This window comes from Bombina bombina, chromosome 2 (assembly GCF_027579735.1).
Source record: "Bombina bombina isolate aBomBom1 chromosome 2, aBomBom1.pri, whole genome shotgun sequence".
In the NCBI taxonomy this organism is placed as follows: Eukaryota; Metazoa; Chordata; class Amphibia; order Anura; family Bombinatoridae; genus Bombina; species Bombina bombina.
In genome coordinates this window covers 585,885,145-586,029,323 of record NC_069500.1, presented here as the reverse complement: position 1 = coordinate 586,029,323, position 144,179 = coordinate 585,885,145, and the positions used below count along the sequence as shown (strand labels likewise).

Sequence of the window (144,179 nt, the reverse complement as noted above, 5' to 3'; positions counted from 1 at the left end):
AACCGAGTTAGCCATGGGTGTTAATCCAAGACTGCTTGGCTTTATTTTTGTTTTGGTTGAGGCTAATCATGCAGGCCATATAGAGCTGCCACCATTCGGTGTTGTATCAGCTATTAAACTAATAAGAACAGAACTACCAAAATACAGCCAATGAAGGGCCTTATGAAGACTGAGCCAAGGTTGGATTGTAGTATTTGGTTAGGCTAATCATGATGGCCATGTAGACCACCACCGAGAGTCCTGAAAGTAAAAGGGATGAGATGAAAGTGCTAAGAATAGTACTACTTGAAACAACCGAGTTAGCCATGGGTGTTAATCCAAGACCACTTGGCTTTATTTTTGTTTTGGGTGCGGCTAATCATGCAGGCCATATAGAGCTGCCACCATTCAGTGTTGTATCAGCTATTTAACTAATAAGAACAGAACTACACAAATACAACCAATGAAGGGCCTTATGAAGACTGAGCCAAGGTTGGATTGTAGTATTTGGTTGGGCTAATCATGATGGCCATGTAGACCACCACCGAGAGTCCTGGAAGTAACAGGGATGAGATGAAAGTGCTAAGAATAGTACTACTTGAAACAACCGAGTTAGCCATGGGTGTTAATCCAAGACCGCTTGGATTTATTTTTGTTTTGGGTGCGGCTAATCATGCAGGCCATAGAGAGCTGCCACCATTCGGTGTTGTATAAGCTATTAAACTAATAAGAACAGAACTACCAAAATACAGCCAATGAAGGGCCTTATGAAGACTGAGCAAAGGTTGGATTGTAGTATTTGGTTAGGCTAATCATGATGGCCATGTAGACCACCACCGAGAGTCCTGGAAGTAAAAGGGATGAGATGAAAGTGCTAAGAATAGTACTACTTGAAACAACCGAGTTAGCCATGGGTGTTAATCCAAGACCGTTTGGATTTATTTTTGTTTTGGGTGTGGCTAATCATGCAGGCCATATAGAGCTGCCACCATTCGGTGTTGTATCAGCTATTAAACTAATAAGAACAGAACTACCAAAATACAGCCAATGAAGGGCCTTATGAAGACTGAGCCAAGGTTGGATTGTAGTATTTGGTTAGGCTAATCATGATGGCCATGTAGACCACCACCGAGAGTCCTGAAAGTAAAAGGGATGAGATGAAAGTGCTAAGAATAGTACTACTTGAAACAACCGAGTTAGCCATGGGTGTTAATCCAAGACCACTTGGCTTTATTTTTGTTTTGGGTGCGGCTAATCATGCAGGCCATATAGAGCTGCCACCATTCAGTGTTGTATCAGCTATTTAACTAATAAGAACAGAACTACACAAATACAACCAATGAAGGGCCTTATGAAGACTGAGCCAAGGTTGGATTGTAGTATTTGGTTGGGCTAATCATGATGGCCATGTAGACCACCACCGAGAGTCCTGGAAGTAACAGGGATGAGAGGAAAGTGCCAAGAATAGTACTACTTGAAACAACCGAGTTAGCCATGGGTGTTAATCCAAGACCGCTTGGATTTATTTTTGTTTTTGGTGCGGCTAATTATGCAGGCCATAGAGAGCTGCCACCATTCGGTGTTGTATAAGCTATTAAACTAATAAGAACAGAACTACCAAAATACAGCCAATGAAGGGCCTTATGAAGACTGAGCAAAGGTTGGATTGTAGTATTTGGTTAGGCTAATCATGATGGCCATGTAGACCACCACCGAGAGTCCTGGAAGTAACAGGGATGAGATGAAAGTGCTAAGAATAGTACTACTTGAAACAACCGAGTTAGCCATGGTTGTTAATCCAAGACCGCTTGGATTTATTTTTGTTTTGGGTGTGGCTAATCATGCAGGCCATATAGAGCTGCCACCATTCGGTGTTGTATCAGCTATTAAACTAATAAGAACAGAACTACTAAAATACAGCCAATGAAGGGCCTTATGAAGACTGAGCCAAGGTTGGATTGTAGTATTTGGTTAGGCTAATCATGATGGCCATGTAGACCACCACCGAGAGTCCTGAAAGTAAAAGGGATGAGATGAAAGTGCTAAGAATAGTACTACTTGAAACAACCGAGTTAGCCATGGGTGTTAATCCAAGACAACTTGGCTTTATTTTTGTTTTGGGTGCGGCTAATCATACAGGCCATATAGAGCTGCCACCATTCAGTATTGTATCAGCTATTTAACTAATAAGAACAGAACTACAAAAATACAACCAATGAAGGGCCTTATGAAGACTGAGCCAAGGTTGGATTGTAGTATTTGGTTAGGCTAATCATGATGGCCATGTAGACCACCACCGAGAGTCCTGGAAGTAACAGGGATGAGATGAAAGTGCTAAGAATAGTACTACTTGAAACAACCGAGTTAGCCATGGGTGTTAATCCAAGACCGCTTGGATTTATTTTTGTTTTGGGTGCGGCTAATCATGCAGGCCATATAGAGCTGCCACCATTCAGTGTTGTATAAGCTATTAAACTAATAAGAACAGAACTACCAAAATTCAGCCAATGAAGGGCCTTATGAAGACTGAGCCAAGGTTGGATTGTAGTATTTGGTTAGGCTAATCATGATGGCCATGTAGACCACCACCGAGACTCCTGAAAGTAAAAGGGATGAGATGAAAGTGCTAAGAATAGTACTACTTGAAACAACCGAGTTAGCCATGGGTGTTGATCCAAGACCGTTTGGATTTATTTTTGTTTTGGGTGTGGCTAATCATGCAGGCCATATAGAGCTGCCACCATTCGGTGTTGTATCAGCTATTAAACTAATAAGAACAGAACTACCAAAATACAGCCAATGAAGGGCCTTATGAAGACTGAGCCAAGGTTGGATTGTAGTATTTGGTTAGGCTAATCATGATGGCCATGTAGACCACCACCGAGAGTCCTGAAAGTAAAAGGGATGAGATGAAAGTGCTAAGAAAAGTACTACTTGAAACATCCGAGTTAGCCATGGGTGTTAATCCAAGACCACTTGGCTTTATTTTTGTTTTGGGTGCGGCTAATCATGCAGGCCATATAGAGCTGCCACCATTCAGTGTTGTATCAGCTATTTAACTAATAAGAACAGAACTACACAAATACAACCAATGAAGGGCCTTATGAAGACTGAGCCAAGGTTGGATTGTAGTATTTGGTTAGGCTAATCATGATGGCCATGTAGACCACCACCGAGAGTCCTGGAAGTAACAGGGGTGAGATTAAAGTGCTAAGAATAGTACTACTTGAAACAACCGAATTAGCCATGGGTGTTAATCCAAGACCGCTTGGATTTATTTTTGTTTTGGGTGCAGCTAATCATGCAGGCCATATAGAGCTGCCACCATTCGGTGTTGTATAAGCTATTAAACTAATAAGAACAGAACTACCAAAATACAGCCAATGAAGGGACTTATGAAGACTGAGCAAAGGTTGGATTGTAGTATTTGGTTAGGCTAATCATGATGGCCATGTAGACCACCACCGAGAGTCCTGGAAGTAACAGGGATGAGATGAAAGTGCTAAGAATAGTACTACTTGAAACAACCGAGTTAGCCATGGGTGTTAATCCAAGAGCGCTTGGATTTATTTTTGTTTTGGGTGCGGCTAATCATGCAGGCCATATAGAGCTGCCACCATTCGGTGTTGTATAAGCTATTAAACTAATAAGAACAGAACTACCAAAATACAGCCAATGAAGGGCCTTATGAAGACTGAGCACAGGTTGGATTGTAGTATTTGGTTAGGCTAATCATGATGGCCATGTAGACCACCACCGAGAGTCCTGGAAGTAACAGGGATGAGATGAAAGTGCTAAGAATAGTACTACTTGAAACAACCGAGTTAGCCATGGGTGTTATTCCAAGACCGCTTGGATTTATTTTGGTTTTGGGTGCGGCTAATCATGCAGGCCATATAGAGCTGCCACCATTCAGTGTTGTATAAGCTATTAAACTAATAAGAACAGAACTACCAAAATTCAGCCAATGAAGGGCCTTATGAAGACTGAGCCAAGGTTGGATTGTAGTATTTGGTTAGGCTAATCATGATGGCCATGTAGACCACCACCGAGAGTCCTGAAAGTAAAAGGGATGAGATGAAAGTGCTAAGAATAGTACTACTTGAAACAACCGAGTTAGCCATGGGTGTTAATCCAAGACCGTTTGGATTTATTTTTGTTTTGGGTGCGGCTAATCATGCAGGCCATATAGAGCTGCCACCATTCAGTGTTGTATAAGCTATTAAACTAATAAGAACAGAACTACCAAAATTCAGCCAATGAAGGGCCTTATGAAGACTGAGCCAAGGTTGGATTGTAGTATTTGGTTAGGCTAATCATGATGGCCATGTAGACCACCACCGAGAGTCCTGAAAGTAAAAGGGATGAGATGAAAGTGCTAAGAATAGTACTACTTGAAACAACCGAGTTAGCCATGGTTGTTAATCCAAGACCGTTTGGATTTATTTTTGTTTTGGGTGTGGCTAATCATGCAGGCCATATAGAGCTGCCACCATTCGGTGTTGTATCAGCTATTAAACTAATAAGAACAGAACTACCAAAATACAGCCAATGAAGGGCCTTATGAAGACTGAGCCAAGGTTGGATTGTAGTATTTGGTTAGGCTAATCATGATGGCCATGTAGACCACCACGAGAGTCCTGGAAGTAACAGGGATGAGATGAAAGTGCTAAGAATAGTACTACTTGAAACAACCGAGTTAGCCATGGGTGTTAATCCAAGACCGCTTGGATTTATTTTTGTTTTGGGTGCGGCTAATCATGCAGGCCATATAGAGCTGCCACCATTCGGTGTTGTATAAGCTATTAAACTAATAAGAACAGAACTACCAAAATACAGCCAATGAAGGGCCTTATGAAGGCTGAGCAAAGGTTGGATTGTAGTATTTGGTTAGGCTAATCATGATGGCCATGTAGACCACCACCGAGAGTCCTGGAAGTAACAGGGATGAGATGAAAGTGCTAAGAATAGTACTACTTGAAACAACCGAGTTAGCCATGGTTGTTAATCCAAGACCGCTTGGATTTATTTTTGCTTTGGGTGCGGCTAATCATGCAGGCCATATAGAGCTGCCACCATTCGGTGTTGTATAAGCTATTAAACTAATAAGAACAGAACTACTAAAATACAGCCAATGAAGGGCCTTATGAAGACTGAGCCAAGGTTGGATTGTAGTATTTGGTTAGGCTAATCATGATGGCCATGTAGACCACCACCGAGAGTCCTGAAAGTAAAAGGGATGAGATGAAAGTGCTAAGAATAGTACTACTTGAAACAACCGAGTTAGCCATGGGTGTTAATCCAAGACCACTTGGCTTTATTTTTGCTTTGGGTGCGGCTAATCATACAGGCCATATAGAGCTGCCACCATTCAGTATTGTATCAGCTATTTAACTAATAAGAACAGAACTACAAAAATACAACCAATGAAGGGCCTTATGAAGACTGAGCCAAGGTTGGATTGTAGTATTTGGTTAGGCTAATCATGATGGCCATGTAGACCACCACCGAGAGTCCTGGAAGTAACAGGGATGAGATGAAAGTGCTAAGAATAGTACTACTTGAAACAACCGAGTTAGCCATGGGTGTTATTCCAAGACCGCTTGGATTTATTTTTGTTTTGGGTGCGGCTAATCATGCAGGCCATATAGAGCTGCCACCATTCGGTGTTGTATAAGCTATTAAACTAATAAGAACAGAACTACCAAAATACAGCCAATGAAGGGCCTTATGAAGACTGAACAAAGGTTGGATTGTAGTATTTGGTTAGGCTAATCATGATGGCCATGTAGACCACCACCGAGAGTCCTGGAAGTAACAGGGATGAGATGAAAGTGCTAAGAATAGTACTACTTGAAACAACCGAGTTAGCCATGGGTGTTAATCCAAGACCGCTTGGATTTATTTTTGTTTTGGGTGCGGCTAATCATGCAGGCCATATAGAGCTGCCACCATTCAGTGTTGTATAAGCTATTAAACTAATAAGAACAGAACTACCAAAATTCAGCCAATGAAGGGCCTTATGAAGACTGAGCCAAGGTTGGATTGTAGTATTTGGTTAGGCTAATCATGATGGCCATGTAGACCACCACCGAGAGTCCTGAAAGTAAAAGGGATGAGATGAAAGTGCTAAGAATAGTACTACTTGAAACAACCGAGTTAGCCATGGGTGTTAATCCAAGACCGTTTGGATTTATTTTTGTTTTGGGTGTGGCTAATCATGCAGGCCATATAGAGCTGCCACCATTCGGTGTTGTATCAGCTATTAAACTAATAAGAACAGAACTACCAAAATACAGCCAATGAAGGGCCTTATGAAGACTGAGCCAAGGTTGGATTGTAGTATTTGGTTAGGCTAATCATGATGGCCATGTAGACCACCACCAAGAGTCCTGAAAGTAAAAGGGATGAGATGAAAGTGCTAAGAATAGTACTACTTGAAACAACCGAGTTAGCCATGGGTGTTAATCCAAGACCACTTGGCTTTATTTTTGTTTTGGGTGCGGCTAATCATGCAGGCCATATAGAGCTGCCACCATTCAGTGTTGTATCAGCTATTTAACTAATAAGAACAGAACTACACAAATACAACCAATGAAGGGCCTTATGAAGACTGAGCCAAGGTTGGATTGTAGTATTTGGTTAGGCTAATCATGATGGCCATGTAGACCACCACCGAGAGTCCTGGAAGTAACAGGGATGAGATGAAAGTGCTAAGAATAGTACTACTTGAAACAACCGAATTAGCCATGGGTGTTAATCCAAGACCACTTGGATTTATTTTTGTTTTGGGTGCGGCTAATCATGCAGGCCATATAGAGCTGCCACCATTCGGTGTTGTATAAGCTATTAAACTAATAAGAACAGAACTACCAAAATACAGCTAATGAAGGGCCTTATGAAGACTGAGCAAAGGTTGGATTGTAGTATTTGGTTAGGCTTATCATGATGGCCATGTAGACCACCACCGAGAGTCCTGGAAGTAACAGGGATGAGATGAAAGTGCTAAGAATAGTACTACTTGAAACAACTGAGTTAGCCATGGTTGTTAATCCAAGACCGCTTGGATTTATTTTTGTTTTGGGTGTGGCTAATCATGCAGGCCATATAGAGCTGCCACCATTCGGTGTTGTATCAGCTATTAAACTAATAAGAACAGAACTACCAAAATACAGCCAATGAAGGGCCTTATGAAGACTGAGCCAAGGTTGGATTGTAGTATTTGGTTAGGCTAATCATGATGGCCATGTAGACCACCACCGAGAGTCCTGAAAGTAAAAGGGATGAGATGAAAGTGCTAAGAATAGTACTACTTGAAACAACCGAGTTAGCCATGGGTGTTAATCCAAGACCACTTGGATTTATTTTTGTTTTGGGTGCGGCTAATCATGCAGGCCATATAGAGCTGCCACCATTCAGTGTTGTATAAGCTATTAAACTAATAAGAACAGAACTACCAAAATTCAGCCAATGAAGGGCCTTATGAAGACTGAGCCAAGGTTGGATTGTAGTATTTGGTTAGGCTAATCATGATGGCCATGTAGACCACCACCGAGAGTCCTGAAAGTAAAAGGGATGAGATGAAAGTGCTAAGAATAGTACTACTTGAAACAACCGAGTTAGCCATGGGTGTTAATCCAAGACCGTTTGGATTTATTTTTGTTTTGGGTGTGGCTAATCATGCAGGCCATATAGAGCTGCCACCATTCGGTGTTGTATCAGCTATTAAACTAATAAGAACAGAACTACCAAAATACAGCCAATGAAGGGCCTTATGAAGACTGAGCCAAGGTTGGATTGTAGTATTTGGTTAGGCTAATCATGATGGCCATGTAGACCACCACCGAGAGTCCTGAAAGTAAAAGGGATGAGATGAAAGTGCTAAGAATAGTACTACTTGAAACAACCGAGTTAGCCATGGGTGTTAATCCAAGACCACTTGGCTTTATTTTTGTTTTGGGTGCGGCTAATCATGCAGGCCATATAGAGCTGCCACCATTCAGTGTTGTATCAGCTATTTAACTAATAAGAACAGAACTACACAAATACAACCAATGAAGGGCCTTATGAAGACTGAGCCAAGGTTGGATTGTAGTATTTGGTTAGGCTAATCATGATGGCCATGTAGACCACCACCGAGAGTCCTGGAAGTAACAGGGATGAGATGAAAGTGCTAAGAATAGTACTACTTGAAACAACCGAATTAGCCATGGGTGTTAATCCAAGACCACTTGGATTTATTTTTGTTTTGGGTGCGGCTAATCATGCAGGCCATATAGAGCTGCCACCATTCGGTGTTGTATAAGCTATTAAACTAATAAGAACAGAACTACCAAAATACAGCTAATGAAGGGCCTTATGAAGACTGAGCAAAGGTTGGATTGTAGTATTTGGTTAGGCTTATCATGATGGCCATGTAGACCACCACCGAGAGTCCTGGAAGTAACAGGGATGAGATGAAAGTGCTAAGAATAGTACTACTTGAAACAACTGAGTTAGCCATGGTTGTTAATCCAAGACCGCTTGGATTTATTTTTGTTTTGGGTGTGGCTAATCATGCAGGCCATATAGAGCTGCCACCATTCGGTGTTGTATCAGCTATTAAACTAATAAGAACAGAACTACCAAAATACAGCCAATGAAGGGCCTTATGAAGACTGAGCCAAGGTTGGATTGTAGTATTTGGTTAGGCTAATCATGATGGCCATGTAGACCACCACCGAGAGTCCTGAAAGTAAAAGGGATGAGATGAAAGTGCTAAGAATAGTACTACTTGAAACAACCGAGTTAGCCATGGGTGTTAATCCAAGACCACTTGGCTTTATTTTTGTTTTGGGTGCGGCTAATCATGCAGGCCATATAGAGCTGCCACCATTCAGTATTGTATCAGCTATTTAACTAATAAGAACAGAACTACAAAAATACAACCAATGAAGGGCCTTATGAAGACTGAGCCAAGGTTGGATTGTAGTATTTGGTTAGGCTAATCATGATGGCCATGTAGACCACCACCGAGAGTCCTGGAAATAACAGGGATGAGATGAAAGTGCTAAGAATTGTACTACTTGAAACAACCGAGTTAGCCATGGGTGTTAATCCAAGACCGCTTGGATTTATTTTTGTTTTGGGTGCGGCTAATCATGCAGGCCATATAGAGCTGCCACCATTCGGTGTTGTATAAGCTATTAAACTAATAAGAACAGAACTACCAAAATACAGCCAATGAAGGGCCTTATGAAGACTGAGCAAAGGTTGGATTGTAGTATTTGGTTAGGCTAATCATGATGGCCATGTAGACCACCACAGAGAGTCCTGGAAGTAACAGGGATGAGATGAAAGTGCTAAGAATAGTAATACTTGAAACAACCGAGTTAGCCATGGGTGTTAATCCAAGACCGCTTGGATTTATTTTTGTTTTGGGTGCGGCTAATCATGCAGGCCATATAGAGCTGCCACCATTTGGTGTTGTATCAGCTATTTAACTAATAAGAACAGAACTACAAAAATACAACCAATGAAGGGCCTTATGAAGACTGAGCCAAGGTTGGATTGTAGTATTTGGTTAGGCTAATCATGATGGCCATGTAGATCACCACAGAGAGTCCTGGAAGTAACAGGGATGAGATGAAAGTGCTAAGAATAGTACTACTTGAAACAACCGAGTTAGCCATGGGTGTTAATCCAAGACCGCTTGGATTTATTTTTGTTTTGGGTGTGGCTAATCATGCAGGCCATATAGAGCTGCCACCATTCGGTGTTGTATAAGCTATTAAACTAATAAGAACAGAACTACCAAAATACAGCCAATGAAGGGCCTTATGAAGACTGAGCAAAGGTTGGATTGTAGTTTTGGTTAGGCTAATCATGATGGCCATGTAGACCACCACCGAGAGTCCTGGAAGTAACAGGGATGAGATGAAAGTGCTAAGAATAGTACTACTTGAAACAACCGAGTTAGCCATGGGTGTTAATCATAGACCGCTTGGATTTATTTTTGTTTTGGGTGCGGCTAATCATGCAGGCCATATAGAGCTGCCACCATTCGGTGTTGTATAAGCTATTAAACTAATAAGAACAGAACTATCAAAATACAGCCAATGAAGGGCCTATGAAGACTGAGCAAAGGTTGGATTGTAGTATTTTTTTCGGCTAATCATGATGGCCATGTAGACCACCCGTAACAGGGATGAAAGTGCTAAGAATAGTACTAATTAAAACAACCAAGTTAGCCATGGGTGTTAGTCTAAGACCACTCGCCTTTTTTTTGGGTTTGGGTGCAGCTAATCATGAAGGCCAGATAGACCTGCCACCATTTGGTGTTGTAACAGGTATTAAACTGCAAAGAACAGTACTACTTAACACAACCTACTTACCATGGGTCCCAGAGCATATGTTTGTTTATTATATTTTGTAAGGGTAATCATGCAGGCCATATAGACCTCCACCGATAGGGTGAGTATGAGTAACAGCTATTAAAATGCTAAGGACATTACTAATTAACACAACATAGTTACCATGGGTCGCAGACCAAGAGCAGATGTCTTATTATTATATTTTGTATGGGTAATCATCCAGGCCATATAGACCTCACCAAATAGGGGGAGTTACAGAGATTAAAGTGCTAAGAATGGTAGTACTTAAAACACAACCTAGTTAAAATGGGTACCAGACCGCATGTCTTATTATTATATTTTTTCAGGGTAATCAGGCAGGCCATATAGACCACCCCCGATAGGGGGGGGTAACAGGGATTAAAGTGCTAAGAAAAGTACTAATTTACACAAGCTAGTTATCATGGGTCCAACACCATGTGTCTTGATGTTATACTTTGTCAGGGTAATCATGCATGCCATATAGACCTCCCTTGATAGGGGAAGTAACAGGGATTACAGTTATAAGAATAGTACTACTTAAACACAACCTAATTACCATGGGTCCAAGACCAGATGTTTTCTTATTATACTTTGTCAGGCTAATCATGCAGGCCATATAGAGCTCCAACAAAAGGGGGGGGGGGAGAGGGATTCAAGTGATAAGAAAAGTTTTACTTAACACAACAAAATTACCATGGGTCACAGACCGCGTGTCTTGTTGTTATACTTTGTCAGGGTAATCATAACTGCCATATAGACCTCCACCAATAGGGGGAGTTACAGGGCTGAAAGTGCGAAGAATAGTACTACTTAACACAACCTAGTTGGGTCCAAGACTGCATGTTTAATTATTAGACTTTATCAGGGTAATTATATATCTAACAAATCTATCTATTTCTCTTCTATCGATTCTATCTAACTATCAATCTATGTATATCTATCTATCCTATCTATCGATCTATCTTCTGTCCGGGATGTTTTGAGACAGCCACTTGTGTTTCTGACAAATTCATCTTCTTCCATCTCCCAGTTCCAAAAATGAAGGCCATATAGACCTCATCTGATAGGGGGAGTAACAGGTTGTAGTAAAATGTTAAGAATATTACTACTTAACACACCACGGGTCACAGACCACATGTCTTATTGTTATACTCTGTCAGGGAAATTCTATATATTTCAAATCGATTTATTTATATATCAAATCGATTGAACTATCAAACGTATCGATCAAATGTAGATTGCATCTATTGATCGATGTAATTCGTATCTATAAAATGTATATTACATATTTTGGTTGATGTCATTCGTATCTATAAAATGTATATTGCATCTTTGATTCGATAACATTCGTATCTATCAAATGTATATTGCATCGATTGATCTATGTAATTCGTATATATCGAATGTATATTGCATCTATTGAGCTATGTAATCTCTATGTATCTATCTATCAAATCTATCTCGTGGTTGTGCAAGTGCGTAACACTTGGAGTTTGCTCTGTCACTGTGATGCGGCCGTAACCCTTACACTACCTGATAGATACGACATCATAACTGATGTTTTAAAGCACGTTATTGCAAACAATTTGTGAATGTTAGTTGATTTAGGCCCTTTATGGGTTAAAAGCAGACTCTGCATAAACTATGTAATTTTCCATGGGAGTTTTGCCATGGATCCCCCTCCAGCATGCCACAGTCCAGGTGTTAGTACCCTTGAAACAACTTTTCCATCACTATTGTGGCCAGAAAGAGTCCTTGTAGGTTTTAAAGTTCGCCTGCCTATTGAAGTCAATGGCGGTTCGCGCGGTTCGAGTCCGCCGTTCGCGAACCGAAATTTTTAGGTTCGCGACATCACTATATATAATATATTTGTGTGTGTGTATATGTATTTATATGTGTATATATGTATTTACAGACATTCACATATAAACACATAAATACATATGTACACATATATAGACATATATATAAGTGCATCTGAGCTCTTTGTCGTTTAGTAGAAGAAAACATTTTAAAGCATATTTATGCAATATTCATATTTAATAAAGTGTTATACTCAGGTCCAGTGCTTGCTTAAGGCAGTGGGGCGCAAAATTGGAGCAGCTGCAACATTGTGATTTTTTTTTTTTTTTTTAGATTTTATCAGTGGTGGAACTTTCAGGGTCCCAAAGGTTGCATAATCCATTTGCGGACACCGTGCACTGTAGATGCGCCACTTCACTTGGGAGGACCCAGCAGCACTGTTCCCTCTAAGGTGCCTGAAACTAACTCAGAGTTAATGCCGGTATAAGCTTCTCCTCCACCCTAACACGCGCTTTCACCTGCCACTCATCCTGCTTCTTCCATCCCGGCAGGCTTTCACAGTCAGTTGCGCTTTGGATGCCATAGTTGCTTAGTACAACATGTATGAGGTCGGAGTTCCTGGACTCTCAAATCACCGCTGTGGACATGTACTTCCTGGCGGTAAGTCGTTGCCATGGAGACCATTCTTGGTATTTGACCTACTAGTCTAACAGTAGAGAACTAGTGGAATTACTGTATGCGTGAATAAACTGTATATGCACTTTATACAAACATTGTGCACATTTGAAACATACAAGCTTCACCCTGGCTGTTTTTTCTATTTAAGGGAATGTTATTCTTTTACCTGGTTTTACTGTTCTTACTCTTTGCTACTACTTTGGTACACTCCTGCATATGTGGCCTGACTTTTTACCTGCCAAACCTGTTTATTGACCTGTTGCCCATGGCGTCACTAGGGTTGGTGTCACCCGGTGACACCACTGTACACACACAATATATATATATATATATATATATATATATATATATATATATATATAATGCAAGAAAAAAGAAGAAGATAGAAACCAAGAAATCACAGTATGCCCTATGCCAGCACAATCTATAAATAATCAAATAAAAAGATAAAGCTATTAAGCACTGGGTGTAGAGGTCCCTGTCTGGCTAGAAACAGATACCCTTCCCATAACTAACCAGATGCCTCTAAATTTACGTACAAAAATATGATATATTTATTCAACAATAAATCCAATATAATAAATGCAATATAAAAGAATAGTGAGTATACTAAATTTCTAATATTTGATGCCTATCTACCAATAGCCATTGGGATGATGTACTAGTCTCATTCCAGTATAAAAACTCTTATGGATCCTTATGAAGGGGTTATGTATATATCACTGTTCTTATGGCCTATGATGGCCTAGAAAACAAAAAGAAAGTCCATTTCTATGATAATACTGTTCCCCATTAAACTTCGTTATTTGTAATCCAAGGGTACCAAAAGTATGCCAAATACAGGTGGTTAGAGAGCGGGCATAAGCAGATAAGAGTCCACCAATATAATGCTGTATTGGTAAACAGCAGCAATGTTAGTTGACAGCAGCAATGTTAGTTAGCAATAGTGGTGGCGGTAAAGCATGCCAAATTTCCCAGCAGTTAGTTCTAGCAATTAATGCAATAAATCAACAAGCAAGCAGTTAGTTAATATGCCAACGATAGTTTGACACAGATCAGTATTGGGCTGTTATGTTTCTGTGAGAATCCCAAATCATGCACTGAGAGTATATATATACGATCAACTTTGCAGGGTACAACCTACTGAGGTATATTCCTCGCCCAAGATACCCTATTATTACAGTGCAAAATGGATAGATCTCACCAGTCTTCTTGTTGGAGCTTCCACCGTGTCAAATCCAATCACTTGAAGATAGGTAAGTCATGCTGTTTTGGCTTGCAAATCCGTTCGTCTGCGCCTCTTTACTGCTTTATGTTACTCCGATAGCTGTTAACTTTGCTTTTCCTCGCTCTCTTAGTACATCCGATATAACCTCAACGGCACCATGGGATAAGATTCCTTCGGCTGGCCTAGCCGAGGACTAAAAACACAAAAACGCTACACGTGTTTCGCAGCAGGGCAAGTTGTATGCAGCTTCTTCATGACGTATCATGTACGCCATGAAGAAGCCGCATACAACTTGCCCTGTGGCAAAACACATGTAGCACATTACCGGCCATTCACATCTGTTGCCTCTCATTTGTATCATGAGGCCGGTCACACAGTCGAGTCACTAGGGGTTGGTGTCACCCCCTCACAAGGTGTCACCTGGTGCTGTCCGCACCCCCTAGTGATGCCACTGCCTGTTGCCAATAGCCCACACACCTGCCTTGTTTGCATCTTTCCTGCTAGCAATACCTGCCTGCATTGATATTGAGCTGATTTTGTGTGCGTACATATATATATATATATATATATATATATATATATTATTATTATTATTCTTTATTTATAAAGCGCCAGCAGATTCCGCAGCGCTGTCCATTGGTAACAAAGATAAAAGGACAATACGAGACACCAGACAAAATTTAACAAACAAATACAGGGGGAATTGGGAGCCCTGTTCCCGTGGGAACTTACAATCTAAAAGGGTAGAAGGATGAGAAACAGGAGGTGGGGACTGCAAAAGTGGGAATGATGTTAGTGTGGAGTTAGATGAGGGCAACTATTAGGCAAGTGGAATTCATTAGTTACTGATTTGGTGATAGACTTCCCTGAACAAGAAGGTCTTTAGGGAGAGTTTAAAGGAGGAGAGGTTGGGGGAGAGTCTGACAGCTTGAGGAAGTGCATTCCAGAGGGTTGGTGCCGCACAAGAGAAGTCCTGTAGTCTAGCATAGGAGGAGGTGATGGTAGAAGAGGCAAGGAGTAGATCATTGTTGGATCTTAGGGGACGGGCTGGAGTATATTTGTTGATGAGTGAGGAAAGGTGGGGTGGCTGCATTGGTAAGGGCTTTGTAGGTCAGAGTGAGAATTTTGAATTTAATTCTGCTGTGAATGGGGAGCCAGTGAAGGGACTCACAGAGGGTTGCAGTGGATACAGAGCGTCGGGAGAGGTAGATTAGCCTAGCAGAGGCATTTAGGATGGATTGAAGAGGGGAGAGGCGGGAGAGAGGGAGGCCAGTTAGTAGGTTATTACTAGAGAAAGGATTAGCTGTTTAGTAGTGTCAGCACTCAGATAAGGACAAATTTTGTAGATATTGCGTAGGCGGTTGTGACAGGATGAAGAGAGCAATTGGATGTGGGGAATGAAGGATATATTGGAGTCAAGTGTAACTCCTAGGCAGCTGACTTGGGGTGATGGGGAGATAGTGGTGTCACCAACAGTGATAGTAAAGTTAGAAACTGGAGTAGAATTAAATGGGGGCATTAGAAGAAGCTCAGTCTTGGACATGTTGATTTTTAGGTGGTGAGAGGTCATCCAGGAAGAAATACCAGATAAGCAGTCACTGATGTGGGAAAGGACAGAAGGAGAGAGTACAGGATAGGTAGATCTGAGTATCATCAGCATAGAGGTGATAGTTGAAGCCATGGCTACTGATAAGTTTACCCAGTGAGGAAATATAAATAGAGAAGAGTAGAGGGCCTAGAACAGAGCCTTGAGATACTCAAACAGGCAGAGGCAATGAAGAGGAGGAGTCGCCAGCAAATGAGACAGAAAAGGACCTATTAGAGAGATAAGAGTGGATCCAGGAGAGGGCAATGTCACAGAGCCCAAGGGAGCTGAGAGTCAAGTAAGATAAGTATAGAATAGTAGCCATTGTTTTTGAAGAAAGAAGATCATTAGTAACCTTGGTGAGGGCAGTCTCAGTTGAGTGTTGGGGACAGAAGCCAGATTGCAGGGGTGTCAGGGTTTTTTCCCTGTTTTGTTTGCCATGTGCTTCTGGCAGCCATTTTACTCACCTCTCTTCCTGACTATGGTGCATTGTGGGGGATGCTGCTCATTTCCTGCACTTCCTTTTATGGCCAGACTGGTGTGCATCATTCATGTGAGACACATTAAGAATGCTTATCCTATTCCGCTCAACTCTTTGACCACCTCAGGGGAGCTACAGTCTTTACTAAACTTGATTTGAGAGGAGCGTACAATCTCGTTAGGATTAAGGAGGGTCACGAATGGAAAACAGCATTTAACACCAGGAGCGGGCATTATGAGTATCTTGTAATGCCCTTTGGCCTATGTAATGCTCCTGCTGTTTTTCAGGAATTTATTAATGATGTCCTACGAGATATCCTACGAGATATGTGCAACAGTGTGTTGTGGTGTACTTAGACAACGTCCTCATACACTCACCCACACTTGAGGCTCATCGTTCTGATGTTACACGGGTTCTTCAGAGACTACGTGAGAGCGGCCTGTTTTGTAAACTCAAGAAATGTGAGTTCCATCAGACTCAAGTAACCTTCCTAGGTTATGTTATCTCCGTTGCAGGGTTCTCCATGGATTCTGACAAGTTATCTGCAGTTCTGCAGTGGCCTCGCCCAGTTGGTCTTCGGTCTATTCAACGTATTTTGGGGTTCGCCAATTACTATAGAAAGTTTATTAAAAACTTTTCTTCCTTGGTCAAACCTATCACAGACATGACCCGTAAAGAGAATGATCCACTCCATTGGTCGCCTACTGCCATTAAGGCCTTTGAAAGTCTTAATACTGCCTTTGCTGCCGCTCCAGTTCTGACTCATCCTAACCCTGTCCTGAATTTCGTTCTTGAGGTCGATGTGTCTGAGACTGGAGTAGGTGCCCTCTTGTCTCAACGTCCTACGCCTGACGGTTCCTTGCATCCGTGTGGTTTCTTCTCTAAGAAATTGTCTCCAGTGGAGTGTAATTATGAAATTGGTGACAGGGAATTACTGGCCATAATTTAAGGAATGGAGGCATCTTCTTGAGGGTACTAGCATGCCAGTGCTCATTCTTACTAACCACAAGAATTTAACTTATCTATCTGAAGCAAAACGTTTGTCGCCCCGACAGGCCAGATGGGCGCTATTTTTGTTTCGGTTTTATTATGTGGTCTCCTACCTGCCTGGTAGTAAGAATGTTAAGGCTCATGCCCTCTCTCTACAATTTTTGCCTCTGTCCAAGGAGGAGTCTGTACCTTTTCCTGTAATACCTCCTGACCATATTTTGGCTACCATACATACTAATTTGACTTCTCCCTTGGGGGGGGGGAGATTCTGGCTGCACAAACCAATGCACCTCCTGAGAAACCTAGTGGTAAGTTTGTTTCTGAGAATCTTCGAACTAAACTTTTGCACACTTACCACTATCCAAAAGCCGTAGGTCACCCAGGCAAGAACCAAATGATTTGGTCTGTCACTCGACAATTATGGTGGCCAGGTCTTTGTTCTGATGTTGCTGCCTATGTTGCCTCCTGCTCAGTTTGTGCACAGAATAAGACTCCTCGACGTCTTCCTGTGGGTCTTCTTCAACCTATTGCTAATGGTGAGCATCCTTGGACACATCTTTCCATGGACTTCATTGTTGAGCTCCCTGTTTCCAATGGCAATACTGTTATCCTTATGGTGGTTGACCGTTTTTCTAAAATGTCACATTGCATTCCCTTGATGAAGCTGCCTACCGCTCAGGAGCTTGCTTCAATTTTTGCCCGGGAGGTCTTCCGTTTACATGGGTTAGAAAGGAGATAGTGTCGGACCGGGGTAGCCAGTTTGTCTCCAGATTTTGGCATTCCTTTTGTGCTCAAATGGGGATCCAGCTTTCCTTCTCCTCTGCATATCACCCTCAATCCAATGGAGCTGCGGAATGATCTAATCAAGCTCTGGAACAGTTCCTCCATTGCTATGTCTCAGATCACCTCAATAATTGGTCTAAACTGTTACCTTGGGCAGAGTTTGCTCGTAATAGTGCTATTAATGCTTTCTCCAAGTTATACCCGTTCATGGCGAATTATGGGTTTCAACCATCCTTGTTGCCCGATTCATTCATGTCTCAGGGTATTCCGGCTTTGGAGGAGCATCTCCGGCAACTCCGTTCCACGTGGGTGCAGATTCAGGATTGCCTTCATCGTTCTATGCAGCGCCAAAAGTTCCAGGCTGATAATAGGCATCTGCCCGCACATTCCTACCAGATTGGTGAGAGAGTTTGGCTGTCCTCCCACAACTTGAACCTTCGTGTGCCTTCCAATAAATTGGCTCCCCGTTATGTTGGTCCTTTTCGAATACTCTGACGGGTTAATCTTGTGGCCTACGCTCTTGACCTTCCTCCTGCTATGCGCATCTCCAATGTTTCATGTCTCACTATTGAAACCATTGGTTTGTAATCGGTTTACCACTGTGTTGCCTCATCCCTGTCCTATCTTGTTGACAACCATGAGGAGTATGAGGTCAGCAGCATTATTGACTCTCGTATGTCCAGGGGTCGTGTACAGTATTTGGTTCACTGGAGGGGCTACGGTCCAGAGGAGCATTCTTGGGTTCCCTCCTCTGATGTTCATGCTCCTGCCCTCCTCCGTGCCTTCCATGCCCGTTTCCCCAATAAGCCTTTTGTCCTCCTGCGGGGGAGGGGTCGTTGAGGGGAGGGTACTGTCAGGGTTTTTTCCCTGTTTTGTTTGCCATGTGCTGCTGGCAGCCATTTTACTCACCTCTCTTCCTGACTATAGTGCATTGTGGGGGATGCTGCTCATTTCTTGCACTTCCTTTTATGGCCAGACTGGTGTGCATCATTCGTGTGAGACAGGATGCAGTCTCAGAATTGTGATGTCATCACTTATTATTTAAAGGTCCTCTGTTCAGTATGCTTTGCCTTTGCGTTGTCTCAGACCTGTTTGTGAGAGTTCCTGTGTATTACCTGGTTGCCTGATGTCCTTCCTGGTTCCTGATCCCTGGCTTGTTCCTGACTCTGCTGTTTTCCTTGTTCCTGATTCCGGCTCGTCTGACTATTTGCTTTGGCTCCTGACTCGGCTCATCTGACTACCAGCTCTGGTTTTGGCTCCTGGCTTGTTATTTGACTTGTGGACTTTTTATTATGTTTTGCTATTAATAAAGGCATGATTATTTTTGCATTTCTCGTCTCAGTCTGATTCCTGGCACCCTGACAAGGGGTCAAGCAATGAGTTGGAGGATAGGAAGTGGGTTAGGCGATTGAAAACTAGTTTTTACAACACTTTTGAAGCTAGCGGAAGCAGTGATATTGGGCGGTAGTTTGCAGGAGAATTGGGGTCGAGGGAGGGTTTTTTTGAGGATGGGGTGACCTTTGCATGTTTGAAGGATGATGGAAATGAACCAGTAGTAAGAGATCGGTTGAATATGTGAGTAAGAGCTGGGGTGAGGTTAGAAGACAGAGAAGGTATTTGATGTGAAGGGATAGGGTCAAGTGGGCAGGTAGTGAGGTGTGAGGAAGACATTAGGGAACTCACTTCATTCTCAGTGGTTGGGGGAAGGTACTGAGAGTGGTGAAGGGGGTGACCTGGGGCGGAGATGGAAGGTTGCAGTCTTGTGGTGGGATGTTACTTCAGATGGTAAGTGTTTTGTTGAAAAAGTAGTCTGCCAAGTCTTGAGCACTAAAGGCAGATGAAGGGGGTGGTGCAGGTGGATAGAGGAGAGTGTTGAAAATTGAGAAGAGACGTTTATGGTTTGAGGAGTGAGAAGATATGAGAGAAGAGAAGTCATTTTGCTTGGCTAAGTGAAGGGCAGAATAAAGAATAAAGACTGAACTTATAGTATAGGAAATCGGGTTCAGAACGGGATTTCCTCCAGGCACGTTCAGCAGCACGGGAGCATTTTGTAGATAGCGTGGGGTTTTGTGTATCTGTGGATGAACAAGGGTGTCGAGTGCAGAGGAGAGAGTATTGTTATAGTTTTTTGTTGCAAGGTCAGGGCCGGATACCGTGGAAGTGTGGGGGAGGCGTTTTTGAATAAGGTTAGAAAGTTGGAGAGGATCCAGAGTGTGCAGATTTCTACAGGTGTGGGGTTGGGAGGGAGAAACAGGTTTAGCATGTACATTGAGATTATAGGTGAGCAGATGGTGGTCTGGGATCGGAAATGGGCGACAGATGACATCAGAAGGGGAGCAGAGGTAGGAGAGAGGTAGGAGAATACCAGATCAATAGAGTGTCCATCGCAGTGAGTAGGGAATAGGTTTGGATTGTGAGAGACCAAAGGAATTTGTGAGTGAGAGAAGTTTAGAGGCAGCAGGGGCAGATGGGACTGGCCAGACCGGCCAGCTGAAGGGCGGTCTGCTGGATAAGGCTCGGAAACCCCGGTTCTCGCTGAAACTCACCTCTGGCAACTGGCCCATCTCTTGCCCTCCCCAAGGGTTTCCAATCCCCAAGATAGAGGAGCTCTGGGACAAGGGGCTTCTGAAGCGGCTGGAGGCAAAGGTGCCTGAAGGGTGCTGGATGCGGAGGCCGGTCGGAAGTTCCATGAGCCCGGCCGGCCGGAGAGGGATAGGTCGGTCAGAGACAAGCTCTTTCAAGATCAGGTTGACATATGGAAAACAAGGGAAACCAAAGCTCTGGGAAATTGTGGTTGCTCTGAGGAGCCCAAAGCTGCTGAGAAACAACAGGGGGGTAGGAGTTTAAACCCTGTAGCCCGGTATCTGCGACAATATGTATACTTTTTAAATTGATCAATTTACAAATCAATTATTAATATTATTGGTACTTGTATCCCTAACAAAATGAGGGATATAGTTTATATATTTATATGGATGTATTATGAAACATTTGTCCCTTAAGTTGAATTGGTCCCTTTAATTGAATAAGTTTAAAAGGGTCCGTATGAGCATACCAAATGAAGTTTTAAAACCATTTAAAACTAGGTCTGACTTTTACCCTGTACACTATAGAGGTCCTCACATCAATGCATACCAGAGAATGGTTCAGGAGGACAATGCTGTCCCCCAAAATCTGAGTTATAAAGAGAGGATGGCTGTTCAGTCCCTTCAGAACAATAAGCATATTGTCATTCGAAACTCGGACAAGGGGGGCAGCATTGTCATCCTTGATAAGGAATTTTATTTTAGTGAAGCTCATTCACAATTATCTGATTCTAAAGTTTATCAAAAACTCTCTGGAAATCTGGTTATTAATTATAGGGATCAACTTCTGAAACTGGTAACCGAAGGTATCCACTTAGGTGTCTTTAGAGAGACTGATATTGACACTTTGGTTCCTAGAAATCCTCTTACTCCTATTTTCTACCCTGTCCCCAAGGTTCATAAGGACCTCACTTCTCCTCCTGGTAGGCCTATTGTCTCAGGAGTGGGGTCTTTATTTGAGCCCGTGGGGGCATGGTTAGATAGTATTCTGCAACCACTCGCAGTTAAACAACTGTCTTACCTTAAAGATAGCTCACATTTAATACACACTTTGCATACTATTGTCTGGGAACCAGACTATACTTGGCTAGTAATAGACATTACTTCGCTTTACACTTCAATACCCCAGCATCTTGGAATTGAAGCGATATAATTTTTCCTAGACAGGGAACTAAGCATGGAATATAACACCAAAAAATACATAGGAGATGTCTTAATATTCTTGTTGTCACATAATTATTTTATGTTCGAGGGAACCTATTATAGACAGATTTGCGGGACAGCCATGGGGGCTAAATTTGCCCCGGCATTCGTGAATCTTTATGTCTCCTGGTGGGAGTTGACTTATATTTATAGCATACTAAATCCATGGTTAGAAGATATATTGCTATTTGTAAGGTACATAGATGATCTTCTGATCATCATTAAAAAAACAGTTGATACAAATTTATTTAATAACTTTATTGGTTTCTTAGATAATAACTTCATGAATCTTAAATGTACTGGATCATTTGATCCATTAGAGGTCAACTATCTTGATTTAACCTTGCAAAGCAGTGGCGATAATGTAATCACTAAAACTTACCGCAAGCCAATTGCAGGCAATACGATTTTGCACGCTGCTTCCCAGCACCCTAAACACCTTATAAACTCAGGACAGTTCATAAGGTTAAAAAGAAATACTCAATCATCAGAGGTTTTTTAATCTCAATCAGTAGACCTGAAAAATAGACTGATAGCTAGAGGATATAATGCGTCTTCATTAGAGAAATGAAGAAATGAAATTAAAATGTATAATCCTCCGATCTTAAAAACTAAAGACAGTTCTTTCAAGGAAGCTATTGTTTTCACTACAGAATACACTAGTCAATACATTCAAATAGCTAAAATACTGAAGAAACACCTTCACATACTAGAAGGAGATCCCACACTTGCTCCGCCGCTATCATCCAACATTGCAAATTTGTGCTAAAAAAAACAAGAACGTTAGCCAGTAGGCTCTCACCAAGTAATGTTTTAAGATTAAATACTACAGGATCACAGTGGCTCATTAAGCAAGGAAATTTTAAATGCTTAAGTAAAAATTGCCACATGTGTGCCTATATTGGACCTGGCAGCTTCTTTACAAGTAATGTTACTGTAAGGGTTCCTGTCTGCTGTGTTAACTGTCTTGTACCTTTAAGATGCTCCCTATAAAGAGCACCTCCTCCTAGCACACCTTGCTGGTTAATTAAGTTGTTTTCTAGCCTCAAGCTCAACTGAGTTACTTGCTCCCTTTTGGAATTGTGACTACCTTACAATACCTTTTTTTGGGGATTTCAGTTATAACAGAGCTCGCAAAGCTTCTCCTTGTGAACCTACCTAATTCATCTCAGAAGTTGTTCATCACCGGATTCCATCTCCTCTTCTAACCTAAGTGCTGCTGCTTCTCCACACACAGCCTGTATTGCAGCACTGACGTCCGCATCTACAGCCAGGGCAGCTCTCACCCGCAGAGTTCGTCTACAGCTCCCAGCGTGAGTTCCAGAGCGCTCCTGCATCTCTGCTCACAGCCTACTACAGCGCTGACGTTATCAGCTACGGCCCGGGCAGCGCTCTAATCCACAGTCTCTGCGGCTTCAGCGTGTGTGTGAGTACCTCTCCTCTGTCCACAGGATTCAGGTCAGACTTTCACATCTACTCCATATCTTGCATATTGATACAAGGAGGCTTTACTTACTAACTATCCTGTTAGACTTCTTATCGTTACACTTGAATTATATGCCTTATAACTTTATAACAATATTTGCCTAGTTTGTGTTTTGTAATCCAAGACATTGATTACGAATTGCTTCACAAAGTTCAAGGCATAGATAAAATACCCTTTTAAGAAACATATCACTATTCATCCTTACTATTTCTTAAATGGTACACACACAACTTTAAGTTCAGAGATACATGCACTGTTGTTACTGACCAGTCTTTGACAGAATTAACCAGCCAGGTGTGCTAGGAGGAGGTGCTCTTTATAGGGAGCATCTTAAAGGTACAAGACAGTTAACACAGCAGACAGGAACCCTCACATAACACAACAAAGGTATTACGATCTCCGACACCGACCCTCACCACAATACACTGTGGGACAAAGAGTCTGGCTCTCAACTAAGCATCTTAGGATACCGTATCCATGTAGGAAACTGGGTAAACTCTTTTTAGGTCCTTTCCCCGTTACCCGGGTTAATGACCCTTCAACAGTCACATTACAACTTCCACCCTCCTTCAAGATACATCCTACATTCCATGTGTCTTTGGTCAAACCATGTAACACTCCTGCATCACTCGCTGGTGCTGGTGATCAGACCCTCTCAGTTGCCCCTGACACGGAGTATGAAGTTCACAGTGTCCTGGATTCCAGACTCCGCTCAGGTGTCCTATTCTACTTAATCCATTGGAAGGGTTTCGGTCATGAGGAAGACTCCTGGGAGCCTGCTTCCAATGTTTCCGCTCCTAGGCTTGTTTCCCTTTTCCACAGACGTAACCCTGATCGCCCCAGACCCTGAACCTCGCTGTGGTTCCTTTGGAGGGGGGCTATGTAAGGGTTCCTGTCTGCTGTGTTAACTGTCTTTTACCTTTAAGATGCTCCCTATAAAGAGCACCTCCTCCTAGCACACCTTGCTGGTTAATTAAGTTGTTTTCTAGCCTCAAGCTCAACTGAGTTACTTGCTCCCTTTTGGAATTGTGACTACCTTACAATACCTTTTTTTGGGGATTTCAGTTATAACAGAGCTCGCAAAGCTTCTCCTTGTGAACCTACCTAATTCATCTCAGAAGTTGTTCATCACCGGATTCCATCTCCTCTTCTAACTTAAGTGCTGCTGCTTCTCCACACACAGCCTGTATTGCAGCACTGACGTCCGCATCTACAGCCAGGGCAGCTTTCACCCGCAGAGTTCGTCTACAGCTCCCAGTGTAAGTTCCAGAGCGCTCCTGCATCTCCGCTCACAGCCTACTACAGCGCTGACGTCATCAGCTACGGCCCGGGCAGCGCTCTCATCCACAGTCTCTGCGGCTTCAGCGTGTGTGTGAGTACCTCTCCTCCGTCCACAGGATTCAGGTCAGACTTTCACATCTACTCCATATCTTGCATATTGATACAAGGAGGCTTTACTTACTAACTATCCTGTTAGACTTCTTATCGTTACACTTGAATTATATGCCTTATAACTTTATAATAATATTTGCCTAGTTTGTGTTTTGTAATCCAAGACATTGATTACGAATTGCTTCACAAAGTTCAAGGCATAGATAAAATACCATTTTAAGAAACATATCGCTATTCATCCTTACTGTTTCTTAAATGGTACACACACAACTTTAAGTTCAGAGATACATGCACTGTTGTTACTGACCAGTCTTTGACAGTTACTAAAGAAAGGTATAATATTAATTTTTATGCTAATTGCGGTACTACCTTTGCTGTTTACTTACTTACATGTAAACTGTGTCAGCTTCAATACGTGGGCCAAACCTCTAGGGGGGTTAGAAAAAGATTTAGTGAACACCTTAGGGAAAAAATTATGTCAAGGAGTCAGCTATTGCCAATCACTCAATGGTGAACATTTCACCAATATAGCTAATCTTTCTGTCCAAATCATAGATGTAGCCATTGTGCCCCCTAGAGGAGGAAACAGATATAATATCCTCCAGAGGAAAGAAATCTATTGGATTCTCCAATTAAAAATGAGAATCCCATCAGGTATGAATAGAGAATGTGACATCAATTTTTTTATTGATGCCTAGTTCTATTCCTTACCCTTTATGTAATGGTTATTTATTTATTTATTGCAAAATATGTATACTAATTAGTATTTTTTATTTTGTGTAATCGTAAGCCTATAGTATTAAATGGCATTAAATGGCATTGTTGGTCTGTTAATTCACATTTAAGTTTAATTTGCCTTTTGCCATATTTTTAAGCTCTATGCTTCATTTCATACTTAAATAGGTAATTTATTAAAACATTCTATCTGTTACTCTTAGGGATGTTTTACTTATTGCATTTATTACTGTGGTTTATATATTTATTTCTTGCATTAGTATTTCAGTACATTAAGATTCTTAAGGGTTATATTAGCCTGTCATATAGTCCTGTTAGTTTATACATGTGTAATACTTGTTTAAGTATTCAGTGACAACCAATCCCCTTAGCTTCTGTTTTTGAGTTACAGAATGATACTAGAGGGTTAATTTTAATTGGTTAGGGTATATATAGAACACCTTGTGCAATACATGAATTAGGTCTATGAGTAAGCACCTGTAGGGGGCGCGAAACGCGTCAGACATTGGCCACTGTCCACACCACCTTTGACTGTAAGCTCCATTGATGAACTGTTCCACTTGTTTCATGGATTTTATGGATTGGTATTTACCATGTACTTTCTGAATACATTGTGGACTTTTATTTGCATACAATCTGTGTGTGTAGTGCCTGCCATCTTTCCTAAACTTCCATATGAGCATACACTAGCTGAGCTTGAAAAAAGATTATTTTGAAACATGTTGCTCATTAATTAATTCACTCCCATCTAGGAACCAATTCAACTAAGGGGGATTTGTGTTGTAAAAAAATATTTTTCAAAAATGTATATCCTTTTAAAATCTTTTAAGAATGTATATTTATTTAGAATATTTTTCAGAATATTTCTTAGAATATGTTTTTGAAATATATATATATATACTTTTTAAATTGATAATGATAAATTTACAAATCAATTATTAATATTCTTGGTCCTTGTAACCCTAACAAAATGAGGGATACAGTTTATATATTTATATGGATGTATTATGAAACATACGTCCCTTTAAGTTAAATCGGTTCCTTTAATTGAACAAGTTTAAAAGGGTCCGTATGAGCATACACTAGCTGAGCTTGAAAAATATTATTTTGAAACACGTTGCTCAGCTGATCACATACAGGCTTCCATAATGTAGTGGAGCTGTGTCCGTTCATTGTGATTTCCAAACAGATACAGATCTCCATAGTGGAGTGGAGATGCGTATAATAACTGCCCTCTTGGAAAACCGCTAACCAACTTTCTTTGCTAATTTATTAGCTGTCATTATACAGCATTTACCGGCTCACTGTGGACGTTTTGATGAGTTAAAGGGTTCCTGCAATTCATCTGAAGTGGGTGTGCGCCGACTTTGATCCTTTTTGCTGACAGAATCTTATTATCCTGAACAAGAGTATCAGACATTATTGGAACTTATCTGTTTCACACAAGACTGTCTGCTCTGAGCCCTCTGCTGCATACATATGTAACTTGATATATTAATTGTATCTAATTTTATGTTTCATTGGTTTGATATGCACATTGTTTAATGACATTCACCTAGATTACGAGTTTTGCACTAAACAGGGTGCGAAACTAATGCCAAAAAAATTGCATTATTGCACTCTTCATAGCGCTGCCATTATGAGTTACTGAAAAGCCTCCTTGTACTATGTGTTATGGTGCGTTAAGTTCCATACCGCACAAAAGCCAAGGGCTGAGTTTACGTGCTTGTCTACATAGACATCAATGGGGAGAGAGTGTTAAATAAAAACCTAACATCTGCGATCGCGGAATGGAGATATCCGTAACTCAACCCCATTGATTAATAAAAATTATTAACCCCTATTCCACCGCTCCACGACATCGCCTACACTAATAAAAATTATTAACCCCTAAACTGCCGCCCCCCACTTCACCAACACTATAATAAAGTATTAACCCCTAAACATTTAGCCTCCCCCAACATCGTAACTACTAAACTAAACCTATTAACCCCTAAACTGCTGCCCCCCACATCGCAAAACACAAAATTTAACTATTAACCCCTAAACCTAACACCCCCTAACTTTAAATTAAAATGACTATATATCTTAAAATAAATAAAAACTTACCTGTGAAATTAAAAAAATCTAAGTTTAAACTATAAATTAACCAAACATAACTATTCTAATAAAATTTAAAAAAAATACCAATTAAAAAAAATCTAAATTACAAATTTGAAAAAACTTAACAGTACAAAAACATTAAAAAAAAAATTACAAAAAATAATAAACACTAAATTACGAAAAATAAAAAAAATCTAAACTTACAAAAAATAATAAACTAAATTATCAAAAATAAAACCAATTACACCTAATCTAATTGCCCTATACAAATAAAAAAGCCTCCCCTAAATAAAAAATACCCCCTAACCTACAATAAACTACCAATAGCCCTTAAAAGGGCCTTTTGTAGGGCATTGCCCTAAGTTAAACAGCTCTTTTACCTGTAAAAAAATACAAAGTCCCCCAACAGTAAAACCCACCACCCAACCAACCCCCCAAAATAAAAAAACCTAAGCTACCCATTGCCCCTAAGGGGGAATTGTATGGGCAGGTTAAACAGCTCTTTAACCTTAAAAAAATGACTAAGTCCCCCCCTAAAAGTAATCCCTCCTATCCAACCAACCCCCCAAAATAAAAAACTTAACTCTAAAAAATCCTAAACTACCCATTGTCCCTAAAGGGGCATTTGCATGAGCATTGCCCTTAAAAGGGAATTCAGCTCTTTTACTGCCATTAAAAGGGCATTCAGTGTTTAAGGTTTTATAAATTTATAATTTTGATTTTTTAATTGGTAGTTTTTTAAATTTTATTAGATAGGTTCATTTATAGTTTAAACTTAGTTTTTTTTATTTCACTGGTAAGTTTTATTTATTTTAAGATAGTTATATTTTAATTTAAAGTTAGGGGTGTTAGGTTTAGGGGTTAATAGTTTAATTTAGTGTTTTGTGATATGAAAGGGGAGCGGCTGTTTAGGGGTTAATAGTTTTTTGTTTAGTAGTTACAATGTGGGGAGATGGAGGTTTAGGGGTTAATACTTTATTATAGTGTTGGCAATGTGGGGGTCCGGCGGTTTAGGGGTAATTAGGTTTATTTAGGTGTCGGCGATGTCAGGGGTGGCAGATTGGGGGTTAATAACTTTTATTAGTGTTGGCGATGTCAGGGAGTGACGGAATAGGGGTTAATAATTATATTTAGTGTTGGCGATGTCGGGAAGCAGTGGATTAGTGGTTATTAGAGTTATTTAATAGTCGTGATGTGGGTGGGTGGCAGATTAGGGGTTAATAGGTTTAATATAGTGTTTTCGATGCAGAAGGGTGGCAGTTATGGGTTAAAAGGTAGCTTATGGGTGTTAGTGTACTTTGTAACATTTTAGAGATGAGTTTTGTGAAACATTTTTGTTTTGCAAAATTCATAACTACTGCTCTGAGATTGTGGTATGGATAGTGTCGGTATAGGCTGTAACGCAAGCATTTTAGCCGGACCGCACAACCTGTAATACGGCGCTATGGAAAATCTCGCACTCAAACGTCATTTTTTTTAGTGCAGAATGGACATTGCGTTACAGGCTAAAATGCTTGCGGTATAGCTATACCGCCGCAACTCGTAATATGGGTTCCTGGCTTTTCAGCGTTATTAGCCGTACCGCAAAACTCGCAATCTAGCTGAGTGTTTGATAATTTTTATGAAATGTGTTTTTTTATGCAATTCCCCTGTTTTATTTATATTGTACTTTGTGTGTTTAGTAAACATTTTTAAACATTTTTTTAGGTATACTACATTATCATTATGGTCTTATTGTTCCTTCCCCCTGCACGTTAGCATTTTATTGCGCAAATAAGGTATAGTAAATCTGTGTTCGTGTGATTTTTATACGGTTTTAGGAGATCCTTATAACTTTAATTGTTTGTGCAGGTCTCTATTTTGCGCTGAATCTACCCCATTTGTCCATTGTTACTTTTTATCGCCTTTCTAATTCATTGCTGCAAAATGGAAAGGGAAGGTAGTATCTTTAATATGAGGGATGAGTTTATAAAGATATTGTCAAAAATATACAAGAAATTTCAATATTGAAATACCAATGGAAACTTTCTCCAGCATTCTTAATGAGTTAGATAAATATTTAAGGCTAGAAACGACATATAAATTAGATTGTTTTTTCCCTTGAAAAAGTCACAGGGACGTGGCGAAACGTACGTCGAGATTATGCATCTGGTAATACGTCACAGGGAAGGGTGTGTACTGCAAGAACTTTGGCTGTTATATGGATACATTGTATCAATCCGTTGCCATCCAACTTGATAACAAAGTGTAACTTGTATTTGCAAACATTTTTCACTGTAACCCCGAGTGACTACTTTTTACCAGATTGCATTTGTTTTAGAATTTTATATTTTTAATAAATATTTTGACTGGAAGCGGTTCCGGACTTCTTTTGCCTACGCTTTACCTGATAGCCATAAAAGTCAGGTCTGCAGTCATAATGGAGCTTGAATACAGCTCCCAGAAAGTGTGAGTAATATTTCAATCATTGACCATTTAAATTGTGTTGTAACAATATCACACTATTGTTATATCCTCTTTTTTCTTGTAGATTCGTAAGTTTGTGAGAAAATAACACATATACAGATACAGCTGATCCTGACAACTTTGCAATCAGGACTGCCTTTACACCTGAGCTGACGATAGCTTAGGCATATGTTAAGTCATTTGAACACACTATTGTATATAAATACTGTTTAAACAATATTTCACTATTTTGTGTTTTTCTCTTTTCTCTATGTGAGGAACTGAGGACCCGATATCCTTTTATATCACATTTATTCACATATGGTATATTTAAACACAAACACACAAGCAGTGCGCTCTTTCTTGCCCTCACCGCATATGAGTAGTACTTCCCGTATTCGGCACACAGGAGAGTGGGGATGACGTGTAGGTCATAACAACCAATGGAGGAACAGAAGCGTATCCGTCCTATACGCTAAACAAATAGACAATCCAATATACAAAATATAGTTCCAATGCAGGTTGTAAAATAAAAAGTTCCAATTTTATTATCCAAGCTTTAAAAATATTTAAAATATAGCAGTGAACAAGTGCTTGGTAAGCACGAAACATGTCTGCTGCATGAGGAGCGCAGCTTTCCTCCCTTCTGATGTGTAACACTTTTATGTAAGTCTTGGTCAGTTTGGGCTGTGTGTAAGCTGGATTGTACCTTGCCTTTCATTGCTGTTTTTAAAGCTTGGATAATAAAATTGGAACTTTTTATTCTACAACCTGCATTGGAACTATATTTTGTATATTGGATGGTATATTTAAACCCAGAATTATTTTCATTTTAATAATACATTTTATCTACAGATGTGCAGTACGGCAATAGGGGCCAGATTTGCCCCCAGTTAGGCTAACTTGTTTATGGGAATATATTTTCCTTGAATCCATTGATCTGGGGGGAAATCTGGTCCTCTACAAAAGTTATATAGATGACATTATAATCGTTGGAAGGGGTCCAAGGATGAGCTAGAATGGTTTTTTACTGTGATGAACAAAAATGAATAAAAACTAAGTTTCACTTATGAAATTAGTAATATTAAAATATTTTTTTTAGATTTAGAGATATTTATTTAGAATGGAAAAATATGTACTAGAACTTATATCAAACAAGTTGTCAGGATATTCACCTGAATTGCTGAATTTCCTAATTCCTGTAGGAAGAAATATTTATCCTTTAGTTGAATCCAACTGTAGTAGAATATAAATTAACTAATAAGGATTTCTATGAGTTTTGTTTAATAGGTGTGAAGAAGATTTATTCCTAAATAATAGGTGGCAACATATGAAAACTTGTTCATAATTAGAAATAAACTTTGCATTGATATATGGTGGAAATCTACACAAGTAAATCTATAGTCAGGAGGATGGCAGCTTATGACAGAGATACTAAGTGTAGGACACCAATATAAAAGATACAGACAAATGCAGCACAATATTAGTAAAGATTGTTAACAAGTTATAGTTTAGGTACCAGGTAATTATTAACATTAGAGAGGAGTATTTAGGTAAGAATTCTTACTATTTAGTGGAAGTCCAGATACTCTGTAACAGGAGGAGATCCTTTGGAGTTGAGACAGTCTGTGTGCAGCTCCGGCGTGTGACGTCACACCTGCAGTGTTACCGAAACCGGAAGTGTGAAACTGTCAGCTCTGGGAGAGCAGGAGTTTCAGGGAGACAGATTGATCCTTAGAAATTACTCCAATGAGATGGTAAGTGAGAGCGGATGCTCAAAAGGTGATAGCTGGTGAGAGAGGTGAGGTCTGCACAACAGAGATACCAGAATATACAGGAGCTGGATAATTCTGAGCTAGTAGAACAAAATAATCAAGCAACTATTAGACTGTGGGAGGAACTTTTATACCTGATGATAGACACCTCCTATTAAAGGGAAAGCAAGGATAGGTGAAAGCATGACAGTACTCCCCCCCAAGGATCCACACCGAGGATCAAGGTCCAGGACAATCAGGATGAGAACGATGGAAACGAGAAACCAGACGTCTGGCAGATAAATTAGAGGCAGGCTCCCAAGTATCATCTTCAGCTGGGAAACCTTTCCAATGGACCAGATATTGGAGAGTGCCATTCATCCATCTAGAATCCTTAATAGACCCTACTTCATATTCCTGTTCCGTGGACTGAGGTGAAGGGACTGATACAGAGGGGGTTTCCTGCTCCCTTATAGGTATAAACGGTTTCAAAAGAGAGACATGAAATGTCGGGTGTATCCTGAAGTTTTCCGGTAAGGAAAGCTTAACAGCATTTGGATTGATTATTGACTCAATTTCGTACGGTCCAATAAACAGAGGAGTCAACTTACGTGATGGGTAAGGAAGTCGAAGATTCCTTGTTGACAACCATACTTTGTCACCTATGGCATAGGAAGGAGAAGGTGAATGTTTGAGGTCATAATAAAACTTTTGATATTCTTTCGTCTGTCTGATATTATTTTCAATAGAAAGAAATGTGTCAGCAATGGTGTTGACAAATTGGTTGACTTGAGGACTTGAACCATTCTTGAGAGTGTCATAGTGGAAGTGGGCGTGGAATCCATAGTTGATATAGAAAGGAGAATGTTTAGTTGTGGAATGTACGGAGTTATTGTAAGAGAATTCTGCATATGGAAGTAAAGACGACCAATCATCCTGGTGTTCATTAGTAAAACAGCGTAGAAATTGTTCTAACCATTGATTGGTTCGTTCCGTCTGTCCGTTCGACTGAGGATGGAATGAGGTACTTAGGCGTTTTTGTATATTAAGTGCTTTACAGAGTTGGTTCCAGAATCTACTAGTGAATTGGGAGCCTCTATCAGAGGTTATACTGAGAGGAACTCCATGAAGTTTTATGACATATTGAATCAAATGATGAACTGTTTCAGAAGCTGTGGGTAGTTTGGTTGATGGAATAAAATGAGCCATCTTGCTGAACAAATCAACGACAACTATAATAGTAGTATAACTTGATGATTTAGGCAAATCCACTATATAGTCGAGAGCTATATCCGTCCAAGGAAGTTTAGGAGTGGGTAGAGGTTGTAACTCACCATCTGGTTTTTGGTGTCTGGGTTTTGACACAGTACAAATTCTACAGGATAGGACGTATTCTTTGATGTCCTTGTTAATATTAGGCCACCATAAGTATCTGCCTATCATTTCGGAGGTCTTTTTTATTCCTGGGTGTCCAGCCAAGGGGTTATCATGGTTGGTTTTAAGAATTTGAGAACTTAATGTTTTTGGAACATAAACTAATTGTCCATGATAAAGAAGGCCATCATTGGATAGAGATACCTGAGATGATGGTATTTCATTATCACTTAGTTGGTGTCTTTTAAAGAGTGTTACGGAGTCATCCGTGAGACCTATAATATGTTCAGCTGGTATGATAGTTTGGGGACCTTGAATTTCCATTGGCTTTTCATAAATTCTAGATAAGGCATCTGCCTTTTGATTTTTATTACACGGCCTATAAGTGATGACATAATTAAATCTACTAAAGTAAAGATTCCAGCGCACCTGTCTGGATGTTAAGGTGCGATTGGTTTTCAGGAACTCTAAATTCCTGTGATCTGTATAGATCAATATAGGAATTTCAGTTCCCTCCAATAGGTGTCGCCAGTGTTCAAATGCTGATTTTATCGCCAGGAGTTCTTTTTCCCCAATTGCATAGTTAAGCTCTGCATTATTCATAACTCTGGAGAAATAGGCAATTGGATGGAGAGGATGCTTTAAGGTTTTACGTTGGGAAAGTACCGCTCCTACAGCATGGTCTGAGGCGTCTACTTCCAAGACAAACTGGAGTGATGGATCAGGGTAGGACAATATGGGAGCTGTTGTGAATTTCTCTTTCAATATATCAAATACCTCCTGAGTTGATTCAGTCCAAAGGAATTTAACGTTATTTTTTGTTAGATTAGTGAGAGGTTTTGCTAACTGAGCAAAGTTCTTGATGAACTTTCTGTAAAAGTTCGCAAAACCCATGAAGCGTTGTATTTGTCTCTTGGTAGTGGGTACGGGCCAGTCAAGGATAGTTTTTATCTTAGAATTTTCCATGTTAATACCTTCTGCTGAAATTACATAACCCAAGAATGTGATGGTTTTAGAATTAAATATACACTTTTCAGGCTTAGCGTATAAGTGATGTTGTCTTAATCTAGAGAGTACTGTTCTTACATGTTTAATATGATCGGTCTGATTTTTTGAATATATAAGGATATCGTCTAGATAGATGACGACAAATACATCTAATAGGTCTTTAAATATGTCGTTAATTAAATATTGAAACGTTGCTGGAACATTACAGAGGCCGAATGGCATCACGACATACTCATATAAACCATAACGAGTACGGAATGCCGTGAGCCATTCGTCCCCTTTTCTAACTCTAATGAGGTTGTATGCACCTCTTAGATCCAACTTAGTGAAACAAGTAGCTCCCTCTAGACGTTCAATAAGCTCGGGTATAAGTGGAAGGGGGTAGCGATTTTTTACTGTGCGTTTATTTAACTCCCTATAATCCACTATGGGACGGATAGTTCCATCCTTGTTCTTTACAAAGAACATACCAGCCCCCGCAGGAGAGGAGGAGGGTCTGATAAAGCCCTTTCTCAAATTGTCTTCAAGATAACTTTTTAAATAATCAAGTTCAACTTTGGATAAAGGGAAAATGTGCCCACAAGGGATGTCTGCACCTGGAATTAACTCTATCGGGCAGTCATACTTCCTATGTGGGGGAAGATTTTCAGATTCCTTTTTACAGAATACATCCTTGAAATCTGAATACTCTGTGGGTATTTCGTTTTCTTGAGTATGTAATATATGATGGCTAGTGTTACAGGTTGTAGTGCAATAAGGTGATGTGAAATGAATAGTAGAATTAGACCAAGATATTACAGGATCATGCAATTTTAACCAGGAGAATCCCAGAACTACTGGATAAAGCGGGGAGTCGATTACATCATAAGAAACATATTCTATGTGTGAGGATTGTATGGCTAACAACAGTGGAATGGTTTGAAAAAGAATTGGACCAGAGGAAATAGGGTTTCCGTCAATAACACGAGCTAAAACAGGATTCTGCTTTTTAATTAGTGGAATTTTATTTACAGTGACAAAATGTGAATCAATATAATTAGCGCTTGCTCCAGAATCAATAATCGCTTGACTGGTTAGCCGATGGTTCTCCCACTGTAAAACAAGGGGTAAGAGGAAATGAGTGGTTGAAGATTGTTCTGAACTACAACAGTAGGTAATGTCTATGTTCTTACCCTTCCTTTGACGAATCAGAAGAGGACAGTCCTTGACAGTGTGTTGAGCGGCACCACAGTACAAGCAGAGGTTGTTATTTTTTCTTCTTTGCTTTTCTTGTGGGTTCAAGGGACCTCTTATTACGCCAATGTCCATAGCTTCAGGAGTAGACTGTGGTACTGGTCTATTGTAAGAATGTGAGGCTCCAGATGTGATGGGACGTTTTGTAGTGAATTCAACTGAGCCTCGTTCATGCCTTCGTTCACAAAGACGCCTATCTAAGCTAATACTTAGATTAATTAATGCATCTAATGTGTGGGGTAACTCAACTCTCGCTAACTCGTCTTTGAGTGAGTCAGACAAACCTAACCTAAATTGGTTTCTTAAGGATAACTCGTTCCATCCACTATCCTTGGACCACCTCTTAAACTCAGCTATATAGTCCTCCACAGGTTTCTTATGCTGTCTCAGGGCTCTCATTGAATTCTCAGCAGTTAACTGGAGATAAGGATCATCATATAGCTGAGACATGGTTTTAAAGAAGGTGTCCAAGGACTGTAGAATGGGGTCGTTAGTTTCAAAGAAACTGTTAGCCCAACTGCGGGGTTCACCCTTAAGATATGAGATTGTTGTAAGGACTTTTACCTGCTCTGTAGGATAAGTGTGAGGCTTAAGAGTAAAGAGCAGATAACAGGCATTTCTGAATTCCCTGAATGTTTTTCTATCCCCTGAAAAGACATCAGGTGGGTTTACATTAGGTTCAATGGTATGGGATACCTTTTGTTTTTCAGCAATCTCTTTAATATAATTTTTTAAAGTGGTGTTCTCTTGCTGGAGTGAGTTTAAGGCTTGAGTAATGTTTTCTACCTTATCTGTTAAGGTCTGCACATGAGTAACTAAGTCTACTGGATTCATTATTGTTGCTTGATTATTATGTCAGGATATTCACCTGAATTGCTGAATTTCCTAATTCCTGTAGGAAGAAATATTTATCCTTTAGTTGAATCCAACTGTAGTAGAATATAAATTAACTAATAAGGATTTCTATGAGTTTTGTTTAATAGGTGTGTAGAAGATTTATTCCTAAATAATAGGTGGCAACATATGAAAACTTGTTCATAATTAGAAATAAACCTTGCATTGATATATGGTGGAAATCTACACAAGTAAATCTATAGTCAGGAGGATGGCAGCTTATGACAGAGATACTAAGTGTAGGACACCAATATAAAAGATACAGACAAATGCAGCACAATATTAGTAAAGATTGTTAACAAGTTATAGTTTAGGTACCAGGTAATTATTAACATTAGAGAGGAGTATTTAGGTAAGAATTCTTACTATTTAGTGGAAGTCCAGATACTCTGTAACAGGAGGAGATCCTTTGGAGTTGAGACAGTCTGTGTGCAGCTCCGGCGTGTGACGTCACACCTGCAGTGTTACCGAAACCGGAAGTGTGAAACTGTCAGCTCTGGGAGAGCAGGAGTTTCAGGGAGACAGATTGATCCTTAGAAATTACTCCAATGAGATGGTAAGTGAGAGCGGATGCTCAAAAGGTGATAGCTGGTGAGAGAGGTGAGGTCTGCACAACAGAGATACCAGAATATGCAGGAGCTGGATAATTCTGAGCTAGTAGAACAAAATAATCAAGCAACTATTAGACTGTGGGAGGAACTTTTATACCTGATGATAGACACCTCCTATTAAAGGGAAAGCAAGGATAGGTGAAAGCATGACAGAAGTAGACATCAATTGTTATATACACACTAGTAGTTGCCATTTGGACAAATGGAAGAACAACATCCCCAAAAGTCAATTCCTACACATTAGAAAGAATTGCAATAAGATTAGTGACTATAATGTACAGTCAAAAATATAGGAAAATTAATTCTTGAAGAGAGGATATAAGACTGAATTAATTGAAAAAGTGAAAATGAGGCATTAGAAAGAGAAAGAAATGACTTATTAGTACCAAATAGAAAAGGAAATGTGGGTGTTAATAAAGATGAGAAAACCTTGTTAGGAAACATAAATCAGGCAGACAACTTACCCCACCTACAAAGATGGGAGACCTATTTAGACACTACTATCCCCCCTCAAACATGGCAGTATACCCTAACGATAACCAAAAAAGTGATACACTGCGTGACTATGATGGAAACCTAACACAAACTCTTAACACATTGGTATTATATTCCTACATTACTTGCCAAAATGTACGACAATGTTACACCACTTACGCTGGCGTAACTATGGACACATTCGTGACACTATGCATATATGGTGGGATTGTCCCAAAATACGTCCTCTCCATATAGGTACCCATGCCCTCCCCAAACACCATTCCTTCCTATGCATCTATCTATTTACCACAATCAAAGCTGCTATAGCCAAATCTTGGAAGAACACCTGTTCACCAAACTGGTCTAAAATACTCTATGGCATACACTTACACCGTGGAAAAAAAAACATCTTTTATTTTCTTAATTAATCTGATCTCTTCGAACTTGTCTGGGCTGATTGGAAAGCAAAGTTCAACACTTTATGGGAACCAAATGTTATAACCAATAAATAAGCCTAACTCATGCACCAACTAATGACTCCTACCCTTCTCCCTTCAGAACCTAGTACATAACTTAAACCCCATGACTTCCACTTCTGAATTCTCTAACTAAAATTACAATATAACTATATTTAAAAAATAAATAAAAACTTACCTGTGAAATAAAAATAAACCTAACATTAAACTATAAATTAACCTAACCTTACTATTCTAATAAAATAAAAAAATACTACCAATTAAAAAATCTAAATGACAAATTTGAAAAAATCTAACACTATGAGAAAAATTAAAAAATCTAAAATTAAAAAAAAGCCCCCTCAAAATAAAACACCCCCAGCCTACAATAAACTACCAATAGCCCTTAAAAGGGCCTTTGTAGGGCATTGCCCTAAGTTAAACAGCTCTTTTACCTGTAAAAAATGCAAAGTCTCCCAACAGTAAAACCCACCACCCAACCAACCCCCCAAAATAAAAAAACCTAAGCTACCCATTGCCCCTAAAGGGGGAATTGTATGAGCATTGCCCTTAAAAGGGCATTCAGCTCTTTTTCATTGCCCTTTAAAAGGCATTTAGCTCTTTTTCAAAAGCCCAAACCCTGATCCAGGCGATGAGAAGTCTTCATCCAGGCAGCGAGAAGTCTTAATCCAGGCAGCGACATCTTCATCCATTGCAGGGGCATCTTCTATCTTCATCCCGGCAGAATAGGGGTTAATAATTTTTATTAGTGTTGTCGATGTCGGGAGCGGCAGATTAGGGGGTTAATAAATTTATTTAATAGTCGCGATGTGGGTGGGCAGCAGATAAGAGGTTAATAGGTTTAATATAGTGTTTGCAATGTGGGAGGGCGGCGGTTTAGTGGTTAATAGGTAGTTTATGGGTGTTAGTGTACTTTGTAACACTTTAGTTATGAGTTTTGTGAAACATTTTTGTGGGACAAAACTCATAACTACTGCTTTCAGATGGCGGTATGGATCGTGTTGGTATAGGCTGTAACGCAAGCTTTTTAGCCTCACTGTACAACCTGTAATACCGGCGCTATGAAAATCCCACGCAAAAACACAATTTTTTTGAGTGCGGAATGGATGTTGTGTTACAGTCTAAAATGCTTGCTGTATAGCTATACCAATACGACTCGCAATAGCTGTGTTACTGCCATTACGCTGAAATTGCCATTGTTTCAACGTTAAAAGCCGTAACGCAAAACTTGTAATCTACCTGTATGTTGGCACCTACTGATATGGAAAAAAAGGATATATTTAAAAAGATGGTGACCAAAGGAGTAATAAACTTTGTGGATTTTTTTCTTGTTTGGCATGCAAGGCTTGTCGACATTTTTCAAAAAGGAAAACTTTATTTTCAACAGCGACAGGCAAAGAATATAAAATTAAAGATATTTTTAGATGCACTGACTACAATATAATTTACCTAATCGAATGTTCATGTGAAGCTCAATATATAGGGACTAGGGAGTCTTTTAGGGATAGGATTTGTGAGCATATTAACTCTATTTAGAATATGGATTTAGATTTAGCAATACCAGTTCTGAGCCATTGAACACTTCAAATATACAGTGATTGACAAAGTCAGACAATATTGGAGAGGAGGAAATATAAGAAAAGAGCTCCTTAGACGTGAGGCGAAGTGGATCTTTCATCTGAATACTTTATCCCCTAAAGGCCTCAACTTAGATTTTGATTTAGGCTGCTTTTTAGATTAGGCCCTTCACACATTATATACATTCACACATTTTTATAGCATTTTTAAGGGTAATTGTTATATTAATTTTTATATGAATTTATATAAAACTTTTGTAGGAATTTTAATATGTATTTTTATATGAAATTTTATGTACTATATATTAATATATTAATGTTTTTTGTTATGACATTTCTAAAAATGTTAGATACTGTATAATTAATTCACTCCCATCTAGGAACCAATTCAACTAAGGGGGATTTGTGTTGTAAAAAAAATATTTTTCAAAAATGTATATCTTTTTAAAATCTTTTAAGAATGTATATTTATTTAGAATATTTTTCAGAATATTTCTTAGAATATGTTTTTGAAATATATATATATACTTTTTAAATTGATAATGATAAATTTACAAATCAATTATTAATATTCTTGGTCCTTGTAACCCTAACAAAATGAGGGATACAGTTTATATATTTATATGGATGTATTATGAAACATACGTCCCTTTAAGTTAAATCGGTTCCTTTAATTGAACAAGTTTAAAAGGGTCCGTATGAGCATACACTAGCTGAGCTTGAAAAAGATTATTTTGAAACACGTTGCTCAGCTGATCACATACAGGCTTCCATAATGTAGTGGAGCTGTGTCCGTTCATTGTGATTTCCAAACAGATACAGATCTCCATAGTGGAGTGGAGATGTGTATAATAACTGCCCTCTTGGAAAACCACTAAGGAATTTTGTTAGCAGACCGCATTCTTTGCTAATATATTAGCTGTCATTATACAGCATTTACCGGCTCACTGTGGATGTTTTTAGGAGTTAAAGGGTTCCTGCAATTCATCTGAAGTGGGTGTGCTCAGACTTGGATCCCTTTTGCTGACAGAATCTTATTATCCTGAACAAGAGTATCAGACATTATTGGAACTTATCTGCTTCAAACGAGACTGTCCGCTCTGAGCCCTCTGCTGCATACATATGTAACTTGATATTTTAATTGTATCTCATTTTATGTTTTGTTCGTTTGATGTGCACATTGTTTAATGACATTGATAATTTTTATGAAATGTGTTTTTTATGTAATATCCCTGTTTTATTTATATTGCACCGTGTGTTTAGTAAACATTTTTAAACATATTTTAAGGTAAAACACAAATTCGGAGCAGCGGATGTAAAAGTTAAAAAGTAACTTTTATTTACAACAAACTGTAAAATCCAATAACAGGAATCAAGAGGCCAGTGCAGCACCGGTCTTACGCGTTTCAACTTGCGCCTTCCTCATAGACCGTGCTGCACTGACCTGACAACCTCATTTTAAACACATGTATTCTTTTTGTATATTGTAAGGAAGAAAAATATTTGTGTATTATTATGACTATTTAGACTTCTAATTACCTAAACTCTATGGTGTCTTATATGCTAATCCTATGAATAGCTTTATTGTCTAAATATCAGACTTAATTTCCTAAAACCCTTCACTATAGTTTCCAAATGTTGTTTTCTATTCCCAAAAATGTATGAGGTCTGCCTGTATATTGAGACTTTCTGGAGCTCTGGACCTTAATTTAAAAATTCAAAACGCCTTGCGTTTTTGCAGCAACTTTTCCCTATCTCCTCCTCTCCATTTAGTTCAATTACTTGCCAACTGAGTTTATCTGTCTGTTCATTATAAACATATTTGAAATGCTGTGCCACTTGTGATTTAGGTGAGGGAGTTTTAACTTCATACAAATGCTCCTTTACTCTATCTCTTGCCTCTCTCGTCGTAAGACCTACGTATTGCAATTTGCATTCCAGGCAGGTAACCAGGTATACTACGAAGGTCGTACGACAATTCGTACATGCGTCAATGTCATATACCCTTTGCGTTGTCATTGACTGAAACTGCTTACCTGTTATGTGTGCAAGCTCTGCAGCTCCCAGTACCACACCTGTAATGACCTTTACATTGTAGCCAGCTATTCACTTCTCCTTTCTTTTTCATTGTAACTTCGCTAGGTGTTAAGATGTTACCTAAAGTTTTGTTCCTCCTGGATACTCATTTACATTCATCTTTAATCCAAGGATACAATGCTTCATCGCCTTGTAAGATGGGTAAACATTTCTTAATAAGGGCAGCAATCTCCTCAAACTGTTTACTGTAGTTTGTAACAAAGATGGGTTTGTCATTTCCTAAATCTATATTAGTTCTTTTCCTACCATAAATCATATTACCTAACTTCTCTACTTCCCTAAGAACTTTCTCTATTAAATATTTGGGATAGCCCCTTTATTTGAATCGATGGCTAAAATTATCTGCTTCTATAACAAAGGCTTCATATGATGAGCAGTTCCTCTTGAGTCTTATGAATTCTCCCTTCAGTATGCCATATCTCGTATGTCTTGGATGCATGCTTTTTGAATGCAATATACTATTGCCTGCTATTTCTTTCCTATGTAAATAGGTTTCTATCCTGCTACATTGAATATTCCCTTCCAAAACAAGATCTAGATATTCAATTCTTTCAGAGTTAAAGGGATATGAAACCCAACATTTTTCTTTCATGATTCAGACAGAGAAACCAATTTTAAACAACTTTCCAATTTACTTCTATTATTTAATTTGCTTACTTTTCTTGTTATCCTTTGATGAAAGGTTTATCTAGGTAAGCTCAGGAGCAACAAAGAACCTAGGTTCTAGCTGCTGATTGGTGGCTGCATATATAGACACAGATTGTCATTGGGTCACCCATGTGTTCAGTTAGAAACCAGTAGTGCATTGCTGCTCCTTCAACAAATTATAACAAGAGAATGAAGCTAATTAGATAATAGAAGTAAATTAGAAAGTTGTTTAAAATTGTATTCTCTATCTGAATCATGAAAGATTTTTTTTTGGGTTTCATGACCCTTTAACCCCTTAATGACCGAGGACGTGCAGGGTACGTCCTCAAAAAAAAGGCAGTTAACGCCTGAGGACGTACCCTGCACGTCCTCGGTGTGGAAAGCAGCTGGAAGCGATCCTGCTCGCTTCCAGCTGCTTTCCGGTTATTGCAGTGATGCCTCGATATGGAGGCATCCTGCAATAACCTTACATGGCCATCCGATGCAGAGAGAGCCACTCTGTGGCCCTCTCTGCACCGGACATCGATGGCCGGTATCATTGGTGGGTGGGAGCCGACTTGGGAGGCGGGTGGGCGGCCATCGGTGTGCCGTGTGACGTCGAGGGGGGCGGGATCGGGGGCGGGACCATCGGGGGCGCGCACGGACGCGCGCGCGTGCACGGAGGGTGGCGGGCGGGCGCGTGCACGGGGCGGGAGCGGGTGGGAACCGCTACACTACGGAAAATGAATAAAAAGTTAAATGTTAAGTGGCCTAAGCACAAAAATAAATTAAACACAAAAAGAGATCGTGGAGGGGTGGGGGGTTGTTTTTTGTGTGGGGGGGAAGCTACACTACAGAAAAGTCTAAAAAATGTAAAACAAATACATTTTTTTCTTCTAAACTGGGTACTGGCAGACAGCTGCCAGTACCCAAGATGGCGCCCATTAAGTTAGAGTGGGAGGGTTATAGAGCTGTTTGGGGGGGATCAGTGAGGTTGGGGGCTAAGGGGGGATAGTACACAACAGCATATGTAAATATGCTTTTTTAAAAAAACACCAAAAAATACAAATATAGCTTTTATTTTAGTACTGGCAGACTTTCTGCCAGTACTTAAGATGGCGGGGAAAATTGTGGGGTGGGGGAGGGAAGAGAGCTGTTTGGGAGGGATCAGGGGGTCTGATGTTTCAGGTGGGAGGCTGAGCTCTACACTAAATCTAATATTAACCCTGCAAGCTCCCTACAAGCTACCTAATTAACCCCTTCACTGCTAGCCATAATACACGTGTGATGCGCAGCGGCATTTAGCAGCCTTCAAAATACCAAAAAGCAACGCCAAAGCCATATATGTCTGCTATTTCTGAACAAAGGGGATCCCAGAGAAGCATTTACAACCATTTGTGCCATAACTGCACAAGCTGTTTGTAAATGATTTCAGTGAGAAACCTAAAATTTTGAAATATTTTACGTTTTTTTTTAATTTGATCGCATTTGGCGGTGAAATGGTGGCATGAAATATACCAAAATGGGCCTAGATCAATACTTGGGGTTGTCTACTACACTACACTAAAGCTAAAATTACCCCAAAAAGCTCCCTACATGCTCCCTAATTAACCCCTTCACTGCTGGGCATAATACACGTGTGGTGCGCAGTGGCATTCTAATTACCAAAAAGCAACACCAAAGCCATATAAGTATGCTATTTCTGAACAAAGGGGATCCCAGAGAAGAATTTACAACCATTTGTGCCATAATTGCACAAGCTGTTTGTAAATAATTTCAGTGAGAAACCTAAAGTTTGTGAAAAAATTTGTGAAAAAGTGAACGATTTTTTTTATTTGATCGCATTTGGCGGTGAAATGGTGCCATGAAATATACCAAAATGGGCCTAGATCAATACTTTGGGATGTCTACTAAAAATATATATATACATGTCAATGGATATTCAGAGATTCCTGAAAGATATCAGTGTTCTAATGTAACTAGCGCTATTTTTGAAAAAAAAAATGGTTTGGAAATAGCAAAGTGCTACTTGTATTTATTTCCCTAACTTGCAAAAAAAGCAAAGAACATGTAAACATTGGGTATTTCTAAACTCAGGATAATATTTAGAAACTATTTAGCATAGGTGTTTTTTGGTGGTTGTAGATATGTAACAGATTTTGGGGGTCAAAGTTAGAAAAAGTGGGGGGGTTTTCAATTTTTCCTCATATTTTATAAAAATTTTTTTATAGTAAATGATAAGATATGATGAAAATAATGGTATCTTTAGAAAGTCCATTTAATGGCGAGAAAAACGGTATATAATATGTGTGGGTACAGTAAATGAGTAAGAGGAAAATTACAGCTAAACACAAACACCGCAAAAATGTAAAAATAGCCTTGGTCCCAAACGGACAGAAAATGGAAAAGTGCTGTGGTCATTAAGGGGTTAATTACCGTATTTTAAGGTATAGTAAATTATCAGTATAGTTTTATTGTTCCTTCCCCCTGCACTTTAGCATTTTATTGCACAATTAGCTATAGTAATTGTGTGTTTATTAAATTCTTCAGCACAGAGATCCATAGGAGTGCATGTGATCACAGTTGTTGTTCTCATCATTGTAGAGCCATATATATTATATATTCATGTTTTCATACTTTATTAAAGTGATAGAAAACACAACATTTTTCTTTCATGATTCAGATAGAACATACAATATTAAACAACTTTCCTATTAACTTCTATTATCAAATGTTCTTAATTTTCTTGTTATCCTTTGTTGAAAAGCAGGAAGGTAAGTTCAGGAGAGTGCACGTGTCTGCGGCACTATTTGGCAGCAGTTTTGCAACAATGGTTATACATAAGCAAGAGCACTAAATGGCAGCACTATTTCCAGTCATGTAGTGCTCCAGACATGTGAATGCTACCGATCTAGATATCTCTTCAACAAAGGATAACATGCGCACAAAGCACATTTAATAATAGAAGTAAATTGGAAACTTTTTTTAAATTGTATTCTGTATCTAAAACATGAATGAAAAAAATGTGGGTTTCTGTCCCTCTCTAATGACATAGGACTTAGTATAAAACACTTTTGAGGTTTATTTATAATAAAAATATTAACTGTACAGTAGTATTTCCTTTTCTAACATCTCATTAGACTGTTAGTGCTTTTACAGGATCACATGACATGGTAGGTGTGACAACTTGCTGAGCCTAGATGATCACACAGAAAGGTATTTATATAATGACACTTTTTATGTTTTAGTATGATATTATTGATCCATTGTGTAAAGTAGAGAACACACCTTAAATAGGCTGCCAGGCACTTTCACAGTGAGACTTGGCATTTCAAACACATTGTTCAAAAAACTTTACTTAAAACGACATTAAACTACTCAGTACAACTAAAATAGTATAGTTACTACTCATCAAGCCTGCAGCTCTCTTCAAAGTAATTTCAAAGCTCAAATATTATTGCACCCTGTGGCAAGCTGTGAACATTCACAGTTCTATGACGTTGCCAGCATTTTACAGCTGAATTGTGCACTTTAAAGTGAATGTAAAGTTTTACGAATGAGTGCCCGGTTTTTAAAAATACTATTAAAACAGGGGTACTTTCATTCATGAAACGTTACATTTCACTGGTTTTGTTAAAGTACTTACCTTTCCTTCTTGCAAGTCAGAGCAGCGATTCCCCCCCCCCCCCTCCCGCCGCTCGTCTCTTCATACGTCAGCAATGAAGAATCCAGCTTCCTCCAATCACGCGCGGCCTCAGGCAATGTTTGCTCTGGGGGGAAAGCCATGATTGTAGGAAGCCGGATTCGTCATTGCTGACGTATGAAGAGACGAGTGTATCTAAAGATGAAATTTGTATAAAAACTGCAAAAATATAAACCTGCCACTATGTGTGTTTTAACCTGTAGTAAGACATACAGCTGAGAAAAAAACATCACTGATCTGTGATCTATCACAGGGTCCAAAAATATGTGAGCTCCAAGAATGCAGCATCTAATATGAAGAGGAGGAGAGTAACCAAAAGGCAACTGTAAATGGATAAAACAAGGAACTACTGTGGAAAGCTACAGGCTCAGGAGAAAAAAATAGTATGGTGAGTATTAACAATTCTGTTGGCGTCCAGCAGTTTAATGTCCCTTTATTATAAATTGGGATGATTAGGAATTTTATGGCAACAAGAGGCTCCTATTTTGCTTTACTTTCTACAACTCAGCAATAATACAAGTACAGAAAAAAAGGAACATAATATCTCAGTACAACCAATCAGAACATAGTACATAGTAACAATAGCATATGTTCACATTTTCAAAGTGAACATTTTATAAGTGAGGCATTAATTTTTAAGAATTATACAAGAATTGAACAAGGATTGGGCAAGGGGCAAGACACAAGGCAAGTACTCTTGTATTACTATGTTTTATTTATATCATTGTATCCTCTTGCAAGTGCTGCTGTAACACTGTGTCTTATGTGTTTACTTGGTTCCCACTTTCAGAATAATGCTCAATATCTTCATATTCCTTTTTGCTACCTCTTGTCTCTACAACAAACTACATTACTCAGTTACTCCTTCTCCCTCTCCACCTGCACTGTTCATTAGCCCATCTCTCTTATACTCACCTTACTTTTGTACTCATGAACTCTACTTATTCCTAAATACTCTCTCTCCCCCCTGCACTTCAGTTAAACAACAGTCTCATTACTGCAAATCTGCTTCTCATCTCATGTCACTCTCCCTCTTGCTCATACTAGCTGCTGGCGACATCTCCCCTAATCCTGGTCCCTCACAACCTCCTAACCTTTCACATCCTTGTGTGCCTTTCAATAGACTTCAAAAACTAAACTCTGGTAACCTTAATCGCATTCCTCTTACATCTAAAACCCCCTCCCCCTTCATTTGTGCACTCTGGAACTCTCGCTCTGTTTGCAACAAGCTAACTTCTATCCATGATCTCTTCATCTCCCACTCTCTTAACCTTCTGGCTCTTACAGAAACCTGGCTCTCTGCTTCAGACACAGCATCCACTGCTGCACTGTCACATGGGGGTCTCCATTTCAGCCACACTCCTAGGTCTGGCAATAGACAAGGAGGTGGTGTCGGTATTTTACTTTCCTCTCGTTGCACCTTCCAACAAATACAGCCCTTCTCTTCACTCACATTTTCTTCATTTGAAGCACACATGATTCGGTTATTCTCTCCCCTCTCTATACGTGTTGCAGTCATATACCGCCCCCCTGGCTCCCCAACTCAATTTTTAGATCACTTTGCTGCCTGGCTTCCTTATTTCCTTTCCTCAGACACCCCTGCCCTCATTCTTGGCGACTTCAACATCCCCATTAACAATCCCACTGCCTCATCTGCTAAACAACTTCTGCAACTCACTTCCTCTTTTGGTCTGTCACAATGGACTGATTCTCCCACTCACAAAGACGGTCACTCCCTTGACCTGATGTTTAGCTATCGATGCACTCTCTCAAACTTCTCAAACTCCCCTTTTCCTCTTTCTGACCACCATCTCCTTACCTGCAACATATCATCCCTTCCTACAACTCTCCCACCTTCTACTCCTCATACCAAACTTCACAGAAGCATTAGGTCTTTAGATCAGCAACAACTTGCTAATTCCCTTCAACCGCTCCTCTCAACCTTCTCCTCCTTTTCCTGCCCTGAACAATCTATCTGCCACTATAATTCCACCCTTATATCCGTCCTTGACAATCTCGCCCCTCTTACCACTGCTAGGAAATCACACACTCATCCCCAGCCCTGGCATACTCCTCTGACACGGTACCTACGCAGATGTTCCCGTACTGCTGAACGGCATTGGAGAAAATCACGGAGTTCAGCTGATTTTCTTCATTACAAATTCATCTTGAACTCCTACTACTCTGCCCTTAATCTCCACAAGCAACACTACTTCTCTACTCTTATCTCTAATCTTTCTTCAAATCCAAAACGTCTGTTCTCCACTTTCAATAGTCTCCTCCGCCCTCCCCCACTTCCTAATACAACTTCTCTGTCAGCTCAAGACTTTGCCAGTCACTTCATTAACAAAATTGATTCCATCAGACATGAAATCAGCTCTCAACACAATTCCATTCTCTCCCCCCCCTCAAATACTCTCACTCAACCACAACCCTCATAACCTGAAACTTAGTTCATTCTCCCCTGTTACTGAGGACGAAGTTTCAGCACTTATACTGCGCTCTCACCTCACTACCTGTCCCCTTGACCCTATCCCCTCACAGCTGCTCCCCTCTCTCTCTGATACCCTTACCCCTATACTAACACACATTTTCAACCTCTCCCTCAGCACTGGTACATTTCCCTCATCATTGAAACATGCACTGGTCACACCTATCCTCAAAAAACCTTCCCTTGATCCTACCTCCCCATCCAACTACCGCCCAATTTCCCTCCTCCCTCTTGCTTCAAAGCTTCTCGAAAAACTAGTATATGCACGCCTATCCCATTTCCTTACGTTAAACTCCCTTCTTGACCCGCTGCAATCTGGATTTCGTCCCTATCACTCCACAGAGACAGCTATTGTTAAGGTCACCAACGACCTACTTACAGCTAAATCAAAAGGCCACTTCTCTCTGCTTATCCTCCTCGATCTGTCCGCAGCCTTTGACACTGTCGACCACCCTCTTTTGCTCCAAACCCTCCAATCCTTCGGCATCTGTGACACAGCCCTTTCGTGGCTCTCTTCCTACCTGTCAAACCGTACCTTCAGTGTAGCCTTCTCTGGGGCCTCCTCTGCCCCGTCACCCCTTTCTGTCGGAGTACCGCAAGGCTCTGTCCTCGGTCCCCTTCTCTTCTCAATCTATACGTCATCACTAGGTTCCCTTATTAAGTCCCACAGTTTCCAATATCATCTGTATGCCGATGACACCCAAATCTACTTCTCTGCACCAGAACTATCTCCTTCCTTGCTAACCCGTGTCACTAACTGTCTTTCTCACATCTCTTCCTGGATGTCCTCTCACTACCTCAAGCTAAATCTCTCCAAAACTGAGCTCCTCATTTTCCCCCCTTCTTCCAAAATCTCCACCCCCAATATCTCTATAACTGTCGACAACTCCATCATTACCCCTACCCCGCATGCCCGATGTCTCGGGGTCACATTTGACTCAAATCTTTCCTTCACTCCTCACATTCAGTCCTTGGCCACAGCCTGCCGCTTCCACCTTAAAAACATCTCTAAAATTAGACACTTCCTTACACAAGACACAACTAAGATTTTAATCCACTCTCTCATTCTTTCCCGCCTTGATTACTGCAACTCTGTCCTCTCTGGTCTCCCCTCCTACCGCCTAGCTCCTTTACAATCCATAATCAATGCCTCTGCCAGACTCATCTTCCTTACACGTCGCTCTTCATCTGCTGCGCCTCTCTGCCAATCCCTTCACTGGCTTCCTCTTGCCTCTAGGATCAAACACAAAACTCTCACTCTTACATACAAAGCCCTCAACTGCACTGCTCCCCGCTACATCTCAGACCTTGTCTCCAGATACTCTCCCTCCCGTCCCCTTCGCTCTGCTCATGACCTCCTACTCTCCTCCTCTCTTGTCACCTCATCACACTCCCGTTTACAGGACTTCTCCAGACTGGCTCCCATCTTATGGAACTCTCTGCCTCGCTCCACAAGACTCTCTTCTAGTTTTAAAAGCTTCAAGTGCTCCCTAAAGACTCTACTGTTCAGGGACGCATACAACCTACGCTAACCTTTCCTAATACCAGTTCCTCTCCTCCACTGCAATCCCCTGAACCCTCTTAGCATGTAAGCCTAAAAGTCCAGCTGTCTGTAGATCACCTTCTTAAGAGCTGACTACAACAGTGCAACTCTTGGCAGGGCCCTCTACCCTATAATTGTTTTGTTGTACTCCCCCTTTGTTTACAGCGCTGCGGAATCTGTTGGCGCTCTACAAATAACCGATAATAATAATAATAAAATAGTAATAAAGCAGGACTCTGGACAATCCTCTCCCTCTTTCTTTACTGCTCTCCAGCAGAAAGGTGATATAAAATTTGTCCTGTGCTAATTAATCTCTCTTTAATATAAGACTATCTAACTTTCTCTTACCACTCATTCATTGAGATTGTGAGGATGAGCAATGTGTTCCTAGTCAAAAAGAAGGATGGGGGCTTTCGCCCAGTCGTCAACCTAAGGGAATTAAACCTTTTTCTAGTCTATCGCCACTTCAAGATGGAGGGTATACACCTCCTCAGAGACACCCTACAAAGCCAAGACTGGATGGTTTGCCTACACCTAAAAGATGCATACTTAACAGTTTCTATGCATAGTGTTCCATTATTATCTCCAGTTCTTGAGGAAAGGGGAACTTTGGCAGTTTATGTGTCTCCCTTTCTGCCTCAGCTCAGCAGCTTGGTGCTTCCTCAAGATAATGAGAACAGCAAATGCCTTTCTGAGAAGCAGGGGTATTAGGCTTACCCTCTACCTGGACGACATCCTTATTTTGGCCTAGGACAAATCTCTCCTTCTCAACCAACTCGAGTTCTCTATGAACCTCCTTCAAAACTTAGGATTTGTCATCTACATTACATATCCTTTCTAACCCCTTCCCAATCCCTATAATTCTTAGGCTTCACGGTAAACTCAGCGACAGTTACCCTAGCTCTCACAGATGCCAAACTTGCCACTATTCGGAAGGAGCTCAGATTATCCCTGAGAAAACCTCATATTCAACTGCGACAACTAGCCAGAATCATCAGCCTTTTGTCATCTTCTATCCAAGCGATTTTCCCTGGACCCCTGTACTACAGGGTCATGCAGAGACTGAAACATTCTTACCTCTACAAAGATCCCTCCTTTGCCCAAACGGTGACTCTTTCTCCCGAAGTCAGACAAGAAATCTACTGGTGGCTTCACAACATGGAAGCCTGGAATGGCAGAGCAATTTTTGGATCCTCCCCAGATTATTTAATAGAATCCGATGTCAGCCTCCTCAGTTGGGGCGCGTCTTTTGATTTTCAATCCATGGGAGGCAAATGGACCCCAGCGGAGTCATCACTCCATATCTATTGCCTAGAGCTCATAGCAGGCTCCTTTGCCATACAATCCTTCAAGGACTAATTAATGAACTGTTGTGTCCTCCTCCAGATGGACAGCATCTCAGCTGTCCAATATATTAACAAACTAGGCGGCACCAAGTCACTGACCCTGTTGAATTTAACACAACAATTCTACCAGTTCTGCTTTGCAAACAATATATCAACAGTGGTGGAATATCTTCCAGAACAATCCAACATCATAGGGGACTGGTTTTCCAGATACTCAAGAAATGCCAGCGACTGGAAATTGAACAGGCAGATCTTTTTCCAAATTCTCTCTCTCAGAGGTCCTTTGACCTATTTGGGTCCCATACCAACTACCAACTTCCAACCTACTTCAGTTGGCTACCAGACCCAGGAGCTCAAGCCACAGATGCCTTTCTCCAGAATTGGCCCGCTGAAGGAACTTACACCTTCCCCCCCCCCTTCTCCATGATCTCTAGAGTCCTAGCCTATATTTGCATACTCCAGATCTAAGTGGTCATCATCACTCCCATTTGGCCAGCTTAAGCCTGGTTACCAGCCCTGTTAGAACTCTCTTGTCATTCCCCTCTCCTGATCCCACCCTTCCAGGATCTCCTGAGGAGCACAGAAAGAACCCCTCACCCGTTGGTGCTAGATGGATCCCTTTATCTCCTAGCGTGAACTGTTTCAGGGGTTCCTGGGACCCCTCAGGCCTTTCGAGCACAGCTCAAGGTCTCCGCTGGGACTCCTGGGCACTAGGAACTCATCGGTCCTACTTGACCGCCTGGTCGCTCTGGGTTCATTGGTGCAGTAACTGTAGCTAACCTCCTAGCTCAATTAACCTATTCCGCTCAGCCTTATCAGCCGCTTATCTCCCCATAAATGGGTTACCCTTAGGTAAGGATTACCTAATTTCTCACCTCCTAAGGGGCATTCGCGTTAGGATACCTCCTCAATCTAAATACAAATCCCTTTGGGATGTTTCTAAGATCTCTCCTTGTTTCAGTCATGGCCGGATAACCCTCAGTTATCCCTGAAACAACTAAGCAAACTTAGCCACTCTTCTCTGTCTCCTGTCCTTTAGACGAGCTTCAGATGTCCAAGCACTAGATGTAGAAGGATTTTCTTTGTCCCCTTCAGGCCTCCAATTTCATATTAATAGATGTGCAAAAACTTTTTTGTCTTCTCTCTCATACCCTTACCTAGAGTCAGAACTGCTTTTGTGTGTAGCCAGATGTCTTAAGGAATACTGTTCCCATACATAGGTCTGGATCAGTCCCTTTACTGATCTCTTATGTCTAACCTGTCACGCCGCTGCGCTGTTGCGCACCCCGCATCCTCTGTCCATTGCAATAGATGCTGCAGTGGCTTCAGGCGCCAGCAATGATGTCATCATCTGCACGCCCCTCTTCTGATACCGGTTCCGGATCCCTCCTGTGGTACGAATCCTGCCCTATGTAAGTACCTCAGTTGCTCTCACCTGTGCCCAAGTATAGGTGTTACTGTGTGTGCTTCTGGGTGCTGTGTTACTTACTATTACTGGATTGCTATATTGTTACTAAATTCTGCTTGACTGACCACTCTGCTTGCTTAACACCTAAAGTGCTGAATTGCTATATCATTACTGAACTCTGCTTGACTGACCACTCTGCTTGCTTAACCCCTAAAGTGCTGGATTGCTATAAAGTTACTGAACTCTGCTTTGCTTACCTCTCTGCTTGCTTAACCCCTAAAGTAATGGATTGCCTTACCATTGCTGAACTCTGCCTGTCTGACAATTCTATTGGTTTACCCCTGAACTGTTATACTGCTGGATTTCCTTTTGTTGCTAACACCTGCCTGTTCCTGGTCATTCTATTGGTTTACCCCTGAACTGTTATACTGCTGGATTTCCTTTTGTTGCTGACACCTGCCTGTTCCTGGTCATTCTATCGGTTTACCCCTGAACTACAATTCTGCTGGATTGCCTTCCTGTTACCGGACTCTATCTGTCTTGACCCTTCTGTACCTTCATTCTATTTCCGTGAAGGACTACCCTGCCTACTGTGAGTACTGCTTACCTCATTTCACAAACTCACTCTGCTCTGGGATATTTCCTATCATTCCACTATCGTTACCTTTGGGGCCCATTGGTCTTTGTTCTGTTCAAGTGTTCCTGAGGATCAGTCCGGTTTTTGGGACCAGTAAAGAAAGAGGATTGCCCAGAGTCCTGCTTTATTATGTTCTGATTGGTTGATTGGTTGTACTGAGATACTATGTTGCTTTTTTCTGTACTTGTATTACTGCTGGAGTTTTAGAAAGTAAAGAAACTAAAATACTCACCTCCTGTCTTTAATAAAATTGGGATAATAGAGTCACCAAGGCTATCATAATCCACATTTGCCATCATAATGGACCTGATTTTTAGAAATGTAAATACCTTTTTTTTTTACTTGTGTTGATATTTTGAAAGTAGAAACAAATGTGCTTGAAACCTGCAGCTCTACATCTGAAGTAGCAACTATAGTTTATTTTTCAGGTGTATAGGTCAGAGTAAAATAATTGGAACTAGGAACGGTTTTTAATTATAAAATACCCAAATAAATATCAAATATTCTTTCAAGTAACAACATCTATACTATAATTGCATTTGTAACGCGTCCGTCGCCATTTGCAAACGCATCCTCCAAAGAATGGTGGCTGTCCGAGGCAGCCAAAAGAATGTTGGCTGCCCACGTAGCCAAAAGAGTCCACCTGGATGCAGCATAGGCAAACAAAGCCTTAAAATAAAAAACACACAACCGCCCCCATGAAATAACGAAAAAACACGTAACCATCCGCAAGAAATAAAAAAAAAACACGTAACCACCTGCATGAAATTTAAAAAAAAACGGGGGGCGGAGTTGGCTCTGCATCTGAGCAGTCGCACTTCACCTCAGCTCCGGCTGTTATTATCAGATTTTTGCATTTAAGACCGCTCAGGGCAGGCAACCTTTCATTTAAAAACATTTAATTAAGAGGTAAAATACCTATGTCTGTCTGGACAGCACAAGAGCTTGGGGTAGTGCCATATCCTGTAATTTAGGACGACTGAGACCGCTGCAGCAAAACAAAACCGAAGAAGGCGCCATTTTCCTAACCACGCTGGCACTCTTATACTGTGAATAGCTCCTTTATTACGGTCCTGTAGCGGTCTGTGTAACTTTTTTAACATGGACCGGCACCATTCACACTCAGTGGCCATTGATCTGTTAACTGCATTTGAACGGAAAATGGATTGGTGTTTTCATGACCTGTCACACTCCTTACATCAGGAGCTCACAAGCTCTGGCGCCAGCTATGAGAAATGGGAGACTGAAGAGCATACTGGGAATACTATCATGAACCATCAGGACCCCACGCAGTCTGAATCCACAGCGGACCCCATCATGGAACAGACTAATCTGATGCAACTGAGGCTCCATGAAAGTCGCTCTGAATCCACCCTTACAGCTAAAATACCCCCACCGCTATATATGCCAGAATGGTCTCCTGCTCAGAACTTGAAAGTCAGGATACATCGCCGACAGCAAAGATCTCCTGCGAACTCACGCCAGACACCTGTTAGATGGGGCTCCCTAGTTTCATTGCCCCGAGTCAAGTGCTATAGCTTACCCTGCATTCCGGTCACTACGACTGCTCTCCCCAGGCGACAGCTGGGTCCCGGCACTGCGGCTTCTGGAGATACACCCGGAGTCTCTTCTCCTGTCTCATGGGTCACGGAGGAACTTACTTTCTACTTCCTAGCGATGCGGCCGGTCGCTGGGAAGCGTCAAGCCCAATTTGGATGGCAGCCTCTAAGTTCCGCACTATTGCACACAGCCTCCGCTCCTTGTATCTCACGCTCAGACCTCCCGGACTGCAGAATTATTCTTGGAGACACCAGCTTGTGTCTGTACCCTGGGAGCGCTACAAGTATGCTGGGAGTCGGCTCTGATCCTGCCCCGAAAATTAACTGCAGAGGCTTATTACAGTGGCTCTTACTATGGAGGTCATTATTGCCCGTTGGGGTAGGCTAGAGACTAGGACTTGTCTATACACTTTGAAGGGCTCAGTTATCGTACAAACCACAAGCCCTGACTGTTCACATCCGCTTGTTGTGAAGTTGTTTTACCTGATCCTATCTCCAGACAAGCTTAAAATTGAGCTCTATTTGCATATGTTGTTTGGACTTTAGTTTGGTGTTTACAGATTAATGTATACCGCTATATTGTTTAGCTGTTTAATTATTAACTGCCTGTATATAAGGGGGTATTTACAAGCTCACTAAGGTTTTTCACATTTATACCCCTCAGGTTTATCTTGCCTTCCTATTTACATTTACTTTAGTGAGGATTATTCTGTAATGTGAATATGAGTTTCATTCTTCCTTCTTTCTTCTTATCCTTTGCTTGATACTAGATAAAATAGGGTAGTGCCATTATATATGTGTATAGTCAAAATCTAAATTTGCTAAGGTTAATGTCTAAGCAACACAACACACCCATCTAGAGAGAAAAGGGCTCTATGATCTGCTTAATACTACAGCTGAACCAACACTGAGCCATAGCTAAATATACTGAAGGTCAGCTTTTTACACAATGTATATTATTAGTAGTTCATCATTAGCTGAGTTCAATATAGACACTATAGTTGGTCTCCTATACTATTATAATCTTACAAATATGTTTTGTTCATAATACTTGAACTGTCTTAACTTTTGTTGTGACTTAGATGCTTGCTGTACAGTTATTTGTAAACAGTGCTTCTAGCATATACCTAGATCTCACCCTGCTCTCAATACTGGTAGCTTATATACATAAAGGGGCTCTTATATCAGGGTTAAGTTTAGCGTTTTTTAATTGTACACTATTGTTATTTCTTTTTCTTACACTAATCTTCTCCCAACCTCCTTCATTAAGCCTAGAGGACCCATTCACCTTTGTAACCTCCATAATCTTAGGTAGTTCCTTATTTCATTCTGCTTGCTCCATTATTGTACATATGGTAGTCGGGAGATCTGCTGTAGCTAACTCCTATATAACTTATAGACCTAACATGTATGCCTATATACTAAATAGTTTTAACAAGAGAATACATCAACTACTTCCCATTGAAAGGAGCAACACATTCTACTCTTATATAGCCCATAAAACACTGCTATACATAGGGCTCACCTTGAATTCGTCCATTGTTATAGCCTGAGTGGACTATAGTACTCCTTATCATTTAATTAATCACGTATACCTCAGGTTGTAGGCTACACCTATGATGACATAATCAGACTGTTACTTTACTCTAGCACTTTACTAATTCAGTATCTTATAAGGCTCCGCTCCCCATCTCCTCCCCCACTCCACTTCGAGCGGCTCTTGCCCGCTGCACTCCCTTTACCCCTCTCGCTAACCTGGTCCAAGAGTGGCCAGACAAACTCTAATCTCCACTTGCCCCCAATGTTTTCTCTCTTTTAGATTAAATAACTGCATCAATGGCATTGTGGAGACCATACTTACTATATATAATGTAAAAATGAGGTTACATTCTCCTGTATTGCTATGCTGGTTACACATGTATTACAAATGCACGTTTGTTTGCCAGACACTGTTTGTAAATTTCATGATCTTCAATACTGGCAATACTGACACCAGAAGTTGTTCTATATTATATAGTTATTGTTTTGATGTTCTTCCAGAGACACATAAGATCTTGGCCCAGAATGGTTTTGCCTCCACTTTTTAGATATATATTCGGGCCTACAATATATGTTTCACTGTCATATTTTCATGGTCACTGGATGAATATTTTCTGTAACACTTGTCTTAACCTCAATAAAAAATATTATAAAAAAAAAAAAAAAAAGAAAAGAAATTAAAAAAAAAACAACCCGCCCGCATGAAGTATAACAAAAAAAAACTAACCTCCCGCACGAAGTATTGACAAAAACCTAAACCGCCAACCCCCACTTCACAAAATAATAAAGTAATTAACCCCTAATCTGCAAATTAAACAATGCAAATAACATAATTAAAATATTAACCAATAAACCATTAACCCCTCACATTGCAATAAACCTAATTAACACCCCCTAAATTAACCCTAATACTGAGTTACAAATAAAATAATAAAACCTAACATTAAATTACAAAAAAATGAATCTAAAATTAAAAAAAATAAAAAACTCTAAAATTACAGAAAAAAATAAATAAAATTATCACAAATAAAAAAAATTTAAACCTTATCCCTATGAAAATAAATAAACACCTCCTAATCTAAACTAAGCTACCAATAGCCCTTAAAAGAGCCTTTTGTAGGGCATTGTCCTAAGTTAGACAGCGCTTTTACATTTAAAAAATACTAAGTCCAAGGCTTTCAAGCTAGGAGCAAGGTGCTGAATGACAGCCTGCATAGGTAGACAGTCTGGAATCCATGGAGTCATTTTGTCAGTGCTATCATTAAATAAATCATCAACATAGGGGGCGGAGCTAACAGCCGTGTCTTATTTGAGCTCCGTGCATAGTATTTCTAAATACTACTTTTATGGTCTAAAACCTTTAATTTTCCAACGGATCAAGTTGGACTACTGATTCAACCACCATCGCTGACCTTTGTAAAAGCATTGAAGACTTGAAGCTCCTTCACGCAACACCTGAGGCCTTGGGAGCAGGTTGCAGCTGCCGGAGGTTCGGGGTGGAGCTCCAGCGGCTGTGGACAGTAACCTTTCACTGGGTGGACAATCATCCGGCTTCTTGGATCAGCAAAAGCGGCAATACCCTAATAACATAAGCTTCATCCGGAAGGGTAAGAAGAAAGGCGCAACACAGCGTGATACTTACACGCTAGCTAAACAGAGCTGTATACGGCACTCCTTGGAGCATATGGAATACAATCACCCTAAAATCAGTATTAAGCTTACTTGGTCCTTACCACACCCGTGACAGTGTGATTCATAAACAACAGTTTCATAACGCAAGGTGGGAAAAAACGCCATATTTTTTCATAGTACTGAAAATTCAGGGAACAATTACAATAAAGTTAAATTGCTAAGCAGCATTATAATCTTTAAGCAGGTCCTTGACGTCTGAACTACAAAAACTCGTCATGCTTATTTAAGCCTCCCATGTTAAAGGCATACAGGACTAAGATAAGGTTCCTTTTTAGACCTTTACAACTAAAGCTACTCAGTTCCCTACCTGGACAGTGCAGCTTACATAGCAATGGTTCAGGATTAATTAGGAATCTTTCCTAAAAGGTCAATCAGTCACCAGACGAAGGAACCATCAGCCACATACTGGCTGGCAGCAAGCTCCAACCTAATTTCCTGACATACACATCTCCACTGAGGAGCATTAATGGAGCCTCTTATTGCTTAGGAGGGAAACAGATGGAAGACTTCAATAAGTCTGGAAAATAATAAACCACATCTAGGCGAAGAAAACTAGACATGAACAGCATATTTTAAGCATCTTCCCCACACTTCTACTCAGATCCTGAGAAGCACTCAAGAGCACTCTGAGATACCTGCCAGGATCCTTCTACTATAACAGAATTACATTAAAAAGCTTATACCCTGCAAGCTGAAATATCTGACAAGATGAAAAACAAAACTCAAACTGTCATGGAATGCCTATCCAAGTCTCAGTCAAAACAAAAGGTCCTAGACAAAAGCTCCCCATCCAAAATCTACAGTCCTACAGTGAGCACTTCCGAAGTGATAGGACAAGCAACTTTGGACACCCCAAACAAGGAACTCTTAACTCAGATAAAATCATTATTTCAGGAGGAACTAAAAACAGCTTTATCAGAGCTACGACAGCATATTAGAGAAATAGGACGCACGGCAGAAATAGAAGAAAAACTAGACAATGTTGTGGAAGAAATTCCCCAACCCCGAAATTCTATACAAGACAACACAGCATACATCACCAAACTAGAGGACCAGATTGAGGATCTTAAAAACAGATTGCGCAGATCCAATTTACGCATCAGAAACCTCCCTGACTTGTACAAAAACCTCCAAGTAACAATATCTGACCTCTTCCACCAAATAGTTCCAGAAATATAACCCAACATGCTATTAATGGACTGTGTACACAGAGTCCTCACAAAACCACAGCAAATATCAACGAGAGATGTCATCACCAAGCTTCATTACTTCCATGTGAAAAACTGATATTGAAAGCCGCCAGATCTAAGCATAGCATAGAATATGAAGGCCATATTATTCAGATTTATACTGGTCTTGCTCCAATTACTTTGCGAAAAAGGAGGGAAATGAGACCTATAGCGACAGCACTTATCAAAGTTCATATTAAATATAGGTGGAACTTTCCCTTCAAATTGGTCTTTACTCATCAGAATATCACCTTTACCTGCACTGGTGGAAGGAAAGGTTCTTCTAGATCGCCTTAAGATCCCCACAGAGGTGTCTGCCACACCTATGAATGCTAATCCTCAAAGAAAAACCTTTCAGAGAGAATGGATCGCAGTTTGAAAAACTGGGAAAGCAAAGAAGCAAAAACACGATCTCAGCAATATCAATGACTCAGATTCTCCAAGTGAGGAAGATAATTTTGAATAAAAGGTTCAGTAAGTTGTCTATATAATATATGGACTTACCCGAATGAGGAATGGAAGGCCTCAAAGCATATGGGTAAACAGCCAATGATTAAGGTTAATAGTTTTAAGTTCTGGACTAAAGTTACAAATATACCTAGATATTTCTGTATTTTTAAAATCTAGTTATTTCTAAGAAGTTTTCCTAACACTTTCAGGATCTCACCCACCTCCCTCTTTCCTTCCCCCTTCCCCCCCTCATTCCCCCCCCCCCCCCCCATCAACCTCTACCCTACCAGTTGATGAGAATTGTTCATGTCTGGTTACAGTTCACATAGGCATGCCATATTATGTATCCCCTTAAATGTATCTACGTCAGAATTACTGACATTCCTTTAGTTGTTTGTTTTTCATGCCCATCGAAAATGTTTATAAAATCAAGTTATATCTTGTTTTGTTATGTCAACTGATGTATATTCTCGGATGTTCTTTTTCTGTTCATAACAAAGGTTTCCTCATTCAACAAAGATTAAAGGTAAGGGTCATCCATGGCCACAATGTCTTTTCATTAGTCTTTGTGGGTCTTGGCTCTTTCCATTCATTTTTTTTCATCTCCAAACAAAAGGTACCATATTAGTAATGTTTTCTTCCAAAATATCCCATGTCCATTAAGATAATATCACACAACATCAGAGGGCTTAACTCTGACATCAAGAGAAAAGAGGCCATCTCTGAATATAAAGTATTAAAAGCACATATAGTAATGCTACAAGAAACACATTTCACAAGATCATATACCCTAAAATATTGGGACAAAATATACCCTACACACAATACCATGCCATAGGCCCAAAAAAGAAGTGTGGAGTCACAATATTTCTTCACTTGTCATTAAACTTCAAAGAAGAAACAGTAATAAAAGACGGGAAGGCAGATATATAATAATTAAGGGATTAAAACAAAACACGCAAGTTCTGCTAGTCAATGTTTATGCACCCAATGATCAGCAAGCTGCTTTTATTACAAAATTAAGTAAACTTACTTTGTGGAAAAGATACAAAACGATCATAGGGTAAGATTTTAACATCACAATGGATAATAGAGTAGAGAGAACAACACAAGAAACACCACAAACTAATATTTCCAAATTGCCCAACAAAATCCTATATGACTTCTCCCTTGATCATAACCTAATAGACAGTTTCACTCAACAAAGATATACGCAACTACACATACTATTCTCCAATGCACAAAACACACTCTAGAATCAATTACATATTTATGAGTCAGATTCTGATACCCCTACTAACCAAACCCACAATTTTGAATTGCTCCTGGTCGGATCATTCCATAGTAGAGATTTCATTAACAGGCATTATCAATCCACACAGATCTAAATCCTGGACATTAAACACAAGGTTACTCCTAGATAGTGTCACTCTTTATAACTTAAAACAACATATTGCAGAGTTTATATCTATTAACAAAAACACAACATCTAACCCTATCCATGTATGGGGAGCTTTAAAAGCTTATGTAAGAGGTCTTCTAATAGCAGACTCTAGTAAACAGTGCAAAGTCAAACTCCAGGATGCCAAACTGACAGAATTTAAAACAGAAGTTAATCTGTTACGGATACAGTCATTACAAAACCCAAAATGTGCAATTATAAAGCAATTAACCTCTTAAGGACATATGACAGAATTTTTTCATCATAAAACAATTGAGCAAACTGAAAGCTGTGTCCTTAAAGGGTTAAAAACCAAAAATGAGGAATTAGACAAGCTCTTAAATAAAGACACGATTAGATCAATAAGAGCAATCGATACACAATATTACATTTACGGGAACAAACCAGATAGGATACTATCTAATAAATTAAAAGAGATCACAAAAATCACAACAGTTCTACAATTACAGCTTCCAGACAATAAAACCACTAATGACCCTCTCTCCATAGAAAACGCTTTTCTAGGAGATAGCGTCCTACCAACTATAACAGAAGAAGACCTTGAGTCACTAAATAATCCCATCACTCATGATTAAATAAATGTATGCATAAAAAACCTTAAAGGTTCCAAAGCACACAGGCCAGACGGTTACTCAGGTCTCTTCTTTAAACTATTGCAACCCATTTTGGTACCACAATTAGCATAAGTATTTAACTCTATATTGCAAGGCAAAGAAATACCCAAAGAAATGTTGATGGCAAGAATCGCAGTGATTCCTTAACCCGGTAAAAATAAACAGCACTGCCAAAACTATTTCCTTGATCAATCAAGATGTTAAATTATTTACTAAAATATTAGCAAATCGTCTTAACCCTCTTCTTAACAAATTAATTCACCCGGACCAAGTGGGGTTCATAACGAATAGAGAAGCCCCTGATAATACACAGTTCATAAAACACCTTCTCTAATCCTATCTTTGGATGCAGAGAAGGCGTTTGATATAATTAACTGGGACTATATGTTCACTATACCAAAAAGAGTGGGTATCACTGGAGCTTTCCATGACACCATTGCAGCTTTATACTCATTCCCGACAGCATACGTCAAACTATCTGGTTACCAATCCAGATAAATACATATTAACAACGGTATGCGTCAGGGATGCCCGCTCTCACCATTATTATTCGCGCTAAGCATAGAGCTGCTGGCATCTCGGAAATCAGAGTGTTACACTCAGAACACAAAATATCACTATTCGCGGATGACATAATTCTGTCATTAACTAAACAACTGCTCTTCGTCCCCCCAATTTTTTTAATGATACAACATTTTGGAATCCTTTCAGGATATAAAATTCACAAATAAAAATGTAAAGCATTAAGTATCAAACTACCACAACATAATAAAAAAAATACTTGAATTAAATTTCACATTTAAATGGGCAAGGAATTCTAATAAATATTTAGGGATCAACCTCCCCACTAACATCTACACTTTATACCATTCAAATTATATTGCTATGTTTAAAGGGACAGTCAAGAAAAAAAAACTTTAATGATTCAGATAGGGCATGCACTATTAAACAACTTTCCGATTTACTTTTATTACCAATTTTGCTTTGTTCTCTTGGTATTCTTAGTTGAAAGCTAAACCTAGGAGGTTCATATGCTCATTTCTTAGACCTTGAAGGCCGCCTCTAATCTGAAAGTATTTTGACAGTTTTTCACCAATAGAGGGCGTTAGTTCATGTGTTTCATATAGATAACATTAAGCTCAGGCACGTGAAGCTCCTAGGAGTCAGAACTGATTGACTAAAAATGCAAGTCTGTCAAAAGAACTGAAATAAGGGGGCAGTTTGCAGAGGCTTAGATGCAAGGTGATTACAGAGGTAAAAAGTATATTAATATAATTGTTCTGGTTATGCAAAACTTGGGAATGGGTAATAAAGGGATTATCTACCTATTTAAACAACAACATTTCTGGTGTTGACTGTCCCTTTAAGCATATTAGAGACTTAATAGTAAATGAATAACGTTCAAAATATCTCTTTATGGCAGAGTTATATCTACTAAAATGTCCCTACTTCCAAAACTGCTATACCTCTTTAGATCTTTGCCTATTTCAATGTCCCATTCAGAACTGCATAAACTCCAGAGAGACATTTTAAGATTTATATGGCAGGGCAAAAGGGCTAGAATTAATAAAAACTCATGTGCACTAGCAAAAGAGAGGAGTAGGTCTTCCAAATGTAATTCCATATTATTATTCCGCACGAATGGCACAAACCATACATTGGTTCAAAACTAACTAAAAAACGCCATGGGTTCGCATTGAATCTAGTGTCATGGAAACTGATCCATTAGCTAAGCTACTATGGACTCCAGACACTACCAAGTTCCCTCAAAAATGCAATTATATTGCGATTAAACACACTATATACTTATGGAAACTGTTAAGCTCCAAATTCTCCCTAATTCAAAATAGATCAAGGGTAACTCCTTTAATAACTCTTACCTCTTCCATTAATAAAAGAGTACAACAGAAATGGTCCAACAAAGAACTTTATAGAATAACAGACATTTATAGAGAGGACAAAATGATATCCTATGAACAATATCAGGCACTGGACAGTGACGACAAGAATATATGGCGCCATTACTTACAATTAAAATCCAGAGCACAAGAAATTATAGGTAATGAAAAATACCCCCAAACACTACGTTAGAAGCACTATGTCTTTTTACGATCACCACATTCAAGAAGCGATATCCATTTTATACCTTATTTTAACCGCACCTATACAGAAGGCAAAACACAACTTATGATAAAGTGGGAACAAGACATTGGCAAGACATGGCCAATCAAGACATGGACTACAAGCCTCACTAACGGATTAACTTTCTCACATAATGCAATGCTTAAGGAAAACTTAATTAAGGTGACCTACAGTTGGTATCTCTACCCAACAAGATCATGTGGGCGGAAGAATCATTATTGCTATAGAGGGTGCGGCGAGAGGGGTACATATGTGGTGGCAATGTGAAAAAATCAGGGACACTTGGGAACAAACATCTGAAATATTGAGCTCATTATTCCAAAAGCGAATAACACTAACAATAGAACAAGCAATATTACACTTTCCGATTCCTGGGCTCTCAAAACAAAATAATAAATTAGTCATGATGATTTGTACGATAGTGAGATTAAGCATTGCCCAATTCTGGAAGACAATTACCACCAAGCTTTAAACTAGTAAAAAAACAAGATCATATACCACTATAATATGGCAAGTTCAGCAGCAGAATCCCTAAACAATAAAGAGAGCTTCTTATTACAATGGGAACCGTTTATTATGCACTACGAGGTCGCACTAAGAAATAGTAATTAAGATAATTATACCATATCTTGAATGTGGGAGGTTTGAGCCGAGACCCACAGTGAAACATACATGGAGACCCAAATAGAGGAAACTAATGCTTTTAATTTAAAAAAAAGAATCAGATGGAAACAATTCTATGTTTTCAATATATAATGATGTAACAATTTCTAATGTAAAGAACCTGTTGACAGATATTTGGATGTAAAATGATGGAATGTTTGACACATGTATAATTCATTTGTAAAAATGAATAAAAAACAATTTCAACAAAAAATACTAAGTCCCCCCCTAACAGTAAAACCCCCCCACCCACCAAACCCCCCCAAATAAAAAAGCCTAACACTAAAAAAAAATAAACTACCCATTGCCCCTAAAGGGGCATTTGTGTGGGCAATGCCCTTAAAAGGGCATTCAGCTCTTTTACAAGCCCATTAAATCTCTAATTTAAAAAATAAAACCCCCCAAAAAAATATAAAAAAAAGTTTAAGACTAAGAACCAAATAGGTACTCACCGTTCCTGAAGTCCGGCGGAGGTCTTCTTCCAGGCGGCTCCATCATCTTCTATCTTCATCCGGAGCGAAGGCGGCGCGGAGCGAAGGTGCAGAGCTGACTTCCCTGATGCACAGATACTCAGCGGCGTAGAGGCTCCTCTTCATGCGATCATCGGCCGCACACTGAAGATTGAATGCAAGACACCCCATATTTATTGGGGTACCTTGCATTCCTATTGGCTGAAATTTTTAAATCAGCCAATAGGAATGCAAGGTACCCCAAATTGAATTCAGTGCCTTCGATTCAATTTGTAGTGTACGCCGGAGATCGGATGAAGAGGAGCCTCCACGCCGCTGAAGACCGGCGCTGAGAACTGCCGCTCTGTATACGCCCATCGGGGAAGACCGCTCCGCACCTTCGTTCCACGCCGCATTCGCTCCGGATGAAGATAGATGATGGAGCCGCCTGGAAGAAGACCTTCTCCACCAGACTTCAGGAACGGTGAGTACCTATTTGGGGCTTAGTTTTAGGATTTATTTTTATTTTTAAGATTAGGGATTAAATGGGCTGTAAAAGAGCTGATTGCCTTTTAAGGGCAATAAAAGAGCTGAATGCCATTTTAAGGGCAATGCCCATACAAATGCCCCTTTAGGGACAATAGGTAGCTTAGGTTTTTTTAGTGTTAGGTTTTTTATTTGGGGGGTTGGTTGGATGGGGGCTTTTACTGTTAGGGGGTAATAGGTATTTTTTTTTAAGTAAAAGAGCTGTTTAACTTAGAGCAATACCATACAAAATGCCAGTTTAAGGGGTATTGGTAGTTTAGTATTAGATTAGGGGTGATTTTATTTTGTTGGGGATTTTATATTTTTATAGGGGTATTAGTTTAGGTTTAACTTTTTTATTTTGGTTAGCTTTATTTATTTTTTTATGTAATTTTACATTTTTTATTTTTTGTTGTGGGTTCCATTTTTTAAACATAGACTTATTATCACCTAGTCCTAGTATTACATAAAGCAAACTTCTCAACCTATTCGACATAATTTCCTGTTTTTGTAACCAAATGCTTCTCTAAATGTCACTGCAAACTGTTACCTACACACTAAGTGGAACGCTTCCAGTAACGACCACAAGGTGGTGCAAAGATTCAGCCTCCGATAGTAAAACAAAATCTAAAGAGATCCTGTCCTCTGCAAAAAAAAAAAAGTATCAGTCTGACGCCAGCATAATCCCAGCCTGGCAGTTGCGACACCAAACTGGTCTCCTAGATATATAACTAATTTCTTCCAAGGTTAGGTGAAAACTGCAAGGGAGGAGTTGGAGGGCGGCGCCCGTTTTAGGATGGATTCCGAGTAGGGGGCAGGGTTATACAGGCACACTGAGACTTCATTGAGCGCAGTGCACTTCTGCATGAGTGGGTTCTGTGTAACACTGAAGCTACTGTGCCCTTTCACGGACTGTATCATCATCCTCAGCCCCTGGCTGCTCGATCCCAGGGATGTGCGAACCAGCTTCATGGAGGCCGTGCAAGGTAACTGCAACTTCTATTAGCAAACCAAGTACTAAAAAAGCTACGGAATAATTCTACATTATTAGCTCATTTAAAATTGTATGCAGTGCAGGATTTGAACCCTACCATGTTTAGCAGGGGGTGGTAATCTTAATTGGACCAGTCTGCAAATTGTATATACATAAGCTGATTAAAACCAGAAAGACAAGTCAATTCTTCAAAATGCAGGTATATAATGATCTTAATCCATAACGTATTAACCCCTTGTCTGTCTTTGATGTAGTCAAATGGCTATAAATGACTTCTTTATAGATACTGTATGATTTAGTGCTGATTTGACTCAGCTATCTGAAATGTAGCTAACTGCCTGCAAAGAGACTAATAAAGGCACCACATGTCTCAGCTGAAACGTGTTGCACGATATATGGGGATATTTTATTTGATATACACAAATATTTTTGTGACTTTATTTGATATAATTAGATTTTGATACAAATATTTAGTATATGCAGTTGACACTTCAAGCAGGATTATTGCATTGGGTGTTCAAGCATCTCTATAAATCAGTCTACTGTAGATTATTATAGTAAGAAAGTGCTCTCCTCCTACTACATACAGCTCATCATTATAAAAAGGTATTTGCTGGCAATTAGGCACTTTGATTGAGGTATCCTGACATTGTGATTTGCAGTAGGGGAGAGGGGTGGTGTCTGTGCACACATTTGCTCACTCACAGCAATCTCCAGCTTTACTTTCTCTCTCTAGTAGACAGAGGTATTAGACATAATTCTCAGGAAGCAGGTGTTTTCCTGCTGCTTTCCCTGAATCTGCTGATGTCATTGTATTCACCAGGGCTTTTCAGTTAGTTAACCTTATCTATTAATATCCATAAGTGATCATGCCTTAGTGACTATTATCATTACCACAAACAGCCAGGTATATATTCCATTGGCTTCTGTCAAAATTGCACATACTATATTTTATTTTTTGTATTCTCTTATATTACAATACTTCTTATTAAGAATTCACATTTATATAACTTTGCCTGTTGAGAATATTTTAATAAAATTACTATATACTATATAATTATATATATATATATATATATATATATATCCTTAACTTTGTTTTTTGTATATTTAATCTTCAAAATCTAAAAATATTATGCCGTTTAAAATGAAACGTGTTCTTTTTTGACCGCTTTTCCTGTAATCTAAAGGGTCAGTAAACATAAAAAAAAAAATTGTAATTGTGCAGTATCTGCACAAGTAACACAGTAAGCCTCTCGCCTTTTAAAAATAACACTATGTTTTATTTAATAGAAAACCTGTCCTTTACAAGTGAAACCCCTTCTGTCACATTTTTTTTCTTCTTCAATCACAACCCACTCAAATGCACCGTTCAGATAAATATAGTTTGCTTCCAACAGCTATATCAGGAGTGTGCTAAATTTATCTAAATGCCGCAATCAAGCTGGTTGTCATTAGAAAAACACTCCGTAACTTTTTTTAAAAAAAAACAGGCGCGCTGGCAAAGAGGGCTTTTCATTTGTAATTAGAGGGCTTTTTGATGAATTAATGGGATATGAAACCCAACATTTTTAATTTGCGATTCAGATAGAGCATGAGATTTTGATCAAATTTCTAATTTACTTCTAATATTTTTTTTTCTTCATTCTCTTGCTATCTTCTGTTAAATAAAGGGTGAGCGTATGCATAGGAGCTGACCCATTTCTGGCGTACTATATGGCAGCAGTTTTGCAAGGCCGCTAGATGGCAGCACTATTACCTGCTATGCTGTTCTCCAGATGCCTACCGAGGTATCTTTTAAACATAGAATATCATTGGAACAATGTAATAGACATTGGAATCCCCCCTTTTTTTTTTTTTGGAAATTGCAAAATATTTTTTTTTGTGTTTCATAGGAAGCATTTTTTAGAATTGAGCAGTTCATTGTGTTAATTAATTGTGCACAATTACGAATAAAACATTTTTACATTTACTGTCCCATTAACTGTAAAATTGTGGATTACCCTGCCCTCAGGAAACCAGAAGGTTATCCTGTAGTTTTCTTTTAATCTCCTCTGCTGAGGCCAGTTAAGGACACATATTTCTATATAATAGTTACCCGAGTTCTCAATGGTTGAGCAGAATGTACACAGTGGTATTGTGGCTTCCACTACTGTCAGGGAGGCCATGTGTTCATTCTGCAGGATTCAGAAAAATGACCTTGCTACACAGTGACTGCTTGATCGGTGCGTGCACTAATTTATATGCGCCCTTAATAAGCATAAACTTACTCAACAGGCTTTTCATGGTTGTGCCTTTTGGAATGCAACAAAATGCTAACAAAATTACAACCATAACTTCTTTTAAATATATGTTTTGTATACAGAGCTTGTGCAGTGCTTTATTGCTGATATGCTCAGTGTATAAACACAAAATTACTTTACTGAGACTTTAAAGTGTGTTTGTTGCATGCTTGTTTTCTAGCAGTTTATGTAATGTTCAGTAGATTTTCTTATAGCTATTTTGTTTTGCCTGAGAAAATCTGTGAAATTTTAAAGGGCCATAGCCCCAAGGCAGAACATGCAGTGATCTGAGATGTCATCGCAGAGAATGCAGCATTGTCTGCAGAAAGAAAATGACACATGCACGAACTGTCAACGATTTAACTTTGCAGCACTGCTCCTCATTTGGCTCGTTTCTTCAAACAGAGGTGTGCTCTGGCTGCACTGTGTAAGTTTTCCTTATCACAGTGCATCCAAAGCAAATTGCTGTTTGAAGAGAACAGTCAAATATGCAGTAGCGCTGCAAAGCAGCAGTGCATTTGTTTACTAGCTCAAACCCACCACTTAGCCTTTCCCAGTCTGCAAAGCTGTTTTTTTCTGAATCTAAGACGTTCTTATGAGCAATGCATGTGTTTATTACTACATTTCTATATTAGACCAAGAGAAAAGGAAACTAATTTATTCAAGAGACATTTTTACAATTTCTTTTGTCTGCAGCTAATTTGCAATCCAGTTTTCAACTATTGCACTATATAATAAAACTTTAAAATGACTTTATCCTCCAGTTAACCAACACATTGCAATTGAACTGGTGCTTTAGTATAACTGCCTAATTTAAAATTGAATTTTATTCAAAATTTATGATCTGCAGCAAATGTTTCACTAAAAAAACTCATTGCAGAAAGTGAAAAAAAGTTCTGCCTCTGGGGGCCATAGAACTCAAAACTGAAATGCACAAGTGTGTTTTGAAATTAAGCATGCATTACACAAATGGTAGAGGATATGTACATATGCCATGTGCACCAGCATTCACAAACTGTACCTGCTCAGTGTGTGCATATTGTATCAGTGATGCATCAATGAATACATCCCACTGTCAATTCTTTGAGCAGTCAGTGATTTAAAGCAGGTGCACAGGGCATGTATATGTATGCTCCATGCACTGTAAAGGTATCCCTGAAACGGTCATAACTTTTATTAAAGGGACACTGAACCCAAATTTTTTTCTTTCGTGATTCAGATAGTGCATGCAATTTTAACTAACTTTCTAATTTACTCCTATTATCATTTTTTCCTAGTTCTATTGCTATTTTTATTTGAAAAAGAAGGCATCTAAGCTTTTTTTTTTTGGTTCAGAACTCTGGACAGAACTTTTTTTATTGGTGGATTAATTTGTCCACCAATTAGCAAGGACAACCCAGGTTGTTCACCAAAAATGGGCCAGCATCTAAACTTACATTCTTACATTTCAAATAGATACCAAGAGAATGAAGAAAATTTGATAATAGGAGTAAATTAGCAAGTTGCTTAAAATTGCATGCTCTATCTGAATCGCAAAAAGAAAAAAATTGGGTTCAGTGTCCCTTTAACAGCATTTGTACTATTTCTATCTCTCAAATACAGAAAAGTGAAAATGATAGAAAATAGGGTAAAGCAAAGGGAAAGGATTCCTTAGCCAGCACTTCTCATATAAATTACAGTACAATTATATCAGAAAATGAGTGTCCAGCAGTCCAAATGAACCGTACCAAAAGGCAAAGAATCAGAATGCACTAGATTGATATAGTAAAGAGAATAATTTATTGACTATCTAAATATTTAATATAAATATAACCACACCCCTTTAAACATTAAAATGACAAAAACCATGGCCATGGTAGGGGGAATAAACAGCAATCGTAATATATTAAACTAAAACTGTCATAATAGAAATACATCCATTGGAAGCACTCAAGGGTATATATCAATAATTAATCAGATCATAATCCCCATAAAACACAATATTTCATACATATATAAGAACGCTGTATAAAAAGACAAATTGTGATGACAGAATAATATAGCAATAATAATTGTAAGGATAAGGACAGTCCAGCAATGTTCATCAACCAAAGGTTATGCTGTGCAAGATGCGAGTATGATGTAACCAGTAACAAATTAGTAGTTTGCAACTGTAAGCAATTCATGCAAAAACCATCGTTGGTATAAGCTTGAAACAGACGTTGGAATAATAGCAGTCCAGCAATTATCCACAGTGAAATAATGCAAGCGGTGATCACAATGCAGATAAGAGGTTAATAACTTGCAGCCATAAACAGTTCATGCATGTTAGTAAGCATAAGCAATAGCCAACAATGATCCTTAATAGTTAAAGCATACACCTGAGGAGACAGTACTTGTGGCACACAATTATGCCCGTGGAAAAATAACTTAAGGGAACTCCTACTGAGAGCTATACTCTCATCTAAGGGGCCCTTCGTTAATCTCACCACTCCCCGGTAAATGAAGAACTTCTCCGATGTGTGTGAAGGTTATTGCCGATAGACTGTCACAATCCTCCGTTGCTTATGCTGTAAAATTGACAGAACAGCGTATTCTAACATGTCCCGGGAAGGGCCACCCGAGTGAAAGAAGAGTTTGTTGCTACATACATGGCGTAGCGGGAATGTTTGTCAATTTTACAGCATAAGCAACGGAGGATTGTGACAGTCTATCGGCAATAACCTTCACACACATCGGAGAAGTTCTTCAATTACCGGGGAGTGGTGAGATTAACGAAGGGCCCCTTAGATGAGAGTATAGCTCTCAGTAGGAGTTCCCTTAAATTATTTGTCCACGGGCATAATTGTGTGCCACAAGTACGGTCTCCTCAGGTGTATGCTTTAACTATTAAGGATCATCGTTGGCAAAATGTTGGCTATTGCTTATGCTTACTAACATGCATGAACTGTTTATGGCTGCAAGTTATTAACCTCTTATCTGCATTGTGATCACCGCTTGCATTATTTCACTGTGCTGAGCATTAACCCTTACTGTGGATAATTGCTGGACTGCTCTTATTCCAACGTCTGTTTTAAGCTTATACCAACAATGTTTTTGCATGAATTGCTTACAGTTGCAAACTACTAATTTGTTACTGGTTACATCATACTGGCATCTTGCACAGCATAACCTTTGGTTGATGAACATTGTAAGGATAGGGACAGTCCAGCAATTATTATTCTGTCATTACAATTTGTCTTTTTATACAGTGTTCTTATATATGTATGAAATATTGTGTTTTATGGGGATTATGATCTGATTAATTATTGATATATACCCTTGAGTGCTTCCAATGGATGTATTTCTATTATGACAGTTTTAGTTTAATATATTACGATTGCTGTTTATTCCCCCTACCATGGCCATGGTTTTTGTCATTTTAATGTTTAAAGGGGTGTGGTTATATTTATATTAAATATTAGTCAATAAATTATTCTCTTTACTGTATCAATCTAGTGCATTCTGATTCTTTGCCTTTTGGTACGGTTCATTTGGACTGCTGGACACTCATTTTCTGATATAATTGTGCTGGCTAAGGAATCCTTTCCCTTTTCTTTACCTTATTTTCTATCATTTTCACTTTTCTGTATTTGATTTATTATCAGTATCTGATTCCTCCCGTGCACCCTTTGACACTACATTAGTTGTCTTAGATTTTCTCCATTACATCATTAATCCAGGTGGATCTTTGAGCTGATTTGACCATTTAAACAAAGTAAAAAAGAAATACCTGTTGTGTACTTCCTGCTTATAAGGACAATTAAAAAAATAAATCTGGTGGCAGATAGGGACAAGTCTAATAAACCTGACAATAAAAGGTTTAATATGCATAATAATAATATATTTTATAAGCCTTATTTTAGATGGGCGGAGGGAAATTTGAAACCAGTGATCTAGATATATCATTACTAAATGCTTTGTCCAAAGTATGATTCACACATCCTTCTTTATAATTTGGTTCAGTGAAAAACTTCCTTCCAGAGATGTAACAGTATAAAGGTTGCTTCATTTAAAGGGACAGTCTACTTGATTTTATTGTTTAAAAAGATAGATAAAGCACTTACTACCCATTCCACAATTTTGTACAACCAACATTGTTATATTAATATACTTATAACTTCTAAATGTCTGCCTGTTTCTAAGCCACTGCAGACCACCTCCTTATCTCAGTGCATTTTATTAGCTTTTCACAGCTAGATCGGGCTGATTGCTGTCCACCGCCTCAGAGGTGGCGATTGAGTTAAGACCGCTGCTTCTAATCTCCTGTTTCCGGCGAGCCTGAAGACTCGCGCGGAAACGGATGTACTTGGTTGCATTCGGCCAAAATACATGTTAAAGGAACACTGAACCCAATTTGTTTATTTCGTGATTCAGATAGAGCATGACATTTTAAGCAACTTTCTAATTTACTCCTGATATCACATTTTCTTCTCTTGGTATCTTTATTTGAAATGCAAAAATGTAAGTTTAGAACCTGGGTTGTCCTTGCTGATTGGTGGATAAATTTATCCACCAATAAAAAAGTGCTGTCCAGAGTTCTGAACCAAAAAAAGCTTAGATGCCTTCTTTTTCAAATCAAGATAGCAAGAGAACGAAGAAAAATTGATAATAGGAGTAAATGAGAAAGTTGCTTAAAATTGCATGCTCTATCTGAATCATTAAAGAGAAAATTTGGGTTCAGTGTCCCTTTAATAAATGTGTTAAATTCATCTTTAAGAATATTGGTCCACATAAATGAACAAACACTGTTTCATTTGATAATGATCATTTGCAAGGGAGTGACACTTCTGCATTTACATTAGTGTGTCTCATAAAAAATAAATAAAAAGAAAAAAAAATGTAATCCTCATAATGCCGTTGCTTGAGTCAGTTGATTCAGATTTTGATAATCTTTTGAGCCCTCTTGGGCCTTACATTTGCACATTATTTTACAGTGACCAGCAGTTAGATATCTTTAAAGAATGGTCAGTGACTGATGAGGTTTTTTTTGTTGTTGTTGTTGTTTTTTTTTTTTTTTTCTAAGTCGTGACCAGCAGGAAATAGGGGTTACAAAACTTCCTTCAGCAGAGAGGATATATATGTTTCTTTAAGCAGATAGCTTCCTGTGATTTGGTAGTCTCCTGTCCTGAGTTATAAAGAAATGTATCTACGTTTAAACAAAATATTTACTAAATCAGCACGTCAGACCTATTATTATTATTAGTTAGTTTTTGGCTGTTGTACCAAATATCTGGGCTCAATAAAGCCAGTCACCAGCCTAGAAAATGTACCCTGAAAAATGATCTGGCTCTACTTATTTTAAAAAGAAAAGTATGGAACTGAAAGTCACACAGGTCTTCTGGCTTCTGCAGGTTTAGTGGTCTTATCCCTTCAGCTCCTGTAGTTGGCACATCAGACCTGAGCAATTATAACTGGGTATTTATAAAAAAAATGACGGTGCCCAGTGTGGAGATTCAGACCTTCACTTACATGAACTTGTAAAGGTTTAAAATAAGATAACAACTCTGAAGAGTGCAGCAAGCACGGGGGCAAACAATAGCAGTGTGAGTGGTAACTGTGCTACTGTAGTTGTACCCAGCAGTTTTATGTCAGATGTGCTCTTGGACTGAATCAGGAAACTTTCTGATTGGATATTGTTGTTCCACAGATAGAAGGGCTTTCAGATTACTTATTTTGGCACAGTTAGGAATATTCCTTGAATCAACAAGTAATTAATCGTATAATTTAGTAATTTGTTATAGTGAATGTCAATTTTGATGCTAAAGTGCCCCGTTTTTAAAAATTCAATTAAAAACAGGGGCACTTTAATTCACCAAAATTTACATTTCACTCCTGTTGTGAAAAGAGACTTACCTTTTTAAACTTGACAGCCGCTCCAGCTTCCTCCACCAGTCGCAAAGCCTCTTCCTGGGTCTAAAATGAGGAATCCGGCTTCCTCCAATCACGGCGTTGAATCAGACACTGATTCCCCCAGGGGGAAAGCCGTGATTGGAGGATGACCTATCCATCATTTCTGATGTCAGAAATGACTTGCAACGACGGAGGAAGCTGGAGCTGCTGTCAAGATTAAAAGGTAAGGGTTTTTTTTTTTTCTTTCACAACAGGAGTGTAAGGTAAATTTTGATGAATTAAAGTGCCCCTGTTTTTAATCGAATTTTTAAAAACCGGGCACTTTAGCATCAAAATTGTCTTTCATTTTAAATGTACCTTAATCAGTGGGGTTTGTCTGCATTGTGGAATAAATCGTTATCTGCTTTTATTGTAATGCCCATATTAAATCCCTTTTTGTAGAACTTCTCTTAAAGGGACACTGAACCCAATTTTTTTTGTTTCGTGATTCAGATAGAGCATGCAACTTTCTAATTTACTCCTTTTTTATCAATTTTTTTTTCATTCACTTGCTATCTTTATTTGTAAAAGGCATCTAAGCTTCTTTTTTTGGTTCAGTACACTGGACAGCACTTTTGTATTGGAGGATGAATTTATCCACCAATCAGCAAGAACATCCCAGGTTGTTCACCAAAAATGGGCCGGCATCTAAACTTACATTCTTGTATTTCAAATAAAGATACCAAGAGAATGAAGACAATTTGATAACAGGAGTAAATTAGAAAGTTGCTTAAAATGTCATGCTCTGTCTGAATCACGAAAGAAAAAATTTGGGTTCAGTGTCCCTTTAACCCTCGCTAGTACTGCAAGTGTATATATCGCAAGACTAGAACCTGTGCAGTCTTCTATTGCTATAGCCAATCTGCCTTAAGGTTTCATTGTTCTGTGTTCAAAGGGGCTCATCCGTGTTGTTTGGGCATTTGTGGCCTTTATGTTCGGTTGAAGAAGTCTAGTACTTTTTTCTCAGACCTTTTTTGATGGCATATTGTTCACCTGCAGAACTGCATCTCAGTGGATGTATTGTGTTTGTTTCGCCGCTCTCTATAAACTTTACAGACTATTGTACATAAACAATACCTGGAGAGAAGCTTTTTAAGATGCTGGATCCACCTCGCCTGGCACTGACACTCGCATAATGGTCAGTCTTTTAAACCGTTCATCTTCACAATTTGTAAATTGTTTGCTTAAACAATATTTCAACCTCTTGAAAGTCTGTATTCTTTGTGTATTTAGTTGCAGACTCATGATTCCTTATTTGGCTATGTGCTTGTTCAGTGTCCACTCAGTGTGTGTCTGTATCTAAATTTCTGTTTAGTTCTTCCCTGTAGGCTATTCTCAAATCTTCTTAAAGGATTACTTTCTGTTATAATTTTTAAGCTAAACAACTAACATATTAAAGTTAATAAACATTAATTAAAACCTACTGACCTATATTTTCTCCAAAACGAAGTTTCATAACGTTCTAAAAGTTATATCTTTTATTCGCCGATGATATCACGTTATCCTGCCCACTATTTTCAGCACTGCATGTTCAAAATACTTAAACCAATAACTTTGTGTTTAAAGCGCCATTTTGAAACCTAGGTATTGTAAACGGATTGGTACAGAGCAAAGGATACCCACGGAGTGGGTTTGGAAAACAATTAAATTTGCAGACAAGATTTCTGATATACAGTAGAGATATGTTAATGAAATGCTATTGATAAAAAGCGTATTTGGGGTAGTTAGTTAGTAACAGGCATAGAAAATATTTACTTACAGTGGCCCTTTAACTATTGACTTTCCTACAGATGCACCATTTTATGGCACACCCTAACCCTCTGTACTCATGTCTCTACATCCTTTTTGTCTTCTTAAAGTGATTGTAACATTTTAATGATTTAAAGCCCAGTATCTAGGAATAATCTTAAAAACAGGGACACTTTGTCACAGTGGCGTCACTAGGGGGGTGCGGGCCGCACCTTGGTGACACCCTCCAGGGGGTGACACCAAAAAAAAAAAAATACAATGTTGAAATGCATTGATTTTTTTTTATTAGAGGGGCTGGCATTTGTGAACATTGGTGGGACTGGGGAAGTTGTAGACACACAATTTTTTTGCCCCTTGAGCCAGTGCTGCAATTTCAATAAATAGTTTTCCCGGCTGCTTTTGCTTGTTTGTACTTTGCTTCTCCCCTGCCCAATTTCTCTATGAATGTTGTGGGCATGCCGTGGGGCTTGCAAAGTTGCGCTGCTAGCCTAAACCTGCCTGCCTATCTGTGCTCACTGCGCAGTGACATGTGGAGTCACTCACTGCTGTGCTGTCTCTCTAAATGGGAACTGGGAAATCGTGAGGGGATTGGCCATAAGAAGCGGTAGGCACGCGGCCCGGGGCTGTGCACTGACAGACTTGGAGCAGAGTCAGAGAGCGGAATTTTCATAGTTAAACCTTTTCTTCAGTGATTTATTTTAGAGTGCTCTGTTTATCTTTCATTTGATGCTCTTCTGAGCCAGGGAGCAGCACTAGGCATGAGCTTTATAATTAATGCAGTGCAGTTTACATATTTTGTATGTGTGTGTCTGAGTTTTGTGTGTGTCTGAGTTTTGTGTGTGTGTGCCTGTGTTTTTGTGTGTGTCTGCTTTCTGGGGGGGTGACACCATAACTAACCGCACCGGGTGACACCAACCCTAGTGACGCCACTGCTTTGTCATAAAAATTTACGACGCTTCTTTTTTAAAATACTTAACCTTTTTTTATGGTAAACATACCGCTGATCCTCTGCCAATATCTCCTTCAGTATTTAGCATATCCATGATTAATCTGGCTTCCTCGAATCGTTGTGTGCCCCACGAGCTAGATGCCAAAGGGGGCACCCAAAGATTGAAGGAACATGCATTTGTCACCATTATGCTCAATACAGGAGGAGATGCGGGCGGAGGATCGGCCGTATGTTTATCATAGCAAAATGGTAAGTATTTAAAAAAGACGTGTCTCTTGTAAAGGTTTAAAGAAGTTAAAGTGCCCAAAGATTATTTTTAGATACTGGGCTTTAATTTATTTAACTTTACTATTACTTTTAAAGGATTTTGTGATTTCTGTCATTGGCATGTAAATCCAATGGGGAAAAAAATACAAAATGGCAACATCCATAATTAGAGGGAGGCGCATGAAATGTATTCAGTGTTTATTATTCCTTTTAAATCTTGAAATACAAGAAAAAACACATTAATTACATGTTTTGTGCACATGAAGTTGATTTGGACTTTGGATAGCGCTGTAATATTGAGTGACTGATTTGAATGATCACATTTTGTATTTGAACTCTGAATTGAATACCCCCCCAACATTTCCCAGAGGATATAAGGGTGACCTGTGGGCGATGGCCAACCATAGTCTCGTGTGTATGGTTAGGATTAATGTGGGGGGCAGGGTTGGGCATATCTTTGATCCGCCCTCAAAATATTGGTGAGCCACTTCCCAGAAATGTTGGCAAGAGTGAGGTAGAAGTAGCACAGTAGTAAAATGCTAGACCTCAAATTGAAGCTTGTATGATTAGGATAGAGCATGTTATTTTAAGATATTGTTATATTCACTCGTTATCAAATTTACTTTTCTTTTTATCCTTTGTTAAAAACATGTGTGCATATCCTCAGTAGCAGCAAAACCAAAAAAAGGGAACTAACTTGTGACTGGTGGCTACACACATAGGCCTCCTAGCATTGGCTCCACAGATGTGTTCAGCTAGCACCTAGTAGCACATTGCTCTGGAACGGACTTAGTGTGTGTTTAAAACAGAGCATTTTATTATTGCGCTATAACTTGCATAGAACATAGTATAGCATTTTGTTTTTGCACTTTTTTTTGTCCCTTTAAAAAAAATTAGACATTTTGCGATTCATTTTTTACACAAATTATAAATATGGCCGTTGGTAGTGGCAATTGGGTATTTTTATCGCTTGATTTATTTGTGTGAAAGTACAATACTCAAAAAGATCTCTGTGTTGTACTTTCACACAAATAAATCCAGCAATGAGAATACCTGAATGCCACCACCTGCAGCAATAATTGGCATTCAGTTATAAACAAATTGCCTAGCACACATGTCTAATTAAAAGTGGAGTTTAAAGGGACAGTCTAGTCAACATGTCATGATTCAGATAGGGCATGCAATTTTAAACAACTTACCAATTTACTTTTATCAGATTTTCTTTAATCTCTTGGTATTCTTTGTTGAAAGCTAAACCTGGGTAGACTCATATGCTTATTTCTAAGGCATTGAAGGTCTCCTTATCTCTGCTCTTTGGCAGGTTTTTTTTCAGCTAGGCTGTGCTAGTTTGTGTGCCAATAGATAACATTGTGCTCACTCCTGTAAAGTTACCTAGGAGTCAGCACTGATTGAAGAGGCTTAGATACACGGTAATCATAGAGGTAAAAAGAATATTAATATAACAATGTTGGCTATGCAAAACTGGGAAATGGGATAATAAAGGGATGATCTATCTTTTTAAACAATAACAATTCTGGAGTTGACTGTCCCTTTTTAAAATAGCAGATCTGGCGAAAATGTCCACAAGAACCCAGGTTTGGGAAGTCTTTGCTTATGGCTGTTGAACAAGTTTTTTACACTGCAGATTGTGCTTAGAAAAAAAAATTAGGATTTGCTCCAAATGCAGAAAGCAAACAGACTAGGCATGATTTCATCAGTTTTCCATTTACACCACATTTTAGCTTTTAATGAACACCTGGAATGAACAGGACTTGATCTCCCAGACAGCTTTACTTAATCCATTCTCCGTTTATTTTCCATAATGTTTTGGAATACAAATCAAGAAATCCACAGTAAGGTATTATATGGAGTTGTACAAACCCAAAGAGCTGCATAGGATTTTTGGAACTGGAAAGAGGACACATTACACTTTTTTTTTTTATTTAATAAAATATATATATATATATATATATATATATATATATATAAATTTGAAATGTAGTGGACAGGAGCAGGGACGGGCTTAAAAAAAAAAAATCATAAGACCAAAGTATCTTTTAATACTCCTTGGGCCGTCGTTAGCACCTGAGTGGGAAACTCTGCGACGGTTCAGAGCTGTCATTAGCACAGAAGGGGTTAATATTCTGGTCTTTAAAGTCAGCAAAAATGCACAGTAACACACTACATAGCATACACTTACACATGCAGATACACACACACTTTTTTTTTTTAATGCATGGGGCAATGCGGGACAGATTGCTAGCAACTCGGGACAGCGGGAGAGACCCCTAAAATCAGGACTGTCCCGCAAAAATCGGTTTTAAAGAAACCTTTTATGTTTCTCTTTTTTTCTTTTTTTTTTTTTTCTTTTTTATACTGTCTCCATATAAATGCTTGTCATGCAGTGAAAATAAAGTTTGAAATTTATATGTTGCTGAATAGCCACATTTGCATAGCAACCTGATCTAGTTCTCTCAAGAATATTGCGCTTAGGAGGGTGGTGGGTTAAAGAGGAATGTAACTTTCCGTCTGGAGCGTGACACAGGAAGTGGTGAGGCTGACTCATTCTACAAGTGTCTACAAGTGCCTAAAATCTAGGCACTGAGCCTCAGCAAGAACAATAATTTCTGTGCTTTATTCTATGCTTCTGGCAACAGTGCACAATTACACCTATGTTAATGAGAAGGTACAAAGGAGCTAGCGATACATTCTACTTAAGTACTGCCCAATTAGTTTTTTCTCCCATAGTTTGTACAAATAAGTAGATATATAAATATTATTTTTTTTTTTTGCGGAGTTCCTTTTAATTTCCTTCTTTGATTTAAAGGGACCTAAAACAGGTTGAGATATGTGCATATCCTAAAAGGGCTAATTAATTAAAAATAGTTTGCATAAAAAAAAAAATTGTTTAAAAATTGCTGGCAAGTAATATTTAAAATAATTTTAAAAAATAAGCAAAATTAATTGCATAGCTAAGCTGCCTGGAGAAGCAAACTTCACTCCCCTTATCAGTGTTTAGACACAGGCATTGTATTTTAACTGAGTTCACAGCTTCTAGGCTTGCTCCAGAACAATGGATATAGCTACAGCCATAGAAGGAAATGTGTGGGGGGAGTTAGAGCTTTACAATTCAGAAACTAAAAAGAAAGGGTTAATGGCGAGGCACTGCGGTATAAATTTGCAGGTAAAGTAATTAAAGTACATATTATTATGTTCTGTCTCTATCCCAACTTGTTTTATTTCACTTTAGTGAATATATTATTTTATAAGGTTCTGCACTACATTTAATGGAAAACATTTTTCTTTAATAAGGAATTTTAATTTTCTCTACCTGTTAATCTTATTTACGTTTTTATGTTTCAATCTTACTATGAGAGAATTAGAGACATTATGGTCAAGATTACGAGTGGTGCGGGTTTTCGCATTGGTTTGTGCACAAGTTAAATTGCGCTTATATTACAAGTTGAAATTAAATGCAAACGCATGAGTACAATCAGAATTTACACTAGAATGATTACCGTTACCTCAGAGCTTTGGTTAACTGTTTCACAAAATTAAAAAGTATCACAAAACACACCAAAAAAAAAAAACCCCACAAAAAATACATTACACAGTATAGTTACTCATAGTAACACTATCTGATTAACATTTATTAAAAATAATATTGCACAAAAGTTATAAAGACTCAAAGATATGAGGTCTCAGGTTAGAATGGAAAGCCAGGTAGAAAAAAAAAAGGCAAGACACACACGCGCACACCATAGTTGCCAACTGTTCCATTTTTGCCGGGACAGTCCCGGAATTTGGGACCCAGTCTCAGCCATTTAAATGTCCTGGCAATTCCCTGGGAAGCAGGCAGCCTGCTGTTCTGGTCGGGGACTAACTAACCACAGATGGGACGTCACTCGTAGCCATGTTCTCACGCCCCCAGGCTTTCCCTCACACTGCATATAAATCCTGTGCAGTAGTAGGGATCAGTGCCCGGTGCCACATGGGGAAGTGCCAAATATTAGCAGCGCTAGGTGCCTGTCACCGCCCAGGCCGTCTCGATTTGGATCCTTTCTACGGATCTGCAGCACCTCCTGGCTGGATGAAGGCGGCATCTCCAGTGCTCGCATGATGTGCATATCAGATTGGAGAATGAATGATGCAGAAGCTGCTCAGCTATCTCAGGGGCAGTCCGCGGCCAAACCCAGGCTATGGGAAATACTGACTCTCGGCTCAGAAGGAAGCTCCTCACATGGTAAGAGTGTAACAAGCAAGTGCGGGCTACGAGGATCGGTGACTGCTTCCTACATCATGGCCGTAGTTCCTGCTGTATAAATCGTTCACTAAGCTTTAGAGATGAGCTTAAAAGTCAAGGAAGTTGTCAGGAAATCATCAAATGCAGGTGGCTGAGATGAGGAGGGACCAGTGTCTGTTGTACACGTGTGTCACTTTGTCTAATTGCCACTTACTGTAGCACCTGGCTGGGAAAAAGTAAATGCACACCACATACTAGGTCAGTATAGTTTTTTATTTTGTCATATATATATCTATCTATCTATCTATCAATTAATCTAATCTAATCTAATCTAATCATTTGTATTTTTTATACTTTACAGGACTAGATGTACTGGAAATGAGTTCCTGACATTGGCATAGTATCAGCCATGCTTTTAGATTCAAATTGAATTGATTATTAAAAATATTCAAATGTAAAAGAAAAAAACAACTTTTGATAAATGTTAGTCATCAAATAAAAACAAATGTAATGTTCCTTTAAATAAAAAAATAAAATTAGAGCTTATGACCATTACTGCTTTTCTTTTACAAGATACGATGAGTCCACAGATTTCATCCTTACTTGTGGGATTACGCCTCCTGGTCAGCAGGAGGAGGCAAAGAGCACCACAGCAGAGCTGTATATATAGCTCCTCCCTTCCCTCCCACTCCAGTCATTATTTTTGCCTGTGTTAGTGATAGGAAGAGGTAAAGTGAGGTGTTTAGATTCTTCAATCAAGTGTTTATTATTTTTAAAGTAGTGCCACAGTGTGCTACTTTGTTCTGGGGTGTAGCCTAGACCAGATCAGTCTCTTCAGTAAAAAGAGAAGTATTTGGTGGCTTTAAAGCAATGGGAACTTGTGGGACATAATTCTCACTGCGCCTTCCATACTGATGCTGCCCTGCTTGTAAAGTCTGAGGGAAGAGAGATACTCAGTACTTTGTTTTTCCACAGGCCAATGGAGGAGAAATTGAGAGCCTCGCAAGCCGGGTGGGCTGCCTTACTGCCGGGCAGCAATTTAAGGTAAGTGCTGATTATTTTTTTCTGGGGACACACTCACAGAATGATTGGCACTTCTCTATTAGGGGACACTTGTATTACATTATCCCTAAGTGGGAGGTCATGTTGTTTGGCAGTGATTGCAGACACTGTGGGGCTAGGAGATGTGGCTCTAATATAATTCTAGCATCTGTCAACGGCTTTGGTTTATTCTAACAAGCCGTCTGGAGAGTTTGTTTTTTCTTCCCTTGTTCGACCGCATGTATGGTGTGTCGCAGAAGGAGGATGTTATTATTTTCCCCTGAACGTTTTATTACATTATAACTGAAGGCTTGTTTATCCCTTATTAGGTTGGACACTAGTTCTCCCGGCGGCTCCACTTGTTATAATTTGACCGCCCGGGAGGTTTAGCTTCTTAGGCCCACGATGGGCGGAGCTATGTTGCGCGCCATGTTTGCGCCCCATATTGGGGGCCATCTGTGCTCTCTAAAGGCTTATTATGTGTTTCTAGCATGAAGGGAGGTTTTGCTTATTAGGGCCGCCATAATTCTCCCGGCATTACTAATAGCCGCGCAGGAGATTTATTTTGTCACGCCCACGGTGGGCGGAGTTATCCTACGCATCTTGGTGTGTCTTGTTAATATCTGTTCAGACAGTATAGTGGGGGGGGGGGGTTTCTCTGCAGCGTTTGTTGTAAAAACATGCAGCAGAGAGACTTGCTCTGTCTTTAGAAGTTTTTTTCTGGATACTAGATGGTTGCCTTCTATTTTGTGGGCAATACGGTATCCAGTCTCCTCAGGTTCTCTGAGGTTTGGGGATGGTTCCATAATAGTTATAACACAGTTGTTTTCAAACAAAAGAGTGTTTTCAGTTTCTGTACGCTCTAAATTTTTTACATATTCCTGTTATTGCAATAAACTAGTTAATCTCAGTTTGTTTCTATTCAGAAGAATAACTAGTTACTGTTCCAAATTAAGAAGACTGCAACACTTGTTATGCGTTAATTTTCTGAAGGACGTATATATTAAGCAATAATTACAGGCGCATGAAAATTTCTTCTGCTCAGGAAAGTAAACTTTTTCGGTTTAACATTTAAAGAGACAGTTTGTGTGTGTTAATTTTTATTTAGCATTGTGGTTAGCACATGCCAGAAGGTTGAGAATTTAAATCCAACCAAGGTTGATGATTTCTAATAAGACATGGTTTCTCAGTTTGTTTTAAAAAAAAAAAAAATTACAGCTGTTTATTTGTGTCAATTCATCCCTTGTGGCTTAGGATGGTACAAAAGCACACTACAATAGTTACCTTTAGGATTAAAGAGTCAGTAACTTTTTTTTTTTTTTTTTTTTTTTTTTTTTTTTAAATTTTATTAAAAAAAAATAAAAAAAATCTTAAGAACCTACTCCCTCTAAAGCAATTGCTGTTTAGGAGTCTGTTGACAATGGTCAAATTATGCCACAAATTTCTCCTATAGTGTCCCACAAAATGTTATGGCCCACATGCAGTGCCCTGCGCACTCCACTTGGAGTTGTGATGCATTATATGTTTTTTCCATGGGGATGAAAACATTGCTAGAGGAATTATTTCAGTATTTACTATTCGTAATGGTTCCTCCATGTTACTGAAGGAGGAAGATACTTTGGGGAGTTTTTTTTTTTTTTTGACTATCCTGGGCGATTCCAACATGGTACGTCCAGTAAAGACATTCCCTATATTTACAAAACTGTTTCCCATAGCCGACTCGGCTAAGGAGGCTGGACAAACATTCCCTAGTGAGGGACGGAGTTGTTTCAGCTTAACTAAGTGCACTACTATACCCTTAGAGGATAGTTGGACAGAGATTACAAGTGGGATGTACTCCAGGGCTTCCTATGGCAACCAGCTGTGTACTTGGAGAACTTCACTAGTGTGCCGGCATATTGGTTTGATGCATTGTCTGATGCTACTAAGAATTTTCCCTGAGTAAAATCCAGGACAGGATAAAAGCTTTCAAAATGGCTAAATTCCTTTATTTCAATTTCTTCCCTTCAAGTTATCGAACTGGGAGCATAGGTTGCTCTGTTCCAGCTCATAGAGCCTTATGGTTAGAGCCTTGTTCCAGTTATATGCTCTAAGATTTTGGTGATTCCTTACCAGAAGAAGATGTTGTTGGGCCCTGGCTTGTCGGAATTTAAAAAAAAAAAAAAACCATAGCCTGCTGTTGAATCAAAGACAGTATGACAGACATGCCCCAGATCCGATATCGGGTCTTGTAGGGGGCTGAATTTCTGTCTTCGCTCATAGTTTGGTTCGAGCTCAAGAGTATTCCTACCAGAGGCAGGTTTCTGCTTTCAAGTTTGTCTGTGGATCAGACAAAAGGAGAGGCGTTCTTACACTAAGTAGGAGACTTCTCAGACCTGGGTGTGCCTTTCTCTTCCTAACTTCGGTCAAATGACTGGAGTAGGAGGGAACCTCTCTATAATGTTAAATATATATTGATTTATAAGTTACTGGGGAGGAGCTCTGTGAGCGAGCAAGGCAGAGGGAACCTCTCTAAAATATATATGTATGTGTGTATATATATATGTATGTGTGTATATATATATATATATATATATATATATATATATATATATATATATATATATATATATATATATATATATATAATGCACAGGGATCCTCTCTATAATATTACATTTTTGTATATATGGTAATGGGAGGGGCTGGGTGTGTGATGCATTTTTCTTTTGCTCCTATTTTAAAGAATTTATGTTCCGGCACTACTAGTATAATATATGAGGGTCATTTACAAAAAAGTGTTCCTACATAGGATACAGTTTTTGTAGTGCACGGTAGGGGTCAAGATTACAATAAAGAGAAAAGGAAGGACCCCTCTCTATATTCCAGCAACAGACTATAACTAATAAATTGTTAACATTACCATAGGTGAAAAAGAGAAAAAACAGGGTAGTACATCTACACAATATAAAGTGTTTAATTGGCAACATTATATTTAGCACTCTGCATCAAAACATAGTAAACCATATACACAGATATTGAGGAATCAGTCCTTTTATATAAATCCGTTATCCGGATCCATAATCAAAGGAATAAAGACACCCAAAAGTATTTTTATTTGTAATCCACTTTGGAAGTAAATAGATGAACATAAAAGTTAGTGCAGGCACAGCTCATGAACCATATCCCAAATCCTTCCAAGCAGGTAGCTTCCCATTCATATGCAACCAGCACTCCCTCTTGTTCACTTTAACTTTTCAGCTTTAAGCTTAACAGATCACTGTGTGACCGTAGTGACAGAAGGTTTCATGAAACAGTGCGGAAAGAATCAAGCTTAATTACCTGTTGTCAGCTGCATTTTACCTGCTATTCATCCATCCTAGCAAAATTTCCAATATCCGGAGCGGACTGTGTCCATGATACTTTGGTAAGATCCTACCATTTATTAACACAAAGTATCATGGACACAGTCCGCTCCGGATATTGGAAATTTTGCTAGGATGGATGAATAGCAGGTAAAATGCAGCTGATTTATGACAACCCGACAACAGGTAATTAAGCTTGATTCTTTCCGCACTGTTTCATGAGACAAGTTTGGGTGCAAGGCCCATAGGGAAATTACAAAACAAATGAATAAAACGCACAGAGAGAGTCCAGCACTCAGCTAAGATTTAAAGGGACAGTCTACACCAGAATTTTTATTGTTTCAAAACATAGATAATCCCTTTATTACCCAGTCCCCAGTTTTGCATAACCAACACAGTTATAATAATATACTTTTAACCTCTGTGATTATCTTGTATCTAAGCCTCTGCAAACTGCCCCTTTTTTCAGTTCTTTTGACAGACTTGCAGCCTAGCCAATCAGTGATGGCTCCCAGATAACTTCACATGCACGAGCACAGTGTTATCTATATGAAATACGTGAACTAACACCCTCTAGTGGTGAAAAACTGTTTAAAATGCAATCTGAAAGAGGTGGGCTTCAAGTTCTAAGACATTAGCATATGAACCTCCTAGGTTAAGCTTTCAACTAAGAATACCAAGAGAACAAAGCAAAATTGGTGATAAAAGTAAATTGGAAAATTGTTTAAAATTACATGCTCTATCTGAATCATGAAAGTTTATTTTGGCCTAGACTGTCCCTTTAAAGCAAAACTGGAAGAGTTAGTTACGGCATCTGGCCAAATGGGACAAGTCCAGGTGCCACGTCAAGGTCTCTCCCAAAACCTGGGTCGCGCACAAAAAGTTTATTTCTAGTGCAGTTAGTTCGAAACTGCTAAATAGCGCTCCACTCATAATCTGGCCCTATTATATAGAATTAAATGTTCTTTGTTATAACATGTACTAATTAATACTGACTGTGTGCAGTCTCCTCCTTTTTTTTTTTTTTTTAAATCTTTATTTTCGTATCAGCAATCGTGTTACAACAACATAATTTCGGTAACAGTTACAAGTCAGCATTTAGGTCAAAATATAATGAGAACCTCTTCTCCTCTAGACTCTGGAGAGGGATTCTGTACAACAAATAAGTAATTCTTTCAAAATACGGTTGCTGATTTATTTTATATTTTTTTTGAGTTGTATAACATATTGTCCACCTTAACCCGACAAAAACAAAAAGCTAAGGCAAAACAAATCAAACAAAACTAACAAACAGAAAAAAAAAAAAAAAAAAAAAAGGGGGGGGGGGGAAAAATAAAAAAGATTTTAAAGGGAAAGGGGAAAAAAAAAAAAAAAATTCCGAGGGATGGGGAATATTCCTTCGCTCTCTCACGTCTTCTCCCCTACCATATTCCCAGCTGTACCAGCTCAGTGTGTCTAAATGGAAAAATTATATTATCTATTTCATTTGCTGGAAAGCTTTTAATGAGTTTTGACCATTTATTGAAAAATGTTTTTATATCCTTCTCATTATTCATACTAACATCTCTTTGTTCTAGAATACATTGCTTTTTAAGGCAATTTTTCACTTCTATTAATGCTGGGGTTTTATGGTTTTTCCAGTTTTTTACAATTAGGTATCTAGCTGCTAATATTGTTAGTATCAGCAATTTTTCCTGAGGGTGTTGTCCTTCACTCTGATTTAGGCAAAACACTATTAGCATTGGTGTAAGATCCAGAGGGGAAAATCCCAGTGTGACGTTAAGCCAGTATTGGATTTTTAGCCAAAATTGGCTAATTTTTGGGCAATTCCAGAACATATGTTTAAAGTCAGCTGCTATAATTGAGCATTTCGGGCATTTATAGAAGTTCAAGTTATATAATTTGTGACCCTTTTCCGGAGTAAAATATGCTTTATGTAGTATTTTTAAATGTGCTTCTCTCCAGGTTGCGGAGAGTGTGGCCTGTTGAACTTTGTTTATAGATCTTTGGATGACCTGTGAGTCTATATTGCAAGGGAAATTTAGACTGTTCCACTCAGAGGCCACCTGTTCCAGTATAGGTAACCCTTTAGATCCATTTAAGGCGAGGTAGCAATAGGTGATTGCGGTATGACCAGCTCTAGTGAGTGTTAACCAGTTTTCCAGTTTACCCCAGCTCCAGTTCCAACCCACTTCTCTTACCAAATCCGAGGTGTAATGTCTTAGTTGAAGATATGCAAAGAATTGGTTGTTCGGTATTTTAAATTCATTCTTTATTTCGTCAAATGATTTTATACATTTTCCATTTAAGTTAAGAATTTGTTGGACTGTTTTTAGGTTTAATTCATGCCATTTGGCAAAAACTGTCGAGTTCATCCCTGGGAGGAATTCGGGATTCCCCTTTATTGGGAGATACTTTGAAGCTTTACTATTAATTTTCAGACGATTAGCAATCTTCCACCATGCTTTGATGGGGTTAAAGATAGTTTTATATTTCTTAATTACATTGGGTAATGCTTTTGGTAAGCAGTGAGTTAAGCCTATTGGGTGGAAGGGAAAGCATATGCTTTCATCCAATAAATTGTTGGTTACATAATTTTTAGTGCATATCCAATCTGTTATTGTTCGCGCAAGAAATGCTAAGTTATAAGATCTTATATCTGGGAGGGCCAATCCTCCATATTCTCTTCCCACTGAGAGCTTAGATAATGCTATCCTTGATCTCTTGCCTTGCCATAGAAAGTTTCTAATTGCCGAGTTTAATGAGCGGATATCTTTTTCAAACATAAATAAGGAGGTATTTTGTAAAACGTACAAAAGTTTAGGGAGGAGAACCATTTTGTAAAGTGCGATTCTCCCTGAGAGAGAGATTGGTAGGTTAGTCCATGTTTTCAGCTTCTCAAATATAATTGATAGAGTTACAGTTATATTAAGTTTATATAGGTCCGCCCCGTTAACTGGAATATTAATACCTAAATATTTAAACGATGTAGTTACTTCCTTGAAAGGACAGTCACTAATTGAGTCTGACTTTTTTCTGAGCCAATAGATTTCTGATTTTGATGCATTTATTTTGTAACCTGAGAAGGTACCATAACTAGCTATTATATGTAAAAGTTTAGGAATATTAATCGCTGTGTTCGCAATATAGAGAAGAATATCGTCAGCATAAAGTGCAATTTTTAATTCGTAATCAGATATTCTAACTCCCTGTAAAAACTGCCTAATCTTAATTGCCAGGGGTTCTATGGCAATGTCAAACAAGAGGGGGGAAAGTGGGCACCCCTGCCTCGTACCCTTTTGTATATTGATATCTGTAGATGTAAGGTTGTTAACTATTAAATTTGTTTTAGATCTTTTGTAAAGATTTTCTATGAATTCCCGGAACTTACCTAAAAAACCGAATTTATCCAATGATGTGAAAATGTGAGTGAAGAGAACCGAATCGAAGGCTTTTTCTGCATCAATTGCCACTATGGCGAGGTCAGGTGCACCCATATCTCCCCCCTCTCTGTCTAACCTTTGAGAAAAGTGTTCGGATATCACCAGCGCTTCTCTAATTTTTGAAGTAGAATTTCGGTTCTTCAAGAACCCTGCTTGGTCTCTGTGAATTATGTGTGTTAAACTATTTTGAAGTCTTTCAGCTAATATTGAGGTCAAGATTTTATACTCTGAGTTTAGGAGTGCTATAGGGCGGTATGACTCCCTTTGGGTTGGGTCCTTACCTGGTTTCAAGATTAGCGTTGTAAATGAAGCTGAGAAGGACACTGGGACCGGGTTACCATTAATGTAAAAATTATTATACATACTAGATAAATATGGGGCTACCTCCGGGGCTAAGATCTTGTAAGCCTCATTAGGCAGTCCGTCGGGGCCTGCAGCTTTATTGAGTGACAATCTTGCTATCGTTTTATTTACCTCCTCCACCGAAATTGGTTTATTTAAAGTGGTTATTATTTCCTCTGGGACTGTAGGATAAATTAGATTACTCCAAAAATCTGTGGATTGTTTACTGTCAGCCAATTTTAATGAGTAAATCTCTCTGTAATAGTTTGTGAAACTCCTCAAAATTTCCTCTGAATTTGTGTGTATCTGACCTTCCTGTTGTATTCTGTCTATCCTAAATGGCTTTTTTTCTCCTTTTACTAGATTGGCAAGTAATTTGCCTGATTTGTTGCCATATCGGTACATTTTAGCACTAAATTTGAGGTCTTTTTGAGTTTCCTTGAGAAGTATTAGCGCGTCTCTTTCTTTTTTAGCTTTAATGTATTTGGCCCAGTAAAAAGGTGATTTTGTTAAGAGGAACCTATTGTATGAGTTTGTCACAAAATGGGTGGCTTCTTTCTCCCTTTTTCCTAGTATCTTAGTTAACTTAGCAGCGTAAGCTGTTATTTCCCCTCTAATTACTGCTTTTGCAGCTCCCCAGAAGATATCTGGTCTTTCTATATATTCAATGTTAAATTGTACATATTCATTAAACTTTTCTTTTAAAAACTTTTTAAATTTCAGATCATTTACCAGATAATACGGAAACCTAAATCTCCTTGGGACATCTCTTAGGGGCTCTAGTTGAAATTCGAGTGATATTGGGGCATGATCTGAAATGACTATTGGGGTGATTGCTGCTTTTATGTTTCTAGGGCAAAGTTTCTCATCTATTAAAAAAAGATCTATTCTAGAGAGCGTTTTATGCGCTCTAGAAAGACAGGTGTATTCCCGTTGATCGGGGTTATGTACCCTCCATATGTCTCTTACCATTAAATTCTGGTATATATTCTTAAATATCTTTGTTTCTAATTTGTCCTTTTTATTTTTAAGTTGTTTACTGTTAAATCTCTTTCTGTCTAGCGGGGACTGTGGGGCCATGTTGAAGTCTCCCCCCATTATCAGGAACCCCTCTGAGTGTAACAGCACCGTAGATTGAATTAAAATCCAAAAATCATAATCGAGCTCGTTAGGCGCATATATATTAAGCAGTGTATATACTTGTTTGAAAATTCGTGTTTTCACCATTAGAAATCTCCCCTCTGGATCGCTCCTTGTCTGTAGTATCTCTGCCTCTATTCTCTTACCAAACAATATTGCAACTCCCCTCTTTCTCCCAATACTGGGTGAGGCTACTACCTCCTTAACCCAGGAACCCTTAAGTTTCATAGTTTCTTCCATGCCCAAGTGCGTTTCCTGCAGAAACACTATATCAGCTTGCATCTTGCGCGTGTGAGAGACAATAGCTTTCCTTTTAATAGGAGTTGTTATTCCTCCTGTATTCCATGATACTATTTTAAAATTTCTGGAGCTGTTAATCATCTAGTTTGGGTGCCTGGTAAACTTTTTGATATGAGGGGAAGGAGTGACACGGGATGGGGAGAGCAAGGGACACGGGCGGGGGAGACGTGAGAGGGAGGAAAAAAAAAAAAAAAAAAAAAAAATTCAAAATAAAATGATGGGGAGTTTGAAACTCAATTTTATGAAAGGGGAGAGGAACCTGTCCTCTCTTTTCCCTTTTGTTGTATTCCCCCCTAGCTTCAGATAGGTCGCTCGCCATTAAATGCAAGTATGTCATAGAAAAAATAATATACTTTAAAAAAGGGAAACATAAATTTCTATTGCGTGTTTACTACTAAATTCCCCTATATATGGGGGTGTTCAACTTGCTTTTCCTAGTTTAGCTAATAGATTCTCAGCATCTTTTACATTATCCACTATGTATGTACTCTCAGGAGTGAGAACTTTAAGTTTGGCCGGGTAGATGATCATTGCCCTATAACCCTTATGGATTAGCTTTGTACAGAGGGGTGCTAGCTCTCTTCTTCTCAGTGATGTCTCGGCCGAAAAGTCTTGAAACATGTAAATTTTAGCTCCCTCTATGATAATAGGTTGTTTCTTCCTGTATTGTTGCATCATGTTAATTTTATCTAGATAATTCAGGAAGCGTACTATCACTGGCCTGGGTCTGGTGTCCGAGTTATTATCTGCCTGAGGTGGGCCAATTCTATGGGCCCTTTCTATTATTATCTGTGGATCCTTTATATCAAGAGTTGGAGCTAAGGTGTTAGTTATGAATAAAGATAAATTTTCAAATTTCTTTCCTTCCGGAATTCCTATTATCCTAATGTTATTCCTCCTAGATCTATTTTCAGCGTCTTCTAATCTAAGCTGCATTTTTTGTATTTTAATTTCTGTTTCTTTTATTCTTGCCTCATGTTCAATTGAGAGATCCTCTAAATCTGATACCCTTTGCTCTGCCTCTTGCAGCCTACTTGAGAACTGTCTGACTTCTTGAGACAACATGGCAATATCTTGTTTTATTTCAGATCTTAGATCTTCAAATTTGGGCGTCAGGGCTTCTGAGATATTATGGACCAAACTTTGCATACTAAACATCTCATTTATTGGATTTAAATTTGGTGCTAGGTGTGCCTCAGCAATATTTTCTACAGCTCCTTTAGATTTTTTATCTCTGGGTCTACCTGCCATTCTTGGGGGAGAGGGTTTGTGGGGTGTGTTGAGGAATTTGTCCATGTGCTTAATGTGCATATAAAAAAAAAAAGGGGGGGAGACTTCAGAGAAGAGAAAGAAAAAAAAAAAAAAAAAAAAAGGACAAAAGAAAAAGAAAGGGTGTGGGGGGGAAAGGGGAAAGAGAAAAAAGAAAACAAGGGAGAGTGCGCTAACCAATTGAGGAGTTTCCTCTCTCTCCTCCTCTTTTCCTTACGGTGTGTGCAAGTGAGAATGGAAACTAAGTGATAGTACAATGTACTGTTTATTACATGTGTTTAGTACGATGGGGAAAGCCCCCAATAATAGGACTGTGGTTTTCTTTTGGGGTGTGTGATCAAGAATTGACAGTTTGGCAACCTGTAAGTATGCTTTAATCTAGGGGATTTTTTATTTTATTTCCTTCCTTTCACCCCTATTCCCCTGCCTACTAGAGCGATGCTTAGGGCTTCCTGACCTCTCTATTGTTTAGATTTTACTTTATTTAATTCTAGGTGATTGCAGCGTGCTAAATTCTGAGGATGACTTGTGCAGTACTTAATTTGATGTACAGTTTCTCTTGAATTGTGATTATGCCATCTATATTCAATTACTCCTAGTCAGAAAGCACTGAGGATATCTGAACTATACTGCTTTGATGTACTTATTAGATTTACTTCATTCAATATTCAAAATAACCTTATCAAGACAGCAGATAAAAAACAACTAGAACGGAACAATATCAACAGAAACTATGCAACATACGGGAGAAATAGAAAAAAAATGCAAATGTGAGAGAGATAAATGCGATTTTGAGTTTGTTCTCTGTAAATTAGTAAGCAGGTACATGCTGGTGTTATTAAGGGTACAAGATCAGTCCTGATATCAGACAAATTCATACAAAGTCATTGTCTTCTATATCTTCTCAGTCCTTTCTTCTCCCTTTGAATCTTCCCTTTTATTTCAACTTTACTTCCTTATTTGCTTCTCTCCCTCTTTTTCCCCCTTTTTCCCCTTTTTTCCCTTCTTCCTTCTTTATTTTGTTTAAGGTGGAGTAACAAATCGAAGTGGGGGGGGGGTTGAGGGTGGAGGTTTTACAGGGCAATAATGTTCTCTGTGAGAACTTTAAACTTTGGTGTAGTTTTGTTAAGGTTTTTCTCCTTATTATTTATAGAGTGCCTCAAAAAAGTGACCCCCTCTTTGTTAGCAGAGATTTTTTAAAGAGTTTATTTAAGACTTTTTTCTCTCTTCTTCCCTTCTATATTACATGGAGAGTTCCCTTAATTTCTTTATCCCCTTCCTTTTTGTTGTGTGCTACTCGCTTTCTTTGTTGTGAAAATTCCCCTTTTTGTTAAGCCTTTTTATTAAGCCTTATGTAGCCACTTTTAGTTATAGATGTTACTTTGTAAAACATATGCCTTTGGCTTTAGCATTGTACTCACCCTTCCCTCCTTTGATTGTTTTCTAAAAGTTATCGTTCTTCCCGGTGGCCTGCAGGTTGCTAAACCTCTTTCTTTCAGGTAACGGTATGGAATTGCCGGGGCTCGATCTGTCCTCAGCCCAGCTCCTCCCACGCAGCACCGGTGGGGGAGGAGTGAATCCTCCGGCAATAGTGGCAGTGAGACCCGGTACCAAGCCGGGCCTGTGGGGGGAGGAGAAGAGTGAAGGGGCAACCAGGTATCGCCTCACTCGCACAAGGTAACAACAGCAGCGTGAGCCCTCTCCTCGGGTATCAAACAGCCGGGTCCTGCTGGTACCGCCTCCCTCGCAGCACCGGTGGGGGAGGAGGACATACACCTTGCTTCTTCGGCTCTCCTCGCCAAGCCCCTCTCAGCAACCAGGTGAGCGGTAAACGGATCAGAGTGCGGCAAACCAGCGGCCACCGGTTACTTTGTCAGTCGGGAGGGTGAGAAAATAATGCCGTGGGAATCTGTTTAGCTTGTGAACTTGATTTGTAGATATACCTTTTATTTGAGTTTTCAAACTTTGTTAGCAGCTGTGTAGACTTTTCTTCAGGGGGTCACCTGTGGGATTTTAGCGATCTTCTCTGTGCTAGGGAGTTTTCACATAGCGGAGTGGAATGCGCTGGGGGTTCCGGCAGCGCGTCTATTATGCTGGCCAGGTAGCAGCCCTTTACGTCTGGGCTAGGTGCATGGAAAACATCACCAGGTGCTAGGAGCTGGAGAACAAACGCTCAGCCACCTGTGCTAAGCTCCTCCTCCGGAACCGGATCCCTTCGCAGTCTCCTCCTTTAAAGAGCTAACCTCAAGGTTAAAGTCCTGCTCAGGATGCCAAAGAAGTGCAGCTGCTAGGGAAGAAACTATAGATAATCCAATAAGGACAGTCAGCACTACTCACCATTGCAGGCCACATTCTGCTTGAGAGCCCTTTAGATGAGGTTAAACACATAGGACTAGTTTCCATTGAGGTGGTAAATTGTGGAAACTGGTGATAAAAACATTTATCTCCATTATCTGGTCTGGAGATTTTTTAAGTTGCCACCAGTTTCCACACTTTACCACCTTAATGGAAACTAGCCCATAGTTAGTAAGAGTAATTAATTGCAAAAAAAATAAATAAAACTTTTCAGGGGTTAAACATTAAAATTTTGCTTTGAAATAACACATTACAGCATCTTCCTTTTGTATTTTTTCCCCTTAAAGGGTCAGTCTACAATATCATTTTTATTGTTTAAAAAGATCATCTCTTTATTACCCATTCTCCAGTTTTGCATAAACACAGTTATAGTAATATACTTTTTACCTCTGTGATTACCTTGTATCTAAGCCTCTTCTGACAGCCCCCTGATCAATGTCCTTGTATTTTGTTGTCTATTTACTTGCATTTAGTACTGTTGTGCTAACTCTTAAATAACTCCTCGGGCGTAAACACATTATCTATATGTCCCACATGAACTAGCAGTTTCCTGTTGTGAATAGCAAGTAAAAAAGCATGTGATTAAGAGGCGGTCAATAGAGCCGTTGATACAGGCAGAAATTTAGAAGTTTAAATGTTTTATAAAGTATATTAATCTAACAATGTTGGTTGTGCAAAGCTGGGGAATGGTTAGTGAAGACATTATCTATCTTTTTAAACAATAACAATTTTAGTGCAGACTGTCCCTTATAATGTTCTATCCTTTAACATGTCTGGCTTCTGATATTGCTTATGTGTGAGACAGGCAGCACTGGACTCAGGGAATGGACCCCACGAGGCATATAGTAATGGGTGGTAATACCACACACAGGAGAGGCAGCATATGGTGATTACAAATGACCACCCATCTTTTCTTTGGCTACTCCGAGTTCATTCAGTTGAATAGGATAACTGTAGCAAGGTTGTATTATGAGTAATATTTCCCTCATCATTGTGTGAAGTGTTAGAAAAAGTTGTCTAATGGCTTATGTTATACATTGGAAAACATATACCTAAGCCAGGAGCATGGTCTTGTCATGTGGATGCATTTCTTTACATGTGTCAGACTGAGGAAAAGTAAAATATAAAATGACCAGTGTTGTTAGTGAACGTCCTTGGGCATTTGCCATAGACACATGATGATCGCTTTTTTTTAAGTTCAAGGAACATAAATGAGCACTATTACAATTTGCATGTTGGAATTCTGATTATCATTATTAATTGCAATATTGCTTCAACAGAACTGTGCGGTTAACACCTAAAGAGGTTATTGGTGGCTTCAAACATATGCAACCCCTAAAGGGTTCATGTTTAGCTCTGGGCCAGAAGAGCACTGCCATTTCAAAATTGACTAACTATGCATTTAACACCTTTAACGAGGCAAACAGACAGATCATTTTATTATTGCATTTTTGTTTGAGTAGAGCTAGCGCTATATAGCACTTTCTTATTCTTATGTGCTCCTTTTTTAAAGCTACATTGTACTGTAATTTCTTAATTTTTTTTCAGTAATCCTTTTAATTGACATGAAAACCCATTTAAGTCAGAACATACAATTTTAAACATCTTTCCGATTTTATTTTTATTATCAGTTTCAATCTCTTGATATCCTTTGTTGAAGGAGCAGCAATGAACTACTGAGAGATGAACACATCTAGTCTGTAAAATGTGTGCAGGCACCAATCACCTGCAAGCTCCCTCGAGTGTAGGATATGTACATATTATTTTTCAATAGTGGATACCAAGAGAACAAAGAATATTTGGAAACAGAAGTGAATTGGTGTCTTTTACCCTGCAAGAATTATATAAACGTGGTAACAAAAAGGTCCTTCTCTTTTTATTAAAAATAACTACATTTACCTGTTGAAACCACTACCTCTACTGAAAATGGCAATACTGAAGTATTGGCTGTAGAAAGACTATGTAAAAAAAAATATTAAAATTAGGCAGTAGTTGAAATCAACCCTTAAAGGGACAGTCTAGGCCAAAATAAACTTTCATGATACAGATAGAGCATGTAATTTTAAACAATTTTCCAATTTACTTTTATCACCAATTTTGCTTTGTTCTCTTGGAGGTTCAAATGCTAATTTCTTAGACCTTGAAGCCCACCTCTTTCAGACTGCATTTTAACCGTTTTTCACCACTAGAGGGTGTTAGTTCACGTATTTCATATAGATAACACTGTGCTCGTGCATGTGAAGTTATCTGGGAGCAGGCACTGATTGGCTAGACTGCAAGTCTGTCAAAAGAACTGAAAAAAGGGGCAGTTTTCAGAGGCTTAGATACAAGATAATCACAGAGGTTAAAAGTATATTATTATAACTGTGTTGGTTATGCAAAACTGGGAAATGGGTAATAAAGGGATTAGCTATCTTTTTAAAACAATAAAAATTCTGGTGTAGACTGTCCCTTTAAGTGTGGGAAAGAGCACAGCACATTTAAAAGGCTGCTCCTGGAATAAATTTGAATCCAGTGATCCCATATCACTTTGCCTTGGTACATTTTCCCTTTTCAACGGACAGTCCAAAGGGTTTGAACATATATTAGTGTGTATTAGTATAGAACATATATTATTGTGTAGACAACTGACCATCACACCTGTATGAGCTTGTTGGATATCCCAATCTAAAACCATGGGCCTTAATATTGTGCCCCCTCCACGGAAATTTGTGCCCATTAAGCCAACAATTGTGATGTTGGATGATAAGCTCTGACTTGCAAAAGCCCTACCAATTCATTGCAATGGTGTTCAATGGGGTTGATGTCAGGGCCACTCAAGTTCCTCCTAGCTCGAACCCTGAAAAACAGCCTCAGACTGTTCTTTCATCCACTAAACTTTACAGCAGGTGTTTGTGACAAGAGGTCACAATTTGAAGCTGGAAGAAAGGAGATGAAAACTCCATTAACACATTTTTTTTCACTGTAAGAGTAATCGAAATGTGGAACTTATTACCTAAGGAGGTAGTAAATGCCAATACCTTAGATACATTTCAAAATGGTTTAGATACATTTCCGGCTATAAACAGAATTCAGGGATATGATTGTTTGTGTTAAATAGGTCACATTTTTTTAATGAGATTAATTTAAGCTCAACTTGAGCTTAAAGTATATTAATATTTGTATAGGTTGAACTCTATTGAGTTATGTTTTTTTTTTTTTTTTTTTTCTTCAACTTCATATACTCTGTTACTATGCATTCTAGTAGGTAGCATTCTCCTGGTATCAACCAGACCCAGATTCTTATGTCAGAGTGCCAGATAGTGAGGCATAATTCATCACTCTAGATAACACATTTACATTGCTCCAGAGTCCAGTGGTGACGTGCTTTACACAAGTGTTTCTCCAGTCCTCAAGTATCCCTAACAGGCCGGATTTTCAAGATCTTGTAACTAGACCACAAATGAAATAATCATCAGATGCTTGAGAGCAGGTTGATAACCATGGTTACTTATCAGCTCAGGACTGGAGTTGAGAAATGCTGCTTTACCACACTCCAGACAGCACTTGCTGTTTTACAGATGTTTTGAGGCTTGTGCACAACTGCTTGGACATGGAAACCTATTTGATGAACCTCCTGAATCGCCGTTCTTGTGCTGATTTTGCTTCCAGAGGCAGTTTGGAATTCCTGTAGTGAGTGATGCAATAGTTGATAGGTGATTTTTATTTGCTACAAGCTTCAGCATTTGGCAGTCCCGATCTGTGATCTTCCACTCTGTGGCTGGGCTATTGTTGCTCCTAGGTGCTTCAGCCTCACAGCACTTACAGTTGTCCAGGGCAGACTAAATGTGGCACTATCACAGGATGCTTCATTTGCAACAAGTCATAGCCTCTGAGCTCTTTTGTATGACCGATTGTCCTGCCAATGTTTTTTTTTGTTACGGAGATTTCATGGCTGTTCGCTGAGTTTTATGCACCTGTTATTAAAGGGTATGGCTGATACATCTGAACGTAGTAATTGGTGGGGGTGTCCACATAAGAAAGGTGCAGGATTGGGTATGGAGAAAACTGCAACTGCGGGGGGGACAAAAAAAAAAAACTCAAAGTACTATGTAGGATACATAAAAACTTTCTTTCTGCTCCTCTGATGCTCTCTTTCCTGAGAACACTCTGCCTCTCCACACACAGGACCTCTCCTCCTTTTAAAGTGTGTAATTCTGGAACTTATGGTTCTCAGCCTAGATAGGATCTAGCTGCACCAGGTTACATTCTTGGTGGAGATGGCAGCGGTAAGCTGTAGCCAGCGTGGGCAGTTGGGGGTTCCAAACCAGGATGCTAGGACCTAATTTTAAGGTTCTAGTGGTACTTGAATTTGCCTAGTCCTGAAATGGAAATTACCTAAGTTACATAATTTTCCTTCAATATATTGTTTTGCTACTAGTTTAGAAATTTTGCAGCAATGTGGCTAATTTTAAAACTCTTTCCAAACCCTTTTCTCATCTGCAGCTCACTCAAATCATTGACATTTCCTACGCCTCTGTAAAATTACAAAAGGAACAATAGGAGATAGTTGACTGTGAATAACAGCCTATGAGAGTAAGGGGAAACTGCAGAGAAGTCCCTAAATTCCAATTTATTTTTTAGTGATAATCATTTCATCAGTGTTTTCGAAGAAATGTTATTCCATTTTTATTATTTTAAGAAGTTGCAGAAATATCTAGCCCACTGGTTTTCAGACCTCTCTAGCAGGCAAGATTTTCAGGATTACCTTGGGTGAGAGCAGGTAAAATAACCATGTTTACTAATCGGCTGATTATTTCACATGTGCTCCAGTTCAGAGATTCTCAAAATCTAGCCTGTTAGGAAGGTTCTTCTGACAGGTTTGAAAACCAGTGCTCTAGCCTGTTTGCTTCAGTTAAACATGCACTGAAGTCAGCAATCTTAATCCCCTTTTAATGTAAGAACTACCATCCCTTGCCTACTGGCAACCATTACTCTCCCTCCCGTCCCCTTCACTCTACTCACAACCTCCTACTCTTCTCCTCTCTTGTTACCCCCTCACACTCCCATTTACAGGACTTCTCCAGACTGGCTCCCATCTTGTGGAACTCGCTCCACAAGACTCTTCCCTAGTTTTGAAATCTTCAAGTGTTCACTAATGACTCTACTGTTTAGGGATGCATACAACCTTCACTAACCTTTCCTTATACCGGTTCCTCTCCTCCATTGCTATCCCCTTGAACCCCCTTAGCATTTAAGGCTAAGAGCCCAACTGTTTGCAGATCACCTTCATAAGAGCTGACTACAACAGTGCGACTCTCAGCAGGGCCATCTACCCATTTGATCTCTATTGTCTAGGTGTCTTTTCCCGTCTGGCTTTATCTGCTTTCCCTATCTTAAAGGAAAATCGCAAGAGGTTATTTTATTAATCAGATAGTAAGATTTCTGCTCCACTTGCGGCTACACATTTTGTCCTTATAGTTTTATGACATGGATAGTCGGTAGCATATGAGGGTTAAACCTCCGATTTGGAAAGTGTAATTCCTTCATCTGGTACTGAAGTAGTCAGGGCCGGCACCAGTGTAAGGCAATCGAGGCAGCCACCATAGTGCGCCCTCAGCAGGGGGGTGCCAGATCTGCCTGCCGGCATATGCAAATTAGCATGAGTTTTTTGTTTCAATATTTTTTTTTTTTTTTTTTATGTACGCTGAGTCAGGACACTTTTGCAGGCAGAGGCAGCAGCGCGCGCCAGCATTTATGCATGATGGTGATGGGCACCTGCACAAGTTGCACTGACAGGGCAGAGGTTAGGAAGGCGCTTTGCTGGGCACAGACTGGCAGCCAAGCAGTTCAGACAGATCTTGAGTCACTTGCCCTTACGGCGTAACAGTGTTGCGCTGCTGCCTGCTGCACATAGGCACTCCACTGACTCATCGTGTGTAGCAGCATAACAGCCACCTATCTGACTGAGAGACTCAGACTGTCACTCACCATCACGTGCACAGTCAGTCAGTGACGCGAGAGGCTGGAGCCAGGAGGCGGGCGGCTGCGGCTCAGGCAGTGGAGCTGTGAGAGGGAACTTAGGGAAACACACGTGGATGCTGCTGGCACTTTGTGACTCCTGTGTCACACTCCACTAGGATTTTGAAATTGAGGCTGAGAGACTCTTCCCCCCCCCCTCAGATGGCCAGAGAGACAATCCAGAGCCACGTTACTGAAAAAGACAGTGACTGAGAGAGGTAGGAACACTGATCACTCTCACAAGCAGAGTAGTTGCAGCACCAGAGAGTTAAGCTAGAGGCAACTGTCCCCTACACATGAGCTGTAAGTTAGTAATACTTATACTGTTTCTGTATAATACTTAATAACTAAATATACAGCAGCTTTTCTCTTGATTAAAAAAAACAACTAAACAAACATTTCTCAGTAGACAGTATGTGAAAAACATTTTTTTTGTATTTGATATGTAAAATTAATCATCCAGTTCTGTTTAAATCATGTGGTATTAAGTTGTGTCTGCATATCTGTCTGTATCTCTTTCCATCTGTCTTTGTTTCTGTCTGCCTGTATCTAATATCGATCTGTCTAACTATAAATCTATTATCTGTCTGTCTATCTAATTGTCTATCTAATGTCTGTCTGTCTGTCATCTATCTGTCTATGTATCACCTATCTATCTTGTGTGTGTCTATCTATCTTGTATCTATCTTGCTGTGTTTCTATATCTATCGAGTTTTAAAGGGATGTGGAAGCAATAACACATTAACATTAATGTGTTGCAAAATCAGAGCAGAGGGGTTTATCAGCCCTGAATAAGGAGAAAAGATGCTGCATGCCATCATGTAAAAGTACTAGTAAAAAAAAAAAAGTTAATCATTTCTGGGTGCAGGCGTAAGAGGTTTTGTATATGTATATTAAAGTGCCTATTTGGCAGATACCATTGTTAGTTGTGCAAAAGTGCAGGGCACTTAAAAAAGAAAGTGCTTTACAAAGCTATGTTGTGTGTGTTTGTGTATGTATTTATGTATGTATGTATGAGTGTGTGTGCGTTTATGTATATCTATCAAGCTACAGAATTTTGTGGCGCTATAAAAAAACGATAAAAACATTGCCGGGACATTCCAAACAAAATTAGAATCCACATGGATGCTTTTCAGTTTTGTATAGAAGCATTTTTGTAATATACATTTATTAGCAAAAATGTTTCTAACAAAAACTATAGCTGTTTCAAAAGTGCATTTAAGTATGCACCGTGCACCAGCATTTTAAACACAGCACTTGCTCAGATGATACAAGCCAAAGGTGCTTGTATCATCTGGTAATAACTCCATTTGTTGATTGCTGACATGATATAAGCCCCACTGGCACTCTGAGCGGCTGCAGTATTTAAAATGCTGGTGCACTGAGAATATCACATGCAATTATGTTTCTTTTCAAATATATCAACCATCTATGTGCATATAAATTTTGACTGGAATGTCCCTTTTAAGAAGCAGTAATAACAAGAATATATATATTATTATTATTATTATTATTATTATTATTATTATTATTATTATTATTATTATTATTATTAATTTTTTTATTTTTTTTTGGGGGGGGGGGGGGCGGCGGCGGCGGAAAAATGTGTCTTCGTCTGTGTAGCCAAAATTCCTAGCACTGGCCCTGGGAGTAGTTCTCTTCATATTCAAGCCGGAACTCCTTTTTGTTTAGGAGGTGTTGGCTACTTGGTAAACTTTGACTCTCCTGTTGTTGTCAGTCCTCTAGAATCTAGTACATTTTATATTTACTAGGATTCATTTGTAAAAATGTTCCTATTCTCAACCGTATTAGAATTTTCTCAATGATGGGGGATGTCAAGGATTTATTTTCCCCTTCGCCTGTCTGTAATAGCTGTCTCCTTTTAAATATCATGGTGCAGCCATTGCTATTCTGGTTAAGAGACCTTCAATCCTTATTTAGGATAGATGCTAGTTTACAAAACCTTTATGGACAAGTGCGGCTTATTTTTGGAACGCCTTGTCTGATTCCATTTTGGAGGACTCCATAAGGAGATAAATAACAGAGAGGCTGTGAGACCAATATTTTATTTCTGTTGCTGCTTTTCGTTCCTTTGTAACTCAGGAGACGTCTTCCCTTTGTTTTCCAAGCAGGAGCAGTCCAAGTCCTCTTGGACACCCAGTCAGCCTTGGATCAGGGGCAAGTAAGTAAGTAAAGAAAACCGCAGCTAACTATCATTCAGCATGAAGGTTCGCCCCAGAACAGGATTGGATCCTGTGGTGGGCAGTCTGTCTCAGTTTTTCTCTTGCCTGGATACTAGATGTCCTAGATCCCTAAGGGGTTGTAGATATAGTATCCCAAGGTTACAAATTGATATCAACTCCTTTCCAGGAGTAGGTTCCTCCTCTCATGTTTATTTGTAGCCCAGATAAAGAGAGAGGCGTTCTTGAAATCCCTAGGAGGGATTGTTCCAGTTTCAGTTCATTCTGTTACAAATACCTTTTCGTCCTAATTTAAGCATGAAATGTCTAAATATGTTTCTCTGAGTACCATCCTTCAAGATGGAGACTATTTGCTCCATTCTACCTTGGTGCAAGAGGGTCAGTTTATAATGGCCTTATATCTAAAGGATGCGTATTCTCAGTTTCCCATTGAAAGAGATCATCTCAGATTCTGAGTTTTGCTTTCCGGCTGAATTTTTTTCAGTTTGTGGGCCAATAATGGCTTTGCAACCGCTTCCAGAGTTTTCTGAAAGTTCTGGACTGTGGTTCCGGGATTGCAGTGGCGTCCCTCTTGGATGTCCTATTGGTCCAGACGCCATCTTTTTCGACAAACAAGATCTCACTGGAAGTTTTCATTGTTTTTCTTTGTTCCACGAATGGAAGTGGAGCTGGGAATGAACTCCTTTTTCCCAGCTGTATGGGTATTCTACTTAGGAATTATTTTTGATCCTTTCAAGGAAGTTCTTTCTGTCGGAGGTCAGGAAAGCCAGAATCCTTCCTCTTTTCTCCTTCTGTCCACTGTTTGGCCTCAGTGACTCAGTGACAGATTCCTTTTGAGAGCTCAGCAGTTCTGCATGCTCAGTCAGTGGAATGAGGATTATCCGGATGTCTTGGAGTATTGAGATCTATCGACAAGAGGGTCCTTCACGTGGTGTTTTCATCAAGATCTTTGGTCTCTGGGCTCTCGCTTTGGAGGCCTTCCTGGGCGTTTGTGACCACGGTTCTTGGGCTGGGGAGGTGTCTGGGACTCGTTGAGAACTCGCCAGGGAAAATAGCTCAAATGGTAGAGCGCTCGCTTATCATGTGAGAGGTAGCGGGTTTGCTGCCCGCATTATAACGCAGGGACTTTGGTCCTGGGAGAAGTTTGCTCTCCCCTTCATCTGTGAGGTTGATAGCGATTTACAATGCTCTGATGGTTTGACCTCAGTTGTCTTTAGTCCATTTTATCGGGTTATAGATGGACAACATAGCCTGTGTAACTTTCATCTCCTTCCATGGAGGAACTTTAGTTCCTTAGTCATGTAGGAAGTGTTTTAGATTTTTTTCTGTGGGTAGGTGCTCACAGTTATTGTCCATCTGACATCCACATTTCTGGAATGGACAACTGGGATGCAGAATTCTGAGCAGTCATACTTCTCATCCCGGGGAAGTGGGAACTCCATCCGGGACAGTTCTCCAGGTTATCTACCAAATAGGGGTTTCTAAAATTGTTGGTTCTGATGGGATCTCGTCAGAACACCAAGTACGATTCGAGGTCAAGAGATCCTCGAGCCTTCTAATAGATGTTCTGGCAGTTCCTTGGAACTTCAGGTTGACATATCCTCCTTCTCTGTTTGTTCTCCTTCCGCGAGTCATCATTCAGATCAAATGGCAGAACGCATTGGGTTTCTCCTAGTTATTGCATGCCCTTGCAGGATCTGGTAGGTGGATCTAGTAGAGATGTCATCTCTATCTCAGTGGAATCTTCCGCTGGGCAAGGATCTTCTGCTTCAGTGGTCTTTCCGTCATCCAAATATAATTTCTCTAAAACTGACTGCTTGGAGATTGATTACTTATTTTTAGCTAAATGTGGGTCTTTTGAATTGGTTCTTAAGACCACGATTCAGGGTCGTAAGCCTATCCTTGGAAAGATTTACTATAAGATATGACAGAATCCCAAGGATCTTCTCTTTTTATACAGGTAGGCCTTAAGAAGGGGTTATTGGTTAGTACCCTCAAGGGTCAGATTTTGGCACTTTCCATTCTGCTGCTCAAGTGTCTGGCGGACGTGCAGGATGTTCAATCTCTTTTTTTTTTTAGGTCCTGGTCGGAATCATGACTATGTTTAAGTCAGTTGATCCCCTGGAGCTTTAACCTTGTTCTTAAAGTTTTTTTGTCAGGCTCAGTTTGAGCCTATACATTCCATAGATATTAAGTTGTTATCTTGGAGAGTTTTGTTCTTCTTCTGCTCGAGTAACAGAACAAGAGAAATTGACTATTAGATTAAAAGAGATGACTAATACATTTCTTAGTAGGGGTTATCCAGCTGGTCTCTTACAAGAAGTGTTAACAAAGTGGTGAGCCAATCTGAAACGAGTAAGGATTGCCAGAGAAAAGGAAACCTTTAAAAAGAAAGAGAAAAGGTTAACATTGGTGATGGATCATAGTGAACACAATAAGGAGATTTCGAATATAGTGAGAAAACACTGGTCTATTCTCCAATCATGTTATCCAGAAGTGGAGGAGTTTATGACCATACCTAGACCAGCTTAAAGATGAAGGGAAAAGCCTAAGGGATGAGCTAGTGCATACTGATGTGGGTAATCTAAAAGGCAAACAAGGTTATTTAACATGCAAAAATAATAGGAGTTTCCCATGTCTTAATTGCGGTAACTGCAATTCCATGATTAAAGGTTCACAATTTTTTACATCCCCTGACTGGTAAAAAAAAAATTGAAATTAGGGGCTTTGTTTACTTGTAACACCATATACGCTATTTACTTTATCAAGTGTCCATGTGGGGTCACTTACATCGGTGAGACCACCTGTAAGGTCAGAGACAGGATCAATGAACATAAGATGTTAAAATAAGGAAGCCCCAGTCCTTGCTCATTTTTTGAAATATAGGCACAATATATGTCAGTTACGATTCCAGGCCATAGATCATATACCCTGTCCACGTAGGGAAGGGGACAGGGAGAATCTCCTTAAAAGAAAAGAGGCCTTTTGAATCTACAAACTAGATAGTATGCAACCCCTAGGTATGAATAAGGAATTAGATTTGTCAGTGTTTCTTTGATCCTATATTGCAGCTATGTGTCTATGTATTTGATCAGTTTTTATTATTTAGGCACTTTATTATGTTTTGTACAATGAACATTATATTTTAATAGTATTTGAGCATTCTTTTAAACATTTTTGTATATATTTTGTATAAGCATGTTTCCTCTCCTGGCCACTAGGGGGAACTAGTGAGTAATGTACCCAAGATTGGTTGTTACCATTGTAGCATTTCCTGTAACTGATCAGACATGATTAAGGATTACATTTTCCGAAATGTTGCTTTGTATGCTGTGACCCTCTTGTGAAATAAAGGTCATTTTAACCTGAGAGGTGCTGCTGGACATTTATATTTACTCTTCAACAAAAATGCCAAGAAGAACAGGCCTGCATATGAATCCTTTTTTTCGAGTGTTAGAATTTTGATTTTTTTTTTAGTAAACATACATCTTTTGCGTTATGGAATATCAAACAGAGGGGCCCGTCAAGTGCGTAATAATTAGTAATTATTAACTTCAAAAGTAAGGTTTACAAATCAGGGTACTCATATTTAGCAAGAGCACCCCAGTATGCTAGTACAGCCCTTCTTAAACTGTGGGTCGCAACCCCATATAGGGTCGCTTAACCCTATTGTGGGGGTCGCGAAAAATTCAGGGAGGCCTGTGTAATATTTCATATATATTTAATTCCGCGATCTTAAGACCGGTCCTAGGGGTGTGCACCTGTGCTATTGCACAGGGCACACACAGGTATGGCAGGAGGCCTGTCTTTGTAGGAGTTGTAAGCAAAAGTACTGGTAGCTACTCTTAGAAATCAGTGTCAAACTCCCATGAAGGTTTTTGTTTTTTCCCCTGTCACCATGGCTCACATATTAATGTGGTCCCTGGGTAAGCAAAATTGCTTTCAGGTGTTATCAGATCTTCTTCATCAAGCCTTCTACAGTTTTTGTTTCCCAATCTTGGGTTTTAAGAGATCCTGCGAAGACTTTAATATGTGATCAAAATCTCCCAGACCAGGACTTTTCAGTTTTTCTTTCCTTGCATGCAGGAAACAAACCAGATTTTATGAATATCCGTATACAAGCACAGATGAGTCAATTAGTAACTCAAGGGAGGGTATAAGCATGGAAGAGAGGGTATGAGTATGGAAGGGGCTATGAATATGGAGGGGGAGTATTGAAGCGCGAGGCAGTGTGAGCATGGAAGGGGGAGGGGAGTGTGAGCATGGAAGGGGGAGGGGAGTGTGAGCATGGAAGGGGGAGGGGAGTGTGAGCATGGAAGGGGGGATGAGTGTGAAGGGGGAGTATGAAGGGGTATGAAAGGAGCAGGGGAGTGAGAATGGAAGGGGCAGTGAGCTTGGAAGGGGGGAGTATGAGTATGAAGAGGGAGCATAAATATGAAGGGGGTATGGAAGGTGCAGGGAAGTGAGTATGGAAGGGGGGATTATGAGGATGGAAGGGGGAGTATGGAAGGGGCAGGGAAGTGAGCATGGGAGTGGGGAGTATGGAAGGGGGGCAGAGGAGTGAACATGGAAGGGGGAGTATGAGCATGAAGTGGCGAGTATGAATAGAATTTATTATCAGTAAATGTTTGATTTGTATACCTATGTTATATACCCGGGGTCACGTAAAAATGTATTGTGGAAAAAGTTTAGGAAGCACTGTGCTAGTAGGTGCAGGCTGATATATTAGGGCGTATCAGCTAACCCTCTCCCAGTGTCAGGAACAGACAGAGTATCTCCAGTATCCAGTATTGCTGTGCTGGTTACAGGAACTGATTTCTAAACTGCTTTGCATACACAAATTCCAAAAAAGTACTGTATAGAACTGGCTTTACGACACTGCTTTAGGTTTAAGTATTTTAATTTAAAAACATCCGCCTTAGGTATTTGGGGGCATATGTAGGCTCCCCTTCAATACTGCAATTCGTTTCTTAGCTCTAATACTCAGTCATTTCATCAGGCGTACTGATCCAAACTATACAGCTCTTTTTAAAAACCTTATCCAATGGGATCGCTAATTGAACAAAAGAAGCGTGTTACCTGTCTCCTAATTAGGAGCATTGGATACAAACATGAATATATGAACTCCCTAGTCATTCATACATTTCTATAGTGAACCAATACCGTGGTTAAGAATATACATTTTTGCAACAAGAAAACAAACACAATTATAAAAGATATGTGATAGGAAAAATACATCTAAACAAAATTTACCTTTTATTCTCCGAATGATCGTTAAAGTCAACCAGGGCTAATATGTCCTGTTTGATTAATCGCCACAATCGTTTGTGACTGCAGTAAGTTACTGTATTTTAGTATGGCATTACACCGTCTTGATAGCAGATACAGACTACCGTAATGTGTAGTGTGCTTTCTGGTTGTGATGTCAGCTGTAGTCATTTGACTCAAGTACACGAATCAGTGTTAGTGGTGTTGTGTCTAAGTAACTTGTAACAGTGTAGCTTTTATTGTATTTGGAGTCTTGTAATGTATAACAGTGGAAGGCATGTTTGTATCCAATGCTCCTAATTAGGAGACAGGTAACAACAGGCCTCTTTTGCTAAATTAGTGATCCCATTGGATAATGCTTTAAAAAAAAGCCGTATAGTTTGGATCAGTACGCCTAATGAAGCAGGCTAGTATTAGAGCTGAGAAACACGTTACAGTATTGAAGGGGAGCCTACATGTGCCCTAATACCTACTGCTATTGTTTTTAAATTTAAAATATTTTTTAACATAAGCATTGGGGTAAAGCCAGTTTTTTTTATACAGCACTTTTTTTTTAATTTGTGTATGCAAAGCAGTTTGGAAATCCGTTCCTGTCACCAGCACAGCCAATATTGGATACTGCAGATACTCTAGACTGTTCCTGCCACCGAGAGAGGGTTAGCTGATATGCCCTAATATATCAGCCTGCGCCTACTAGCACACTGGGGTGTTCTTGCTAAATGTGAGTACCTCGATTTGTAAATCGAAAGAGAGAGAACAGCACTCTGTGAGATAGAACAGAAGCTGGAATAACTTCCATGCATGTTCATTTTTATTGAATTCCTCAGGGTGCCAGTTCTTTTTGCACACTATGCCCCTTCACAGAGAAAAAATATCCTGAAGCATATCAGTCTGACCCTGCCCAGTGACAGTCCAGCGCCGAAATACCAGGCAATTCTTCTCTGAACAAGGGAAGCAACAACCCCAGACAATCGTTTCAGCCTCCTATGGGCCTCGTCAGTGAGGTGCAGTTGTATCTCTCTAAGGGTAAGTGTGCATGGAGTCCACGTCTGGTTGCCCCATTACTCTTAGGGTGACCCAAGAGTAATTTGCATAAAAATCGAAAGAGAGAGAACAGCTCTTGGGTCACCCTAAGAGTAATGGGGAAACCAGACGTGGACTCCATGCACACTTACCCTTAGAGAGATACAACTGCACCTCACTGACGAGGTTCATAGGAGGCAGAAACGATCGTCTGGGGTTGTTGCTTCCCTTGTTCAGAGAAGAATTACCTGGTATTTCGGCGCTGGACTGTCATTGGGCAGGATCAGACTGATATGCTTCAGGATATTTTGCGAAGGGGCATAGTGTGCAAAAAGAACTGGCACCCTGAGGAATTCAATAAAAATGAACATGCATGGAAGTTATTCCAGCTTCTGTTCTATCTCATGGAGGGCTGTTCTCTCTCTTTTGACCTCGATTTGTAAACCTTACTTTTTTGAGTTGGTCATTGCTGATTGATACGCACATGAGGTGCCCCTCTATCTGTTTGATATTCCAGAATAGTTATGCCAAGCTTTTGGAGAAATTCACAGCACCGATTGTTGGAACTTTATTTATTTGTTAATATTTTGTAGTTTTTTCTACTTAAAATAATCACGTTTTAGAGAGATAGATATATGATTATTACTTTGTGAGAGCGTCCCCTTATTGCCTTTTTAGTTATTTTTTGCGTTGTAGATTAATAGAACCACATCAGTTCCAAAGCTAGATCACATGAAGGAAAGGGGGAAATTTATACGTTTTTGTAGAAAACAAAAAAAAGTTTTGACAATGTGCAACAGTTTATAAAGCAAGCATTCTGCATATAGAAAAGGAACATGCATCTTGTATTCTAGAGCAGGACTGTACCATCTGCATAACCACATGCTACATTGGATAGGAAATAAAGCAGAGACCTGGCACCTGTAGCACTGTAATAACATCTGGATGCAAACCTGCTCAGAGCACAAACATTTATTCATGGCTCTAGAATGAGCTAATCCCAGTAATGCGCAAAAAATCTTTTTTTTTTTTTTTTTTTACCCAAAGGGGAAGTTCTGCACAATAAAGCACTGTATGTGCAAATAAACCAGTGTGTTTGACAAGCAGCTTTTATCTTGGAGATATTTTATTTCAACTAATAAAAACAGAAGCTTCTTAAAGGGATATGAAAACAAATAATGTTTCATATAGAGCATGCAATTTGTAAACAACTTTCACTTCTATTTATAAAATCTGATTCTCTTTGTATAATTTTGTTAAAGGAGCTAGCTGAACACATTGGGACCTATATGTGCAGCCACCAATCAGCAGCTACCCATTAGTACATTGCTGCTCCTGAGCACACCTAGGTATGCATTTCAATAAAGGATACCAAGAAAACAAAGCATATGAGATAACATAAGAAATTTGAAAAGTTATTTAATATTGCACAATCTATCTGATTCACAAAAGTTTGATATTAGACGTTAAAGGGACAGTCTACACCACAATTGTTATTGTTTAAAAAGATAGATAATCCCTTTTATTACCCATTCCCCAGTTTTGCACAACCAACACAGTTATATTAATATACTTTTAACCTCTGTGATTACCTTGTATCTAAGCCTCTGCAGACTGCCTCCTTATCTCAGTACTTTTGACAGGCATGCAATTTAGCCAATCAGTACAGACTCCTAAATATCTCTGTGGGAGTAAGCACATTGTTATCTATATGACACACACATGAACTAGTACTGTCTAACTCTGAAAACTTTCAAAATGCTCTGAGCTAAGAGGTTTTCAACGGTTTAGAAATCAGTTTGCGCCTACCTAGGTTTAGTTTTTTAAAAATACCACCAAGGGAATAAAGCAAATTTAATGCTAAAAGTAAATTGGAAAGTTGTTTAAAACTTTCATGATTCAGATAGGGCATGAAATTTTATTTTGATTAGACTGTCCCTTTAACTAACCTGATACATATCCCAAGTATTCTTGATATCCCTTAAATTTTTTCCTTATCTCTAATGGACATATTACATTTTTTAATTTAAGTGTTTCCTCATATTGCTATTTAAACTACTATCCTCCTCCAGCTTGAGATCACAACCCCACGTTCTTGTTCTGCTACTTTAGTTAATCCTTTTGATATGCTTGAAGGTTTTTCTTTCATCACCTTCTCTTTTCTAAGCTAAACACATTGGGCTCGATTTATCAAAGGCTTTGTTGCATTATGACTGCAGGTACTCACAAGAGAACCTGCAGACTGTACTTATCAAGCAGTGGTCATCAGACAGACCGCTGCTTCCCTAACTCTTCTCCACCTCTTAGGTGGAGAATTTTAATCTCCCCAGTCTCGTCCTACTAGGGAGATTGACAGCTCCTGCCCGCACGTGATTGGCTGTGTGCGGGCAGGGGGCGGCATTACACGACATTACTATAAATAAAGTAAGAACCTCACCGTTTTTTTGCTACTGCTGTGCTGACTTATCTGCTGTGCTACTGCCTTGCTTAACAAACTATAAATACTCTTTATGTATAATCATTCTTTTGGTGACAACCTGCTCCCTTCCCCCATTTCGACCCATGGTGCCTCCTTATGCTTTATTTGAAAGGGGAGAAACTGTTTATTCAAGCAAAAAGTCTCTTGTGTCCCTTGAATGCAAAAACCCTTCTGATTCTTGATTTAATTGAAAGATGAGATACCCTCTTCTGATACAGAGAAATACCTTCTGTTCAATGTCTCCCTCTTAATGTGCCAATACTCACCTGACCAAACTCATCATCAGGGTATTTTTTTGTTAAAGGACCACTAAACACAAATTTTAAACTACATGATTTTGAACCTATATAGCTGAGAATAATTTTGCAATGAAAACTGCAGCTTTATTTTGTCAAATGAGTATATTGTTTTTTTGTTTAATTTATTTCACTGATTTCCCTGTCCCCAGAACAAAAGAATCCTTGCTAACCAATCACAAACTAATATTCGGATATAGCACAACCTCTGTTTGCGCATGTGCAGTTGAGAGAGACAGGGGAAACCTCCCCTTATCACTTCCCTTAAGGTGGTTTAGCACTGATTCAACCTAGTTACTATCGCAAATAATACTTCTATCATGATTGTGGATGCAAAACTGATAATCCACCTTTTACAAACGTGACTGCTGAGAATATTAGGGGGTAGGGTAAAATTAAGAAAAGCTTATATAAATTGCCTAAAAGTATTAACCACAACCTCCCTGGGGAAAAAGTGAAACAAGCACAATTTTTAGATGTTTTTTTACAGCAAAAGGCAGCAAAATAAATAATTAATGTATATTGCAATAATGTTTCACTTGCAATAATGAAACATTTTATACAAAGTTAAATGGTCCTTTAAATGTGGAGTTGTTGAAGCTCCATCTCCTAAAGATAGTATGCATCTCACACAAAGTAAAGCCCCAACATATTTTCAACTTCTTCTATGACCTTTAACAATATTTTTGCATTAAAGTGATGGTAAACGATTGATTATTTAGTAGTCTCTTGATTCAATTTTGTTTACATTTCATATTCTTATATAATTATTAAAAAATGTAACTGTATTAGTTGTAAATATGTGTATAAAATACTACCCGGACAATCGTTTTTCTAATCTCCCTCCGCCCACTGCAATATATTTGCCTGCTTAAGAGTGACGTATATAGCGATAACACCCACTATATACGTCACATTTCTTGCGCCCTCCAGAGAATTAGTAAACTAATGCGCATGCTCATTTAGTAAATGTCACTCATTCTATGCTGCAGATCCTACAACTACATTGTGAATGCGCACAAAGACTGAAGAGGATATCCGATGTAAATACAAAATTGCGCAACTACACGCGTGAGCATTATTAGCGCACATTGACTAAAGCGAGCCAGTTGGACAGAATGATGATTGGTCACAGCTTCAGCTTAAAAAAGAAATGATTGAGGTACAAGGTTATATTTCAAGATTGACAGACAGTGATGTTATGATTGCAGGCAATTTATTGAAAATTAAAAAGCGCTAATATATGTATTTTGCGGCATAATATCTATTTCAACAAAGTGAATATAGTGAGTTTACCATCGCTTTAAACAAGGTTTATATGTTGCTCTCTTATATGTATGATAAAAAATTTGAAATATATAACTATTCACATTTATATATGGGGCAGGCATATCTTAATAATTATTCTTACCGAGTGGTTGACCCTCCCTAGAATTGTTTATGCCCAATAAGCTCTGAGCTGCAAGCATTAAAGAACCAAACAGTACTATAAAATTTGTTTCCTCTTACTGTGCTTAAAGGGACAGTATACACTCATTTTCATATAACTGCATGTAATAGACACTACTATAAAGAATAAGATGCACAGATACTGATATAAAAATCCAGTATAAAACCGTTTAAAAACGTACTTAGAAGCTGTCAGTTTGGATCTGTTGAAAAGGTAGTTGGAAAGCCCACTGCAAGTGGCAAATAAGACACTCCCCCCCCCCCCTTCTTTTGCATATGAAAAGACCCTTTACACAAACAGGAACAAGCTGGAGAAGGTAGCTGACAGTATTCACATAAAACTTTGGGGCTTGGTTAGGAGTCTGAAAATCAGAGCAATGTTATTTAAAAATAAGCAAAACTATACATTTATTTAAAAAAAAAACTTTATGGGCTATATAAATAGATCATCTACAAAACATTTATGCAAAGAAAAAATGAGTGTATAATGTCCCTTTAAAATTACTTGTTATACCTACTGCATAGTATTAAATGTATGGGTATATGTCCCTTCATGTTTAATTTTGTATTTGAAATAGCTGGTTTTGTTCATGTAAACCATCACCTGTTGTTCTCAAGGAAATGCCTATAAAAATGTCTGAGCCTGCTAATGTTATCTATGTATGTTTAAACCTATGTATTGAAATCCTAATTATGCCAGGACACCACCAGCTATTTCAGATTCATAGATCGGTCTCTCTCTTACCCTCACATGGGGATTAATTAGTGCTATTGTTTCCTGTTTAAATAGCTTTTAAACAGATAAAGGTTTGTTATTTATATTTCCAGTTTAGGTGGTGGTTTCTACAGGCAAAATTAACTACTTCAATTAACAAAATAAAGGTAAAGGAGCTGCTTGAAAATGGTTAAATACACTCCAGGAGGTAAAATGGATCATTGGGAACACATTTAAATGGACAATACCCCTTTAATATCACTGATTGAATTTAAAGCTTTTAGATAAAAGCTCTTGCTTTTTACATTTTAAAAGGTGTGTGTGAAAGTTCTTGCTAATAGCTGCATATATATTAAGCTTTAGTGAAGGATTAGCAAGTGTTTCATGGTTACATTTCCATTCAGATGGTTTTTCACCATTTTACAGGTGGGTTTAATGATGAGATCACATCTAAGATCAGTCTGAAGTATGTATGTAGATTACTCTCCTTTCTCAAAGAACTAACAATGCACCTTTGGTGAAAGTTTTTTTTTTTTTGCATCAAAATCTTCCTTTAAAATTACTTTTCAAGATGAAGACAAACATGGCATTACTAACCATGTCTGTGTTTGATCACTAGCAGAGTTGGTTAACACATAGGTCAAGTCCCTCTTGTGAACTGAAAACGTAGATTCTGTGCAGGAAATAGCCAGTGCTAAAACAATTGTTAGCCAGGGTCAGTAAAAACACATGTATACAGTTGCATCAGAGTGACCCTTTAAATCCCTTTCATTTCGGATAAATGTTTAGACTTAAGTGACAGATGATTTGGACAACAATAACTGAAGACTGAACCCACAGATGGAATTACCCTTAATGGACACTGAGCACAATTTAAACATGGAACATTTCCATAATTTCTATTTCTTAAAGTGCCATAAAATAGGTTGAGATCTGTGCATATCCTAAAAGGGCTAATTAAAAATAGTTTGCATAAAAAAAGTTGGCAAGTATTTTAAAATAATTTTCAAAAATAAGCAAAAATACTTACATAGCTTTGCTGTCTGGAGCACTGTGCTCCCATCCCTCTTATCAGTGTTTAGACACAGATATTGTAATTCATCTGAGTTCACAGCTTCTTGGCATGCTCCAGCAGATAATCCCTGTTCACTTTTGCATTCTACGAGAACAAGAAGAGATATAGATACAGCCATAGAAGGAAATGTGTTGGTGGGTAGAGAGAGCGTTACAATTCGGAAACTTAAATGAAAGGGTTAATGGTGAGGCACTGCAGTATAAATTTGCAGGTAAAATAAAGTGCATATTATATTTTGTCTCTATCCCAACTTGTTTTATGTCCCTTTTATTATTAGGGACTTCCTGTCTGTCCGCAACAAAGTTGATAAGTGAATTTCTTGAGAAGAGTTTGTGCTGCACCGAGTGAGTTACAGAGGTCTGAGATTTGTCTATGGAATGACAGGGAGGGAAATGATTCACACATTTTAGCTTCAGCCTATGCCCCGTATTTATTATCTGAAAGCTTCTAATAACTGTTTAAGTCAAAAAACAAAACGACAAACTGCTTACCAAGTAAAATCAGTCAATATACATTTCATATAAGATTTGTTTAACTTTCTTTTAAGCTAGATATTATTTGCATTATTTTTAATTTTATTTTGAACAATAAATTTCTTAATTTTTTTTTAACTGGGAAAACTACAATCTCTTTCCCCTGCATTGAATTCTTATGGCATGTACAAGTAATGGCAGCTGGTGAAATTAGTTACATTTAAAACCAATTCTACAAAATGATCGTATTTTATTTCTTTTCAAATTCTGTTTGTATGTTGGCTGTTTACATTTGTTCCTCATACATTGGGCTGAAACTGCATAGTACCAGTCAGGAAAATGTTAGTCTTCTCTTGTTTATAAGTTTCATTTCTTAATTATTGTGTCCTAGTGGTAATTGGGAATTATTATTTTTTTGTGTGTACTTAATATATTAGTTCAATGACCATTTACATATTTTTATATTTTCTTTTTTCTATTTTAGGTTTCAATTGTTCATACTGGCAAAAAATAAGGATTTATAGTTGACATTTGAACCATATTCTGGGTAAAGGAAGTTGGAATCCTCTGAAGCTACTTTTTACATGCTTAAGCTGTCTGACCTTATCTGAAATGCTGAGAAGAAAACTAAGGCACTGTAAAAGCTTCAATCTCTTCATTCTTATTGCTCTTACTGTGGGAACACTTACATTTCTAAAAAACCACCACAAACATCCACTTTTCAGCAGCAGGAATTTGGAGTTGACAGATGATTATCTGGGCAGTCATATTAACTGCACCAAGATTATACGAGGGCACATAGAGGAAATACAAAATGCCAAGTTAGAAATTTTAACCGTTAAGTACAAAAAACAGAGACATCAACTGACAGAAAATGACTACATTAACATGACGAACAATTGTGATTCCTTTACCAAAGAGCGTAAATATATTCTTTACCCCCTTAGCAAAGAGGAAGAAAAGTTCCCCATTGCATATTCTATTGTAGTGCACCATAAAATTGATATGCTGGAGAGATTGTTGCGTTCTATATACATGCCTCAGAATTACTACTGTATTCACGTTGACAAAAAATCTTCTGAATCTTTTTTGAATGCAGTCAAGGCAATTGCATCTTGTTTTGACAATGTTTTTATTGCTAGCCAGTTGGAGAGTGTAGTGTACGCATCGTGGTCTCGAGTACAGGCTGACCTTAACTGTATGCACGATCTCAACCGTATTAATGCACAATGGAAATATTTGATCAACCTCTGTGGAATGGACTTTCCCATAAAGACAAATCGGGAGATGGTAGAGACATTAAAGGCCTTAAAAGGGGAAAACAGCTTGGAATCTGAAAAAATGCCCTCAAACAAAGAACGACGCTGGCAAAAACATCATGAGGTTGTAGAGGGCAAAGTGAAAATAACGGACGTTAACAAAAATTCCCCACCATTTGAAACAAAGATATTTTCTGGCAGTGCCTACTTTGTAGTAAGTAGGGCTTTTGTTAATTATGTTTTAACAAATGAAAAAATGAAAGAATTTTTGGAATGGTCTAAAGACACTTACAGTCCTGATGAATTTTTATGGGCTACTATTCAGAGAATACCAGATGTGCCAAGTTATCTTCCAGCCAACAGTAAATATGATGTTTCTGACATGAATGCTGTTGCCAGGTTTGTAAAATGGAATTACTTTGAAGGAGATTTGACCAAAGGAGCTCCGTATCCACCATGCAACGGTGTTCATGTTCGTTCAATTTGTGTATTTGGTGCAGGGGACTTGCAGTTCATGTTGGGGAAACGTCATTTATTTGGCAACAAGTTTGATATTGACGTTGACCCTTTTGCAATTCAGTGCCTGGAGGAGCATTTAAGACACAAAGCTTTGTACACTCACAAACCTATTTAATTATTTTTTTTCTACTTGTTGATGGTTTACATTGAAAGTGCTGTTATACAGCATTCTGATCTTAGTATGAAGGAACGATTTGCTATCTTGCACATTACAAGGCAGAATTAAAGGGAATGGCACACAAATCATGAATCTACGTTACAGCAGCTCCTATGTAGCGGCACTGTGGTGTCCTAAAACCCACCTGCTTACCACTATAAAAGCTTAAAGGGACAGTAAAGTCAACAACATTTCTGATTTCAGAGAACAGGCTATTTTAATTAAAATTGACTTTCATTATTTAATTTGCATAATTCTCTTGGTATCCTTTGTTGAAAAGCATGCCTAGGTAGGCAAAGGAGCAGCAATGCACTACTGTGCGCTAGCTCATGATTGGTGGCTGCACATATAAACCTCTTATTTGCTTACCCAATGTGTTCAGCTAGATTCCAGTATTGCATTGCTTCTCCTTCAACAAAAGAACTAAGCAAATTCTACTGTTTTTTGTTTGTTTTTTTAATCGTATGTGTTTTCAAATCATAAAAAAGGGTTTCATATCCCTTTTAATTAAAGCAATCTGGCAGGAATTATGTGACGTTAGTTCTGAAATAATGGAGCCTCCCATGCAATTGTTGCTTTAAATTTGTGTTCAAATGTTAAATGCACTATTTTATCTGTGCTCTTTCATTAAACCGTTTATGTTCTGCAGAAGTCAACCAAAGAATAATCTGGTGTATCTGAAAAAAATGTGAGTTTGCAATGAAATATTATTTTTGTTTTCATTTTACCAGAATATCCGTAACTTGTTCATGTAGTTTAGGTGATGTTCAGCGTCTGCACTATTTTATTTGTAAATTTGTCACAGGGCTGCTTGCATTAAATAATTGTCTTTAAAACTTTTATACTTTTATTTTTTTAGTATTATTTGAGTTAATTTGCATTTTGTCTCTGCATTGGCTACAATTTTCAGAATAAAATAAGAATAGGACATGACTATCTACAAAAAAAAAAATCACACTATAGTTTGTTACATCAGTTTATTGGGAAGCATAAAGGACTCTACATTTTAACGTTAAAGGGCCCTTATTGACGAAAATGAATGCACTATTTTTAGATCATGTAATCTTAAGCCTAGTGATCCTGCAGCTCTGTGTTTAACCCCTATATGAGAGGGGGTTAAACACATAGTATAAACCCTGTGCTGGGAAAATGCGAGGTGCAGTGTTGTTTGTCTTAAAATTACATGATCTAACCACTTGTGATTTTTCAACTATAATGGCCCATTAAGCTAAGCTGAGGAAGAAAAATACTGCAGACACCAATGTGTAATCGCAAACTGTCCCAAGTGAAGACATTGGGATACGTCACTAGTTATGGCTTCTTCCCCTGTGGGGCTATAATTAAAATATCATTCCAAGTATTATACACGATTATTGGTGGTCTGTATTTCTGTTTGAGCTTAGCTACCTTCCCATGCAATATAAGAAATAAGCAAGAGTGCATGTTGTCACTTAAAGGGATACTAAACACAATTTTTTTATTTAATGGTTCAGACAGAGCATGCAATTGTAAGCAACTTTCTAATTTACTCCTATTATCAATTTTTCTTTGTCCTCTTGCTATCTTTATTTGAAAAAGCAGGAATCTAAGCCAAGGAGCTGGCCCATTTTGGGTTAGCACCCTGGATAGCTCTTGCTGATTGGTGGGTACATTTAGCCACCATTCAGTAAGCGCAACCCAGGTGCTGAACCAAAAATGGGCAGGCTCCTTAGCTTTAGATTCCTGCTTTTTCAAATAAAAGATAGCAATAGAACGAAGAAAAATTGATAATAGGAGTAAATTAGAAAGTTGCTTAAAATTGAATGCCCTATCTGAACCATGAAAGGAAAAAAATTGCGTTTAGTGTCCCTTTAACGAGAGCATCTAGTCAGTTTCCCACACACAGGCACCAGAACACCGCATACTCAACAATGTAGCAGTATTGGCAAATACAGATGGCTACCTTATCAGCTAGGAAAAGCATTTAACCCATCATAACAACTGACATAAAGCTCAGAGTAGTACTCTGTACAAAAAGTACAATTCAACTTATTGAAACATAAACTCGTTATGGTAAAAAAAAAATGTGTATGCAAGAGTGGTCAAAAGACCATAATTAAAGGCCATGATTCACCATTATCTATGACACTATCTCAATTTCTCAAGGAACCCTAACAGATCAGAATTAAATTAGTTTCCTGCTTGAGTGAGCTGAGATTGTTAAACAGTTGAGCTATTGAATAACCAAAGAAGGGAAATTACTTCAAATCTGTCCCGTTAGGGTTTCCTTGGGACTGAAATTGAAAAGCCCTGGTTTATTTAGTACATATTAATCATAGTAATTAATGTTTCTCTAATAACAAAAGGTTACACTTGGGTGCTGAATGGTAAATCATGTCTATGAACATGAACTGTTTGACTGAAACGCATTAAAAGGCTATGCTTTTATTGTTTTCATGTTTTCTTTAGTGTGTATTTTTTCCTCTGTGATGATTTGTTCAGTTTGTATTTGAGTTTTTTTACTTTTTGAACAGGCTGAACTTTATAACTAGTGTTGTGATTATTAGTTTTTTGAGCTGAGCTTCTAGTTAAAGGGATGTTAAAGGGACACTGTATTCAAAATATTTCTTTTGTGATTCACATAGAGCATGCATTTTTAAGCAACTTTCTAATTTACTCCTATTATCAAATTTTCTTCATTCTCTTGGTATGTTTATTTGAAAAGCAAGAATGTAAGTTTAGATGCCGGCCCATTTTTTGTGAACAACCTGGGTTGTCCTTGCTGATTGGTCAGCACCAATAAAAAAGTGCTGTCCATGGTCCTGAAGCAAACATTTGCTGGCTCCTTAGCTGAGATGTCTTCTTTTTCAAATAAAGATAGCAAGAGAACAAATTAAAATTGATAATAGAAGTAAATTAGAAACTTGCTTAAAATTGCATGCTCTATCTGAATCATGAAATAAAAAATTTGGGTTCAGTGTCCCTTTAAGCTGCTGTGCTGGGTACTACTACAGTAGTATGGTTACTACTCACTATGCCAATGTATTTCCTTCTGCTTCCACATCTGTCTTCAATGTCGTCCTCTTATTTTAACCCCTTACAATTCTCGGTTAATGAAGCTCTGCGTTGACACACTGGGTGCCGCCATTTTGGAGCTTATATTTGTCATGTAACTTTTAAAATGAGAAAAACATGTAACACTTCAGTTTCTGTTTTGTGAGAAACTGAAGTGCAAGGTACAGCTGTCCAAAAGCCGGCAACATAATGGATCTGTGGGAGTGCACTGTTCCTATCACTGGATGCAACACTATGTGAGCTACAATATGGCGGCGCCCAGTATAAAATGCTGGATTCTGTAATAAATTAAAATGAGAACAGCTTTAAAGAGAGCTGCAGTTACAGGAGGAAAATAATAGCATAGTGTGTAGTAACTAGGGCTGTACTAAAAAAATCACGATTGCGATTTAATCGCCATTTTCTTCAAAATTACTAAAACACTCTCACATGAAACATTGCTGCTAACACGGGGTCGTGATCTATATAGAGCTTGTGCTGAAACCCTGCTAATGCCTACATATCCCATATGTCCCAAAAATACCTGCCCTGTACCTGTGGCCTTGTGCGCTGTCTGACACCTACATATCCCAAAGCACTAGCGATAAAAACTAAATAGCCCAATAGTCTCTGTGGTGAGATCCTGCCGAAGCCTACATACCCCAGAATTACTAGCGATAGGAACTACATACCCCATTAGTCTCTGCGAGTCTGTGGTGAAATCCTGCCAAAGCCTACATATCCCAGAATTACTAGCGATAGGATCTACATACCCCAATAGTCTCTGCGGTTAAATCCTGCCAAAGCCTATCCCGCTGCCGCACCCATTGAACCGAGCGAGGAGAAGGGCACGCAGGTACCGGATCACTCTGCTGAGCTGCCTGGGGTGTGACGTCACTGGCAGGGCTCTTTCTATTCCGGGACACTGCATTGTCCCAGAATGAAGGTGCCCCGGACTGACCTGCACATGGCACGATCGTTGTGACGTGATGTCCCCCCCATAAAAACCGCATTCTCTTGCGGTTTTTAAATTGCGGCGGTTAATCACTGTTTAAAACCGAATATGCGGTTAATCGCCCTGCCCTAGTAGTAACCCTGCAACTGTAGTTATACCCAGCAGCTTAATGCCCCTTTAAGTTTGAAGCTGTAGTTCTGTGCACCTTTTTAAAGGGACGTTGAGAGATGGATTAAAATGACTATTACATTAAAACTACAGTATTCACAGATCTGTGCAGTATATCAGAGAAAATTTTAGTTATTGCATATCTTTTTGCTTAATTTGATTCTAAATTGTAACATTTATCTTCTCTGCCCGTAACGCATGCAGAACAGCAGTATAACATAGGCACATATACATATACATATATATATATATATATATATATATATATATATATATATATATATATATATATATATATATATATATATACATATCTCACAAGATTGTAAGCAATAGCTTTAACACTTTTGAATCAAATGGCCAATAAATTTTCATTCTTAAGGCATTAAAGTCTTCATATGGATCTTGCATATAGGATCACAAACCAGCAGTCATGTGACTATGGACTCTTTGATTGTGAGCCATTCTATTTGTGTCTATTTTAACTTGCACGCATTATATTCAATGTGTCATGTGACATAACATGGGTATTTATTTATTTTTGTTTATAGCGTTGTTCATGGCTATGATCACATCTTTCTCTTAGTTCTTTACCTTCTCAGCTTGCTAAATTAAGAAGGAATCCTTGTTTCTACTTGTATTTAGTTTGTAAACTTTTACTCTGTCTTTTGGATACTTCAAATGTTCCCCCCTGTATCCCATTAACCCCTTTATCAAACTGAAGTTATGGTAAATGATTCTGTAAACAGAATTGCTATTTAAGAGTTTCTGACACATTTCTTATTTATTTTTAATACCAAATTTAAATGGTTCCAGAATGAACTACTTATATTATTAAGAGAAAAGGTTTATTTCTAAAAAAAAATACAATTTTGTTCTGTTAGTTTTTCTTCTTCTTCTCAGGGTTTTGTAATGTGTATATTGAGTGCCTTTCCATTGGATAGATAGCAATCTATAGCCTTTATTTTTCTACATAAGGAAATGCAAATCCAAAAAATACTTACATTTTTCCAAAATAACTATGATCTTTACATCATGTTATCAATGTGTTGTAAATATGTTTCTTTCAATAAAAAAAAATGAATTACACCACAAATACGTTTCATTATTTAAATGATTGTATTTCCTATTCAAAACGCTGTAAATATTTATTATTTTTGCACATTCATTTTATGAACTAAAATTCTATTTGAAATTAATACCAATGTATTTTAAAAACGATAACAAACATTTTTACAGCATATCTGCATTAGAATAAATATATATGTATTGCTACATGAATGATAACTTTTAACATGCGATTGACCTGCTGATATAATCCAAGTCTAGACTGGCAAAAGACATGTTAAACAGGCATTGCCACATGTTAATGAGTGATCTTTGTAAAGCCAACCTTCCACCAAAGCCTTCCATTGCATATAGAATGGTACCTAATTGACATGATCTTGTTTGCAGCCATTTTGATAGAAATGCAGAATTCATCCATAATTTTGTGGTTCAATAACGTATGCTTAATGACAAGTGCTCCATGCGAAAGACATTAGAATTTGATGGTAAAATCCAGAAATATATTATCAATTTGTAAAAAATATAAAAGAGTGAGCAATATTAGAAAGACAAATGGATTTGCAAATGTTTTAACCTATAGCATCTCTAAACATTTTAGAAAAAAAATGTTAAATCAAAGTAGACCTAAAAAGAAACCGATTTTGTTAAAAAAAAATCGCAAACAACTTTTGTGTTCTTGCTAAATGAGCACTTAAACATTTTCAGTGTAGCCACTGCCTACAGCTAGATAACAGAAGATATTACAGAACTTGGGTTCTATTCACATTTTTGTTACTTTATCAGCCACATGTCCAAACCAGACTCTTGGTCCTGATATCTTTGTCAGCCACATACCCAAATCAATCCCTTCACATCCTGTAGCCCCTTTTGTTAGCCACATACCTATATTAGACCATTGGCCTTCTTGCCCTTTTGTCTCAGCCCCTGTATAGTATTTCCTACAGCCACATATCCACATTAGTTGCATGTGTGATGCATTCCACGTCATGATACAAGTGTGCCAGTGGCCGCGGTGCATTGCAGAGAGCAAAGGGGCAGAAGAGCAAGGTGTCACAGCAATATAAAATAAAAATATGAGACACCGAAATGAAGCATCCCCCTAAGGACTCTCTCATATTGTTTTGTATTATATTTCCTTGCATCCAGCACCGCCCTGGTGGGAAGTTGTTTCTTTTGTCCACTAAGGTTGCTTATTGGAATTTCCACCTCTTATAAATACTTAAAGGGACACTAAAGTCACAATTAAACATTCATGATTAAAGGGACATGATACCCAAACATTTTCTTTCATGATTTAGATCAAGAATACAATTTTAAACAACTTTCTAATTTACTTTTATTATCTCATTTGTTTCATTATCTTGGTATTATTTGTTGAAGGAGCATCAATGCATTACTGGTTTCTATATATATATATATATATGCAGCTAGAACCTAGGTTCTTTCTGCTCCTTAGCTTACCTAGATAAACCTTTCAGCAAAAGATAACATGAGAAGGAAGCAAATTAGATCATAGAAGTAAATTAGAAAGTTGTTAAAAATTGTTCTCTCTCTGAATCGTGAAAGAAAATGTTTGGGTTTCACGTCCCTTTAAGGCACAGTATGCAACTTTTGTAAACTTTCCCATGTACTTGCATGAAATGTGGACAATCTTTTTAAATGCAAACTTTACATGGCACCAGCTCTTACTGAGCATGTGTAAGAGTTCAGTGTGTATATGTATGAGTGTGTGTGTGTATAATATATATATATATATATATATATATATATATATGTATATATATATATATATATATATATATGTGTGTGTGTGTGTGTGTGTGCATGATTAGCTGACTGCTGTCACATGATACAAAGAGTAGGGAAATGGAACAAACTAAAATTTGTTTAGGAAAAAAATTCTATTAGTTACTCATTTGAAATTTAGCCGAAGGTCCCAATTATTAAAACTGTCTTTAGGTCTTTTTCTTCATAAATGGAAAGAGTCCACATTTGAATTCATTACTTTTGAGAAATAAGAACCTGGCCACCAGGAGGAGGCAAAGACACCCCAGCCAAAGGCTTAAAGGGACACTGAACCCAAAAAAATGTTTGTGATTCAGATAGAGCATGTAATTTTAAGCAACTTTCAACTTTAACATAGGGTCTCAGTGAGGCTCCTTTTTGTATCTCGGAATCAAGGGTTAATATCTCCTGAGGAGGTTATTGAACAGGGGGGTTTATAATCATGTTTGTGATTCTTCTACTGTGTAGTGTTGCTTCGGCTTATGGCTATTTTGGAACATAACGGCCTATGTCTAATGATGCGGTCTTTATGGTTGGGGGCGCTTTTGCATTGGTTTAACTTGTGACTGGGCGTGGCAACATTTCGGCTCTCCATTTCCGCATCCCTGACTGATCTCCGATTCAGACTCTACGTCTTGCAAAGAATATGAATTGGCCTGGGTGATACATGCCCGTCACTTATGTTCCGAATGCCGTTTTAGAGTGCTCTGCTCCTCGGGATCGGGGAATCGGGTGCCCACTGAGCCATCCACCTCTAGGGATTCTATTTCCCACAAGGTGAGTTCTCTACCACCAACTCTTACTACGCATGCAGGTAACCCAAATACTTCTTATCCTTCAATGTAGTGTGGCCTGTTCCCACCGGAGGTTGCAACACGGATCCGCATGGCCATATTTTTGGCGCTGACGCATCTGCACCTCCCGGGTGTGTGCTTATGATATTGTCTGTGTTCCGTTAACTGGGGCTCGTCAGACGTGGAATTGCCTGGTCCAGTTCAGCCCTCTGGGGAAGCGACTGCCCCTGAGGCCTCAGGGGGATCAACCTTTGGGGCCGGTGTTTCCTTTTGTCCCGGCGGAGGTATGTTGCGCCTTTCTTTATAGACTGGGGCACCTTGGTGTTCTACTGAGGCATGTTTTGGCGTTGCTGGAGGATCCCACTCTAAATGGGTCTGGGGATTCTCAGTCTTAATCTTCAACTGGCTTGCTTGCATAGACATAAGGGGATGAAGTAATCTTCTTATAGTCTGTTTTTTGTGTATCCTTTTTCAGTTCTGAGCTTGAAAGTCTCGGACCCCTGTTGGGCTGGTCCCGCGGGTCTGTCCGTTCTTCCTTGGTGATAACCTATGGGTTGCCTTATTTTTATTTGATCTAAAGCTCATGTTGTTGTGTGATGTTTCCTTAGGGAACCTTCGTCTCTGGAATTGGTTTTTACAATTTTATGGTCGCACCGTTTAAGGACGTACTAGTTTTATGTTCTGTCTGTTTGTTCTTTATCCCTCCATCTTGGGGGGGAGACTCTGTGGCCTTGACAGTGCTGGGGCCCTTGGTTTCAGGCTGGTCCTGACTGGGTACAAATCCTTCTTTCTTTGAGGCCTAGTTCAGACATGTGGCGCATTTTTATGTCTGGCTGGTCTGGTGAGGGCGCCTAGTGATCGCAATATGATTTGTGTTATTTGTTATATTACAAGCTTCAACTAGCATTCTGAGAGGACTTGATAGTCTGTGGTTGCTTAGGGGCATGGGGGATTGGTTCAGTCCTCATTCGCCTTTCAATCTAGTGGGCCGGGACTCCCTTGAGATCCGCAGCGACATGCTCAGTCTTTTCCAATTTTTTTTTTTTTATTATTTTTTTTCCCAGGAACTAGAGGGTTCCTTTCTATTGTGGGTTGGAGGCTTGGAGGTTTAGTCCTTCATACTGCCGTTCTTATGGTTTTGCCTTTCATGGTTCTTATGGTTTTGCCTTTCATGGTCTCTTTTGGAAGTGTTCTTTTAGGACTTGTTCCTTTTAGAGGCTCTCTTCTTTTGGGTCGAGACTTTCTGGACTTCTTCTGGTTTTTCTGGCGGCTTTGACCGCTTAATTAGGAAGTGAAGGACATGAGGCTCTGTCTTCCTTCGGTAGTTCGTCGTCTCCATATCAGGGGCAATAGGAGGTGTTGTCTCCTTTTCCAAGCTTTTTGCTTAGGGGATGTTTTTCTGCCTGAGTTTGGAATGCTTTGCGTTCTTCTCCCTTGGGTGTGGTCCTCTGGAACGTTAATCTGAAAGGATTATGGAGACTAGCCTTTCTGTTCTACTCTCTTTTGGGGACTCTGTTCTCGTTCTCATTTCCCTTTGTGCTGCCCTTGGGACCTTTGGGCTCTAGAGAAATTGCATGACTTTGTTGCGACCTAGCACCTTGTTGGGGGGGGGTGTTGACCTCCGGCCAAGGGTGTTCTCTTCCCTTTGGGCTGGCAATTACGAGTGAGTCTTGTACCCATTCTCTGGGTTCCCTGGTTATCATCCCGTGAGGTTTGATTGCTTGTGTTCCATGGGGGGGTGTTCTAGGATGATGCTGGGTCCGGGGGTTCTTGTCTTGGATCTTTCTTGGATGTCTGGAGACTTATTATGCTGTGGACTGGTTCGGTATGACCCAGTTTTTTCAGGGACTCTATGTTGCGACATAGGGGCTAGCTCATTGGGCTTGCAAGCAGGAAGGCCAGAGTTCACATTCACCTTTGGGTACTGGTTTCAAACTTTAGGGCCTGATTTGTCCGTTGGACGGAGTGTGCTCCTCTTCATGGGGAGTTTTTTTTTTGTCTTCCTTATGTGAAGGGGTTTCCTCTCTCTGGAGGGTCCTTGTCCTGCCCTGTGTGTAGGAGGTTGGATCTGGTGGCTTTTTTTCTGTAAGGGGTAGCATCTGCTGCTCTGTGGGCTCTGCTCCACCTGTTGGAAATTGTTCTCTCTACGTAGAGACTGTCTAAGAGTTGTAACAGGTCTTCAGATGGATCTATTGCACTCTTCTCTTCTCCTTTTCAGGTCCTAGGGGGTTCTCCTTGGGTGTGCTTTATTTTGGAGGAGAGGATTGGGTTGACACCTGAGCTCTGGTGGGGTGGGTGAGTCCCCCCTTTTCTTTCCATTCCCTGGGGGCTTGTGGTTGGGGTCTTTCTATCCCCCCTGTCTATCGCTTGGGCTGGTACGGGGTTGGAGCAGGATCTGAGATCTGGTGCTCTATTTTGTCCTCAGAGGTTTTGAGGTACGGTAAGCCTCTTTGAGTTTTCTTCTGTCTCCACGTTCAAGAAGATTTGTGGGAAGGACTGGCGACTCATAGCCTCCGACGTTATCCGCTGGTTAGAGGATACTTAGCAATCTGAAGGATCCTATCTTCAGCTGCTTTCTACTTGCCCTGCAAGTATTTAAGTTTCAGAGTCATTTTTAGATGACTGCAGCGTGCAGTGTTTTTGCTTCAGGTGTTGTTCGTCAGACCTATCTGAGCTTGTTGCACGAGGTTTTGCTTCTGAATATTTCGGTATTCTGAGCTACCTTTTTGTGACTTGGGAACCTTCGTCTTCAGTTGCTTCTAGAGTGCGGTTGCACTGTGTTAAGGGAAAAACCTCCTTTTTTTTTTTTTTTTTTTAAAAGATTCCCGGCCTTATCCCATGGTTTCTGTATTTCTGAGGTCTGGGCGTTGCCTCCCCTTTTTTCTATGAGACTGGTTGGGTCTCTGTTAGCCTGAACTGGTTTCGCTGTTTTTTTGCTCTGTTTGTGCCCTTTTTTTTTTCCGGAGTTCCTTATGCTCCGCTAGCTCAGCATACTAATGCATTGTGACCACTCTGCACTGTAGCAAACCGAGGGTTGCAAGTTCGATCCCCGGCGAGGTCTACTCAGCCTTTCCAGGTTGATAAAATGAACAGCACCTTGAGTCCCTTAAGGGGGATTAGCCGTGCTTTACAAGTACAATCATGTTTTCTCTGTGTCTTTTTTTTTTTTTTGAAGAATACGGTAGTTTGTTCCCTTTCTTTAGTAAGGGGTGTGTTGTTTGGAGACTGACTGCTGGGCGACGGTGTCTCTTGGAGGCTGTTGACTCAGTAAAGTCTAGTTCCTGCGGTCTCTAGCAAGGCTTGTGAACTATCTGCTGGTCAGTGTCATTGGGCCTTTTCCTTTTTCAAATTTGTTCTCGGCTTCGGACAAAGCGGGATTTTGTTGGGTAGGGGTTTTCAGGACTGGTGCCCTCAGAATGGGCCGCCTCTTGTACCCTCCCGTTTTTGCATTCAGTGTCCTATATAGCTTGGGTATTGTTTTCCCAAAAGTTATGAATGCAGCTGTGGACTCTTTCAATTTATGAAGAAAAACTTAAATTATGCTTTCCTGATAATTTTCTTTTCTTCAGATAGAAAGAGTCCACAGCTCCTCTCCTGTAATTTTTCAGTGGGGCGGCTGTTAATTTTGTTCTTCTGGCACCTTTTCACTCTGATATTTTTTCTACTGTTCCTTGTTCACTTGGCAGAATGACTGGGGGATGAGGGAAGTGTGGGAGGTATTTAAGTCTTTGGCTGGGGTGTCTTTGCCTCCTCCTCATGGCCAGGTTCTGAATTCCCAAAATTAATGAATGCAGCTGTGGACTCTCTCCATCTAAAGAAAAGAAAATTAACGGGTAAGCATCATTTTTTTATTTTTTTTTTAGCATTTTATTGTAATCTATTTCTGTATGTATGAAGTCGAAAGAAGCACCATATAGAGCATTCTCTTAGAGTGTTAGTATACATAGTAGGCAAAGTTACAAAAAAGTTACACAATCAAAATAAACTTAATATAAAGATTAAAAATCTGTTAATTACAGAAACATATCCACAAGACAAACACACATGAAAGAAAGGTATTAGACCTATGTAGAGCTATAATTCACAAAAAGTGAACAACCATAAGTCTGATCTAAGTCTGGCCAGGGGGAATATTGCCGCAATAACAATCCAAGGATATAGCCACTGAGCACAGAAAAACCTATATAATAAACTGGGTCATGGTCCCAAACATATTTACATTTATATTACTCTCAGTAGCTTCACCTACCTCTAAATAGCGGATTCTGACCAATCCTGAGGTTGTATTCTGCACACGCCCTTTCTACAGCCTATCCGACTTCCATTTCCACAGAATTAGCAGATCATCTATATACCTAACTCGTAGTATAAAGTTATCAGTGTATTTTGTCAGTGTATCCCCAAAAACCACCTCACGTTCCCACCAACCAAGGTAGATGTTGGAGTACGTGGCTGTCCCTTGTGTTTGAAGGTAGAAGCAATCATTAAACACAAGATAATTGTGCTCCAAGACAAATTTGAGTAATCTTAGTATAAAATTGTTTCTTTGTTTGTCATTGGCCTCCATGTTCAGGAAATATTTTATTGCATTACACCCCTTATCGTTTTTGATGTGTAAAGGGACTCACATGTAATTAATAGTATGTTATCTTCAATTACAACAGCCATTCTCTCAGATTACGAAAGGGAAGAAATGACAGAACTAGATAAGCAAATCAGTGAGTGGAACCCTAAACTGAATACATTTTAAATCTTTGGACAAATTTAAAGCTGCATACAAGACACTTGGGAATTAGACAAAAAAAAATCTGAGATTATACAAAGAAAGTGTGCCAAAATAAAAAGGGACCTCAAAGATTTTGAGAAAGGTAGAATATTTACGTGGGATGACAGACTCCCCAGACTGAGGCAAATTAACTCACTACCGCCCACAAAACCTAACACTTTGTCCGATAACAACTCCTCTACTGTTGCAGAAAGTGATAATGAAACTACTTGTGTCACTGAGGTCAGAGTTCTTTTTTTAGAGAGAGAGAAAACCAACATCAAACGGGAGATAAACAAGGAGAGGGAGGGGAGGGAGAGAGCACATCCGGGACATAACGAGATGGGATACAGACCAGACAATCGGTACAGGAGATGGGAGGATTGGTCCAGGAGGCCAAGATGGTGATTCCAGAGGCAAAAGATGTACAGATAATAAACTTATCTAGCAGAATTTTAACACAATCTCATATTCAAGTTCTATCTAAGGGCGGTCTGTCTTTCTCCCCCACACTTGCTCTAGATCAATTTGCATTGATAAAGGATTTGAATTTATTCTGCCGTAAACTAACACTAAAGAAAATGTATTGCAAACATGAGGATACTAATTATACATACTCTCAAACACTAGACACTCTCATTGACAGAAAGTGGAGGGCTGACAGCAGACAGTTATGATATTGATAAGAAACTTAGAAAGAAATCTCAGTTTATGCCACAACTCACAAGGTATTCCATGATTGAGGCGTTTCTAAAGTTAGTTACGAAAGAATTGCCGACAATAGATGATGTATCAACCAGTAACAACTAAAACTGACAGACTAGCCTTGCTTGAGATACAAGGATGGGATGATGTCCTTTAAAAAAAACATCTGACAAGGGTGGCAATATTGTGATATGGGGGAAGGAACTATATATAAAAGAAACAATGAAAAAACTTAGTGAGAAGGACTTTCTGAGTAAATCCAATATTTTGATAGGAAGTGATAAAATACAAGGTTCCATTACGGAAAAAGATTGGGACTTTCTCAACGTCACATGTCCAAAGATCTACACTTTTTATCTACTCCCCAAGGTACATAAAAATAGGGATAAGCCACCTGGACGACCTATTGTGTCGAGTATAGGCAGCTTATGCGAATCGGCAAGCCATTTCCTAGATCTATATTTGAGAAGAATTGTATTGACTTTGCCCTACTATGTAAGAGAAACCTTGGATGTGTTGAGAAAATTAGATGGTGTTGTAATTGAAGATAACACACTATTAATTACATGTGATGTTGACTTCCTTTACACATCAATCAAAGATGATAAGGGGTGTAATGCAATCAAATATTTCCTGAACATGGAGGCCAATGACAAACAAGAAAGTAATAATTTTATACTATGATTTCTCAAATTTGTCTTGGAGCACAATTATTTTGTGTTTAATGATCGCTTCTACCTTCAAACACAAGGGACAGCCGTGGGCTCTTCCTGTGTATCCATGTACGCCAACATCTACCTTGATTGGTGGGAACATGAGGTGGTTTTTGAGGATATACTGACAGAATACAATGATAACATTACATTATGGGTCAGGTATATAGATGATCTGCTAATTCTGTGGAAAGGTGGGGAATACATTTTCAATGAATTTTTAAACAAACTGAATGATGATTTGAACCTAAAATTAACTTAGCACAAGAGTTCGAATGAGGTGGAATTTTTAGATATTAAGATCTACATGGATAGTTCAGGACATTTAAATACAAATCTATTTAGGAAATCCACAGCCACTTCTACTACAGAAATTCTATCCTCAACCTCTGTTAATCTATTGGCAAATTGCCTAACTTCCGTAGACAGAGAAGACATTTGGGATTTCAAAGATTCATACCGGGGTAAAAAAATATCAGATATTTATTTCACCATTTATTGCAAATCTGATTTCATAATTGGGCCTTCCTTAGAAGGCTCGCTAACAACATCAGACAATCGGTGCTTCCTATCTTTTAACTTAGCAGGCATGGTCTATGAAAAAGTGCTACTACTGGAAAGAAACCTTTCCATGTGCTCAAAAAACTGTGTAATCAAGATAATAAAAAAACAGAAAAGAAAGAAAAAATGTCTCTTGAATGTGAAGCTAATGTTTTTGGTTTTTTCCCTTTTTCTTCCCTTCTCCTTCTTGAATCTCCTTCTATGTTCCCTTTTTTGTGGAGTTCTTTTTTTTTTCCTTCTCTATTTTTAAGTTATTTTTAAGTATATTTTTTGTGACCTTTTTAATTAGTGTTCAGGGAGCAACAGAAAAAAAAAAAAAAAAGTCCCTCTATTTGTGTGATAATTTAAATGACCATGCAATTAACGTTATCTTTCCGGCACCAATTTAGCAAAGAGAGAGAAGGGGTTATAATAGACCAAGTTATATACTTATCGATAACTTTAAATTCACAATCAATAGTGCCTAGTCTTCCTTCTGTTCCATCCCAGGCTTCTAGATAATATTCTAGAAAAATCAGAACCTTAGCGTTTTTTTTTTAACTTCTAAATGATATCTGTACCTTTGGCTAGTAGCCCAATATTTGCAGGACGCTATATGCATATACTTCTTACAGGAAAATAATTTTTTGTCAATAATTACAAATGTTAAAAAGGCAATATTAGCTTCCTTTGGTGTGCATACATAAACCTTAATAATACATCAAATCCCCTACATAATCTGTTATGTCTGGTTTAAATAATACTTGCATTCTATACTCAGGAATAAATTGAGCTCTTTTAGTCTATCAAAGTTGTACACCACCTGCAGGGTAAATGCATAAGCTTAAGATGAATAATAGGTATCAGAGCTGACCTTATATAACAGTATTACGATTCAGTAGTAGTAACACCTTAATGATACATTTTTCCTTTCACAGGACAAGGTAAAAATCAGTATGTTTAAGCCTAATACAAAATTTTATCCGGCACCTGTCTAGAGAAAACAGTATAAGGCTTCAGACATAAGCATAATCATAGGCATGGATAGAGAAAAAGGAGACACACACAAAAAAAAGCCTCCTTAACTTATAACAATGTCAGTGGCTCTACTGAAGTCCCAGCACAAAATTCAGGGGGTATGAGTATACAAACAAAAATAATTATTGTTGTTTTTTTTTTTCCCCGTTCTCTTAAGCCATTCTCCAGTATATACCCTGAACAAAATACAATTAACCCAGCAGTATCCAATAGAGAGAGTTAAACAGCCTATGCCCCACTCCTGCTGTCCCACTGAGGCTTACTATGTATAGCAAGGGCTCCACAAAAGTAAAAATCTTGCAAGCCAGAAACGGCAACACTTTGTAACAAATTGTAACAGTCAGACACAGTACTTGTGGTTACTCTTAAAGAATTTCCTTCTTCCTATCCGTGCCCTTCACTGGAACTTCTCTAAGTGAATGCGGTCTATCTTTTGGATTAGATGTTGCCTCTGGCTCGACCCTCTACAGCCTGTTGTAGATCTTACACCATCTATGAGATTGCCGCCAGATACTTCGCCAGTTACTACCCAGAGAGCTCCAGACTCATGACCGGCAAAGCACTGCTTGCCCTGTGTAGAAAGGAATTACATACACTGGGGTCTTCTCCGCTCTTGGTCATCCTCGCCTTTCAATTGCGGCTTGGCTCTACACCTGCACCCGTACAGGCACCTATAGGTGCTTTAACCAGTCAGCTTTCCCAGTGAGCTGCTGACCAGACGCTCTTCACCCACTGCTGTGGGACTTACATCGAACCTCTGCTGCGGCTCCAGCGCATGAGCCCTCTGCGGCTTGCTTCCTGGTCGACCAACTCCAGGGTGGTGTCCTAGGGAGGTTATCGTTGTTATCCCCTCCAACAGCGGACAGTGACCATGGAAAGATCTTTGCGGTGCTCAATCAAACAGCACACCAGTTGCTCGTGCTCCTCCTAGCTCCTCCTCCGGAAGCGACCCCCCACACTTAATACCAAATCTCAATTGGTACTAGCGCAAGACAAAAAAAACTATACTCTTAAATGCAAGAATAGATGATCTGGAGGATCGCTCTAGGCGAAACAATTTAAAAATTATAGGCCTCCCCGTAACAGAGGAATTTAGCAATTTACTTCATTTTGCGGCAGTTACACTCCCTCAATTATTAGGTATTGAACAACAGAATTTCCCTATAAATATTGAGAGAGCGCACAGGATGGGTTCTCCTAGGAGCAGTGTCACTGGAAAAAACACCAATAGACCTATTATGGTCAGATTTTTAAATTTCCAAGATAAAATCAATATTCTACGTTTTTATAGAAAAAAAAATGAATTGTTGATCGGGCAAAATAGAATCTTGCTCTTTCAAGATTATTCAAGTGACACTGCGGCCAGGAGAAAAGAAATGGCTCCGTATTGCACTAAATTAATTCAGACAGGATATAAAGCAAAATTATTATACCCGGCAAAGATTCTGATTGAAGGAAAAGATCAGTTTAAGTAATTCTGAGGAAGCTAAGGAATTTTTTAAAAAGGAAGGAATCCAGTAGGCTGCCGAGAGTTCTAAGCTGCACTGCTGTAAAGTGATATGTAAGAAATAGGAAGCATCGATGATAGTGGCTTTCAAATATCTGTTGATGTGGTTTTCATTGTGTTTTTTTTTCTTTTTTCTTTTTTTTTTTTTTTTTCTCCTCCTCTCGCTCCGTTCTCTCCCTCTTCTCCCTGTTAATTGCTTATTTTATTTTTTTTATTTTTTCTTCTCTCCTAGTCAATAGTTAAACAATGATGAGGGAACAGATAAGATGCCTTTCGTGGAACGTGGGTGGTATTACTTCCCTGACTAAAAGGAAACTAATAGTAAGACAATTAGGCAAATTAAAGCCGGATATAGCTCTTATCCAAGAGACACACTTAAAATGGGAAGAAGTTTTTAAACTTAAAAGTAAATGGATCGGGGAGGTGTTGGCTACTCCGTGTTCACGTAGGAAGAAGGGGGGGTTGCAATTTTAACTAATAAAAACATGACATATAATATTATAAATAATTGTATGTGATTTATTTAATAAAGAGTTTAATTTTAATATATACTATACAGACCAGCTATGAAATCCTGCTGCTTTGATGCAGCAACATTTACACCTTAGGTTCAAGAGTGCTTAAAAAACCCCTCTTTAGTCCTCCCCTCTCCCTTCCTTCTACTAATAGTTATTTAAAGGGGTAGCACCGAGGTTTTTATTACCTCTATTAACCTAATTAATAATACTGTGCCTATATTTCCTTTTGCATTATAGTACTTAGTGGGTAAACCACATTCAATTAAATATTGGAGCACGTATTTAAACTTAGCTAGACGTCTGTACAATATAATAATGGCGACATTTAATTTGGGTATTGAGATGTTAAAATGGTCTGAAGACATAAAAAATCTGACTGCTGATTTAAAAAATAAAAATACTAAAGAACGTGAGAATTCTGGGGAATGGTCACAGTCTCTTAATAGTCTAAAGAAAATTAGAAAGAAACAAATTAAGAGACAATGGAACATTGGAATGTTCAATTTTTATACGGATAGTAAAGTAATCCCTAGAGGCCTACGCCTCAAAATGTTTCCTACTTTTCAAAACCTGAGCTTAAATCCAAATGGGAAGAAGCCTTGACAGAATGTTCCCTTAAATTAATTGGGTACCTCATAGAACACAAAATGGAGAAATTACAGGAGATAACAGATCAAATCACTGTAATTAGTGAGGAACTCAAAGTATATGAAGCTAGAGAGGATTTCCAAAAATCATATGCAAAAATTAAGGGTGTAATGTAGAAAAAATTGCTACATTTATATCCGATAAAAAAGAAAATTAATAGGGATGTCAATGGTTATGCCAATAACAAAGTGTATTTGTGGAATCAGAGTAAAATCAGACAGTGACTCGGATGTATCTGATAGGGAAGGGGAAACTGAGATAGACCTATCCGATGAAGAAATTAGACCAATCCTAAGAAATAGAATAACACCCCATGGTAGTACGCAATGTGTCCCTTTAGGCGGAGAACCCGCAGGGGAAAAATAAAAAAGACCAAGGACCAGAAAACAAGTCAAGTTCCACTCAAAAACACAAATCAAAATGAACAAATCAAGCAGTCAGAGTTGAATGTAATAAACCTTACAGACAAAACACTAACAAACACTCAAATCTCTGTACTCAAAAAAGGCCTCACATTTGTTCCCACACCTAATACTGACAAATTTGAAGCAATCAAAGATGTCCATCTCTTTATACGCAAGATACTCCTTAAGAAATATTTCTCTACGAATAATGACAATGAATCACTGGACAAAGCAGCTATGACTGCTATCTCTGATTTAATTGCATTATTAAATTAATCTAATGCAGATGATATACAGACCATACAAGAGGACATGAATTGGAGAACAATACTTAAGCCCAAATCACAATTTGTACCACCTAATAATATCTCACACAATGCGATATCATTTTTAGACCTTGTATGTAAAAAAATTATCTGTCTCTCTGATGTGAATAAACGTAATAATAACCTAACAATTGATGAGAAACAAGCTCTGAAAGAGTTAACACAATGGTCAGATATCCTAATTAAGCAGAGTGATAAGGGTGGGAATATTGTCCTCTGGCCGATCAATATGTATATCAATGAAGCCAAAAGACAACTTAACAACAGTAAAAATTATAAAAGTCTTTTTGCCAATCCTACAGAGGATTTTCTGAGGCAGTATAATAAACTCATAAGCTCAGCTCTATCAGCAGGCACTATGGATAAGAAAGAATTTAGCTTTCTGGAGACAAAGAATCAGAAAGTGGCGACTTTATACTTGCTCCCCAAAGTACATAAGGACATAACATGTCCGCCGGGAAGACAAATAGTGTCTGGTATTGGCTCCATAACGTAAAAGGCCAGCAAATATATTGACGCCAGACTACGATACGCAGTAGAGTCCCTCCCATCTCATACCAGAGATACAATGCATATGCTCAACAAAATAGAACAGATTTCAATAACCTCAACATCCACGTTAGTGACCTGTGATGTTGAATCCCTATACACCAGCATTGACACCAAATGGGGATGCAAAGCTGTATCATCTTACTTGTTGAAAGATAAAACTATGTCTAATGAAACTAAAAAATTCCTTATAGAGCTTTTGGAATTTGTCCTTAAACATTTTTTTGTATTTGATGACAAGTTTTATCTACAAATATGCAGGACAGCGATGGGGACGTCCTGCGCCCCAACTTATGCAAACTTATACCTGGGCTGGTGGGAGGAGTCCGTAGTATTTCACGATACTATGAATCGGTTCACCAAATACATCACCCACTGGTCCAGGTATATAGACATTGGAACTTTTGTCGGAGTTTATTACCACTTTGAACACGAATCCTCTGGGTTTATTTCTCACTATGAATAATGATAAAGATAAGGTTGAATTTCTAAATATAACTATCAGGAAGAATGGGAATGGTCTAGAAACAGATAGTTATAGAAAACCCACTTCAACTAACAATATATTACGTGCTGACAGTTATCATCATCCTAACACCATAAAGAGTCTGTTCTACAATAGAATCCTTTATACAAGGACCTGAGAACAAGGCTATTACAAAGAGGTTATACCAAGAAAGCTTTAGCTAAAGCATACAATAGAGCCCTATGCAGAGATAGAACTGATCTTTTGAAACCTAAAAACAAAGAGTCTACGAACCCCCTTAGGTTTATCTCCACTTACACTAATCAAAGTAAAACCATCTCCAGCATTATCCGTAAACACTGGCATATTTTAAAAGCTGATAATATACTAGACACTGTCATTCCTGAACAGCCATTATTTACATATAGAAGGGCAAGCAATCTGAGTGACATTTTGACCACTAGTCACTTTAACAGAAATGCTAAAAAAAAAAAAAAACACTATATAAAGGATCAATTGGATGTGGGGACTGTAGTATATGTCCACATATGATAAAGAAAAAATTCATTTTTGACAGATTCCATAAGAAATGGACAATTAACAGTCACATTAATTGTAAAAGTACAAACATAATATACTGTGTGTCATGTGAATGTGACCTTATCTATGTTGGAATGTCTACAAGGTCCCTTGGTACAAGGATGACAGAACATCTCAGTATTATTAGAAATGCCAATAAGACCTTAGAGAGAGGCAAAAAAACTTACCATTGTGGCTAGACATTTTTTGCAAAAACACAATTGTAATACTAAGTCTTTTAAATGCTGGGGATTGGAATGCATAAGACCTGGAATTAGGGGTGGAGAAACGGAACAGGCTTTACTGAAAAAAGAAGCCAGATGGATTTTTAGATTGAACTCCGTCATGCCATATGGCATGAATGAAAATAATAATTTTTGGGTTTATTTATCAATGTTGCTGAAATTTCATTGTATGTATAGTGGAACATTACAGAATATTCCTAATGGTGATGACATCTGAAATGATTGCCTGCATTATGGTTAATATTTGACCACTAATAATAGTCCACTAGAGTTATCCCATACTCATTAATATACATACGTTCATATACTAATGGTATGATTAAGATTGGTGTGTAAACATACAGTAAGATCTAGGAATCATTACCTAATATTTAATTATCAGCTATAATAATAAACCCAACTATGTGGGATGTGCACCCAGAATGGGGTATCATATACAACATAATCATTAAGAGACAGTATGACAGTGATAAACTGAGTTTCTACGAGTCTGCCTACTTTCTGATTGAACAAAGATAAATGAACAACCCCATCAGACGTAATACATAAAATATTCATTTTTATAATACGCCTTTAAGGTCTACCTGGGTTGTATTACCTAGATTACTAGATACATAAAGACTATTATATGTCTGTTTGACAAAATTTGGAAATGTGCATGTCCAACACATATTATTGTTTTCCTTGTACCATTTCTCACCCTATTATTAAGAGCGTAAATTATTGGCATAATATTATTAAGTCTCAGAACTCTCGTAGCATCACATGAAACTAGACTGCACTCACATGTCTAATATGTAATAACCAATATGTGTATATTGCGCACTATATACCTTAATGGTGCCCTAACACGGCAACACACCACCTTAGTTTCACTGGATTTCGGATATATATGCATAAGGACCGAACTCCATGACGTAGGATTACACAATGAGCGAGTTAGAACTCGCTAGTGAACATTAGTATATGTCATAGGATACGATCAGTGTTTTAGTGGGTTAGCTGTTTATGTATACTATTTGGTTATGGAGAAGGATACACAGGTAGAATCACAACAAACTTCGGTTCTCGATTCTCATATAGTTCTCCCCCTCTTTCAGACTATGAAAATGATACAAGCGTAATGTGATCACACTTGTGACATTATATATCTATGCCGATAGATGTCAAAGGACATGCGATCCTTGTCAGTATTATTCTCCTGTGCCCTCAGCTACTTGGACCAATGACGTGTCTGAATTTGCGGTCTGAATGGGTAGAGACACAATAACTGATTGGGATTGATTGCCTGACAGGCGTGTCCGGTGTGGCCGTGTTGATTGGCCTCTTACTGCTCATGTTTAGGGTATAAATAGACTCGCATAGCGGAAGTTCGGCTTGTCAGTCTCACTAACTTTTACCCCATTGAGAAAGGCCGTACAGCGGCCGAAATGCATTTGTGCTAATTTTAACTTAAAATATTTCACTCTCACTAACCGTATATGCTGCAGGCTGTTGTCTCCACTAGCTACCTCTGACACCTGATGCCGATGTTTCCAGTTATTGGCCAGGAATACAGGGAGGTAGCTTTCCTCTAGCCTAAAGCTTGATCGGTTATACATGAGAGTTTTATTTGGTGTGGGGTAATTTGGTGAATATTATCACCTTTTATGTGATTCATTTAATAAAGAGTTTAATTTTAATATATACCTATACAGACCAGCTATGAAATCATGCTGCTTTGATGCAGCAACATTTACACCTTAGGTTCAAGAGTGCTTAACAAACCCCTCTTTAGTCCTCCCCTCTCCCTTCCTTCTACTAATATAATATTATCAAAACAGACCTTGACCCAGATGAGAGATGGCTAGTACTGGAACTACAGGTGAAGGGAGTTAAGCTAATTATATGTAATGTATACAGCCCCAATAAAATAGAGGTGAGTTTTTGGAATAATCTTGTTTATCGCTTGTCTGAATACATTGGCCAAAATCTCATCCTAGCCGGTGATTTGAATCTAATTTCTACCTCTTTAGATAAATTTAGCCCCAATAATGCTCTTCTTTCAAAACAAAAGGCTAAGATCTTTACACGAATGTGCAACAGTCTCAAATTACATGATATATGGCGCTTGCAACATCCAGATACCAAAATGTTTACTTGTGACTCCAAATCTTATGGATCCCTCTCCAGGATAGATTTTTTTCTATTATCAAGTACACTTATCAATTTAGAGATCAAATCTCTAATACATGACATAAGTATTTCTGACCACGCAATTATTGCTATAGATATATGGCTAAAATCCAACCCAGGAGATGGGAGGGTTAATTTTTTTTTTCCTAAAGTCTTAGCAAATAATGAGGAGTTTTGCAATTGGCTAACACAAAAATGGAGAGAATTTGACTCATTTAATAGAACATATACAGAAAAAATTGAGATCTTTTGGGAGATGGCTAAAGCGTGGTTTAGGGGGGAGATTAAGGCATACATGATAATTAAAAAGAAAAAATCAAAGGCAAGAGAGATTCAGTTATCCAATCAAGTACGGAATGCATTCCATAAGTATGTAAAAGAGCCTAGCAAATTGTTTTGGGATAAATATAAATTAGCAAAGGCAGAGAGAGATCTATTTATAAAACAAAAAGCATCATGGGAAGAACTAAAACTTAATGCGATCTATAAAGGTCAGTTCGGAAAATCAGCCAAATTTTTATCTAGGCTGGATAAAGCTAGGGGAAAAAAAACAATACAATAGAAGCTATTGTAAGTAAAGAAGTCAGATATACAGAGCTCTCTAAAATTAAAGATATCTTTTTAGAATACTATCAGGAAATATACACAGCTAGAGAAATTGATGTCAAGAATAAAAATGACTTTTGGCATAAAGTTACACCGTTAAAAGTCTCACAGGAGCAGTTAAATCTGTTAAATAACCCCATAACTAGAGAGGAAATCGTAGAAGCTATTGAAGAGGCTAAATGTAATAAGGCCCCTGGCCCGGATCAGTTACCCAATGAAATATACAAAATATTGAAAATGGAAATAGCAGACACTTTAGTTAAACTATTTAATGAATATTACATAAAGGCACATAAAATTTCTAAGTATTTCTCGGCATCTATTATAGCACTGATTTTGAAAAAGGATAAAGATCGTCTAGACCCATTTCCTTGCTTAATTCAGATTATAAGCTACTAACCCATGTTATTGCCAATAGATTGAAACCATGTCTTGAGCAGATTATCCATGCAGATCAAGCTGGTTTCATGACAGGAAGAACTTCCATTAAAACTATGCGAAAAGTTACACTAGTGCTTGATTACTATTGGAATAAATTAACAAATTATATAACAATTCCCAGACTCAACATGATGCTGCCCTAGTCAAGGTTGATGCTGAAAAAGCATTTGATTCGATAATATGGGATCATTTGCATACATCTCTGGAAAAGTTTGGATTCTCTGGTAATTTTTTACAATTTATTACGACCCTGTATGACCACCCAATGTCCACTATATTGATAAATGGCAGCCAGACTTCAAGTTTTGCGCTTAATAGAGGAACTAGGCAAGGCTGTCCTGTTTCCCCACTACTATTTATTATAGCGATAGAACCCCTAGCTATCTTGTTGCGAGAAGAATTGCAAGGTATTAATATAGGCCAGCAAAAATTTGTTCTATCATTGTATGCGGATGATCTTCTAATGTTTATTAAAAATACCAAAAAGAATATACCTAAGACTGTGGATATTATAAACACATTTAGCTCTTTCTCAGGCTATAAAATCAATACTAATAAATCGGAAATATTATGGATTCTCAAAAACTCAAGTAGTAGTAGAAAACATATTTTTAAAGAGACATTAAGTTTTAAGTATCTGGGAATATATCTGCACGCAGACCCAAAACAATGGTATAGGTTGAATTATACGCCTTTTTTAGAAAAAGCAAATATGAAATTAGATCGATGGAAAGTTTTCCCTATTTCTCTGTCAGCCAAGATCATGATTATTAAAACCATTCTACTTCCCCAACTAATTTATATAATGCAAAACATTCCTTGTATAATACATAATAAAGATATTAAACAATTTAATAAAAGCTGTGCTGCATTCTTATGGGGTAAATCAAGACATGTGTTATCATTAGCAAAGTTATCACTTAATTTGGAGGATGGGGGTCTGGCTTTACCAGATATTAAAAAATATAATTTAGCAATTCTGGCGCGCTTTGCGGTTGATTAGATAACTGAATCTAATTATCTCACATCTTTAGTACTAGAGGAGGATGTCATCTCTCCCTTTTTGCTGAAAGCAATATTGCATTGTCCAGCCTCACAACTACCTAAGTACAGGGAGTGCAGAATTATTAGGCAAGTTGTATTTTTGAGGATTAATTTTATTATTGAACAACAACTATGTTCTCAATGAACCCAAAAAACTCATTAATATCAAAGCTGAATAGTTTTGGAAGTAGTTTTTAGTTTGTTTTTAGTTATAGCTATTTTAAGGGGATATCTGTGTGTGCAGGTGACTATTACTGTGCATAATTATTAGGCAACTTAACAAAAAACAAATATATAGCCATTTCAATTATTTATTTTTACCAGTGAAACCAATATAACATCTCAACATTCACAAATATACATTTCTGACATTCAAAAACAAAACAAAAACAAATCAGTGACCAATATAGCCACCTTTCTTTGCAAGGACACTCAAAAGCCTGCCATCCATGGATTCTGTCAGTGTTTTGATCTGTTCACCATCAACATTGCGTGCAGCAGCAACCACAGCCTCCCAGATACTGTTCAGAGAGGTGTACTGTTTTCCCTCCTTGTAAATCTCACATTTGATGATGGACCACAGGTTCTCAATGGGGTTCAGATCAGGTGAACAAGGAGGCCATGTCATTAGATTTTCTTCTTTTATACCCTTTCTTGCCAGCCATGCTGTGATGGAGCATTGTCCTGCATGAAAATCATGTTTTTCTTGAAGGATGCAGACTTCCTCCTGTACCACTGCTTGAAGAAGGTGTCTTCCAGAAACTGGCAGTAGGACTGGGAGTTGAGCTTGACTCCATCCTCAACCCGAAAAGGCCCCACAAGCTCATCTTTGATGATACCAGCCCAAACCAGTACTCCACCTCCACCTTGCTGGCGTCTGAGTCGGACTGAAGCTCTCTGCCCTTTACCAATCCAGCCACGGGCCCATCCATCTGGCCCATCAAGACTCACTCTCATTTCATCAGTCCATAAAACCTTAGAAAAATCAGTCTTGAGATATTTCTTGGCCCAGTCTTGACGTTTCAGCTTGTGTGTCTTGTTCAGTGGTGGTCGTCTTTCAGCCTTTCTTACCTTGGCCATGTCTCTGAGTATTGCACACCTTGTGCTTTTGGGCACTCCAGTGATGTTGCAGCTCT

General features: G+C 38.8%; 1 protein-coding gene across 3 annotated transcripts; it reads left to right on the top strand.

Annotated features, from left to right (window-relative positions):
* The first annotated feature begins 45,888 nt into the window (after positions 1 to 45,888).
* Positions 45,889 to 118,811, top strand: GCNT1 (glucosaminyl (N-acetyl) transferase 1). 3 transcript variants are annotated; one of them, XM_053702487.1, is made up of 3 exons: positions 66,147 to 66,415; positions 113,317 to 113,486; positions 116,521 to 118,811. In XM_053702487.1, the coding sequence occupies exon 3, from the start codon at positions 116,649 to 116,651 to the stop codon at positions 117,927 to 117,929; it is 1,281 nt and encodes a 426-aa protein (XP_053558462.1). In that variant the 5' UTR covers positions 66,147 to 66,415; positions 113,317 to 113,486; positions 116,521 to 116,648; the 3' UTR covers positions 117,930 to 118,811. The 3 variants fall into 3 exon arrangements, with proteins under 3 accessions (XP_053558463.1, XP_053558462.1, XP_053558461.1); XM_053702488.1 differs by lacking the exons at positions 66,147 to 66,415; positions 113,317 to 113,486 and adding an exon at positions 45,889 to 46,068; XM_053702486.1 differs by lacking the exon at positions 113,317 to 113,486.
* The last annotated feature ends 25,368 nt before the right edge of the window (positions 118,812 to 144,179 follow it).

Bases quoted from the DNA above. Each gene is read 5' to 3' on its own strand.
- GCNT1 (XM_053702488.1), top strand. From the start codon at position 116,649: ATGCTGAGAAGAAAACTAAGGCACTGTAAAAGCTTCAATCTCTTCATT.